General features: G+C 40.4%; 1 protein-coding gene across 4 annotated transcripts; it reads left to right on the top strand.

The window, feature by feature from the left end:
- The first annotated feature begins 42,671 nt into the window (after positions 1 to 42,671).
- gabrg2 (gamma-aminobutyric acid type A receptor subunit gamma2) lies at positions 42,672 to 102,605 on the top strand. Of its 4 annotated transcripts, none has more exons than XM_033641901.2 (10): positions 42,672 to 43,246; positions 54,381 to 54,520; positions 61,217 to 61,284; positions 64,449 to 64,669; positions 67,111 to 67,193; positions 69,074 to 69,211; positions 94,448 to 94,600; positions 96,839 to 97,044; positions 98,622 to 98,645; positions 101,238 to 102,605. In XM_033641901.2, the coding sequence occupies exons 1-10, from the start codon at positions 43,131 to 43,133 to the stop codon at positions 101,514 to 101,516; spliced, it is 1,428 nt and encodes a 475-aa protein (XP_033497792.1). In that variant the 5' UTR covers positions 42,672 to 43,130; the 3' UTR covers positions 101,517 to 102,605. The 4 variants fall into 4 exon arrangements, with proteins under 4 accessions (XP_033497792.1, XP_033497784.1, XP_033497806.1 ...); XM_033641893.2 differs by having other exon boundaries at positions 42,675 to 43,246; positions 101,235 to 102,605; XM_033641915.2 differs by lacking the exon at positions 98,622 to 98,645 and having other exon boundaries at positions 42,675 to 43,246.
- The last annotated feature ends 41,574 nt before the right edge of the window (positions 102,606 to 144,179 follow it).

Here is a 144,179-nt window from a genome sequence, read left to right as displayed (position 1 = left end):
TTTAATCTCCCTTGATTTCTGTTTTGGTCTCCACCAACTCAGCCAATTCTTTAGCTTTGACATGCCCCACTGCCCGCTAATTGATACCTTTATTCAACTATTACATGATAGGCAGGTAGCGCATAGTGGTTTTATCAAACTCCTGTCACTAAAAACACCTTGCTGCTAAAGCTAGGGTAAGGTTTGATGAAAATGGCAAAATTTTCACATTACACAAAGTCACGTGATTCCTATAAAAATATCATAATAGTAAATATTTAAGAAAATAGTATGAACACTTGTTATAATTATTATTATTCATAATTAGTGCTGTTTTTTAAAAAATAAATGGACAGATGTCCTATTAGTAAGTCATTCTGTGTATTTTAAATTGTGCACAAAAAAAACCAACAACATAAAACTATAAACATGGTGCCCATATGAATTTATATCTGCATTGCTGCAGTGAGAAAAAAAAATCTGTCCCTGGCTCTACTCCACAGGAAAGGTTAACTTTTGGCTGGTGTAAAATAACTTCTTTACCAAGAAAAGCGACAACAATGTGAGAAGGAAAGTTATCACATCAACGTTTTCTGTCGATGGTTTTCAACCCCAAACTGAACCCCAGAAGAACTGTGCTTTGTTCATTTCAACCTCATTGGACGATGGTGCAGTTTCCCCGAGGGGCTCTGTCGCACTGCATGAGATTTCCACAAATTACCAAGAAACAAAGCAGCCCCTTATAACGACAGCATCAACCTCAAATGTGCTTCGATGCAAATACCACAAAAAAAAGAAGTCCCTCTTGGGGGATGTTACCATTTGGAGCCATAATGTTGCAGAGAACACAGAAAATGACTTGCTAAACTTGGCCAGGCCAGCTCGTTTAGACAGAGCAATGCAGACGTTAGCCCACGAGCTGTTCTTTTGCAATAAGGATAATGTTAGTCATATAGCACGACATTTGCAGAGCCACCACAGTGACAGGTTTATCTAAACGAGCTAGTCGTTAAGTCTTGTTTGAACGTTGCAGGGCATCAGCTAATGATGGTGGAAGCAGCCGAAGGCAAGACTCGACAGTCCGGAGGAAAGACTGGGTGATGGTAGAGCTGAGAATGGGACATATACTCGAGGCCATCATGATATCATCAGCATATTGTCCTTCGTCCCACAGTTCTCATTAGAACACAAATGTCTTCTTTTGTCTTCTCCCTTTCTATCATTCACATTTAGATTTAGTTCCTGGGACTGGAGCAGTGCATATACCTAGTTTTCACAGTCTTGTATTTCTGTTTGTTTTTTTATCTCCTTGTCTTCCTCGTTGTTTTGAAGTTGACATCTGGGGTCAGCCTGACCACTGAACCATTGATCTCCTATTCAACCATCTCATCAGTTCTGACAGCAGCTGATGTTTTGTTGCTCTGCTCTCCAGAAGAAGGGTGGCTTGTGCCAAGACTGAAATGAGGTACGGCAGACAGAGAGCACAAGTAACTAAAGGTGAACTGAGAGAATAGGACATAAGGAGCTGGATGGAAAGGGAGTAGTAGGGTGGGAGGAGATGAGGGCGCACAAGGGCATGTAAGATGATAGATTAAGGGAGAGGGCGAGATGATCAACAAGAATGAGAGAGGGTCCAGAGGCAAAAAAAGTCAGAGATGGAGGAAAGGATGAGGGGGATAGAATGGAAGGCAAAGGGGGAAAAACATGGGTAATTACAGAACCAGACTCATATGTAGGCATGAATGTGACAATGCTTCAATATGTTGCTGCAAAGAAGAAAAATAACCTAAAACGTGGATGCTTCGTAACATCTTCAACCCAACAGCACAGAAGAGCCATACAATCAGCACAGTTTCAAATTGGACACCCAAGAGTAGTGTCATCAATTCAGTATCTGACCAAATGTCTCTCCTTCTGTTTCTGAGTTATTGGCTGGAAAGTGTTTCTGGAGAACAATATGATCTCACACTGAAAGCTGACCTTTGACCTTTTGGATATAAAGGCCTCTAGTTTCACAGACCGGCCGAGGCGGAGGCACAGCGCACCTGCGCTTCACCAACTGGGTGTGGCCAGGCGGATTTTGCAAGTTTGGCACACCGTGCGCCTGGCGCAGCTACTCCTCTTTCCCACCTCCGTCCCTCCTACCTGTGCAAGTCGGAAAGAGGGAGGAGAGAAGGCGTGGAGTGGGTTTTACACACATCACACCAATCAAATGAGCCCCTCTCCTCGCCCTTAAATGCGCCGCGCGAAGGCGTAATGAGAGTTTACTCAATTCGCCATGGCAGAAGAGAGCAGCAGCGTCAGACGGCCAAACTTCTCCTAGGAGGAAACTGATGTTTTGGTCCGGGAGGTCCAAGCTCGCAGTGTCCGAATATACGGAACTGTGAGCTGACCTCCACGGGCTGATGATGCAAAGGTAGCCTGGGAGGAGGTCACCACAATTGTATATCAATGTTGCGTTTCTCTCGTGCGCGCGTGCTCTCTCTTTCTCTCTCGCAGTCTCACTCTGTTTCTTTTCTTTTGACTTTTCTAAGATGACAGGTGCTGAATATATACTCCCTATCTGATGCTGTGGCTGACATCAGATGTAACTGACGTACCTGACATTCTGGAGACCTGCCTGTGAGGTTTTGGTGACGTGTGCGCACTGTCCGCTGGTAAGCCAAACTTCTACTTACGCCGGCTGCGCTCCGCCTGCGCTGACAGTAGACGTGGTTTCAGCTGGCGAGCTTTTAGCGCACCTTCGGCGAAGCCTTTTGGCACGAAACTGTCACTGCGCCAAGCTGGATCTGTTGACACCTCCCCCTGCTGCACCGCCACACCCATCTCAGCGCACCTCGGTCTGCCAAACTGCCAAACTGAGCGCGCCTCGGGTTGCGCTGCTTGAAACTAGCTCTGCGTGGGGTTCGCCACCCTGCGCCACCCTGCGCTGCACCAGGAAACTAGAGCCCAAAATGTCATCTCTTCATCATTTTATTCTATATACATCTGTGTAAATTTTTGTCTATTCTAAATTCTAACTACAGTAGCTGTGAATTCTTGAGTTATGGCAAAAAAAAAACAAACATAATTTGTGACCTCACAGTGACATTTGACCACCACATTTTAATCAGTTCACCCTTCAGTCCAAGTGGACATTTGTACCAAATTTGAGGAAATTCCCTCAAGTTGCTCATGAGATATCCTGGCGATGAGAATGACATGGATGCAAGGTCACAGTGACCTTGACCTTTGACCACGGAAATCTAATCAGCATTGAGTACAAGTGGACATTTGTGCCAAATTTAAAATAACTCCTTCAAAGTGTTTCTGGAGGTATCCTCTTAATGAGAATGAGACAAACAAGGTCACAGTGACCTTTACCTTGACTTTTAACCACCAAAATCAAATCACTTCTGCGTTGAGTACAAGTACACATTTGTGCCAAATTTGAAGAAATTCCTTCAAGGTGATTTTGGTGATATTGTCTTAATGATAATAGGACAAACAAGGTCACAGTGACCTTGACCTTGACTTTTACCCACCAAAATCAAATCAGTTCAGCAGTACAAGAAATTACCTCGAAGGGTTCTTGTAATCATGTTCACGAGAATGGAACAGACAACCTGAACACATTACGGAGACTTGAAAATATCCAGGAGGGAGCAAAAGATGACAATAAGTTTACAGAAGGTAACTGTAAAGCCCAGAAACAATAAAAGGTTGGAGAACAGAGCTGTAGTAGAGCGTAGAACCACTTGTATAGTATCAAGTACGCTACCACTCTAAGGTACATGAAAGTAAAACACTCATAGAAGCTTTTTTTAAAAAAATATACTGTAATGATTGTTGAGGGTTGATTGTATTCTGAGCTAGTCTCTAATCAGCTTTGCCCTTTTGACTATTGTGTTTCCCTTTCATATCACCTTGCTTCACAGACATCCTCCTTTTTTATAGATGAATTACAAATCTGCCTCTTTCAAATCACAAACTACATCCTCCTCCTCCTCCTCCTCCTCCTCCTCCACCTCTAAATATGTATGCCGGACTTTAACAAGACAAAATCCGCTTTGTCATCTACAAAATTGCTTTTTTTCATGGAACACACATTCACTTTGTCTGTAGGGTTGCCTTATGTAATAGCAGTTATGTAACATAATTAAAAGTTGCTGTTTTACCATCATTGGATTACATTTGTGTGTTCTCCACTCGCCAGCCGAGCATCCTGAATCGAAAGTCGTGTTAAGCTTGTTGCAATCCATGGTTATATTTAATACCAGACAACAGAGGGGTAATTTATTTGGCTTACATCACAAAATGCATCCTGTTCCATTAAATTGCAAGTAAGGGCTTTAATGGGGAATTAACTAGTTTTTGGACTGCTTACAGAGACACCACTTCAACTCCACCAGTTTATAGTCACAGATAGAGTACATTATAAAGGCATATGGAGCCCCTTGTCATTTTTGGACCACCGCTAAAACACAATTAGTTTTGCTTTTATGAACTAATGAACACTTAATAATTAAACAGCTTTACTTAATAACTGTAGTGTGCAGATTTCTTTAGGTTGCACCAACTAAATATGTACACTCATTAAAGTTATGTGTATAACTTTTTATCTGCAGTGCACTTTTTCCTTTTGTACAGCAGTGAGGTGGTGCTTGTGGATTCAGTGACCATATCTGCAGCATACAATCCACTCATTGTAGTAATACAACTGGATTTATGTGGAACAAATTCGACCCGTTTGCGGTTTTGAATTCTTTTATTCTAAACAATGGACCCTGGCTTCAGTTTTGCTGCTGTAAGCTAGTTGGCTACACAGTCAGTAAACACTGCCTAATTCTTGAAGGTCAAAGCATAAATACTCATGGATCCAATGTGGACAATGTGTTTGCATGGTTCAGTGCGAGGCTATTTGGAACATTTTTTTGTGTGTGTGGAAATGACTTTCCTTACAGGGTATTATCAGAATGTGTGTGCTGTCAGCTGTCTTGTATTAATGTAAGCTCTAGTAGGCATGTTGGGTATTGACCCAGTGCAGATATAGTACTGCACCTGACAGCCAGGAGGCCTGTTGAAGACCAGGTACACACACATTTGCCCACAGCTAAGCTGATGAATGTAATAGATTTATAGCTTCACCTTGGCCACAGTGATTTTGTTTCTATGTTGGATGTTTTCCGTGTGTGTACGTACTATGCTCATGTGTGAATGTGCATGGGGCTTGTGTGTGTCCCACCTAGAGTTTCTCTCCTTTTCAGTGCCATAAATCACAGTGTAAACCTACATTTACCACGGTCAGCGCAAGCATCACCTGGTTACGGTTCGTCTTAATCTTGTGCTCCGTTCAACCTTAGCACTGTTTCCCCCCTCAGGGATTCAGAGGGGATCACTTGTGTTCATTCTTCTCTTGTAATATTATTTTACCCTACCCTCTTTCTTTTCCTTTCTCTCCATCCCTCCCAATTTTCCATCTTTCTCCGAGGCCTTTCCGATGTTCTTTGTCAAAACCAATAGTTGCTATGCATATCACTAACAAGCTCTGCAGTTCAAAAGGCAATGAAGCTCACTTCTGCTCAGCCGCACATTGCCATTCAATCATATCTTGTTACCATGACGTGCCCTCTTGAAACCATCTATTCTGGGGAGGAAAAACAGCCTTTCAAAGGGCACAAGTTGTATCGAATTCAATCACAAGAGCATAACATTTTTTTTTCTTCTGACTTCCTATCACATTTCCTTATTCTAGATAATTGCACTATGGACTTTCAGAAAAAGGTTTGCCCTGTTTTCCACTGGGGATCACCCTGTAAAACTGACTTCCTGAGAGTGTGACACAGTGCTGGCTGTAACCTTAATAAATGTATTGGCTTGTACAGGTACAAAATATGATTTCCTCTCGAGGCCAGTGCTTTTCTAGTCTCAAGAGCATAAATCAATAAAGAACTTAGAGGATAACACGGTGTGTGACTGAGGAAGCACTGGGTAAAACATTGATTGGATGTATAGTTAAGTTACATCATGCTTTTACAATGCAATTATGAGGGGAATCATCACAAAAAAAACAGATTTCAGGAGGACATGCTTCCCCGCTTCCATTTCTGTTGTCATCTTTTCACCACACTGCCTCACAATATCGAAACCCTCTTCACCAACATGGGCTAGCCTTTTTATCTTTAGATGTATGGTGTAGCTCTCAATCCGCTGCTCTGTGTATGGTAGGCAGCACAAACTGCAGTATGTTGAACCATAAATCAAGCCTTGATAGACTGTGTACACTGAATCGACACATATCTCACATCAGCTCTCCAGGGATGCATGGGAGGCTGAAGCATCCATCAACAGTTAGCAGGTTAAATGCAAATGGTGGGGAAGGCAAATGGATCCTGATCAGACTAGAGCCAAATCAAAACATATGGTGCTCTCCTCTGGAGCGCTTCTAAACAGGCCGAATGGCAGTTGTTACAAAGTGTAGTCAAAATATATTGTTTGCTGAGTGAAAATTGCAGCTTATAGCAAGGGACATGACAAGACTAGATATGAAAAAACGAAACTGGTAGATTTACTAAAAAGACTTGAGACCTGACTCAGACTTTACTTTCTGTGAGACTTGAGTAACTTGACACTGGATGCTATAGTGTCATGTTTTGGACAAGAATATTATTATCTATTAAAGGAATACTATTTGTTATAACACTGAGTCATTCTATGTGACCTTGAATTTATGACGAAAATTTTGTTTTTCTCGCATGCCTCCATGGAAACAGTGACCACATTGACTGATTGGAGACCACGTTTAACACCAGCAAAACATCAAACTCACACAACTCCTACAGTATTATCAAGGTCTCATTTACCCAGTTGTATGCTCACTACTTCTCAAAGACGTGCATTTTTTCTTAAACCTTACTATTTAAAACTGAACTGAAAGTGAAACATATCTAGAGTTTGTAAATGGATATTTAAATGGAGTTTTGCTGTTATTAAACATAATCCCCTATCAATCAATAAATCAATATGTTTGTTTTCCTTGGAGGCATGCAAGAAAAAAAAGGCTTCTTCCCAAATTCAAGGTAACTGCATGAATAACTGATTTACGAATGGTCATAATGAGGGTGAAGTATTCGTTCAACATGACTCTAACAAGGCTAATTAATATTACCTATATATATACAGTACAGGCCAAAAGTTTGGACACACCTTCTCATTCAATGCGTTTTCTTTATTTTCATGACTATTTACATTGTAGATTCTCACTGAAGGCATCAAAACTATGAATGAACACATGTGGAGTTATGTACTTAACAAAAAAAGGTGAAATAACTGAAAACATGTTTTATATTCTAGTTTCTTCAAAATAGCCACCCTTTGCTCTGATTACTGCTTTGCACACTCTTGGCATTCTCTCCATGAGCTTCAAGAGGTAGTCACCTGAAATGGTTTCCACTTCACAGGTGTGCCTTATCAGGGTTAATTAGTGGAATTTCTTGCTTTATCAATGGGGTTGGGACCATCAGTTGTGTTGTGCAGAAGTCAGGTTAATACACAGCCGACAGCCCTATTGGACAACTGTTAAAATTCATATTATGGCAAGAACCAATCAGCTAACTAAAGAAAAACGAGTGGCCATCATTACTTTAAGAAATGAAGGTCAGTCAGTCCGGAAAATTGCAAAAACTTTAAATGTGTCCCCAAGTGGAGTCGCAAAAACCATCAAGCGCTACAATGAAACTGGCACACATGAGGACCGACCCAGGAAAGGAAGACCAAGAGTCACCTCTGCTTCTGAGGATAAGTTCATCCGAGTCACCAGCCTCAGAAATCGCGAGTTAACAGCAGCTCAGATCAGAGACCAGATGAATGCCACACAGAGTTCTAGCAGCAGACCCATCTCTAGAACAACTGTTAAGAGGAGACTGCGCCAATCAGGCCTTCATGGTCAAATAGCTGCTAGGAAACCACTGCTAAGGAGAGGCAACAAGCAGAAGAGATTTGTTTGGGCCAAGAAACACAAGGAATGGACATTAGACCAGTGGAAATCTGTGCTTTGGTCTGATGAGTCCAAATTTGAGATCTTTGGTTCCAACCGCCGTGTCTTTGTGAGACGCAGAAAAGGTGAACGGATGGATTCCACATGCCTGGTTCCCACTGTGAAGCATGGAGGAGGAGGTGTGATGGTGTGGGGGTGTTTTGCTGGTGACACTGTTGGGGATTTATTCAAAATTGAAGGCACACTGAACCAGCATGGCTACCACAGCATCCTGCAGCGACATGCCATCCCATCCGGTTTGCGTTTAGTTGGACAATCATTTATTTTTCAACAGGACAATGACCCCAAACACACCTCCAGGCTGTGTAAGGGCTATTTGACCAAGAAGGAGAGTGATGGAGTGCTGCGGCAGATGACCTGGCCTCCACAGTCACCGGACCTGAACCCAATCGAGATGGTTTGGGGTGAGCTGGACCGCAGAGTGAAGGCAAAGGGGCCAACAAGTGCTAAACACCTCTGGGAACTCCTTCAAGACTGTTGGAAAACCATTTCAGGTGACTACCTCTTGAAGCTCATGGAGAGAATGCCAAGAGTGTGCAAAGCAGTAATCAGAGCAAAGGGTGGCTATTTTGAAGAAACTAGAATATAAAACATGTTTTCAGTTATTTCACCTTTTTTTGTTAAGTACATAACTCCACATGTGTTCATTCATAGTTTTGATGCCTTCAGTGAGAATCTACAATGTAAATAGTCATGAAAATAAAGAAAACGCATTGAATGAGAAGGTGTGTCCAAACTTTTGGCCTGTACTGTATATATATATATATATATATATATATATATATATATATATATATATATATATATATATAAAAATAAATATATAAATGTTGTAACTGTATAAATGAATTTGATTGAAAAACAACCCCAGATGGTAAATTAATTGCATTTATATATCACTTTTCTAGTCTTAGCGAACACTCAACAGGCTTTGCAAACACAAGCCAGCATTCACCCACTCACACACACACACACATTCCTCCGCTGGTGGCAGAGGCTATCATGCCAGTTGCCACCTGCTCATCAGGAGCAATAACCATTCACAGGCACACTCACACACGGATGGCACAGCCATCGGGAGCAATTCAGGGTTCAGTGTCTTGCCCCAGGGCAGTTTGACATGTAGACGGCAGGAACGAGGGATAGAACCAACGACCTTTTGATTAGTGGACAAACGCTCTGCCTCCTTAGAATCCATATTCTGATGGGTTACAGAGTGCTTATAATTCTTTTTAGAAATTCATTTTTTCCTGTATTAGCAAAGTCTTAGCCAGCATAATTAGGTTTGTGAAAAGGATGCGTGCTGTATTTCATAATGCATTGGTAAATACTCAGTGTAGGCTTGACCGTCTTATATTGCATTTAAATATACTTGCTAGTATTATATCATAATATTTTTGTATTTATTTTGTTTTTTGGCATTTTTTTAAATTTATTTTTTTTAATTTGACATACTTTATTAATCCCAGCTACCAGTCCATGCTCCATATTTTGGTCCGGACGGGGACTTGAACAGGCGACCCTCTGGTTCCCAACCCCAGTCCCTATGGACTGAGCTATAATAAAGCTCCTCTTTAGCTCCCCCAGCCACAACTGTCTGTTGCTGATACTGGTCAGTCAGCTTTGTGAAAAAAAAAAAAACTTGCCACAGCTTTGAGAGAAAAATGTGCCATGTCATTTTAATGGTAAAACAATTTGAAATCACATATTGCAATTTTTTTAAATACTTTTGCTTGACTTGCCCTTAAGGAGTTAAGACATGCACCCCAATACTCAGCTGTGCTATCAACAGTAACATTGTAAACTGATTACATAAAACCTATTTTTAATGCACATGACAAATGACAGATTGGTTTATAAATGTGTACATGGAATAATGTACAAAATTCCGGTCTGTAACTGTAACCAGGCTTATGAAAGAGCACCAGGACATTGTTTGTTTTTTTCAGTATGGAGCCCTGTCATTGCATCATTTATTTGAGCTTTTATCAGCTCTCCTGAGCAATCGCTTCATTTGAAGTTCTTCAGAGATTTCACGATACAGTACAATGGGCCACAGAGGGACAGATTGGGGAAAAAAAAAACATGTCATTCTGTTATAAAATACAGCTGGTGGTGGCAGAGGCTATCATGCCAGTTGCCACCTGCTCATCAGGAGCAATAACCATTCACAGGCACACTCACACACGGATGGCACAGCCATCGGGAGCAATTCAGGGTTCAGTGTCTTGCCCCAGGGCAGTTTGACATGTAGACGGCAGGAACGAGGGATAGAACCAACGACCTTTTGATTAGTGGACAAACGCTCTGCCTCCTTAGAATCCATATTCTGATGGGTTACAGAGTGCTTATAATTCTTTTTAGAAATTCATTTTTTCCTGTATTAGCAAAGTCTTAGCCAGCATAATTAGGTTTGTGAAAAGGATGCGTGCTGTATAAAATACAGCTGTAAAAACTTGCCACAGCTTTGAGAGAAAAATGTGCCATGTCATTTTAATGGTAAAACAATTTGAAATCACATATTGCAATTTTTTTAAATACTTTTGCTTGACTTGCCCTTAAGGAGTTAAGACACGCACCCCAATACTCAGCTGTGCTATCAACAGTAACATTGTAAACTGATTACATAAAACCTATTTTTAATGCACATGACAAATGACAGATTGGTTTATAAATGTGTACATGGAATAATGTACAAAATTCCGGTCTGTAACTGTAACCAGGCTTATGAAAGAGCACCAGGACATTGTTTGTTTTTTTCAGTATGGAGCCCTGTCATTGCATCATTTATTTGAGCTTTTATCAGCTCTCCTGAGCAATCGCTTCATTTGAAGTTCTTCAGAGATTTCACGATACAGTACAATGGGCCACAGAGGGACAGATTGGGGAAAAAAAAAACATGTCATTCTGTTATAAAATACAGATGTACTACTGTTGTTTTTGGGCAACAATTTCATATTACATGAGGGTGCGCCTGAGGCTCTCTGTCTCATAGAAACCCTGCAGATTTCCTTCTCAAATGAAACATTTGTATGATTCAGAATTAATATGTTCTTTTTCTGTCATGATGTTATACGTGCAGGCTGTACATACTGTACATGGACCCAAATGCCATGCCTCACACACACACACACACACACACACACACACACACACACACACACACTTGGAATCACCTCAAGGACAAATTTGTCCAATATAAATTATAATTTGATCCAGGACGTAATTGTGTTTTTGATTACCTTAAACACTGCCACATATTCCAAAATCCTTAACAAACATTTGTTCCACTCTCTTATGCACAAACATACAAGTACACACACACACACACACACACACACAAACACGCTGCTAATGCTGATGTAATTTGTTAATGTTGACATTTGTTCCACCCCCAGGCAATGCATTTTCCCTCTTCATCCACCCCTTATTGTGTCATCTGGCATTCTAACCCCACCCACCATGTAAACAACAACTGGGAGAGAGGTGATGACAGATAGATAGATAGATAGATAGATAGATAGATAGATAGAGAGAGAGATAGATAGATAGATAGATAACTTGCTCTTTAAAACACTCAAAGCCTTGGAGAAAAAAAAAACAGAGAGAGATATTACACTACGAAGAAAGAGGGAAAGCTCAAGAGAGTAAGAGAGTAAGAGACTGAAAGAATAAGATAGGGAGAGATAGAGAGAGCGCCTCCATTATTCATCTGCTCATCTCACTGCAGCAGATCCAGCAGGGGGAGGTGTTGCAATATTTGGTTGGTTGCTGGCCGTCTGTTGCAAAAACCCAACTAAACACACTTACATATAAATACATGTAACTTTTGTCCCCACACGAGAGGAGCTCCCTAAAAACAGATACACAAAACTGCAAAGGGTCTTTAACAGAGTCCTTTGATATCTAATAGACATTTGATCTGTCTCTCTCTTTATAGATCTATACACGTCTCTTTCGCTCACTCCATCTTCCCTCCTTTTTGTGCTCAAGTCCAACTCACTTGGCCGGGGGAAAGGTACGTGTGGAGCAGGGCGGTGAAAGAGCTGTTCAAAACCATGAAATGTCTCCCCTCACTTGGGAGGTTCTGACATTTTGTCTGTCTTGAAGGCGGGGAAAGTGGAGCAGAGAGAAGGGCTGAGGGAGATAGAGACACAGGCAGAGAGAGAGAGTGAAGAGAGAGCAGGATATTGGGATGAACCCAGACACAAAGATAGAGCTGTTTCTCTCTGTCACACACAATGTGATTGCTGCATTCAGTAGGTGGTCGTTAGCACAGAACAAAAGAATAATAAAAGGTTTGGGATTATGGTTCCCTGTCACACCAAATCTCCTCATTCGATTTCATGGGCCTTCAAACAATCTATGTGTCTACAAGTGAGTTTTTATATAACAGTGCTTGGAAGTTTTTTTTTTATATTTTTGATTTGCAGCTCCACACCCTGGTCCATCAGTCCGTGTAGCTCTCAGCCACTTCAAGGTGTTTTAAACAAACTTTTGATTCGGCAGACAAACATATCACAGCAATTGTTGTTATAAAACTGCCGTGCCAAGCTAATGAGACCCTGATGTTTTTCTCTGGAGCTGTCAGATCACACCGGGCCAGTGAGTAATGGACTTACATTTGACAGCCTGTGAAGAAGAGGACTCTAATGGGATCAGGGCTGGATTAACCCATTAGGGGGCCCTAGGGCAAAAATTTGTTTTGGGCCCCTATTGAGTAATTTATCTATGAATATGCACCATGTCAGCACAAAATAAACTGAAATAAGCAAGTCCTTAAAACTGAAATTCAAAAGTAGGGGCCTCCAGAAATTGTAAGGCCCTGTTTACACCTGGTATTAAAATGCATCTTCGGTGATAAGTTCTAAGTACAGATGCAAATGCACCCAATGCCTCCTCAATGCGTCGAGATGGCCATATTGCCACATTTTTCAGCAGTGTGTGCACTAATGGGTCCTGTGCCTCACCGATGGACCACCTACTAAGCTGACATCTTTGCTCATATTAATAATAATAATTTCTTTGTATAGCACTTATTTAAACTAACCTGGAAATCCAGACCCAAATCTAGAAAGATTTAGGGTCTGGCCATGAGTAATGAAAATGGCCCAACTCGAGGGGCGGAACCAAGCATGCATTTGTAAATATCACTGCACGCAACTGGATAACACTACGACCAATCAGCATAATTACTGATTGCCAGAGTGACTTGCTGAGCAAATTCAAATTGTGCTCTTGCGAGAACTCTGGATTTTCAGGGCATATTTAAACAAGGTTACATAGTGCTTTACAAAGTGCATAAAAATAAGACAACATGACAATACAAAGGAAATAAACACAAAAGTTACAAATCACCAATGTACAAATCAGACATTAAAAGGGACCGCTTTCTTATAAAAATATGTTTTAAGGAATGGTTTAAGAATGGATAAAGAGCCCAATCTTCTCAGGCAGAGAATTCCAGAGCCTCAGGGCCTTGATGGCCAAAGCCCAGTCACCTTTAATCACCTGCCTTGAACTAGGGAACTACTAGCGAGGGTAGGCTTCAGGATCTCAGGTCATGACTTGGAACATAGGTAGTCAGAAGCTCATCTATACAACTCCCCACTGGATAAACAAACTTTCTGTTGCTGCCATTGCACACGTTCGCTGCAGTGATGAAGGGCCTTCCCTGGGGCCGTTTTCTTCCTGGTGAATGGTCAATTTAATGTCTGTCCAGTTAGCACATGCTATCAGTTAGGGTTGGGAATCTCTCTGTGATAGACGATTCGATACGTATCTAGATACACGGGTTACGATACGATTCAAAAACGGTATATTTTTAATACAGAACGATTCGATACGATTCGATACAGTGTAGGAACGATACGATACGATTCGATATGATTCTATGGTTAACATTTGTTGATGCAGACATTAATCATACATTATAAATAAAGAAGCCAATTCTATAAAAGTGACATTCTTACAGTATTTTCAAATTTGTAGAAGACCACATCCCCAAGCACTGTTGCTGTATGGCACTGGCAAAAATAAAATAAAAAGTCAAACAACAACAAAATCACATGTCAAATGTTTTTACTTTTAGACATGGACCAAAAAAAGTCTCGCTGAATGAAAATCATTTTGTTGGATGGGATCAATATAAAAATGAGAAGAAGTTTTAAACTTTAAGTGAAGTGACCTTTAAATAAAATTTAAGTGTTTTAAACCTACTTGTTGTGTTGTTTTTATGGTATTGTCTGTGTTTTTGTATGTATCTTATATGGACTTGAGTCTGGAATAAAGTTTATTATAATGCTGTACAATATAAACATAAAGTAGAATAAAATAATAACATGCAATGTAGGGGCAGAATCTGACATCTCCTGTTATTAGTGGATATCATGGACTGTGATGACTAGCAGCTTATCACTGACAGCATGTCAGACTATTTCTCTGTGTTTGGTACACTCTGTTTATCATTTATAAACAGATAAATCACTTTTCTATAATACATCAATGATATTTCAATGGAATAAATTACTTACTGACTTATTCATACTTCAAAAACAGCATGAATAAGTGATTAACATAAGGGGGGGATCAAAATAAAATAAGTAAATAAAATAAAAATCAACCAGCCACCCTCCTCCCCTGATAAGTAAAGAACAGTCCCTAAAGTGCGGCGAGGTTTGTGGAAATGTGAACTGCTCGTTTCTCCTCTGACACGTCACATACCTGTGTGCTGCCAAGGCTCGACTGGTATTTCTCGGCAGTCATGACACCGACGAAGACTTCTTGGACCTGGAGCCGGGCTTGTCGGTCGCCAGTAAGCCGTTATCATGCGCCGCCGTATTTGACAGGAATACATATTTCTGTCTGTGTCTGTGACCCCGCGTTCAACCCACAACCGACAGGATTTGCCTTTAGTTTCTGCTGTGGCTTGGCTGCTCCCTGGTTTATCCAACCAGCATTAGCTTCTGTTCCTCATCTCCACCGATCAAGCTGGCGCTGATGTTTACATCCATTAACGTTGTCAGTAATGCCTGCTACGGAGCATCCCGCCAGCTCTCGCGTTGTTTTTGAGATGCAAACTGTTAAAGTCAGTCAACCGATTGCTAGTCTTGCGATACCCGAATCCATGACTCTACAATCGATTCATCTAAGGATTCATGGCTGATTCGTATCGATTGAGGAGGCTGCTACCGACGTAGCTGTATCTCTCGCTTGTCAAACCGGATATCTGGTCGTATCGGTTAATCGTTCCCAACCCTACTATCGGTGTGGTGGCTGCAGGGACCGCGGGGTGCACTGACTTTTCTCATGATAAAGAAAAAAACAACAACGCAATTAGCTCTGCAAATTAAAATGATGGAGCCTAGGTGCTCATTTGGATATAGAGTGGGGAAGTGGGATCCAATCGCAAGTCGACACTCGTGACATAAGCACATTGTAATGCCAGGTGTGAACAAACATACTTAAATCTGTCTATTTGTGATTGGATCACCCAAGACGCCAGGTGAGAATAGGCTCTAATGGTACAGGTGTCATATTCATGCCCCTATCATTTCAGGTTTAGACCATTTTGATTGTGCTTTAGTTGGGCATACAATTCTACAAAGCAAATTCACAATTAAGCAAATTACCAAAAACTAGTTGCAGAAGAGTGACCCTGAAGCCCTCGGGCCCCAGAGTTGCTGGGGCCTCAAGGCAGTTGTCTGTTTTTTGTCTGGTTAGTAATTCAGCTATAAATAGGATGTGTGATCCAATGACCTTGATTCAACAAAGTAGTGTCCCTTTTTAAATAGGATATTAAGGTTCCAAAGTGACAGCTCTCAGAGAATTGTCCACCTAGAGTAATCAGTGTAATGGTTGTCATTTAGAAGTCAGACAAATCTTTTGTGTTGCCAAGAAGTTATTTTAACCTTGTTTTGCGAGCCACCAGTAGCATTTATATTAACATTTATTAATCTGGCAGACACTTTTGTCTAAAGTGAAATACAAATGAGGTACAATTCAAGCCACAGTAGATTGAGGAGATGCTGCTTGAGCTGTAAACTAGCTTGAATGATTACATCAGCCTGCAGCAAAGAAACCAAGCTAATGAATAATGGGTTCTAATTTCTCCAGATCTTCATCATTTGAGACAAACATGTTTTGTAGATATGTAACATTAGCGGTAAAAGCAAATGATTGGCCTGAGGTGCTGCACTCTGTCTTTAAAGACTTCTCTTCTGCTTCTATTTTAACATAGGATGTGAATTTGACAAACAACCACACACACATACACACACACACACACACACACACACACACACACACACACACACAAAACATCTTGTTAGTAAACACACATTCCATCAGCAATAGGTAATTATTTAATGAATAACAGACGTTAATCATGCCTTTTATTTCTGTGTCACAGAGTCAAAATCACAACAAACAAGCGGCAGATTATTTCTTTTTCTTTCAATTTTGAGATGATGTGAAGTCTCATTTTGTGCTACATTATTAACACATTGCCCAGGCACACGCACAGCCGGGTCGTGATGTGCCTTCGGTGCCAGCTATTATTCATTCTGAGACTGGCCATGTGTACGACCGTGATTTCTTAGCACTAAATAAATCATTGTTGTGTTTCAAAAACCTGACCACTGACAAAGCTCTCTCTCTCACCTTATTTATTATTCTGCTCCAAATTATGTCTCTGAGCCAAACTCATAACGTTCTTGCATTTGATTTTTTCCTAAGTTGGTGTTTTGTTCTGAGAAAAAAATGCTCTGACTGAAATTCAATTAGGTAAACAGAGCAAACTGTGTTTCATAAACATGCTGGGCAACCAAATGTCTAAACAGATGGGTGTGTGTCAACATAATCAGATTTTTATTAATTCAAACTGCCAATTAACTGACATTGAAGGTGACAGATTCAATTTAAGGCCACTGAACCATCTTTTTTCTGTTTTCTTGCTTTCATACTTTTTAAAAAAAAAATACTCTAAAGTTAATTTCATCAGCCAAGTCAATTAAGATCGTACTTATTATTTGCTGCAAACGGTGGCAAGATGCAGAAAAAGACAATTGTGAAAATTGTGAGAACAGGGAATACCTTACTTTTAAGAGCAACTGAAGCAATTTTCATCCCAAACTGTAAAGACCAAAAGGCCACTTTTAAGGCCGATACAAACACCAGTTTCAATTCCAGTTTGCAAAACAACAAATTCAAAGGGTCAGGTCCCAAAGGGTGTTGTGTTCTGAAAAAAAAAGATTTGACTGATGTACACAAAGAGAATATTCATCTCAGAATAAACAATCTTCTTTTTCAACACAGACCATCAAATCATAAAATGACACCTGCAGTCATTTGTCAAACTGAAATTACACTAAAATTAATTAAATCTTTTAGTCAGACTATTGCTACACCATACACTGTAGTCCCTGTCATTTACACAAACAAATAGATTGTCAGACACATTACACCTACTGTAATGTAACGTGGTTAGACATGTTAAATACTATAAAATATTTCCACGATCACTTTTTTTTCACGCCTAGCGTATGTGATTCCACTGCCTTGATTCCCATCTTGCCAAATTTTAAAAACTTAAGCCTCATATGCACTGCCTCATACTGGTTTCAGCTAACCTAACCCTAACCCATCCCCAACCCCCCCAAGTACAGTGACAGCTAGCTAACAAACAGTGGATCTTCTACTCTAAGTATAATGGCCAGAAACAAAATGTTGTGAATGTTGCTGGTTCCACCACCCTGATCTGTGTGACGCTAATTCAAGAGGCATTCATTTTACGTAGCCGCTTATCCTGTTAGGGGTCGCGGGGAGCAGGAGTCTACCCTAGCTGACAATGGCTGAGGGGTGGGGTACACCCTGGACAGGTCACCAGACTATCACAGGGCTGACACACAGAGGCAGACAACCATTCACGCTCACCTTCACACCTACGGACAATTTAGAGTCACCAATCAGCCTAGCCTTGTGGGAGGAAACCGGAGTACACAGAGAAAACCCATGCTGAGGTTATCAATTATTTTTATAATAAGATAAATGAATTCAATGCCTTTGAAGACTTTTGCGGATCTGCGGGAACCCTAATTAGCGGTGAAGTCAATGACTCAGTGACATGATATATGTGTTTGTAAAAAAATCTTTCAAAATGTCTCAATTTAATTGGGGAAAAAAACACTGTAGCAAGGCTGTACAACAGATTCCTCCACCTTTTATTCATAGAACCCTACAGCACGGCTCTTCTCTGACTCCAGGTTGGTTTTTCACACCTTTACAGTACATGCCGTTTCACTCTTTGAACCCCTGCATATTTTCTCACAGTTAATTAGTGGAAGCCACTGAAGCATTTTTATCTTCCCTGAGAACAAGAATGACAATATTGTGAGCAGAGAACTCTCTGTGCATCTTGCCTGCACTTGTGTAAATGTTCTGCAAAGCCTTCTACATGAAGGTAAAGGGAATTATGTAGAGAGAATCAAAAATCACTAAAACATTACTGAAAGCATTTGAAGTTATGATCGCTGCAATTGCAGTCTTGACAGAAGTGTATAAAATCAATGGAGAAAAACTGTTATATCTCCTTAACCCTGCCCTCAAGGCATCACTATGCCAAAAATGTCTGCTATGCCATCCTAGCTTGTGGTCCAGCCCTCTCGCCCTCATTTGGACTTGGCTGGCTGATGTGACTGCATACCTGTTACTGAACCAAAGGCATTTGAGTCGTCAACCTGCTTTGCTCAGCTGTCACAAAGATAAAGGAAAAAAATCCTTGAATGTAAACATAAAAAACCCAAACTGAACCTGGAAAAGATCTATTGTATTGTATTCTGAGGGTACAGTACTTGATGCACTGAATCTCAAGTAAGGTCCACGGTAGGTTACCATGTGAGTGACAATACATCAGATATACAACTGGCAGGGCATAGCGAGACCACTGTTATCTCACATACGCTCTCTTTCCCTGCAATCTCTGGTGACACTTCGGCACTGTCTTCAACCGTCGAAGCAAGTTTCATATTTAACCCAAGTGGCACCATGAGAGCAGGGGAAGCAGGGGTGCAGCAGCAGAGGAACAGAGAGCTAAAGAGCTAAAGGAAGACGATACAGGGTGAGGAATGATGGAGGTGATGCTAGAGACGGAGGGAGGATGGAAAAATCCAATAGAGGTTTTGAATGCTCTCCAGTAAGGGCATTAAGAAGTTACTTAGCCTAAATCCATTATGCTTCACAGGATGTGGCTGCCTCTCTGCTCTAAATCAAATCATGCGTCCAGGTAATTGTTCTCACATTAGAAAAACTGCATCCTACTCCCATCCTCTGATCATTCACCCTGCCCCATCCATCCGGGGGATGGATGAAGTGTGAATCCGATGATGATGGTTATAATGCTAATGATGCAATAAACAGTATGAGGATGGTGTCACCAAGATATAATGAAGAAGAAGCAACAACAATGACAAGAATGACCACAATGATGGTGATGGTTATGATGCGATTATCTCCTTTCATAAAGAGAGGATGTATTGATTGCGCCTGTGATTTTCAGTTTCTCAGTTACACACTGCTAAACATGAAGGCTCCCCAACACAATGCTATTCTTCTGCCGAGCAGCAGCAATGGCGACTGTAAAGGATAAGTACCTCTCTCAAAGTCAGCGTGATATTCGCCTTTGGAGGACCGGTGAAAATGGAACAAGAGACAGATTTAGAAATCCCTTATGATTTAAAATGTCAACAACTTACAGGATATACCTTTTAGGTCAAGTTCTCAGATCAACTGTAGAAAACATTTTGAATGACCTTCTGTGATGGCAGCTACAGAAATAAAGTGAGTTAAGCTCCTTCAGTCAGAAATGGCTCAGGCAAACTCAAGGTTCCACATACAGTAATCAGATGCAACAAATATCAGGACATTTAAAGCAACAGTACACTACTCCTCTCAAAGCAGTAAAATATTACTGTGCAGGCACTTCCTTACATATTATGTGGAGAATACAAACACTGAATCTTAACAGCAACATACTGTGCAAAAGAGATGACTCAGGATAAAGGAATCTGTCTATAGTGTAGATAATTTTTCAATATTCATTCAGTCCACCCTGGACAAGTCACCAGACTATTGCAGGGTTTAAACCACCAATTTAGAGTCACCAATCAACCTAACCTGCATGTCTTCAGATTGTGGGAGGAAGCCAGAGTACCTGGAGAAAACTCCCAGGGAGAACATGCACACTCCACACAGAGGAGCTCCCCCACCCCAAGGTTCGAACCCTCCACCCCAGGTTCGACCAGGAACGCTCTTGCTGTGATGTGACAATGCAAACCACTGCCCCACCATGCTGCCATTTTACAGTAGCATATCTTCAATTTCAGTTTTTTCAGTAGTGTATTTTTTGTAGTAGTTCATTTTTTATTGTTTCAAGGTCCACTTACTAGCTTTTTCTGAAACTTAAAATTGATCAGTCCTAAGTTCGGCCTCCCTTCATTAGCCTACTGTTGCAAAGTCGGGCTAGCTTAATGTGGTTTAGTGGTGCCGGTTTTGCTTTACTAAGTGCCACTGTGTTTATTAGATTATAGGCATCTGGCAGGATAGCTTTAAGACGCAGATAGCAAGGACTACAGTATGTGATGGAAGGAAATAATCATAATGTTATCTTTTATGAACAAGTCAAAATGATGCCACTTGAGGGAGGAGTAGAGACAGAGGATGAGAAAACAACAACAACGTTTCCTCTTTATCCCAACTGAGGATCAATAAAGTACTTTATGTACTGATTACTAAATACAGACCATGGTGCTGACCTAACAGTAGTCTCTTTACACTGCAGAGAGTTATGCTAGTCACTATAGGGCGGCATGTAGCCTTATAGAGATCATTTAAACACAGGAACATTAGCGTTGATGGTTTCTCGCAAATAATTCATATCATTTTAAAAATATATCAGCAACCAACCGATCTTTCCTTTTCCGATACTCTTTAAAACTACCACAGAAACAAGTAGGAAGCAAACCTAACTGATGTTGGTGATTTGACATTAGGCTGTCTCCTCTTGATGTGGCTATACGTTAGGTAGTTAGCATTAGCTAACTTAAGATGTGACTATATTCAATGTAATGTGTCTGTGAAGACTGTGACAGTCCACCAGCCACATCTTCTGACCGTCCTTAAAATGTGGTTTTCTTTACAACACAAACAAGTCTAGAACAAAGCATATCTAAGTATAACAGGAAAGGGGAAAGTTGCTTGACATTTGCCGTGTTCTAAGCTTGCTCAACTGTTAAGGCTGAAACACATCAGCTGTGCGTGTCAAGCCACACGTCAAAAAATACGCCCCTATTATTTTCAATGATCAACCCCACACCGGCGGCAGCTAGATGCACATCGCTACACATCTGGATGCACCACCCTGCAGCACTTCACGCTACTGCCCTATTTCCAATCTCACTGCCCCCGGAATTAATAGCATTTTTCCCCCACTCGCTTTCTACTTGTACATACCAGCTCCCGTAGCAGCTCTTTTTCCCTGCTCCTGTGGCAGCTTGACTCCTCTCCTCACAATAGATGCATAAAGAGAACTCTGTTGCTGTAGCTGTCTCATGTATGACAAAGAATGGATGATGAGAGACTCATTGCTGAGGATGAGAAATATCCCGAGCTAAACGACCCGCAATCCCGTCATTATAAAGACAATGGCGAAAAAGATATTGCCTGGCGAGTCTTAGCTCTGGAGATTGGCTCTTGAGGTGAGACATCAAGTTTAATTAGGGGCTGTCCACAAATGATTTAAGCTAACACAAAGGTGAAAGAGGTACAGATTTTTCTCAGTAAAAATAGTAATAACTTTGTGTGGTCGTCTGATAACAAGCTGCAGTGTGACATATGCTGTGTGTGCTAGGGGCAGCACTTTAAGCACGTCACAAAATGCGCCATGTCGTGGCAGCGCCGGTGTTTTTTCAGGGGCAGGACTAAGGAAGGGCTAAATGTTTCTTAGCAGATGTCATATGGTCATTGTCACCATATGACTTGAGAATGGAACATTGGTCACATGATAACAGTTAGTGTGAAAGTGCATTTTCTATTGGACAGGCAGAACACATTAGTCCTCATTCGTTCTGCTGCAAGTAAGAAAAATGACTGTGCCACAGTAAATGAATTACTCAAACCTTCAATGTGTGAAGCCCAAATTGACCTTTACATGGCGCCTATCAAAGGGGTGCATTGCATAATTGAAAATCTTTTAAAATATAAATGGACACTGAATCTCATCAACTTTCAATGTAGAACATCAACAAGAGTGGATTCATGTAGCGTCACTGCGCTTTGAGCTCAGTCCAGTTCTTTGGCTTGATAGGTTTTTGTACTTCACCCAGAAATAATGTTTTGAAAAGGCTATCAACTGCCCGCCCACCTCACTCACTCACTCACTCACTCACTCACTCACTCACTCACTCACTCACTCACACACACACACACACACACACACACACACACACCCACACACACACACACACACACACACACTACAATCACTCAGTCCCTTTTTGGCTTGGAGATTTTAACTTTTTTTTTTGGCTGAAATATTCCTTCAAGACTCTTCACGCACAAAAAACTTTACAACTGCAACATAATTTAAAGGAATCTCTCTCCCCTCTTTCACAATATCTTGCTCATTCATTATCTCCTATTACTAATCACTATTATGGGATTTCTACCAGCACTTTTATTTATGTATTTATTTATCTATTTTGTCTTTAGAGGAGTTTTCCATGCTGCATGGTTGGAGAGCAGAGATAGAGGGAGGAGTGGCTCATGACACACTTTGTTTTGCTCTACAGGCAGTGCACAACAGCGAACCTAGCGGTGAAATGATTTCGCTTATTGCCCCTTTAAGTCAAATAGTAAACTCTGTTCCTCTGACCTTGGCTTATTTGGTCTACCTATGCAAACACGGAAAACTCTCTAGAAGTCACACACAAAAGAGTGAAGACTAATCTTTGATGTCATCGAGCGACACCTCCTGGAGCTGTTCCATTTGCCGTGGATGGGCCAACTTTGTGAATAGTGTGACAGCGCCCAAGGCTATTTTCTGGGGATATAGGCACATCTTTTGGTTCAGAGCTCTGAGCACTTTTATAAAATGAAACCCATTTGGGTGTAAAAGACCTAACAGTTATTCTACAGAGTCAGACTGCAGAGTCGGCCCCCCCATTCTCTGACAGGAGAGCAGCTGAAGAAATGGGATTCGGATCACATAGTCGTGGTTGTCTGGATTTTAGCTTTGGGGTTCACTTGTTCATGTTCATAAATATTAATTGAACTGTCCTGGATGATTAGAGTGCTGGAATTCATTTCACAGTAAAATACTATGCTTGATCTCACTTGAAATTAACATTATATGATTTTATAGTAGAATTAATATGAGTTGCACATACAAGAGGAAAAACTGGGACAGCTGTACATCTGCAGCTCTGTATTATACAACTTTGTGGATGCTTTTATTCACAATATTTTACATGCTGTATGCATATATGTATTTAATATATGCAGTTTAAGAAAAGGAATAAATATATAGTTAAGGGAATTCTTTTAGAAAAGTTTTACAGAAGAATGTTGCAGTTTGTTGTGCTGGGCAGTCATAGTGCTGGGATGGTCAATAGTAGTTCTGCTTGGATGTTTTAAAAATTAATCTGTATTTGGAACCACAAATGCAACGTCAAATGCAGTATGCAGAATATTATACATACAGCATACTGCTTTTTATAGTAGTATGAAGTTTGAAACTGTTAAATCAATTTATTTTGCAGTAAGCCAGGCACCATCTCAGCTTGTCTTGGTGGTTATCTTGACTGTAATGTATATTTACAACAAAACTAATATGATACAAAACACAATCCTGACTCCTTTTGTTCAATTTAAAATACTAGTCCATACCCATTGGTAGCTTTGTCACCTCCTATGCCAATCCTCAATGCCTATGTGCAGTTTCATAAAGATTGACCACGTCAGTGAGTAGAAAAACGTGGGACAGACAGAATGACTGACTGACAGAATGACACACTGACAGTTTCTGTGATTATGTACAGCATACCATACCATGACTTAGTCATACCAAAAATTTGAAAAAAAAACCCAAACATTGGTCCACAGGGGGAGCCACAGCGATCGGTCGCATTTTAGCCATTTTTAAGCATTTTTCTGTTGTTATAGCGCCACCCAGTTGCCAATTAGAGTTAAATGTCTCCAGTCACCTTGAGGCGTCCTGTTCTACATATCTACCAAGTTTAGTAAATATCCATATGGCGGTTAGGCCTAGATAAGAAATTAGCTCTCAAGTGCCCCCATTTTGTTTGATGGGGTCAATAATGGAGGGGTCCCCTCAGATTATGTGTGGTCATATGCCTACAAAGTTGCGTGGTGATCAGTGAAACCCTTGAGATGTTATACACCTTTATGTGATGAGCCACGCCCTCCGCAATATTCATTGCCTTATAGAAGCTCAGTTTTAGTAAGTTTTCCAACTTTTGCCAAGAGAGAACTTTAGATATTGGTCCCTAGATTATGTTCACTGAGTTTCATGCAGATTGGTCAAACTTCCTAGAAAGAAATCGATTTCAAGTGTTTTTCAAAAAATTCAAAATGGCAGAAATGGCAGGTTCTCATGAGGAGAGGCATCTATGTGCAAAGTTTCTTGTCTCTACGACATACGGGGCATGAGATATGCCCATTCAAAGTTTGCAATTTCAATTGGTTGCTATAGCGCCCCCCTTTGGCCAATTGATGTAATATTGCTTCATTCACATCCTCCCATGACCCTCTACCACTGTGCCAAATTTCACATGGATTGACCAAGTCAGTGAGGAGAAAAACGTGGATCAGACACACAGACAGAGTTTTCGTCATTATATAGTAAGATTAATATGTATATATTTTAGGTGTTCCAAGGGTTATGTTTATTCATAGGATCATTGCACCACATAGGCTCACACACCCTGACACTTTATACTACTGTCCATACTATATCTTACCTATGGTGTATTCAAATATACACCACTGTCTGTACTGTGTATGTCCATAGTGTATTCACCGTACTTACACCTGCACTATTTATTACACTTATACCTTATCTCCAACTGCTCTTACTGCTCATGTTAATTTTCAGGATGTCTACAGATATAACCAAGTTAAATTTAGGACTTTTTAAGATATTTTTAATACCACCTTATATGAAATTTAAGACAAACCTGCAATGGAAAAACGTGTGTGTAAGTAGTCTTTCCAAGTAAACACACTGATGTCAGTTCAAAATGTGCAGTAAGGAAAAATGACAACAATTAGGTGAGTTTAAATTTAATGTGTTAAATGTAAAAAGAAAACAAAATCTCATCGCTGTCATAAATGCTATTTATTATTGCAATACTTTGGTGCATCCAGTGACTTTTAAACAGTCACTGGGTCTGTCAGGCTGGAGACATTTTCACGTTAGTGTGACCGAAAATATTTAAGACCCATTGAATGTGAATTTAAGACATTTTGAGACTTTTAAGGACCTGAAGACACCCTGATTTTCCTTATATCTACACATATTCATTAGCACTGTTTCACTGTGAGTACTGTTTCACTGTTCATCCTTTTTAATCACACACTGTGATACAACTATACATATGTAAATTACGGCACTTTGCTGCTGGTTTTTCACTTCTGGTTACAAACTGCATTTTGTTTTCAGTACTTGCACTCTGTGCAGTCACAGTGGAGTTAAATCTCATTTATTATACAATGCTATTACAGTATTAGAAATATGTGATAATTTTGAAATACTACTGTGATTTTGCCGCTGAATAATAGATTTAGAATCAAGACCAAAGATTGCCTGATAGATATACCCAAAATTAATTGTATCTCATGTTTAATCTCAACAGTCATCAAAGCCAACGGCAAATTTCAAAAGAACTTGCTGAGATAAGGCTGTTCTCAGCAGGGTACCATGAGTGCTGACCACCCGCTGGCAAGGCATGCTGGCTGTCCAGATAGTAAGATCTTACATCTCCAAAAATGTCTGAGCAAATTTTTAGTAGACTCTATAATGATAAATCAACCACTGATTTGAAGTTTTACCAACTACACTCTCACCTAAAAATCTTCACACTACATTACATGACACAGTAACAGAGTAGTATTTTGAAAATGATGGTCGGTGCAGCTGTTCTCATCGTGGTATACAGTTGGTGAGGTAGACAGGTACGATGCTTACTAGGAATTTTCCAGACACTGTACGACACCCAGGTATTTTTGTCATATTGCAGATATTGCTTTTGTTTGCATACTGCATACTACATGCCACATTTGAGCCAAATCAGTATGTGCTGTTCGTATAGCAGGGGCTTTCAAATACAGCCTGAGTCTCAAACAAACTTTGCAATTATGAGTGCGAGTAAGTGAAATATTGCCAAATTACCTAAAACCGTTTGAAGGCTTTATGAATGTAGCAGCTCATCACCTAAAGCTTATAAAAATAAAACATAACCAGGGGTACTACTGTGAACTCAAGCGCACTCCCAAAGTGGATTCCTAGACACTATATTTTCACCAAATGCATCGCTCTCAGCCCATGGCACTTTACTTCCTCCCTAAATTAGACACAAAGCATGTTTCAGCTCCCCAGGTGAGAGCAAATGGCCCTGGGTTAGGCAACAGGCATGAAGGCACTCCCACTGATCCAGAATACATTTGGCTGCTTTATAAACAAAGCACTCTTTGTAAACTCTGTGATGTATCAGAGGAGTCACAGTATGAAATCTTCAGCATCTGATGTGATCTCTTATTGTCAAGAGGGATCTACCGACGAGAGCAGCCTCTTGTTTATTTGCACTTCCTGCATTTACCTATTAGCTTCTCTCTGCTGTAATTGTGTATCTCTTTTATCCTCCCCCCCTGTTATTTTTCCAGTGTGACTGTGGCTGCTGGCAGATTTCCTGCTCCTCATTTCTCAAAAACCACAGTACTGTCCTTGGTGTGTCTCCAAACATCACCCCAGCAGTGCACTCCACCTCAGTTAACTCTACTGGTGGTATTTATGCGTGAGGAGCCCAGGGATTTGAACTCGTAGAGACATACAACACACGGTTACAGCTTTGCTGTCCAAGTACATACAGCCGACACTGGGGCTCCCGCCAGGGCCTTTAGGGCCTGCTGATCAGAGGAGCAGAAAGGGATAAGTTTCCACAGACTCCCCACTGCTTAGAGGAGACGGATAACAGACACAGAGGCAGGCAGACGACCTGCACTTACCAGGTTTACAACCCAATCTCAAGATACACAAATACAGATGTGTACAGACATGCAAGCAGGTGGTATAAACACTGGAGCTGATTCTGCATGTAGCATGGAGAGAAGGAGCTTGGATGAACTCACTGTATGGTACCTGCACACCACCAAAAGGTAGCCATTTAATTTCTAGCTGGTAAACAAAGTGGAGCAGTTAGTCAAATATTTACCCAAGAAATTGGTGGAGACCAAAACAAAGTTACAAAGAGAATGAATTTCGGATTAATCATGTGTCAAGCAGCATGACAGAGTAAATGCTAATATTTCTCCATGACTGCTGGATGAGAAAAGAGGAAATTGTCACATGTTAAAGTCAACATGTTTTGTCCAGAAAGACACGTTTACTTCATTCTGCTTAATTTAGACCTGTTGTCCTCATTTGTGGACACTTTTATGCGCCATCCAGTGGTAGCAAAAGCACAATACACTAATCCATGTAAAAACAAGATGGTGGCCATCTCTGCCAGGTCAGTCTACAGCTGATCCCGACACAAAAGTGTAAGATACAAAACCTGATTTAATTTTATGATTAAAACTTGTTTATTTTTGCTCATAATATTTTAAATAACAGTTTAATATGGCACACAAATCTGACCAATTTTAGCACAGCATTTCACACAGGCCAGTTAGGTGTGGCAGATTGTTGTTACAGACGAAAAGGGAATTCCTTGACTGGAGTATGGAGCAAGGAAAATTCATACAGCATTACAAAATGCTGTGGGATTTGTTGCATTATTTGCATTTATTTCTTTATTTATTTCTGCACAGCCATGTTTAGGCAGTTTTAGGCTTGAACAGTGACCCCTAACCCAGTGGTTCTCAAATGTGTGTGTGCCAATCCAGGTGTGCCTTGGGATTTTGATAACCACACATTAGTGTATTATTGCAATTTTTGAATTTTTGATTGAAATCTTGCATTTTTGATTGACATCTTAAATTTGATTTAAAAAAAACCTTTACAGGGAACCTATTTGTCGCAGTTTGCGCATGGGAAATATAAATATGTGACACATCAAAAGCCCTGATTGGCAGCCAGTGTGAGGGATGATAATATTTAAAAGGAGAAAGCAGTGAGTGGGACAATGGATCGCTTTATTGTACAGAGCAAATTACAACAAAATATCAGCAAAGACGACCTAAAACAGAGAGAAAAGAGAAATACTGTCAGTACCTGCCTTGTTTTTTGTGTGCCTTGAGATGTTGGCTTGCCCTTTAGTGTACCCTGGCACAAACACATTTGAAAACCACTGCCCTAACCCACAGAGTTAAAAAAAAATGAGTGTTGCAATGTTTTTAATTTCATTTTTGCACAGTGATATTCAGGCACTGAAATAAACAGTTTTATACTTTACTACACACTTGTCAGTATTAAAAATAAACTTATTATCCCCATATGAGGACATCCTCTTTTCAAAAACTACTTACTGTTTAAAGACAATGCTTAGTTGTTTATACTTATTAGGTCAAATTTATCTTAAACAGCTAGAAGAAATTAAAAATGCATACTAAATAAAAGCTTGGGTCCCAGTTATTGGACATGTGTTTTGGCTTTAAATACTACAAACTGCTTGCAACAACTTTTTTGGAGCCCACTCACATAGGGACAGGCAGTGGAGAAGTGCATTGTGTTCCAGGAGTAGTTTGAGAAGTTTGTGTTAGATACAGTATTTTTTCGTTTCTTCTTCTGCCATGCACCTAAGTTGCTACTGAATTCCATTTTAACTGTTGTGAGTCCAAGCTCACTACAGATGCCATCCTCTTTGAAGGAGCAAGCAACTGATTTTTCATCGCCAACTTTGAAACCTACAGGGGAAGAATGTTTCAGAGAGTTCACACAGATTGTGGACAGTTTTGTTGTGTGTTACTTTTCACACAGAACATGTTTAAGTAATACCTTTTTTGTTGTTTGTCGTGGAAACTAAAAGTAAAAAGCACTGAACTTTATAAATGTGTCAACTCTGGCTGTTGTGTGTCCTCTCAGAGACTAAATAGGAGGCCCCCTCCACCATGAGCGCAACAAGGCAGAGTGAATTATTAGCTGTTATTGCGAGTAACCAATATGCCTGCTGTGCACAATGGGACAGAGTGCTATGGCCTTGGGTTGAACAAGATATTATGTAAGCATCTGGATGGAGACGCAGATAAAGAGTGATGAGCTTTGGATAAAGCCTTTTCCTACGCAATGAATTTAAATCAAAGGCATTAAAAACCACTGAGGTGTGTGAAGATGTACTGCACTGATTAAGTGAGGTAGGCCCCATATTCATAAAAATAAAACTGTTGTGCTGAATGACAGTAATTAATTTCTCCTCTAGTCCTTTTGAATGTCATCCCAACGTGGAAGGGATGTGTTGCTCTGTGCCCGGTGCATATAATGTTTCCAGTGAAAGCCACAGTTACACTACACCATCTTTATTCCTTACAGCTAATACTGTATGATGAATAGTATCCCATGTTAGGTTCAAAAACGTATGTCTGCTGGTTAAAATCTTATTTTCACATAGTGCCCACACTATCCATAAGCATTTTCTCACAGCTATAGCCCAATCAACTGTGACATCACTATGTTGCTATAGAATAACTTAAGCTACAGTGGTGCTTTTCTCCCCCATCTGCAGTATTGTGAGTCACAGCCTTTGGCCACCATTAGGAAACCCTTTTAATATTATCAAAATGAGACATAAAAAAATATTGCCTTCAGAATCAATTTTCCTGCTGTTTTCTTAATGACTTAGGTGACACGCTCTCCTTCTGAAGGGAATGTATAGTGGTGCAGCCAGAGTAAAATGGACTAAATGGCTCCTTTTCTAGCGTGGTATGCCATTAAAACACAGAGAGACGAGTGTATATCTGATGGTCGAGGTGATGCTGTAGTGTTCCCTAGGGACTGTCCATTTAGTGACAGCAGGTGCCAGCGGCCTCTCCTCTTTCTGACACACGCATCAGGCTACATTAGAGCCTTTTTTATTAGCTGTGATCAAAGCAAATATGCGTCTTTAAAGATATTTCAATCTCCCGACAAGATAACAGGGATTCTCAAACAAGTTTTGAAGTTTTTTTGGAGACTCCAGCCGATGATGAATGGGGGGATGGCAGAGCATTAGTGTTCTTCAGATGGCAAAGTGGGGCTCTGGCAGATCTTCAACAACAACAAAAAGGTAAATGGAAACAGGGAGGCCACCTTGAAGGTGAAAATACCAGCGACACTAGCAGTGCTGCGGAGAACAACTTTATTTCGGAAACATCAGGGTGCAATGAAGGCCACAGGCAGAAATGCACTTGTGAGGTTGTTCGGTACAGCACTAAAAGCATCGCTGGAATATTCAGAGCATTAGCATTCTGCCAGGGGAGCAGCTAATCTTGATGACAACTGTTGTGTAATGATAGGGAGATTTACTTTTGATAGAAAAACACATCATACTGTAAGTACATCCCAAAGCAGATAAATATTTTGGTATCTTCACTCGGTGTTTATGTGGAAGCACTTCTGTGTTGCAGCTTTCTCACGCTTCAGTTTTTTTTTTTTCCTCACAAAGAGGCTTTAGAAAAAACAGCCGACAAATTCCTGAGGGTTCAATGTGGAGGTATTCGAAAAAACACTCCACGTATGCCAGTATCCCTCCGCTTTAACTTACTTGGCAGTGCTCAGCCTGCAACTTGCAGCAATCTTCTATTTTGGCATTTTCTCCCCCATATGTAATCTGTAGTATCTGCATCAGTGACTTTGGGCTCAGTTGTGGTTTGTGTTTGATAAAGCCGTGACCCTGAAGAGAACATAAAAGCCTCAGAAATAATACCAGAGCTGAAAGCAGAAACTCCCTGTGATCTACCTTTGGGAGTGGAGATTATACCTGCTTAACGTCAAGCAGACCAAATACCATATAAAGAGGCTATGAAATCAGCCAGCTAAATTTCTCCCTAATCACAGTGGAGAGGTTAGATGCTGGCAGGCGCCTCGCAAGCCACAGTTCAGGAACATGTGCGCAAGCCTCATGGAAAGCAGATCACTGAGCTTCACTGTTACAGGCTTAGAGCAAACTGAATTTCTAAATAATCCTTATGGTTTGTTCAATCCATATACAATGGGTGGTTAAGTGGATCAGAACAATTTAGATAGAGCCATACGTGTTGTCTTTTTGAACTTTATTTCAACTCAGTAGAACAAGCTTGAAACCCTAAATTGAACCTCAGATATTATTTATATTTCTTGGTTGGTGCACTCTCTCTTAGATTTTGCTACTCCCACTGTAATTTGAAGGGCATTTGTTGAGTAGCCTGCATTGGAAGAGAGCCCACTGTGCTAGATTTATTTATTTAATTATGTTTACTGTGTTGAAGGCATTGTTTGCTGCAAATGATTTGAATACTGGACTAAAATCTTACCTTATCTTACTATATAATGACGAAACTCTTTCTGTCTGTGTGTGTGTGTCTGTGTGTCTGTTCCACGTTTTTCTCCTCACTGACTTGGTCAATCCATGTGAAATTTGGCACAGTGGTAGAGGGTCATGGGAGGATGCGAATGAAGCAATATTACATCAATTGGCCAAAGGGGGGCGCTGTAGCAACCAACTGAAATGGCAAAATTTGAATGGGCATATCTCATGCCCCGTATGTCGTAGAGAGATGAAACTTTGCACAGAGATGCCTCTCCTCATGAGGAACACATTTACCTCAAGAACCCATAACTTCCGGTTATATAGATTTTCCGCCATTTTGAATTGTTTTAAAAACACATAAAATCTATCTCTTCCTAGGAAGTTTGACCGATCTGCATGAAACTTGGTGAACATAATCTAGGGACCAATATCTAAAGTTCCCTCTTGGCAAAAGTTGGAAAACTTACTAAAACTGAGCTTCTATAAGGCAATGAATATTGCGGAGGGCGTGGCTCATCACATAAAGGTGTATAACATCTCAAGGGTTTCACCCATCACCACGCAACTTTGTAGGCATATGACCACACATAATCTGAGGGGACCCCTCCATTATTGACCCCATCAAACAAAATGGGGGCACTTGAGAGCTAATTTCTTATCTAGGCCTAACCGCCATATGGATTTTTACTAAACTTGGTAGATATGTAGAACAGGACGCCTCAAGGTGACAGGAGAAATTTAACTCTAATTGGCAACTGGGTGGCACTATAACAACAGAAAAATGCTTCAAAATGGCTAAAATGCGGCCGATCGCTGTGGCTCCCCCTGTGGCCCAATGTTTGGGTTTTTTTCTAATTTTTGGTATGACTAAGTCATGGTATGGTATGCTGTACATAATCACAGAAACTGTCAGTGTGTCATTCTGTCAGTCAGTCAGTCATTCTACCAGTGCGCCCCACTTTTAAGTCAATACAACATATAAACACTTTAACTATCTGCCTTTCAACGTGCTACCTCAACTACTAATGCACAGTTTTAGCCCACTAACTATCCCACTATTGGCAATGGTACTACTGTACTTTCAATAAAGCAATCGTACTATCAAATCCACAAAAACTCTGTCTGAATACATTGCTCTTCTTAATGGGTTCAGTTGACTATTTAATCTGCAATTTCCTATGACCTGTATCCCAAACACACACCATGTGAAGCTGTGCGTGGGCAACTGTGCACTCAATGGGTATGGACTAGTACCTATTTAATGTACAATAATTCTACTTTACCTAAGACAACATTTAAAAAGCCATGACTTTAGACCATTCTAAACATGACATATATGTCATAAACTGGCCCTTTGAGCTTATCTTCTACAATTTTACATTTGTTATTTCTGTAATATGTCACCTTCTAAACCCTTAAATAACAAATTGGCCTATTTTGGTTGTACAGTCGATTAGATTGGACTTTATTGCCAGACTCCTGTGGAAAATGTCTGGTCTACAAGCGGCCACAATGTCTATTTCATTGCTTTCCAGTACAGCATTCTGCCCGACTGCACATTACCCTTGGTCTAATATGCCAATCATTCATCACGTCTGCTTACACGCAGACTCTCCTTACTTTAAAGATCAGTATTTAAAGTGCGATCCACCCACGATGCAAACGCAGTCCACGCCGTTTGCCAGGTTAAATGCAAACAGCGTGAGGGTGAAAGCCTGTTTAGACGTGCCATTCTGTTGGAGCTATGATTGATTCAGCGGTTTGTGCCCCCTTCAGGTTGACAGATCTGAATACCCACAAGTATGAAACAGTTCACACCCTCTGCAGCTGCCGGTCCACAGTGAGGGGGTTGTTGGCATCTCATAGGAGGCCTACAGTGATATTATCCTTCATGGTGAAAAACATGGTTGTTATTCAGCTGCAAACCTCCAGGCTGCCAAGCTGTAACATGTGCCATTAAAATGAAATAATAAAAATGAAATAGTAGGCTGGGGTCAATAGTGTGACCACAGAGTTGTGTATAGTGTTGGTGAGAACACCCAGTTAAGACAAGTGATAAATCACATGTTCTTCTTATATGCACTTAAAGCTCCGCAGCACTAAATAAGATAAGATAATCTGTGAAAAAATTACACTCCTCTGCCTACTTTTGCCTTGTAGCACATCTAATTGCCGTACCATACGTGAACAAAAACAACCAGTCAGAGCCGCGGCGTCTCTAAAGCAGCTGTCAATCATGTCATCCACTGCTCTTGAACTGCGGTCAAACTGGGCAGCGCTGATCAAATATAAATCAAGATTCTGTTTCTGGCCTATTGCTTGCCTCGAATGTTTTCACAAATATATTTTAGTGTAGTGTTTAGCTGTAGAATGAGAAAGTTTCTCATTTTACAGCTAAACACTACACTACAATATGTTTCTGAAAACATTTAAGGTGACAATTAGGCAATGCATTTACAGAATCTTGATTTATAATTGATCAACACCGCCTAGTATGACGATTTGATCAGAGTTCTCCAGGTGATTGACATGACTGATGCTCCTTGGCTTTGATTGGTTGTTGCTGCCATGCTGCGATCAATTCTAGCTAATGCCATTAGAGGAGGAAGGAAGAGGAGGGACATGATTTTGGTTTTTTTAGAGACTGTCTGTCACTAGACTCACAAGTCAGTCTTTAGACGCTTTGCTTAACTAAAGACTGATGACTTTCTCCCTGATTTTGTGTTTAGATGGGCGGATACAATTTCAGAGTTTAAAAAACCAATAGTAAATCCACAGGGCGGTCCTTCGGTGGCTCGCTGAACTCTTGTGCTCGTAAACATAGTCCGACTAGAAACACGTGTAGCGGTACAAAATGGCTCAAGTCCCTGTAAGTCCTTCATTTCCACAATCTTGTGGACTGAGCACACATTTGATAAAACTGAGTTTAATCTCTCGGCATCCATTTTCAAGCTCTCTGTGTGTTTGTTTCCTTGCGGACGAGAAAAGGGGGAGCGCACATTTCCAGGAGGGTGTGTCCTTTTAAAAAATGCAAGAGGCGCTGCTTTGTTGCACTTCTTTCAGAACATAGTGACAGTCTCAACAAATATGACACAAAGTTATTTTCCTAACAGTTACCAATGGTAGCTTTAATATAAGGTGGTAAAAACCTACATTTGCTGAGTCACTATTGGAAAAAAAGAAGCTTATTTTTAAAGTTACTCTCTAATGAGCATGTCCACCAGGTTCTCAATGTGTTTCTTTTTTACATGATGTGCGAAGTATGCAGAAATCGTTATCAGCTCGGAGGTAAAAACAAACGGCAGCAAATCAAAAGATGTGGTGACGTTACTCTTAATGGGGGCCCTCATTATATCAGCAGAGAGCACCAAATGACTCAGCATGACATGTGGTTAGATAAAGGAACAATTTCTAAATGGGGTCTAATAAAGACAGATTTTAAAGAAAGTTGAGCTATATAAACGGCACTGGAAATAAAAAGAGTCAGTTGGACGGAGGAGAATTTAGAGACAAGGTGGAAGCCAGTCTGGTGGCGTTTCAGATGTGGTTTAAAAATTTTAGCAATGTCAGACCACAGAGAGTGCTTTCTCATGTTCACGTCCGAAAGCTCTCAGCAAGGAGGGATGTGTTTGCGCATTTGCTATATTTAAAAAAACAAAACACCTGGCCTTACAATGCATGCTTCCTTTCCAGTTTCAGTGCTCTTTATTTTCTGTTTCTTGTCTTCGCTGCAGCAGAATCACACTAAAATCTCCTCATGAAGTCACAAAATTTGTTGTTTATGTCTTTTTGGATTCGAGCTTCTGACATTACATCACTGTGGTCTGATTGCCAGACTGTTTCTCATATCCAATAGTGCTTACAGTAGATCATTCTGCTCCCACAGCTTGATGCTAACCGAGTGGGGCTGTGACAGCATATGTGTGGGTTGTAAAACTGGAATGATAGTGGAACTGGGCATCTGTGTGTTCAGTGATGCCATTATAGAGGACTATACCTCCCCCAGCTCTTATCTAAAGATGACACAACATATCACCACAGCCAGACTCACACATGCCACCCTGTCTGCAAAGAGAATGGGTGCCATGAAAGATGAAGTCATTATTGATTTTTTTTAAAAAGCGGACATGCCACTAAACTAAGCCTTCCCATGCCAGTGCTGTCACTGCCCACAATGGACCCAGTGTGTTTGATTATAGAAACAAAAACCCTGGATGCTTTGTAACAGTCTGCTGGTAATTATGTTATTATGAGGTATTGTAATATAGGCAATATATTTCATGCACTAAATGCTCAGTTTAGCTTACCACAGATATTTGGATCAGGTCTGTGTAATATATCTGTATAACTCTTATTACATGTGCAAGCCAGGGGCCCTATTAGAATTATGAATTGATGTGAGTAAAGGTAACTACCCACATGCATTTTCTAAATGTAATAAACACACACAGATGAATAAGTTGCTGGAGGTAGGTCAGTGCATGAGAGCCCAGGTGCTTCCATGATATGAGGATGCGCCAATTTGGCTCAAATTTCTGCTGTGGCTATTGAACCAAGAGGATCTAACCTGACATCTCTCTTTTTCTCTTCTCTCTCTCTGTCTGCTAATATGTGTGTGAGAGAGAAAGAGAGGATTAAAAAAAAGGGGAAACAGAGGCAGATTCTGCTTGGGACTTTAACTGGCTGCCTTGTATCATTAGAATAAATGTTCGGTATAAGCCACATAGATTGAAAGTAAACATCTAGTCACATGTTGGAAAAGCAAACAAGTAAACGCCTCTATCGCTGCACCCATCCTTTCATCCCTGTATCTAATTACACCGTGACTGTCTCCCACTAACAAAATACATCCACTGTGGTTAATTAACTGTAACAATTTAGTAGCCAATGGATAAATCAGCATTTATCTAAATTACCTCGTCCATCTTGGCCGGATCAATACCTCCTACTGCTAACCAAGATGTCTGGTGCTGGTGTTTGGGTCATGACCTGCATGGCTGGAGTCTCTGACAGCTGCGGTGACATGGCTGCAGGGCAGAGAGACATATATGGCCCAAGGGACCAAATGATATGGGCCATGTACAGTACAGGCCAAAAGTTTGGACACACCTTCTCATTCAATGCGTTTTCTTTATTTTCATGACTATTTACATTGTAGATTCTCACTGAAGGCATCAAAACTATGAATGAACACATGTGGAGTTATGTACTTAACAAAAAAAGGTGAAATAACTGAAAACATGTTTTATATTCTAGTTTCTTCAAAATAGCCACCCTTTGCTCTGATTACTGCTTTGCACACTCTTGGCATTCTCTCCATGAGCTTCAAGAGGTAGTCACCTGAAATGGTTTTCCAACAGTCTTGAAGGAGTTCCCAGAGGTGTTTAGCACTTGTTGGCCCCTTTGCCTTCACTCTGCGGTCCAGCTCACCCCAAACCATCTCGATTGGGTTCAGGTCCGGTGACTGTGGAGGCCAGGTCATCTGCCGCAGCACTCCATCACTCTCCTTCTTGGTCAAATAGCCCTTACACAGCCTGGAGGTGTGTTTGGGGTCATTGTCCTGTTGAAAAATAAATGATCGTCCAACTAAACGCAAACCGGATGGGATGGCATGTCGCTGCAGGATGCTGTGGTAGCCATGCTGGTTCAGTGTGCCTTCAATTTTGAATAAATCCCCAACAGTGTCACCAGCAAAACACCCCCACACCATCACACCTCCTCCTCCATGCTTCACAGTGGGAACTAGGCATGTGGAATCCATCCGTTCACCTTTTCTGCGTCTCACAAAGACACGGCGGTTGGAACCAAAGATCTCAAATTTGGACTCATCAGACCAAAGCACAGATTTCCACTGGTCTAATGTCCATTCCTTGTGTTTCTTGGCCCAAACAAATCTCTTCTGCTTGTTGCCTCTCCTTAGCAGTGGTTTCCTAGCAGCTATTTGACCATGAAGGCCTGATTCGCGCAGTCTCCTTTTAACAGTTGTTCTAGAGATGGGTCTGCTGCTAGAACTCTGTGTGGCATTCATCTGGTCTCTGATCTGAGCTGCTGTTAACTTGCGATTTCTGAGGCTGGTGACTCGGATGAACTTATCCTCAGAAGCAGAGGTGACTCTTGGTCTTCCTTTCCTGGGTTGGTCCTCATGTGTGCCAGTTTCGTTGTAGCGCTTGATGGTTTTTGCGACTCCACTTGGGGACACATTTAAAGTTTTTGCAATTTTCCGGACTGACTGACCTTCATTTCTTAAAGTAATGATGGCCACTCGTTTTTCTTTAGTTAGCTGATTGGTTCTTGCCATAATATGAATTTTAACAGTTGTCCAATAGGGCTGTCGGCTGTGTATTAACCTGACTTCTGCACAACACAACTGATGGTCCCAACCCCATTGATAAAGCAAGAAATTCCACTAATTAACCCTGATAAGGCACACCTGTGAAGTGGAAACCATTTCAGGTGACTACCTCTTGAAGCTCATGGAGAGAATGCCAAGAGTGTGCAAAGCAGTAATCAGAGCAAAGGGTGGCTATTTTGAAGAAACTAGAATATAAAACATGTTTTCAGTTATTTCACCTTTTTTTGTTAAGTACATAACTCCACATGTGTTCATTCATAGTTTTGATGCCTTCAGTGAGAATCTACAATGTAAATAGTCATGAAAATAAAGAAAACGCATTGAATGAGAAGGTGTGTCCAAACTTTTGGCCTGTACTGTATGTGTGTATGGGTGTGTGCATCTGTTTAGACCAGTTTATAATGAGGAAGGCCTAAATTTGCAATTCTATTTCCAAAGCTGTGGATATGCAGAAAATCTATACAGTGATATAAAATTGAAAAATTGCATGTAGGAGGGATTGGAGATTACTCTTCTCTGCTATTCACTCAGCTCATACTAACAGTGTTTTAACTTCAATAATCATAAAACTGCTAAAACAAATACAGATAAATATAATTGTGTAAGTATCACAGCCATATTAATTAAAAGTCAAGTGTGTGGGATTTATTGGCATCAAACAATGATGCTGCAAAACTGAAAATTCTCGCATGTGCAAAGTGTGTACGAGAACTACACTCACTGGCCATTTTATTAGGTACACCTTGCTAGTACTTGGTTGGACCCCCTTTTGCTTTCAGAACTGCCTTAATTCTTTGTGTCATAGATTCAACAAGGTGCTGGAAACATTCCTCAGAGATTTTGGTCCATATTGACATGATGACATCACACAGTTGCTGCAGATGTCTCGGCTGCACATCCATGATGTGAATCTCCTGTTCCACCACATCCCAAAGGTGCTCTATTGGATTGAGATCTGGTGACTGTGGAGGCCACTGGAGTACAGTGAACTCATTGTCATGTTCAAGAAACCAGCTTGAGATGATTTGAGCTTTGTGACATGGTGCGTTAAACTGCTGGAAGTAGCCATCAGAAGATGGGTACACTGTGGTCATAAAGGGATGGACACAGTCAGCAACAATACTCAGGTAGGCTGTGGTGTTCAAACCATGCTCAGTTGGTATTAAGGGGCCCAAAGTGTGCCAAGAAAATCTCCCCCACACCATTACACCACCACCAGAAGCCTGAACCGTTGATACAAGGCAGGATGGATCCATGCTTTCATGTTGTTTACGCCAAAATCTGACCCTACCATCTGAATGTGGCAGCAGAAATCCAGACTCATCAGACCAGGCAATGTTTTTCCAATCTTCTATTGTCCAGTTTTGGTGAGCCTGTGTGAACTGTAGCTTCAGTTTCCTGTTGTTAGCTGACAGGAGTGGCACCTGGTGTGGTCTTCTGCTGCTGTAGCCCATCTGCTTCAAGGTTGGACGTGTTGTTCCTTCAGAGATGGTCTTCTGCAGACCTTGGTTGTAACGAGTGGTTATTTGAGTTACTGTTGCCTTTCTGTCATCTCCTCTGACCTCTGGCACCAACAAGACATTTTCAGACCATCCTCTGTAAACCCTAGAGATGGTTGTGTGTTAAAATCCCAATAAATACTCAGACCAGCCTGTCTGGCATCAACAACCATGCCACGTTCAAAGTCACTTAAATCACCTTTCTTCCCCATTCTGATGCTCAGTTTGAACTTGAGCAGGTCGTCTTGACCATGTCTACATGCCTAAATGCACTGAGCTGCTGCCACATGATTGGCTGATTAGCTATTTGCAATGATAAGCAATTGAACAGGTGTGCCTAATAAAGTGGCTGGTGAGTATATTACTGTCATGAGTTCCCAGTTTGGCTTGTAAAACCTATGTCCACAGTCAATGAGGTACAGTATAGCCAAGGAATGTGCACTGCAAACTGGTTATAAGAGCTAAACACTAGGAGACCTCCTCTCTTTATTTATACCATATTAGGCAGTGCTTGCTGGTTCACTCTGCTTTGAGGAGTGCCGAATGCCTGATGAAGCATCTGTCAATTTTCTTAAGATGATTAACCTACGCTGAGCCTCACTTGCCACAAATAAACACACGATGGTGTTTTCAAATCAGACACAGCTCATCTTCCATGCATGTCACACTTAGGCGGCAACAGCTGCAATCAACTTTGATTGCCACAGTTGCATTTTAATAACTAATATTTAAAAAACAGGAACCAGACAATGGCTGGTTGTCGCTCTGAGTGATTGAGTTTATAAGGCCACAAACATGCGACGAAAAAAAACCCAGTGCTACAGTTAACCATAGCTGTCGCCTCATGGGACTGTAAAGGTGATAATGCAGCATGTTCACTGCCTGTATGCTTGTGGTATAAATGTTCATAGGGGAATTTGGGCTAATGCGCCATGACAAGATGACGACTCTGCAGGCACCTGCTTGTTTCCACTGCACCTGCCACTCTCCTTGCTGCTCATTTTTCCCCCTTCAGCATTCACGCTGGTGGGTTTTCATGTTAAAATGAGATCAATTAATTATATTTCTCTTTGCTTGTTTGACAATAACATTTCCACTGGATAAGGAGAGGACATTAAAAAAACACTGCACGTTGGGTTCTTTTTTATTTTGTAAGCCACTGTGTTGCTGTATTGTATGAAAATTGTTCTCCTCATTTTTTCAGTGACGATAACAACATATGAGATTTAGCTCATATTAAAAATATCTTCAGCATACACTGTACACACCTGAAAATAGAAACCTGGCAGATGTGTCCTTGGGTCAGTCAAAACAGAAGACAGAACAATGCTGCCGAGGACATTGGACCTACTTTGCTCTTGTCATTCATGTCACGCACAAAGTCCTAACAAGCACTAATTGTAATTTATGCATTTCTTTTTTTTTTTATTTCTTATCTTGATTTCCTTGCCTGCTGTCTTTTAAAGTAGCATTTAAAGCAATCCGAAACTCACCATTACAGATCGAGAGAGGGAGAGGAGGAGAGAAATTGCAAAGTGAAAGTGTAACAGCAGTATCAAAGTAATTTATGAGACAGTGTGGGATAGGCTACCATTTTGTATTTTATATTATGAACACATATTTTTTCTCAAACATCCCCTCAAGGAGTCCTTGGAAAAGAAGTTACACCCCACCAAAGCAGCGGCATTAGCATACTTATATAAGGATATTGAAATGGGTACCAGAGCACCTTACAAAGGACAATGCAAACCTCAGGATACTCTTTCTGGAGTGGTTTCAAAAAATGTCAAAAGACTTGGAAAAACACATATATCATAAAAAGAATTGTGCATGCTGCCAAAATATAAATATATCATCTGGCACGGGCTACTTAACCTCATTCAGTCAAACAATTAATTAAAGTACAAAATAAACAGTAAGGTAATCAGCTGCGTTTTAAGGAGGGATGACAGTATTTATGTATTTGTTTTTATTTATTTATTTATTCATTGTCAAACCAACTGGGCTGTGAGAGCCAGGATTCCTCTTATTCAGGCAGCAACACGCTGACAGAAGCTGTCCTTGGTGCTGATGGGTGGTTTGTTATGCAGATGAAACTAATAGAGCTGTCCAAGGTGCTGAAAGCGTGACAGGACTTGACTCAGGCATGCGGCTCATTTTGGACTCTAAATAGATCTGTATGGCATCAGGAGACACACACACACACACACACACACACACACACACACACACACTGCCTCACCTGAAGTGGTTTGTGTAATTCTTAAAAGAATGTTTCCTTGTCTGCACTATCCTCCTGAGAGCCTGTGTCCTCATGTAACGACATCACATTTTGGGGTTACTTGACCTTATACTTCTATTGAACTTAGACCTGTTGTCCTCATTCGTGGACACTTTTATGTGCCATTTAGTGGTAGTAAGAGCACAATACACTGATCCATGTGAAAACAAGATGGCAGCCGTCTCTGCCAAGTCAGTCTGCAGACGATCCTGACACAAAAGTGGACAGGATCCAAAACCTGATCACATTTTATGGTTGAAACTTGTTTATTTATGATTAATAATATTTGGAGTTTGATATAGCAACAAAGTGCTCTTATGAAGACATTACGACTTCATTATCGTCTCGTTTGAAGACACTGGGACTTAATTATTATTGACAATGTTTACTTTTTTATACTTATCCGGTCCTACTGATCCCAAATAGCTAGGAGGAATTAAAAATGCATACCAAACAAAGTTCAGGTCTCAGGAGGCGATACAAAAAAGTGCAATACTTTACAGTACATAAAGTGGTGTATAGCTCCTTGTTAGTCTGTCAGGGACCCCGGGGTGTCACCTCAGATCTCATTTTGTGAGACTTAAAGTAGTGTGCATCATATTATTTGACAGCCAATTGCCAAATCGGGCAGCTGCCAAGACATAAATCATCATCTTCACAGAGTATTATTTTCTCATACTAACAAATATATTAACAGGCATCACGTGGTGTGCACCAACAGAGTGTCAGCAACAAAAAAACATAAAACCACCATTTTTGTTGTAGCACCAAGCTAAGCCCCCCCCCTTACTCAGTTGCAGCCCTGCTTCCGCTTGGTGAAACCACGCATGTGTTGATCCGTGCTGCAGCAACGTGCATCAGTTCCTCTCTGACCCCAGTGTTAATCTGCATTCAGACTGAGGCTCCACTGTGTGTGTGTGTGTGAGTGTGTGTTTTTTTTTCTTTTTTTCAGCTGCTCGATATTAAGAGTAGCATATTACAGGGGGGGGAAGCTTCGCCGTCAGCGGCAGTTTTTGCAGGGCCCCTGTTTAGGGCTGACGATTGGGCAACTGACACGCACAGAACAGAAAAAAAAAGAAAAAAAAACCAAGCGACGCGAAATCATCAAGCTTTCCACTCGCATCGATTTTGTTTTGGCTGATTTCACACCACCGCACGTCCGCCTCGGGTCTAGATTTGCAGACCCGCTCCCGCTAACGTGCGTAATGTATCGTAGAGAGGAAACACAGTAAATAAGACGGACACGTCCATCTGCAATAAAGAGGAAACGAAGATGGTGATGATGGCTCCACCAAATTTAGCCTCCAAATGCTCGACAGCAATGGCGAAGGCTTCCCTCCCCCTGAAGCTGTTTCTCTGGGTGTTTATCGTCGTCAATCTTCCTTCAAGGTAAGATATTACCGCCTCATATTTCCCATCCAAGCCATTATTACATGTCGGCTTTATTGGGGAGCGTGTTTTTTAATTTATATAGCGGTGCCTCCCATGTAAAGCCAACACAAGCCTGCTTTTAGAGGGATCCTGAGCTATTATGTAGCTGAAGGAATTTAGATTTAGTAGAAAACCAATGCATGTAGCGGATAAATCACACCTTAAACTGCGCCTCGACATGGGAGTGTGATAATATTTTTTTTTTACATAGCCACAGCGACACATGCATCGCATCACAGGGAGATTTCGGACTTCACTGTTTATTTTACCACAGAAAACAAAAGCGACAAACAGCCACATACTGCCTTAAATATCCGGCTGTAGAAACCATTTGATTTAACACCGGCTATTTCTATACAGAGAGCAGCATCTCACACAATCTGCCCAGCGTTAGAAATAGCATAGTGGCAGGCTAATTTGCTTGAAGCTAAGGCTACATATAGTCTGTGCTAAAGCTGTCTTTAAGGATCAAGTCTATTCTAAGAGCCAAAGCCTCATTATTGAAGGCAGGTGTTGGATGTGGATGAGCTGGAATAGCTTTATGCTTTATTATAAAGGCAACTTAGGACTAGATGAGGGTATTCCCATGTATTCCAAATAAAAAAAAAAATACATTTCAAAATGGCAGACAATCACACAGAGAGTGTAAAGGCACAATAAGGACAAAGATAACACATATGGACTCATCCTGGTCTTGCACACACAGGCAAAAGGCATTTCAGCTTGAACTGAGGTGCAGATTCGAGTTTGTTGAGAGAAGCTGTTTGGTTGCCCCCCTCCCTGTCAAGACATTATTCTCGTGCACTAAGATGAGAGAAGTCAAGAGGAAGGATGGTTAGGCTCCTCGCGTCGCTTTCGTCTTGTGCTGCTGGAGGGTGAAAAATGGAGGCAGATAAATCAGACGACGTTCAATCACTGTCATGGTGATCGCAACCTCAGGGCTCCCTGCCCAGCCTACGTTGTCAGGCCTGTGTATTTTCTAATTGTATGCACAAGTAGTGCTCGCAATATGCTTGAGTAAACACTGCACCTTGTCCTATTGAATTGCATCCAGAATTGAGATGTACGGGCAGGTTATGGATTTTAAGTTGTGCATGAGTGGTTGAAACATAATGAAATCGAGATGTGAAGTGCTTTTTGGATAATCATAACAAGGGCGAATGTGAGCTCAGTGTGTAAACACTTCTGCAAAGGTAATATCTGGGGCTCAAACCTGTGACAGCAACATATGTTATCTTTTTAAATACATTATACACCAGTCCTGTGCATTGTATTAAAATTAAAAGACAGCTTTTGCCCGGTAAGATGCATTGGGAGTCATTGTGATTCATGTATGAGACCTCTTACATAAGACATCTTTCAAGGCCTCTAGCATGCTTTCAGTAATCTATGCTACTTTGTGACTCATTGACAGTTACTATGTGTAGTGATGTCTGATTGCATCACCATACATTAACCCCAGTGCACAGTCAATTACTGACACAAAGGTATCACAGCATCCACCCTCAAGTGTAAGTACAAGACATTTTGTTACAAATGTCTTGCCATGTAGCTCCATCAGTCAGTAATTAGGCTCAGGATGTAGGCCCAGGATCATGGTGTTGTGGTCAGGACAGGTGGAAGTGTTTTAGTGTCACAGTGAGGGTTGTCTATTATGTCAAATGGTGTTTACTGTTCCTTTTACTCACCTCAAACATTTTAGGTGGGAGATGAAATTCATCATATAATCACAAATTCAGGCCCAACTACAATTAATCTTTTTAAATTGCCTGTTTTTACGTTTCTAACCACAACTGTACAAGAACATATTTTAATACTAATTTATCTTTCTCCTATATGTGTTTGATGGACGTGGACACTGGTACATGGGGCATTACGGTAAATTAAAGGGCTGAGACGATATGCTTTTATCTTGATTCGATACTATCATGACTTGCGTGCCAATTCGATATTTATTGCAGTTTTTAAGTATTGCAATTCTACATGTATTGCGAGTCATTATTACTATTAATCACAATTTGTTAACTTTTATTTTTTCCAAATAGTGGGCCATAAGAAATGTTTTTATGGTTTCATTTGTTAACAATTTTATTCCGTCAAGCACTTTGTAACTTTGCTCTGTGAAAGGTGCTATATGAAATATACCTACTTAGTAAAATGCACATACTGTACACAATATAATGAATAAAAATTACATAATTTTCTGAAGTAATCTTAAACTGCTAGCTTGCTAGCTTGCCTGCACATCAAGCTAGTGCAGTCTTTCCCATACATTGACTTATTTGTGGTGGCTGACGCATCATCAGCATTGACTGCCATATATTTATTTTCTATGTCTTTGTTTTTTACTAATTAAATGGGTTGAATTATATTTAATTGGGGAGCTGCATGCTGAGTATTGATTGACAGCTGCTTGATATCTTGTGTTGATCAGACCACAAATGAAACAAGAAGTAGCAAGCTAGTGCAGTCTTTCCCGTATAATGATTTATTTGTGGTGGCTGCCACGTTATCAACATTGACAGCCATATGTTTATTTTCTATGTCTTTTTCTTTTTACTATTTTAATGGGTTAAATCATATTTAATCGTAGAGCTGCGTGCTGTGTATTGATTTGCCCAGCCCCTCCTTGCCCCTTTCGTTCTTTCTCTGTTCATCAGACCACAAATGAAACAAGAATTAGCAAGCTAGTGCAGTCTTTCCCAGACAATGATTTATTTGTGGTGGCTGCCACATTATCAAATTTTTTTTTTCAGTATTTAAATGGGTAAAATCTTATATACGTAATCAAAGAGCTGCATGTCCCTTTCCTTCAGACTACAAATGAAACAAGAATTAGCAAGCTAGCGCACCCCATAGCCCCTCCACCTCACTACCTCTCACCATGGGAACTATTCAAAGGGAGGAGAGCAAGCAGTCGCTCTGAAGATGGACCCTCAGTTGCCGTTGTAGCAGCTCCTCAGTACCAGAGACTGTAGCAGGCTAGGTCTTACCTGTGTAACAGCAGTAACAGAAAGTTTTCTGACCTAGCGGGGAGTTTATTCTGACTGAATTTGAACTGCTACTGAAGGTCTTCCATTTTCTGTTTTCTTGGCTTTGTTTTTTTATACTGATGTGATTTAATGTGATACTTAAGGGTGCTGTATATAACTCTTATTTCCAGGTCATCAAATACCGACCCACCTACCCAAAGTGTCGATATTTGCTGACTTGGCAAATGAGACTTAACGATCAACTATCTTTCTCCAGAGTTACATACAGCACTCAAAGTGAATCAGTGTTTCCAACTCCTAGTAAATCACATTTCAGGATTATCATTGAGTTTAAGTTACCATTACTGAAAATATTCACATTAGATTATATTACATTATCAAGACATTTTCCTCTGCCAAAGAAAAATGCATTTCTTATCATCTTACATAAGTCTATGGAAAATAAAAACTAGTGTCTAGTAGATCCAGCAGGATAATACTGGCTGTCTACTCTCCATAGAAAGTAGTGAAAACATCTTGGCATTGCATATTTTCTCGAAATCTTTCAAGGTTTTAACAGCATCACACCTTAGATGTAAAAATTATGCGCTGTGAAATTTAACTCTATCCCTCATCAACTAAATATTTAATGTTGAACATGCATAGCTCGTGCCACGTATCAATGCCAACAACGCAGGTTTCCAGTAAGTTTCCAAAGCAATATGGTGCTCCATGTAGTTTAGACGTAAGGGGAACATCCCACAGCAACCTAACAAAGACGCCGTTTTGCTAAACAAGTAACAAACAAGTAGCAGATACCTTGCCAACAACATATACACCCACACAGCTATCAGCAGTTGGCATAATTGCATATAAAAGGAATTATGATAAAGTGAGTTAAATTAAATCTATCATCAGTTGCTTCAAATGACACCTCTGGACCTGCAGTGTTAATTCTGCTTATTCTGTAAATTAGCTTACTAGCAAGAATATGCTGTGGATCTAATACATGAAATGAAGATGGTATAAACAATAATCACAGCTTTAGTAGATTTGTAGTATTTTTTTGAGCTGTCATTAGTGTGGATGATGTAGGACAAACTTCAAAAAAGGACAAAATTAATGCCGATTTTATAAATTCAACCCGCAATCCAGCCTGGCACTTGCTGTATCCCAGTTACACTTGTTATTAGTAAGTGCAGTTCCTTTAAAAGTACATGTGCTGAAATGGGAAACTTAAAATGCACTGGACTCAGTCACATATTCATACAATATCTGCCTTCTGTCACTCGGAAAGGGTCTGGATGTATAACTGTGACAAACTGTCAATCTGTCATGTATCCCATAATGACTATCATATGTATTTATGTTTCTGAATCCCTAAAATATGGTTGATATCAAGCAGCTGTCAATTTTCTTTTCCCTTTGCTGATTAAGACAGCGTGACAGGACAGTAGAAGATGACAGTCAGAGCCCATAGCTGCCTCTTGCTTACAGTTCAGAGAGTCTTTCATAATCATCACCCATGAGGTATTAAGGTCAGAGCGATTTTAGATTTCCGAGATAGGGTTGTGTGAATTAACGGCAGTTAATTTACTCAGCACATTAAGTATCACAATAAACCCGAAGCAGGGTCACGGCTTATTTCTGGGCTGAGAGTGTGTCCCATCTACAGTGTTTCCACTATGGCCGTCCCTGCTGCCTCAGCCCTGATAGTTCTGTCTTTATTCTAAGAGATACTGTGGATAAATTTAGATCTACTACCCTAAGTCCAAAAGGGTTTGTGCAATTCTATTTTAAGGACACAGGTGCATGGCAGGTGAATGAAGATACTAGAGTAGAGAGAGGATACTTAGAACTAGTCCACTGATGTTTTCTTCCCCTCCATGTGCGGCTTGCTTTTACATGCATGGAAGAGTTTATTAACAAACACCCAATGTTGCATGAGACTCCAAAAAGTTAAAAGCACTGCGATCCAAATGCAAATGGAAAGCTCACCCCACACAGAATTGGACCCTGCTATCACTCCCTTCATGTTTGACGAACTCCTTAATCCCCAGACGTTAGACAGCATCTTAATTACTGATGATTATTTTAGCTTGCTGCTGCTAAGGGTTTGTTTATATCATCTTTAAGTCAAACCACACATTGATATAGTCCAAGAGATTTCTGATTGGCCCCTTAACTTGATACACAACATTGGCAACACTGCACATTGGCCATGCCTCGTCAACACGGCATGCCAGTATCAGCTAATCTATGTGAGCTGGTTTAGATTGGACTGAGTGCAGCCTGTAAATACACTTGCTCATGACCAGAGGTCAGTTAAGAAGAGCAGGCTAACATTGGCCAAGTGATTGGTCGTTAACAGTCCGGTATGCAAGTGCCATAACTGCAGATGTTCATTTCAGCAAATCGACAGCCTGACTGATGAAGCAGACGCACAATTTCCATCTGCTTTAAACAAGTACAGTTTGTTAATTAGTGTTATTTTGTTTTATGAACAGTAGAGCTTGTGGGAGGAGGGTTGTAGCAGCAACTTGATGTGCAAGAGTGGTTTGTTGTGTTGTTGCCATAGGTGCAAGACCAATTTCATGTTGGCTGATAATAAACACGAGGGTTCATTGGATTTGGTTCCTTTATTAGCTGCAATTTAAACCACGCACAGATGATAGCTCAAGGGAACTTGATGTGGATGCTAATGGCAGGCACATAGCTGTTTCAATAGCTGGTGTTGCTATCATTACCCTACTTAGACCTTCTTATGAATAAGTAAAACTGCAGAGAATGGGGCAGTTCTCTGCATCTTTACATGAAACCTGAGATGAGATTTTAATTGAGATCTGTTTAATAGTAGGGACGGGCTCTGACTGCTGCATATGGAACAGATGAGAGCGTTCCTTGATGATGGCGCTAAATGTGAAGGGGTAGAATATATGAAACTATCAGGTTGTCCTCAATGAGAGTAGCTGTGAACACAGCACTTAACTCCAGTACGCTCTATCATTACATACACAGGCGTGGACATACATATGCATGAAAAACAAAAGCGAATATGGCCACAAACACATAATAGCACACACATTCGACACTAATACACACACACACACACTGGCGCAGACCTCTCTGTGGATCTTCAGGTACCGAATTAGTAGGCAAAACCTCAGATCTGCCTGCAGTGGAGAACACATGGCTCTTCCTTTGATCTGCTTGTCTTTGGAGCATTTCCATATACACAGAGATACTCTGCAAGATGAATATAGATGATGAAACTGCAGCAACCTAAAAAACAGCAGAAAAGTTTCAAGTTCTTACAGCCTTATCTGCCCTGCTTATCTCTCTCTCTCTCTGTACATCTGTCCATCTATCCTGTCTGTGCCGGACAGATTCTCCCTGGATATATTTTTTATGACATGCAGTAAGGCATATCTAAAATGGTCCACCTGAGTAAAATTAAGATTTAATGTTTTAGGCACTAGTGTTGTAGAGGAGATGGATGGCACTTAATGCAGTCTGAGGCAGAGTGCTGGTCAAAACATTATTCCTCGCACCCAACATGAGAAAGCTATCGGGGCTTCTATCTATGTGCTTTACCATGGAAACAGTCTCACCTTTTCTGATTCTTTATTATTTCATTCGGAAGTCTCTTTTCTTCTCTTAAAGCTTTGCTGAAAGCTCCCAACTGTTTCACTGTTGCCCTTTTGTGCTGTCGGCCAGATCTCCAAACCCTTCTTTCTTGGAATCACTCTCTTTCATCTCATCTGTCACTTTTGTCTCTTTCTTGCTTGTGATGCGTTGCACGCCTGAAAGAATCTGTGTTATTTATGCAAGTTTTCTGTCATCTGAGGCACAATTTCCATGTAATTAGGGGAGAAGGCCTCGCTTTAATACATATGCATTGAGGAAAGATGGCACAGATAGCAGGAGATATGAAACAAGAGGCTGATTGCACATTCTAATGTATATCACCTCGATGCTTGGTTTCCATGGAAAATTACCTCCCTCCAAAGACATGCATGCACATTTACATTGGTATATAAGAGAAAAGATATTTTAATTATCATGTAATCTATCGAAAACTGTTTGGTTGAAAACAAGACAACAGACTAAAACACAGGACTGGGAGATGTGGCTTTGTCGTAAACAAAAAGTTGACATTCCCCGAGCTGCTGCGGTACAAAGATATGGATTGCACTCTTGATAAGTCAAGGCAAGGCAAATTGAACTGCGTTGTTGTTGAACGGTGCTCTATAAATCAAAGCGCTTTACTTAACATATAAAAAAAGTCAGGATGTATAAAAAAGAAATATTACTGTAAAGGACACATATAAAAAGAGTACAATAAAATAACAGATTAAAGAGCATAACACAAATCACACTGCAGTAACAGTGGAGGGCAAGACATGAATGAATAGTCCCACTGTTAATTTAATAAAATATGTAGATATGGCAAACAAACGTTTAAAGTATTGATTCAGAGAACTGAGAATTGGAGCAGACCTGAAATTTTAACATATAATTCACAGAGGCACTGCTCCTCCATGTTTAGTCAAGATAGACTTTTTTTTCTTTTTAACAAGACGTGTTTTGTTTGGCACCACTTTTGTCACCCTGTTGCTTCTTGAAATTTTTTGGCAGTAGTATGACTCCACTGTTGTACTTTTACAAACATTTCTTGGAGTTAATGTCAAGATTAAAACTTTATCAGATGCCTAAATCAGTTTCTCAGCTGAATTTTGGAAGATTGCTACTTCATCACGTAACATTATCTTGTGATTTGTTTTCAATTTTTATTTTTTAGGTTGGTAATCTTACAAAAATCGCCTCACCAAACTGCACTTTTTGGAATCTTTGACACACATAACACATCTGGAAAGCAACCCCAGACACTGATTGCGTAATGGACTGCTGCCTTAGCAAATCACACAGTAATTACCCACAGATAGTGCTCGCACAAATTGAATGAAAAGATGCACCGCAAATTTGCCCTGTGCACATACTTAACTCCGGCCAACAGTCTCTTTTACTTATATTCACATGTCACGTCCATGAACGTCTGTCTGCTCTTCTCTTTTTGTCACACACACACACACACACACACACACACACAGAGTACACATCACCCCTGCCCTCTGGCGGTACACACCTCCCCTCTTACTGCAGACAGCATCAAGTCTCCTGACATTTATTCGCCCTAATGCATTGTCATACCTCCATCTTCTATTTGAGGTCTCAAACCTGAAAAAAAAAAATCTATTGTAACAGAGAATAAACCTTTATTCCAGACATATAATTTACCAAGATCACACTTGTCTGTGGGAGAGCAGGAAAAACATTTACGGCCCCGCCGCGGTGGTATTTGTGGTCGGGGGGCTCTTGAGACATCATTATCCTTTCAGTTTGAGACGTCTGTGGTGAGGAAGTAAACTCAGGAAAATTGGCTTGTCTTCTCCGGCTCTCGCAGAAGCTTGGGGGCCCTAAAAATCCTATTTACGATCCGGCAAACAATTCCGCCGTCAAGTTCCTCAACTTTGCCATCTCACAATTTATTCACGGAGTTGGAAATTGAAGGAGCGCTTTAGCTGTTATTGAAGGTGATTGTGGAGGTTGTCATTTAAATTCCAGGCTTTATATTAAGAGTGTTTGCCATTGTTACTTTTGTCTACATTTGTGCAGTGAAGGCCATTTTGAAAAGCAGGGGAAAGACTGCAGTTTGATCTTGAGTTTTTCTCTCTATAAATGGTACTTTTTGCAGTGGTAAAATCCAGCACTTTAAGTTAATGTCTTAATGTATCTAATGCGTCTCTACACTGGTCCTTTGCCATGCAGCTTTTTTAGGGAAAGCCAACAAATGTCAAACGTCTCACTTTGGAAGAGTGGCCATTATTGACTGTGTTTCAGTTTTAACAGAGGAAGAAATTCATGATGAATCTCTCCAGTTGGGCGTTTAATGTTACATCCAATTTACTTGACATTAATGCTAACATCAGCTGATTAAACTGCGGTGGGTTTGCATGACTGATGCTAACGAAATTGCTGACTATCTTCCCACATTACTTAATTTAACGTTAATACATCTCGATGGGGAGAAAGTCTGTACCGGAAGAGAGTTATGTGTCTCAGAGATGACATTGGCTCTCTGCTCGATTGGTGGTGCACACTAATTTGCATTGATGTCGGTCCCATTGAAAATAAACCAAAAAAGTGTTAAACTCAGATAATGAGTTATCTGCTTCTAAATCATCTGACGGTACGTCTCCTCGGTGACAACATAATTCCCATCAGCCATAAGCTCTCCATATATCTATTTTATATCCTCTTAGATGAGCATATATGCATGAGCCTTGTGCCATTTGCAGGCAATGATTGCTTTGTGCTTTTGTCATATTTGCATCTCTTCCAACTGTTCTATGGCACGAACAAGACTGAGAACTGTAGGATTATTAAATGGAGATGCCATCGACACGCAGGGAATGCAAATATCTAAAGCAAATACATTCAGCATTTTCTTCTCATTTTCACATCAAACATCAGATAGCACAGTTTGTTTTTCATCTGTGTTATCTGATGCAGTCTAAAGTAGAGCTTCAGAGATTAGTCAATTAATCGAAAAAATCAGTCCATCGAAAAAACATTGCCAATTATTGTTGATACTTTTCAAATGTGAGTATTTCCTTTGTCATTTATGATTGCAAATGAAGAGTCTTAAGATTTTGGACTGTTGGTTGGACAAAATACGCAATTTGAAGATGTCGCTTTGGCTCTTTCTTTATAATTTGGTGGTTTGGACATCACTGACCATTCACAGACAACAGCACTGGTATATTTTTATCTATAAAGGAATATTGGGCAAACGTCCGGCCTATCTCTGTACCCTTGTGTGTGTCAGCTCCTGTAGTTACCAGCTACACTCCTCCAGGCGGTTGCTTTTTAATGTACCGTGGGTTTTAACAGATCTGGGGAAAACTGCATTGTCCGACTCTACAGCATGGACATGGAACAATCTTTAGAAAGATCTAAAATTAGAAACACTTATTTCCATCGATGAATTAAAGGGCATCATAAAGAATGTGGTGACAGAGACATGTGCTTGTTTTTATTGAGAGGCCACTATGCTTGAAAAGTTGTTGTTTCATTGTGGATTTTTGTATTATAGGTTGTATTTGTTGCATTTTAAATGTGCTTTGATTGGCTGCTACCTTGGCCAGGTCTCTCTTGTAAAAGATAAGTTCAATCTCAATGGGACTTCCTGGTTAAATAAAAAAAACAACTGTATATATATATATATATATATATATATATATATATATATATATTAACATTTTTAGACTAAATGTTTACTCTATTATAGTGAAAATAATTGCCATATTAATCAATAATGAAGTAATTGTTAGTTTAAGCCCTACTGTAACTGCATAATGACATTAGTCCTGAAATACTGGTTTGGTCTTCACCAAAACACTAAATGATCTTATAATTTAACATATCTGATCGGAGTATTAATCTGAATCACACTAAAAAGGCATGTTTAAAGAGACTTTTGTTATTACAACATATACACAAGATGGCATTCCTCTAAGAATTCAGACATCTCACCAAGGATAAACCCACATATTATAGACCGGTATATAATGAAGATAACATGATTTTAACAGGCAGTAGACCAAAACAACATGAATATTTGAGTAATGGCAACCTTACAGTATGAAAAACTTGAGAAAATGTATGTTCTAGAACATGAATGTGTACCATATTTGATTCAAACCATACATAATCACATTATATCACTATTTTCTGCATCTCCTATTAGTGTCTTCCAGTGATGCAGCTCATTTATTTTACCTGAAATCAAAGAAAGAAAAAAGAAAGGGAAGATTAATCACATATATTTCGGTGTGTCTGTAGTAGCAATGACGTGGTGATGAAAAGCCCTGAAAATGGTCCCAAGTTCATCTCCTGACCTTGATCGAGAAATTCAAAAGACGTTTCTTTCTGGCTGTGTCTCTCATCTCCAAACATGTCTTTATAAAGCAAGCAGAGCACACAAGGAAAAACACTGCTTGCTGTCCTTAAAAAAAAATATTGATTGCATGCATTTATTTTCTCTCTCCTCCCCGCAGCTCCTTCCAGACTGATGACGATGATGAGGTGTCTAACAAGACGTGGGTGCTGACTCCCAAAGTGTACGAGAGTGACGTCACGCACATCCTAAACAGCCTACTAGACGGATATGACAACAAACTCAGACCTGACATCGGAGGTGGGTGCTGATTTTTCACAGATGATCCGTTTAGTCGCAGAATCACAAAGACGTACACCCACATTTGTGCAATCAACTGCATATATGCACTCATTGACTGACATACATGCTTATATCCAAGCAGTTTGCGCATCAACTGTAGAAAATAGGGGATGTAGCATGTGTGATGTCACCCACTGATTTCTAGAAGGAGCCTGGAGCGTGCCATATTTTCACTTGCTGAAGGCAGATAATCTGTGCTTGTGCAACGGTGTAAAGCCTGAAACACTTGTTAATGAAAGCGAATCAGCCCCAAAATACACCCCTCTTTAATCTTTAATATGATTCTCAAAATTGTCACTAAGAAATACATTAAAGGGAATATTTCTCCTTTTTTTGGGAGAATCAAGCAGCAATTAGAGGAATTGCATCTTAAGGCACTTATGCAAACTGCGGGGATACTACTAAAAACACATCTAGTGACACTTCATGTGCACATACTTATCAGATTTTTTTTTCTTAAATAAAAAACACAAGGTCTTACGGAGCTGAGGAAACAGCCTTGTGGTCAGACATGTTCCTCAACAGGCAGAAGACGATGTGAGAGCGAACGAAAATCACCATTGCTGGTGTAATTGGCTTCTCACACAACAACAGTGTGTGGGTCAGGAATCTGTTGACTTTTTGTCTTTATAAAAACAAAGACTTGCAATTTGACTTCAACACCAGAGACACATTACTTCACTTGGACTCTGGCCTGATGGCTTGGAATCAATTGATATCCTCCAACGCCCAAAGCCTAAAATCATGTTATACAAAGTAGTTTTTTCTTCCTGACAACAGTCATATATTTTTAATTAATATGGCAGCTGCAGCCAGTCACATGGCACAAACACGAGGGGAAGGTCCATTTTGCAGTCTTTGCTTATTTACCAGGAGCTTACCATTGAGTTTTGCAGGCATCAAATTCAGAGGACCCGTGACCTGCTGAAGACTCAAAACACAAGGTTTAAGACTTGGACTTAACTCTGCCTCCATAGCTAAGACTTGTGACCTACTTGAGACTTTCCTCACCTCTGGTCAGAGCTAGTAATAATGTTAGTCTTGCCACCTGATACATATTTGAATATCTCTCCTGCAAATTGTGAAATGATAAGAAATAATGACTTTTTAATGGCATGAAATGAAAATGCTAGGCCAGCTGCAGCTGGATGGCCTATGCATATTCACTGGCTGTAGAAATTGAACACAGAGGATTTAATATGCGCTGCATACAGTTCATTATTACTCCATGCTGGGTAGTACAAGGTGTCCTTGTGTGTTTGCCTTTGTCTATTCTATGTGTGTGTTTGTGCAGTGTGTTGACAGGCTGCTGGGCTGATTATAAAGTGTGCATACTTGTGTTTATGTACATGCATATGTTATGGTCAAGATAGCAGTCCATCATGGTCCTGCAAGCCCCGTCTTGTTGATGTGAGAAGTAGACGAGTAGCTTACACCCTTCATTTTGACAGACAGCTGGGCAGGGCTCCCTTGTCTGCACAAGTGCACATATATCCTAAAGCCTGTCACGTCCATCTGCAAGAGCAGAATAGGGAGATATTCAGTACCCTTGAATACTTGATTCATGGGTCAGTATTCCTGGGAAAACTGGTTTAAGTCAGAATCTGTCACAGACCCTTACAGAATAATAAAGATATACCACTCTATATGCTAGCAATGAAATGCCTCTCCAACCTCTGTAAGGGTGCAGGGTAGTGCTGTGTTAAAGCAGCAAATGGCAAGAATAGTTTGGCAGAATGCCCTGGTCTTATCAGTCTATGTCACAGAGTTACAATGGAGGCACTTTACATTTGTCTTGTTTGCCTAAATAAGGTGTTGTGTATTGTGCTGGTGTACACACACATAGGGAGAGGAAAACTGCAACTGAAATACGCAACCTGCACCCGTAACAGCAGCAACAAAGGGCTCCATCCAGAGAAGAAATATTGACCCTTTTTGTATCTCTGCCAGATGAAGTAATCACAAACCGATGAGCCAGTTTCCAATTCATTTATTTATTCAGTTAGTAGAATCATGTTCTGGGCAGGTAACAGATTCATTTATCTGACTTCATATTATTTCTGGGTTTTAATTAGGTGTCCATGCTACTTGGAGCCACCAACATTTAAACTTGCCTATTTTATTATATATTTTTATTATCATTATTCCCTATTTTTTGGTATTTTTGCCCTGATTGGACAGATGAACACTGTAGGCAGACTGGACATAGGCAGGAGAGACAGAAAGGTATATCATGCGACAGAGTTCCTATGGTTGGAATTTGGATGTTGAGGTTACATGGCAGCTACTACGATGCTCCAAACCTGCCCAGCTTTTAATTATTACTCCTGGTTTAGAATGTGCTGCGGACTTTGTCACTGCTCCCATCTCTGTTGACCTAAGGAGGAAGTATAGTTCAACCTAATTAGCCGCTTCTTCACACCTGACACTAAGAGGTTCTTGCTATCCCTGGATGTATAAGGATGTATAAAGAGAACTGGATACAGCGTTGGAGGCAAAGCCCAGCTCATTCCAAAAATGTTTGTCAGTGGCATATGGGGCCAAAAAAAGTTCAACTTCCAGGGTATGAAATTAACTAGACCTTCCGCATCGTTGGGCCATTGAACAAGTGCACGAGAGACTTCTGTCCGTCAAACAGCTAGCTTCCAGTTTAGCCCTCTGCTAACTTGAATGGCGATCATATGTGGCTCTTTTAGACTTGAGAATCGTTATTGGACTCAATGGATGAAATCCCATCAGTGAAACGAGTTATTTTTAGGGAGTTGTGACTCTTGAAAAATATATCCACTGATCTACAGTGGATATACTGATCTACCTTGCGATATAAGTCTATTTTGGGCTCCGGTGGCATCCTGTGATGGACCCTGTAACTCCATGGTTTGGCCACAATGCTAAATTGGCTTCAAAACACGGCGCTGCTCCTGGGGGCGTAGCTGCCCCCTCCATGGCCAGTTATTTCAGGTGGACCAAACTGGAGATAACATTGCCAAGGATTGACCTGATGCAACTTTAAAGCACAGCTAATGAATTGACTGAAATGTTGGCACAAGATGAAAGCAGCTGAGTAACACGGATACATAGAGTAAATCTGTTTTATGTCCTTTCCACATTCTGTATATGTACAATGCTGCATGTAATGTGAAGCATTTCATGGAGGCCAGCATCTTTATTCTTAAGACTCTAGAAGAGGGCTTGTGCTATAAATTGAAGAGCAGCTCAGATGTGCTTTGAGGTGCAGCTTCAGCGCAGAGAGCCGCTGCATAGCTGGGCGGCAGGCTGCCACCGTCTTAACCATCATCTTCAAACACGCTATGATCTCACTCACTCAGCGGTGGTATTCCAGCTGCTGCCAAGTTCCACAGCTACAGAGGGGTTATAATTAGCTGGCTATACTGTCATCTGATCCACCAACCAATCAACCAACCAACCATACCAAGGCAAAGGAAAGATTCTCCTCCACTCCTCAGAGTGCTGAAAAGCTGTGGATTTAGATTCATCGCCGATTGTGCCACACTCTCCCTTTGAAGTCCATTGTGATGCTCATTTAATTTTAATGCCCCTGGAGTCTACTGTACGTATGAAAACTGAAGCAAATAGGACAGAGACACTAAGAGAGAGAGAAAAATCTGTAATTCTTAAATCACAGTGCATCCCTGGCTTTGATCAAGGTCATTGCCTACTAGAAAATAAAAAAAGATTGTTTCATAGAATTCACAAGTAAGGAGAGAAACGACAAGGACAGAACGTTATTAAACAGTGAGTTTAATTAACAGGTCCAAATGATTGCTAATGCATGATGCTGCATTTGGTCAGGGTCTATGAGCTAATTCTATCAGCCTTTTACCAGGACGCCTGTGGTGGGTGTGTTGGCATGTATTATGTCGTCTCAGACAGCGAGTTAGAAATCTTAGCACAACCACTTCATGTTCACTGGCATCTTGGAATAATGTTTCCTTGGCATCTGTTGCCGTATTTATGAAAGACATCCACTTCTCCAGTTGGCGGTATGAAATAAGACACATTTGTTTTTATTTATTAATATTGTATTTATACCATGCCTGTATCTTTATGTAAGATTTGACTAATAAAGCAGCCGAGGGTTACATATTCTCTGCATCACATTTTCAGTAACAGTAATTTCAATTATGTCGGCTCAGTAATGTGCACTAGTCTTCATCACTTACTGACAAAAGGAATACTTGATTGTTTAGAAAATGCTGTGAGATCTAGTGTTCATTGAGAGCATTGTGCACCTGTGTCTATGTGTGTGTGTGTGTGTGTGCATGATTTTGCTCATGTATGTTAAAGTGTATGTTGAAGGGTGGGGGTGCAATGCACATTGATGTATGCCTGTGAGTGACATGAAAAATGGATGCAAACCTGCACTCACTCCCTCCGTCTATCTCTCGTACTCACTGCAGCTCCCACATCAAGTCTTAACCCGACTCTCCTCTCCAACATAACGTCCACTCATCCATAAACACACGCATTACATAGTAAAGCGTACAGTAGTGATCCAAGCTGACATAGAGGATGTGACTGAGCATAAGCGTCCTGTTTGACACCAAGCTGTCCAATTTCCTCAGCCATACTTTGTCTGACATCTGTCTGTCCACCTCAGTAAGACACTAAGATGTGTAATGCATGGCAGTGGACAGATAAATGCATGCAGGGGCTCAAGAGAAGACAGTTTCCATGTAACTGCTGCTCTAATGTTGCAGTGTTTATTGATAGGAAGTGTAATCTTCTGTCAAATCTTACCAAGTCAAAATATTTACGAGGCACTTCTACCCCTAAAAGTGCGTCTCTGTGGGAGCGTCAGGCATCAGCAGGTCTGTGAGAAAAGACAGTAACTGATTGGCTATCAAGAGGAGCTCAGTGGCCTGAAGCATAGAAGGGTAGAGAAAAGGATGGATGGGATGTTGCAGAGGGGACAAAGGTATTGTGTTAAATGGGTCAGGATTTTGGCCGTAAATACAGACAAAGCATGTGGTTCTCTGACATTGGCTGGAAGCCTGTTTGGAAATGAAGTTGGCCCTGCAGGTTGTGGTGTAGTCTCCTTGCAGACAAAGGGACAGGGATTTCTCTGTCATCAGCAATTTCTGATGCATCTCAGAGCAGATAACATTCTGATAATGTTAAAGAGTAGAATAAAAATACAGTCAGAATATTTTAGTAAAATACTGGTATATGCTTGAGTGAAGTGAATGTCAGTGGCCTAGAATTTAGCTAAAATGAATCAGTCTCCGGGGCTGAAAATTACAGCCAATGTGGAAGTGCCGAGAAGTGCACTTCCTCTAATGGCCACTAGAGGCTGGCTCCAAAAGCGAGGCAATTATCATCGACCTACATTATGAAAATGTCCAAATTTACAGCAGAAATAAACATGTTTACAGCCTAACACAAATACAATTTTGGTCTCTATAGCTAATTTCCCCATTCATGACAACTTTAAACCCGTTTACATTTTATTAAGGCTAAAAGTTATGCGTAACAAAGGGCTTGTCTAAGGTTGTCTGCGAGGCCTCACCATGTATACTCAGTCTACCCTCTTGTTCAAGTATGGTCACCTCTGGCTACAAAAATCTAAGACTGCAAAGGGCAGAATGTCCGAGATTCAAAACAGGACTTCACAAGCCAATGGTTAGCATCACAGTGTTAATTATTATTATATAGTCAGAGCCAGAAATTCACAATATGAGATCTACAACATATTCTTACTTAGCAACAGGCTGCAACAACCTATTGAACAATCAAACACCAAATTACAAACACCCGAGACAATTACGACGTCAGTAATTGATTAAAAAACATTATTGAAATGAGACAATCATTTTTTTTCTTTTTACATTTGTCTTCATTAGTAGTGCATTGAAATATCAACCTAGTATGTCATAAAACATTTTACTATTGGTTTTAATGTTTTTACTGAAAATATTATCTTGATATTTAGTGTATTATATTTTTGTTTTAGTTTATTCTGTTTGATTTAATTTAATTTAATCTAATTAAATTTAATTGGTTTTATTTCATTTCCTTTTATTTTATTCTGTTTAATTTAATCTAATTTAATTTGTTTTATTTCTTTTTTTCTCTATTTTATTTCTTTTTTATGAAGATACCCTCTTGAAAGTTTTGAAGTAATTTCCAGTTTGGATAGGACACTTTGATCGGTTGTTGTCAGATCTTCCTTGCCCTTTTCTCCATCACCTACTTTGCATTGTCTAATTTTAGCAATGTATTGTTTTAATCAATTATTGATGGTCTTTTATTGCTTTTTGCTTCAGCCTGTGGCTTGAATATAAATATGTTGTTTCATATTGTGAATTTGCATCCTCATTAAGGTCGGTGACAACAGTTCCACTGAACTTGGTGCAGACAGTGTGCAAGAATCCAAAACTTTCTTTGAGATGATTTCATCATACACACCTGTCTGTCAAATGTGTATTAGATAAAACTTTAAAAATATATTACACTGAAAGCTAGCTGAGCAGTAAACAGCAGCTTTGTATTCACACATTGCAACAGGGAGATTATTTCCTGCTTTTTCTTCACTGATGATAATGATGATAACAGACAAAACCACTCTACAACTTCCTAAATCTTGTTGTGTAAGTGCATGATAAATCATTGTTCGTCTCTTGTGCTTTGCAGTGAAACCAACAGTGATCCACACAGACATGTTTGTCAACAGCATCGGTCCAGTAAATGCCATCAATATGGTGAGTGCAATATCCTGTTAATGTGTATCATTGTTATCAATAATCACCCTCAAACTGCATGTAGAAGTGAAGAAGATTTTTTTTTTCTAACTATTTGTGTTCAGCCTGCCTCCATGATCCTGTGGGAGCTGAGCATATAATGATTCAGAGAGTATAGCTCTCTGCTCTGGAGCTGGCAGGGTTTCACTGTCTTGCTCAAGCACACTTCAGCAGGGCAGATGCTTGCTGTCATGGTGGATTGGTTGGTCCACCTAATCACTATGCTGCCCCACTGCCCTTGCAGTGCAGCAACACAATGCAGGTGTCAATCAGCTACTTAACTACTGCACTGGCCTCTGCACCACAGGGGAAGAATGTGGTCCATTTAATGCATCTGCGTTGCATTAAACACCTCTTATTTGGATATTTTGCCAGAAATGAGAGGCTTTTAATGCAATTAACAGTTGATCAATTGTGTTGCTCAACACGCGGGGCAGATCTCAAAGCAGCATATTTGCAAATGGCTGCATGAGTTTGCAGATCCTGAGATGTTTGCACTTTGTAGTTGCCAAGAAATTGCATCAGCGACAATCTGAGGTGTCACTTGTTCAAGCTCTTTGTGGTTTGTTCAAATAAACAACTGGTTTTTGATTTTCCTTGGATCTGGTTTGAAGACAAGGTTGTTGTTTTTTAAGCTTTTGATCATGTCTGTCTGTTGTTGTGGTTAGAGTGACACATGTAAATTGCGTACTGGTTGCACTGAATTATGTTTGTGTTCAACAGCTGCAGGACTGTTTATTTTCTTTAAACATTACATCTATAAAAATGTGCAAATAAAACCTTTGTGTCTTTAATAAATCTTCCAGTAATCTAGAGAACCATGAAATGAAACTATGAAATAACTTGCAGTCAGGTTAATTAACAAGTGCATGCATCAATCTCCAATGTGGAAATACCAGTTTTGGTCATATTGCCTTTTCTGTCAGTATCTGGATGACTATGGATTTGGTATTTTTGTCATCATGTCTTCTATTGTACACTTCTAGTGTTATTTTATCATTTAACAACACTATTCCTTTGAGAAATAAGAAGCTTGTGATGTTTGTGAAGCCAAGTCTGTGTAGCATTTGTTATACTACTCTTAAAATGATGCACATCAGTTTCAGTCAATATGAGTGGGAGACCTGCTTCCAAAAATCACATCAGTGTATTCCTTTTTATAAAAATCACCACAATTGAAAGTCAGATTCAGATAAGAAGACCCTACTCCATGTTGTTTTGGTAACGTTTTCCACAATAACACATGGATATACTGTATTTGTACGCATATATATATATATATATATATATATATATATATATATATATATATATATATATATGTATGTATGTATTTGAAAACTGGGGAATAGTAATAGGATATATCCAGAAGCTGTCATGCTCCAGTGACGACCAAAATAGGGCAGAATAGTTCATCTGATAGCGGAGAGGGAAAATGTTTGTCAGAGAGGAAGGAGGATTAGAAAATGAGAGTCTCTGGCAAATCTCGCATCAGCGTTGTTTTCTGTGTCATTGTTTGCTGTGGCAGGTTCCCGCTGAGAACCCACTTCTATGGTAATTCTGCCGAGCAGTCTGCTCTACATGGTGGTGGCGTTCCATTTCACTTAGTCTTAGCTAAAAAACACCCACTCTCAATAACGGCAGCCGCAGCGAAGTTGGAGGAGAAGCATTGATGAGATCAGATAGAAAATGTGACTTTGCGCTCACATTAGGGAGCCTGCCTGCGTCCGTGTGTGTGTGTGTGATGAGGGCATCACGCTGACATGAAACGATGACTGATTGCTGCACATTCATATGTAATCAGCGTGGTTGGGCCAGTGTGTTCGCACTGTGATATGACAAATGTGGTGTGGTAGGTAGATTTTCTGAAGAGCATCTCAACATGAGCACGATTCTAAATTTTTAATTGAGCAGAAATCTTTGAAATATGGTAAATTGCAGCCCATGTTAGAGGGGGGGTGGGACAGAGGGAGGAAGAGAGGAAGAGAGGGAGGGATTTGAAGTAGAATCATTTATTGATGCTTTGTAGCCACTAGAGCTGAGCTGTTCTTTGCTGTTCTTGGATGTGTGCTTCTGTTTGAATTTAAAGTGAGATTCTGTAAAAGATCCCAGAGTATGTATAGGTTAAAGGAAAAAAAAATGTTGATCCTACTCAGCAGGGCCCATATGAAGATCCTAAGGCATTCAGTCTTTCTCTCATCATTGTATTTGAACTGTCTGCCTGTCCTTTGTGGAGGGAAAAAGATGTTGAAAGGATGGGAATGTTGCCTGGTGAAAATGTTGTTTTTCAAATCTCGTTTAGGACTCTTTGGCATGGATTTAGGCTTTATTGTTGGGCTAAGCTTTGTCAGGAAGTTAATGCCTCTATGCCCTCTTACACACAAATCCCCAGATTTTTTTTTCTCTCTCTCCTGCTGTACTTCACTTTGAACCTCAGGGCTCAACCATTCCAAATAACAAAATAAATAAGACTGATAGCTCGCTCTCACTTGCTGACTCTCCTGCCCCCCTCACATTAGACCACATCACACCTTTGCTCTCAGCTCTTCAACTCTGCACATGCCCCTTTTCATCCCTAATATGTAGCTTCCAACAGCTCTCACAGGGGCTGAATAGGAGACAGAAGGTTTTGTCAAGCTCAGGACAAAGTGCTGCCAAGGCACCAGGTTATGAGGTTAGATAATACTCGAGCCAAACAAGGGGAATTATTAATTGCCCCGTTGAACATTTAATTTTCAGGTTGAGGGCGTCAAGATGGTCTTTTTCAACAGAAATCTTTAGTCGGGACAAAAGGACTTCTTGGCCTGAATAGAAACCATCTTGTCTGAGGAAAAAAAAAAAAAAGTGCCTGCAAAATGTGTTCCAGCGTTAAGTTTCCACTGACATAGAAAAGTTCCCCTCACAGAAGAAACAGATGAGTGCTTTTGCAGCCAACATTTGATCTCATTGCATCTCACAGTTAAAAGCCACACACTGGTGACAGCAGTGGTTGCAAACAATACTGTTTGCGAGGTTCCCCTGACAAACAGAGACTTTCATCTCGTGTGTTACATAAAGCATGTTCAGCTTTTAAACTCAAGTTCAACATAACAATTCGGGTAAGACTGTGTTTTATCTGTCGCCAGGAATACACCATCGACATCTTCTTCGCCCAGACCTGGTACGACAGGAGGTTAAAATTCAACAGCACGATGAAGGTCCTGCGTCTCAACAGCAACATGGTCGGGAAGATCTGGATTCCAGACACTTTTTTCCGCAACTCCAAGAAGGCCGACGCCCACTGGATCACCACGCCCAATCGCATGCTCCGAATCTGGAATGATGGACGGATACTCTACACCCTCAGGTAGAATGTCAGGGATGCTTACGATGAGATATGAGTTATTGAACTGATTTGGGTATTTGTCATTCATCTTAGACTCACAGTTTGATTGAGTGTGTGACTGGACGGCCGCATCATTCTACTTACCACTATCACCACCATTTTATTACACTGAAAGCTTAAATTGTCAGCTGTCATTATCTCTGCCATCATGCATCCTGTTATAATGCTCCTATGTTTAAACTGAGAGATAAAAAGGCATCTAATTTTAAATTTAGTGGAATGATAGCTAAGATGATGGGGAGTTCAAAATATATTTACATAAGCTATTAATTCTAGTGCTCTCTGCTGAATAAAGCAGAAAGCAAAAGATAACAGTGAAAATACATTTAACTAGTCTCAGCTCAACAATTTGAGCATTTAAAGCTGGACTAACAATAACTATGCAGCATTTTCTGTTTTTATTTGGATGATTATCAATTTGTTGCCAGCCCAGTTTCCACCAAACACTTTCGGTATTGTATCTTTGGAACCAAAAGTAACCCTTCAGACATGGTATCGAGACCCAAGGTCTGTTGAGCATTTCCACTGAAAACAGTACTCTTAAATGTGGGCGAGGTTGTTGTCACTCACTGTTCCATCCAGCACTCGCTGTATTTCTTCATAGATCGGATGTCTATACCTTGTTTGTTGTCCACACAATGAGGTTGCACATCAGCATTTTCAGAGCAAAACAGAACAGTGAGAGTCTCTCGATGGGATACTAAAAAATAGGGGGTTTGTGAATGTAGTCCTAAGTTACTAAAAGTCTGTGGCATCAAAGACAGACAAAAAACAACTGAATGGTCAAAGTCGTCATATTGACATTTAAGTTGCGCTGATGGATTCAAGTCGTCAACTCATGCATTGAGTAACATTACAAGTAAACGTTGTACCTTAAAAGTCACTGGCAGTCGGCCCAGTGAATTGAATATTTTTTCTCAGACTCCAGCTGCTGCAAGAGACAGCAAGATATCCTTTATTTTTATAGTTGCAGTTTACCAATGTAAAACTTGCCACAGTATGAACAGTGGTTTCAAAACCAACCACTACTCAGCCCTGAGCACAGTGACCGTCAGCTAATGACCAATCAACAGACTGCAGTGTTCACAGCTCCACCTTTTAGTACCAGATCTGTGTGCTAGGTACCCCAACAGAGGGGGGACCAAAAATGGGGACAGTGCGGAACGGTTGGTACCATCCACAACTTTCCACAGTGAGAATGGAAAAAAATACGTACTGAACTGAACTGTACCGTAATGCTCAGTGGAAACAGGGTTTTAGGGGCTCCCTGCTCTTCCTGGCGTCCACCACAAGCAACACATGTGCTTCACTAAAGTATTCCGAAGTACCCAACAACTTACGGCTTCTCTACATAAATGATTCATGGTACTGATTATCCTGAACAGGCTCAGGGCAATTTTAAATTCCAGCATTTTAAATTTGACATTAATTTGCATGCCGGAAACCTGTCCTACTGAATCAGGCAGGATGTTGTTAGTGACAAGGAAACGCTGGAACTGCATCGCCATAAACTGATGTTTGTAGGCACTTTTGTGTGTAGCATTTGGCTTCTTCAATTTTTTATTGTTGTTTTTTTATTAGTTTGAGTTTCTGAAATCTTTGGGAATATTTTTTTGAATATTATAAATGTTATGCAACTTAGAAATATTGCTTGATGATCCAATGGCCCATTCTTGCCTGAAGAGCGACTGATTGGAAGTAGTATAGTATAGTATAGTAGTCAAGAAGTTACTGCTGTCTGATGGGTTGGTGTAAAATCCCTGGAACTAACAAGGAACATGTTAAAGGTGTAAAAGAGGAGGATAGATTGAAGGGGAATATTAATTGTGCTTATTATAATATTTTACACGCCATCATAAATACAGCAGACGTTCACACTGACACCACAATATATCATCAGTGATAATAAGAGAGAAAGTGAACTATTCTGGACTCAATCAAGCTGTGATGGATGTTCTGCTATGCAGAACACTACCCCTCCACTTCATTAATTTGTTAAGGAACTCAGAATTTAACCAGTGGTTAATTAGGATGACCGCTGTGATTGGGAGGACAATGATACATGACAATAGCGAGTGCATGGATGGGTAAAGTCATTTAAGGTCATTCTCTCATTAAGTGGAAGTTTAATGACTTTGCCTTCAAACTCCCTCAAGTGTGAAAAAGGAAGAGACGGGTGTGTTGCTGTGAAAAACATCAATTTAGTTTAGTGAAATTCTAATTAATAATTCCTTGTGTTAATGCTGATAAGGTTAGGGGGTTTAATTCAGACCTTTCAGGACCCTCTTAAATGTAAACTGTTGTTTTGTGGTGGACTGGTGTGTCATTTAAAATGTATATTCACGCACATACACTCTTCTATAGTGACTGAGTCAGTGGATCCAAATATTGTGTCTCTGCAGGTTGACCATCGACGCCGAGTGCCAGCTTAAACTGAACAACTTCCCAATGGATGAGCACTCGTGTCCCCTGGAGTTTTCAAGCTGTAAGTTTGGCCATATGCTGATCCCCTACTGTTTTACCTCTTCCTCGCTTTCATCTCAAACACACACACACGCTGTGGCCATGAACGAACAACATATGAGCCTAACAAAGACATCATTCGAGGTGTAATTATGCAACAGCCTAAATCAAGGAATTTAAGCTGCACTAGTTTTTTTTTTTTAGATCACTCTAATCTCCAACAAGATGAGTCATATATTGAGGTTTCACAGATGTATGCATATATTAAGGTTTGTATGCATTTACAGTATGTACAGAATATCTTGCTCTCTCTGCCAGCAAAAATGCTACCACATGCTTCAGAGAGCTCTGTGACAGATAAGAGAAAATACAACAATATGCATTTATGTGAACAAAAACATGTTTATTCAAAGTATGTACTGGCGTTTAATAATAGATGTCTCGTCTGCCAACTTGACCAGAGGTAAAGTCCTGATTGATTTTCCTGCACGTTGTCGATACTGCTCTAAAAGACATCTCAAAAAGTGACACGAGTCCAAATGAGTCAGTCCCTCCGTGTGAGGAGCGGATGGGGGGTAAGTTATGCTAATGAGGCCGCTATGGATCTACAGAGAAATGCACCATGGGATATTCTCCAGAGAGAATGCTTCCCAAATAGCTCCAGAGTAACAAGAAAGAGGAAGTAGGGGGGGTAGCAGGCCTAAAAATGGAACAGAGGCATTCATTTAAATTTGATGAAAGCCATGGATGTTTTCAGAACTTTGAGGATCGCTTGATGTACAGTACATGAGCTCAATCTCAGAGGCAGCAGGCGGAGCACTGCGCTGCAGTTTATCACGCGGCATATTTTCTCGACATGTGCCACAAAGCAACAAAGCATTGCAGATTTTCCAGTGCAACCTCTTTTGCGGTGATTTTGGACACATGTACTTTTAAGCAGACTTAAATGACATATACTGTATCATTTTAATTTCTTAACTGCAGCCACAACTTGTTCCAAAGTGAATTCACGACACTGAGTTCCATGAGCATTGTTGTTCGAGCTTCTCAGTAAGGACACTGAATCAATAATTTGTCCTGGACGCTTTGCCAGTGAAGGAGCAGACGGCCTGCCTGTCTGCGTGCCCGGCTGTAATGTGGCAAATGGGCAGATCCTTCCATCCCCTGCTGCTCTGAGGTCCAGCATTACTGGATGTCTGAGAGCACTTTAGTAATAAAGCCATTTAAAGTTCAAGCTGAGGAAGTTTCATTTGCATTATTCAAGCCACTCAGCAGCACACAGCTCATCACTTGACGAAAGACAACACTAGACTATTCACAAGATAAGGAGCCCCCATTCCAAATTCAACTTAGTTTAAAGGAGGCTAAACTGTGCCTTTTTATTCACATTTGGATACCAGACGTAAATTCAAAATATCATTTGATTGTGATAATGCATCTGCATCGTCTTAAGTGAATCCGTATCAGACATCTAAGATTGTTATTTGATTTTCAGAAGCAGGGAGCATCCTCTCAAGGAAACAAAATTACTGGATTCAAACTCATAGACAGACGTGGATCAATTTTGTAATTTTTGCTTTTAAGTCAACCGAGTGTTCCAGAAAAAAAAGAAAAAAAAAAAGTTTTCACTCCACAGATGGACTGCATATTTTGTCAGGAGTCTGTTATGTAATGGTTCTTTCATGAAAAGGTTTATTTGCAAGCTAGCTGACTGTGTGTATGGATTACTCTGAAATAAAACAGACTGTGCTCTGTGCTTTTGTTTTATATTGAATGGCGCTTCAACATGTTGTTTTAAATAGCAGAGAGCTTATCCAAGGAGTCAAGCCTTAAGATATCTCCTGAAAGGAATGAATTTTTGCACCAAGCTAAAGCTCCATGTTTCTGTTCTGTCCTGTTCAGATGGCTACCCCAGGGAGGAGATCGTGTACAAGTGGAAGAGGAGCTCAGTGGAGGTTGGGGACATCCGCTCCTGGAGGCTCTACCAGTTCTCCTTCGTTGGCCTGAGGAACACCTCTGAGATCGTCAGGACTGTCTCAGGTAAGAAAACACTTTGATCTAACATGCCGTTTTTTCCCCTCTACATGTCTCCAGTGAGGGTTGACTGCATGTTCTTTGCCGGTGACACACTGTTTGTGTCATAGGACGGTCGCATGAGTGACAGAAGTGATTTCTTGAACATGCAGCAACAGAATCGGGGACTCCACGGGTGCTGCACGACACAGCATTCATGTTGAGCATGATATATTTAATCTGATGGAGGCAGGAGCGTGCAGGCAGCATCACCTTAATGTGATGATACGGTGGAGTGAGAGGCATTATTATTATTATTATTGAGCTTAGCTGTGCATGCCACTGACTCTAAACACATTATAAACTAAAGTGAATTTCTCTCTCTGACTCTTTCAAAATTGCCATTTCTCTTTCAAGGCTGACCTATAAGCAATCACTGCTGATGTGTAGACTGGTCTGACTCGTGTCTGTTGCTAGGGGTTACCACATGAGCTTGACTCAGGACAGGGACACGACCTGTTGTGATTTTTATCCACCTTTTGTTCTCACTGACTCATGTACAATCCATAAGGGCTGCCTACTGCATTCATATATCACTGCTCCTGTGGGATGGGCAGGCATATGCTGCTGGCAGAGTGGGATGTATTGCAGGAACAATATATCCAAGATGGTGTCCCATTCATCCACTCAGTGCACTCACTTGAAGCTTTTCAGCTTTCTCTATATTTTTGGCCCATACATCATCGCATAAAAGTTCTTATATGGCTTCTCCTGACTATGTGTCTCCCTTTTTTTTCACAAGACTTTTAGTGGCTTTTAAAGATACACTGGACTTTATGGTACAAATTGTGATACTTTAGAAGGCAGTTATGAATATTTGTGACGACTGTAAAATCAGATGTGTATTTAACCCTTTTTGAGGCAGAGGTATCATGACCTTCAGTTTGTGGCTGCAACTCCTGGAACAAATTAATATTAAATTAAATAAAAATCATACATTTGAGTGTAAGTATGTAAAGAAGAAGAAAGCAACAAAGAAACAAAGACTAAGTGTCTTACAGTCATTGTAAAGAAAGCAGTGCACAATAAGGATTCATTATATTGTTATGTACCTGCATACAGTACAATTTAAAAGCCTTGACTGTTTGCTGGTAAAGCTCTGACACAGAGTCCTGCAGGGATCCATTTTTGAAGACCTGCACCCGCCTATACCTGTAAAGCTCAGTACCAGTACCCACCTTTTACCCTTCATTATGTCTAAGTCAAAGCCGCACCCGCTTGCAACTATTAATAAAAGTCCCGTGACCCGACCCACACCTGTGATAAAACACACACAGGCCACAGTCACTCACAACAAGCTGGGTTCTCCGTTCTTTAATTACAAATCCAGCGGAGGAATAGTCTCTTTCACCAGCTGCACTCGATACCGGTATGGCAAAAACATTCCGGGGCGTCGGTAGCATAGTGGATAGTGCTGGCGCCCCATGTACAGATGCACCTGCCTCGCTGCAGCGGCCGTGGCTTGATTCCAGCTTGTGGCCCTTTGCTGCGTGTGTCCCCCCCCACTCTCTCTCTCCCCGTTTCACACACTTTCCTATCCATTAAAGGCAAAAGCCCATTAAAAAAAAAAAAAAAAAAAAACATTCACTGCCAGGTTAGGAAACATTTGAGCATGCTCCTTCCACCACCATAAAACCTCAAAAGGACCCTCCTTGGGTGTCTTGAACTCAATGTAGGTTGCCACCCCATCCTCAGGCTGCAAACTTTCATTCCTTCATTCCTGGAGTCCTCTACGCCGGTGACAAATGTGACAATGGGGTCGAGGTTCGACTTGTGTCATTGATTTTTTTTTTAAAAAGGAATTGAGGCTTAATAATAGTGATTTAGATATCAAAATGTTACACATATACTGCACATCTTTTTTATGTTTATTCTGAAAAATAAAAAAGATATTTTTATTCTCAGACGCTGCCTGCACACATGTAGTTCATTTTCACCTTTGCCCGTACCCATGAATTAATATATATACACATTTTTACCCGTTACACAGCTTTGGCTTGGCAGCTTACCCAACCTGGTGCAGGACTCTGCTCTGACATATTGACTGTCTCACCTTCATTTATTTCCTATTCCTCTACTGTTACATTTGTGTCAACTGTCCACCATGGCATGCCCTAACAAGGGTGGATGGATAAATAATGTGGTGCCGATTAAATTACACAGACGACATTGTGCATCATTCATGCAGTATATTTATGGTGTACTGGCTGCGTTCCATTCACAAAGATGGAGGAATAGGAATATTTGCTCGAGGAAAAACAGGAGAGCCACTGTGTTTGCATGCATATGCTTGTTTGTTTACATTTATATTCATGAGCTGTCGGTAAGTAATGTATGTAATGTTCTGCAAGGAATTATATGTATTCTTTACGCCTGTCTGTGGTGTGAATCAGAGAAAGCCTTCCCACAGAGATTAGCTTTGGCCAGAGGAGAGTTCATTCTCATTAGAGCAGCTGCATTATCCAGAGGAACTGACAATAAAAGATTAAAATAAGGGTCTATTATATATGTACAAGTAAAATATACGCTCATGAATCCCACAGTTAAATTGCTTGGAAAGAAATACAGCCATCTCAGCAATTATTTGCTTAAATTTGCAACTTTAAAGGTGATGAGAAAAGAAAAGCTGCCATATGTTTCTCTATAAACACGGTCGTAGACGGATTTATGTGCTTCAACGCAATCTTCTTTTTATGAGATATTCAATTCATCCAAATCTATCTGTGATGTGAATATTGATCAGGGGGAATGGATGTTTTTGGTTGTTCTTCATTTGTCTATATTATACTATAGGCTGAAAAGCTACAGGAAGTTAAGTCATTGTTTCAGATGTGTGGCAGTAGGGTCATTATTCTGGCTTTCAATTGTAGCTCAGTATGTCTAGTCATTAGTGCTTCCCTTTCAAAATAAAAGCCCAGGCTGTCTTGTGAGAAGTATTATCCGCACTGTAGTGAAACAGGCAAATAGTAAAGTGAAAAATTACCATATAGAGTTTTGATCTTTTTCAACATGTGAATGAGTGTTTTTGGTGATGCAAGTGTAGGGGTGTCAAACATACAAAGGGCCCATTCCAGCCCACTGGATGACTTTGCACACCTAATAGTGATGCACTTTTGAAGGCTAAGAGGTGCCAGGTTTCAGGAACAAGTGAAACAGTGAGTAGCTTTCTTTATGTAAAATGCTGCTTCAGAGGCTTCTCCACCCCGACCAGAGTACAGTCTCACTTTAGTTTTGGTGTTAGTTTGGTGTGGTGATGTCAGGATTACTACACAGGAGTGGAAATGTTTCAAAAAATGCATGTCATGACAGTGAGTAGTCGACTTACTGAACGTGATGCCGAGGTATATTGTTGAAGCTGCATTTATTCTTCTGAAGACATCTCAGGCTGCCTGTCATCTGATTTGTAAATGGATTAGTGTTTTTAATATGTACTTCTTTAAACAAGAAAATGGGGAAAATTTTGTGTTTGTAACTTATAGGATATTACACAGTGGTTTTGCTGGTATGGCCCACCTCCGATCAAATCAGACTGAATGTGGCCCGTGAACAAAAATGACTTTGACACAACTGCTATAAAGATATAGTAGAGTATTGGCATCCTGAGCAAAAAGCCACATTCCCTCTGTATGTGTTGTAATCCAAGCCTTCCTGTTCTTCGTTGTGGTATACAGTCCTGTCACGCATGCATATTAGTGCACAAGTCCCTGTGTGTGTATATCCCACTGGCTAGCTAGCTCAGAAGGCGGTTGCCACTGATAAGGGCAACATATTGTTGCAAAAGGTAGCGCCTACCCTCCAGTTCCCCCCAGGTTAACACAGTTAGCTTAGCACGGTTGCTGTTGTTAGTGATGTTCAAAATGTTGGCGCTGTTAGCTGCTAGCTGCTAGCTGCCGGCTCAGCCACCTCCATGTTGAGAGCTGTGTGCAGACAATCTGAATCCGAGACTAAATCATAGATATGTTGCATACAGCTTCTTTAATGTTCAGCTTAAATGGGATAGCTGTGGAACTCAGAGGCAATGCTCCCCTATAATGAACAGTTAAGTTTAAGGTAATATTGTGTTTGGAGTGTTTGCTTTGCTCTGTAATGGTTACAAACATATCTGTGACAGAACACCATGAACCATCAGCTTCTGTAGACAACACGTTTTAGAAATGTTTGATTGCATAGGAATACATACATATATGTACTGCACTGGCCTTTGCAGTGTAGTTTATGATTTTAAATATTTGAATATATATAGTCAGCAGACGCACAGAATCATGTTAAGGTGAAATGCTCACTTGGCTGACAAACCGAGCTCCATGTGACACAAACAGAAATACGCTTTTGTGGAAACGCACACAAAGTAACCAAGGGAATAACCAAAGTCACCCAGTCGTTCAGTAATTCGCCGCAGTTCAACAGAGTGTCACTGCAACGTTATGCTCACACACACACACACACACACTCCCACACACACACAGGGAGGGTTGTGGTGTGTACGGTGCATTTGCGTTGAGAGACCAAATGCTTGAACAGCAGTGGTGCAAGTTGATTAAAAGATAAATAATAAAATCGTGCTTGTAAATTTTCTCTCTGTTTAAATCAAAACATTTTTCAAGTGACAACATAAAAAGGCGATCTGTGTAGGAGGGTGAGCTGTAGTGGAGAATCTGCAGCGTCCTCTGACTCTCTCTCTCTGATCTGGTTTGTTATTTCCACAAACAGCCATCTGCTCTCTTGTCAGAGCAGAGAACCTTGACTGTGGCTGAGAGACCTCTTGTCTCATTTTGCAGTCAGTTTGGGTATCTGACCTGCTTCAAGATTCATGAACACAACATCTGTCTCAAAAAGCACTCAGTTAGGGCCTTATAATTACCCAGTCATCTCAAGCACTCGCGATGCAGTGCGTAGCGCTCCTGAAAGGTGTGCTGGAAATGTCAGAAATATTCCTTAATGTGCTGCATCATTATCAGCTTCTTCTCTGCATTTTAAATATAGACAATCATTATTATAATAAACAGTTGTGGTGATGATTTAGATGTTTCTGCTTTATTGCTTTGATCGCTGAGATGATAAATCCACTTCTCTGACATTATATCATTCTAATTTTTTCTGCAGTAAATTCAATGAAAATCTTGCTTGACGATTCATTTGGCTGTTAAAGTTGCTTCATGGTTTCATCTTCTGGTATTTCTAATTAATTATGAAAGTCAAATATGCATTCAGATTCATATAAATAGTAGTGTTGGGCAGTAGCATCACTACAAGTAGCAACATTACAAATTTAACTACGTTTCTCAGTAGCGTGGTGGTAGCGTCAATATTTTCTGAGTCAAATAACTTTTCAGTAGCGAAGTTAATTAATTGAGTAGCTCTTTTTACCAGGAAAAGCTCTGAAGTGCAGCTGCCTTTTTCTGCAGAGGCCTGGATAAAACTAAGGATAACTAGAGCACTCGGAGAATGCAGACCTCCGCCAAGCAGCTTGGATTTCCCACCATTTTATTATTTTATCCACTTCGCTTTTCAACCGATCGCCACCAAAATTTTATCATCTGTTCCTTGTCCCATTATCAACCTTTCCTAAAAAAATTTCATCAAAATCCGTTCAATACTTTTTGAATTATTTTGCAGACAAACAGACCAATGCCGGCGAAAACGTAACCTCCTTGGTGGAGGTAATAAAACTGAGGGTAAGTAATGTGACTGACGTCAGCGTCACACCAAGGTTTGCAGACGAGGGGAAGCACTTCTGTATGACATCGCATTCTAATCCTTCAGATTATTCTGCTTGCTGCTTTGCTATTGGCTTTTCTTGGCAAGACCCGCCCCACTCTGCCTCTGATTGGCGACATTGCACTTGTTGACAATCTCTCATGTGTCTTGCCCATAGACTATAGATATTTAGTGGATCTGCAGTGGACACAAGAGAAATAGACACAACAAGGGCCAAGAAAAGAGCCGGAGAGACAGAGAACAGGATTAAGTAGGAAGAGAGGACAGAGACATACTAATGTCACGTGTTATCTGCATTTCATGGTCTAATGTCTCCCAAATAAGAAAGGTTTTAATTTAGGCTTGTTGTTTTTTATTGTTTATATACTGTCTTTTTTCATAATGGTTTTATTGAATGAAAAATAGATTTTGGATGTTTTTGAATTGCTGATAAAGCCAAAGAGCAACTGAAAGAGGCCAGGACAGAGAAATGCATGAAGTAGGAAGAGGAGAGAGGAGGAGAGAGAGCGAGCGATGGACCCACTGATGATGTCGTGTCATTGGTGGACATGTCCAAATGTCACAAAGTCTTTAAAAAAAGAAGAACGCCTTTTTTTGCCTGCCTATGTGTTTGACTGAGATAACGCCGATTTGACAAAGTAACACAAAAATAAAAGTAGCTTTGCAGGAGCAAGTTACTTTTGCTATTTTCTCATAGCTTAGCTTGCTGCATTTCTCTGATGATAGCTTCAATGTAGTGAAATTTCATTTTGATTTAGAGTAACTACTAACTTAGGTCACTACATTTTCCAAGTAGCTTGCCCAACAATCCAATCCAATCCACTTTATTTATATAGCACAATTTTAACAAACACAAGGTTTCCAAATTGCTGATAGAAATGTTAGACTATTACCAAGAATTTTATTACTTATCATAATTTATCATATCTGATATGTATCTGATAAGTTTCCTTATTTTAATCATGTTATGTGAAGCAATGACGACTGAATCTTGCGTGAAAGGTAGAATATAAACAGTCAAATACAAGTAGTGTGTGTTTTTTTTCTTAGAAAAATAAAAAATTAATTTTTCGTTGTGTGGCTACATCCTAAATGCTATTAACATGCCATTTAGCAAATGAAAAAAGTATGAGAAATGTTTTTTTAGTATGTACGGAACCTGAGTGTGAAACCAATAGCACATAAATTGCAAACTTTTTCCAGTGAATTATCAAAGTATGCAAACACTGGATACTACACCTGCATAAATATCCCACAGTGCAATGAGGTAGAGGACAGCGTCCATAACAGACAATAGCGGACAGCAACCGAGACAGCTTTGTAACGTCCATAACGCTTCAATATAAGTGCAAGAGGAAGATTTTATTTTGCTAGGCGTAAAACATTTTTAAAATATTTTTTTTTAATTGCTGGTGGAGCTGATGTTGGCACGGGTTACCATAGTTACGCATCTCCATTTGGCAAGGAAGCTCTCAGGAAGTGACATGCAACTGTTTATTTACACATAAGTGTGTCAAATGATAGTACACATATGGAGTATGTTGTACATAGTATAGTATTTCAGACGTAGCGCTAGAGCAAAGCTTGAGCTCTGCTGCTGTATGACTGCTAAACAGTAGTGAGTAGGAAGACTGTCCTTCAACCATATGACCCTGGGCTCGAGCTCCCATCTCAGCATCAGCTGGTGTGTATCACACTGTGTCGTCCCTGAGCGAGACACTGAACCCCTGCCAGCTAACAGTTTGTGTGTCTTACTTATAGGTAGTTACAGTTATTCTATAGAAACAAAGCTTTTCACAGTATTTCAGTTCAAGCGCTGTATGCTGAATCACCATCAGTTTAACAGAATTGAAATGGGTCAGGTGAGGCCACAGAAGGACACATAATGATAAGCTAAGCAGACAGGCAGGCAGGTGAATTGGCCGGATCCAGACAATGAAGACTGCAGCAAATAGTCAGAGGAAGAGATTCCCTCTCATTCTATGAGACAAGCCAGTCTCTCCCAGGCTCAACTTGTCACAGCGCTACTCTCACGAATTAATGTATCTGTGCTTGTATTCTCCGAGTATCTTTTTTTAATAAAAAGTGATGCATGATTAAAGAGCGATTGAGTGATATTGTAATTGAAGGGGGCCGGGGCGGTGACGTGCCATCTGCTGCTCTCATCCAGTTGTGCTGCAGCTTTTTTATAAAGGCTATGTCTGTTTTTATTTTGTTCCTCTTCTCTCCCTCGGCCACTGTCCAAAGGCTTGGTCTCTCAACATGTCACTTCACATCAGAGCCGCCTGTACTGCCTGGAAGGCTATACCTGCATTTATAAAGACAGACACACACACACACACATTTGCATGCACGCACGCCATCTCAGGCCAATAAAAAAACACATTCACTGTTGCTTATGACAAGCAAGGACCCTTGAAAGGACGCCAGTGGACTAGAAAGAAGCTAAAAAGAGATGCAGAGGATTTTGAAGGTAGGACAGCCAAGGCACACTAGGCACGTTGGGTACAAAGCTACCGTTGCTGTTAAGTTAACCTCAAAGTTAACCCCTCAGTGACTGGGTTAAGTTTGATGCTGGGAGCTGTGTTCTCACCCATCTGCCAGGTTTGAGTTCAGGGATGAACATCATAGTGCAGACAAGGACAGAGAGGAAAGAAAGAGAGAGCAGAGGGAGGAGGAGGTGAGGACAAATCATAGAGAGGGGGGATGGGAATAAAATGTAAAGCGATGATAGTTGTGGGGTTTTATTGGTCCTGCAAAGGAAAATTACAGAACAGAAGCCATGTTTCCACTTTACAGAGGTCGGGATGTGAGGCTTTGAGCAAAATGTGTGGATTTACTGCAGCTAAGGTTATATTTTGGGGACTTGTGTCTCAATAACTACATAAGAAACATTATATAAACCTGCTCTCCAATTGGGTTTTTGGTAGTTTTGCAAGCAAATGACCAGGAGATTAGAAACAGGTTTACTTTTCTAGCTTTGACTCTGCATTGTAGTGTGACTTGGGAGCTAGAATATGTAATGCGTGTGCATGTGGTTGAAGTACACTCTCAGAGCGCAACAAAACTAATGTTAGTTTTTATTAGCTTTATTACCTATTTGCATCCAACAACAGCGCTGTGGGTGCATTAATACATTATGGATGCATGTGTTTGATAAAAGAAGATGTATCGTGAGGGGAGTACCAAGATGAATGAGTGATTTGTTTTATCAAGAAATGGGTGATTAGTCATTTTGTCCAAAGCCGCTGATTAATGTAGCCAGCGCGGTGCATTTACATTAACTATCAAATACTATCTTAGGGATCTCTCTGAGGCCGTTAACCATCTTCCCAGCACATTAGCGGAACAAATGAGCTCAGAAAAGCATCGCTTAGATTGCCAAGGAGCTTTTCCTTTCGAGCATAAAGGGAATCAATGCTATTTGCTGTCTTTCTTCCTTGTTTTGTTACTCACTTTTCTGGGATGTTTGGATGTTTTAAGCAGGGCAGGAAGTGCTTAATTTGCCATCCTTTAAGCCAAGCACAAATGCGTGCTACATGGTACATATCTGTGTGTGGCTGACAGTCTTCAGAGTGCTTTGGTCTGCGCCTGTGTCCGCGAATTAATGCATGCTCCTATGTGTCCATTTGTTTGCATGCACATTTCCTTTTTTTTCTCTACGTATTGAAAGCTATTCTTAGAGTGACCTTCCAAAAGCCATGCCGTGCAGCCCTGTTGTCTGTGTGCGCCCGCCTGTGTGATTCAGTTAGAGTGGAGAAAGCCCAGGGACACATCAGTGGCCCTCTCCCGATTACGGAGCTCCACAGTTTGCAGATGATTCTTTGATGGGGTGAATCTGGAGGCATTATGGTTGAAAGGAAGTGGCCCGACGAGAGGGAAACAGTCAGCCGAACAAACACATGAACGCCCATGCACACGGTATATATATATATATATATATATATATATATATATATATGTATATAAATAAACATACTCATGTAAGCGCAGTCACTCTCTGACATGCCAAAAGATTCCCCTTATAGCTTGGCAGAGTGCATGGTTGCCCTATCTTTAGGCCCTTGGTGCTGCGAATGGGGACTTAGATCATAATTTAATCCTCTGATACACAAACATACTCATACATGACTAAAATAGACAGATCTGCCGCATCTCTCATTCTGATTTGGGTCCATATATCATATATATGTATATATATATATGTATGTACAGGAGTCTTTGTAGAAGATGAGATTTTACTTTTGGATCAGGTGTTTCTAGAGGTGTGGACTCGAGTCACATGACTTGGACCTGAGACAAACTGGAGTCACGAATTTGATTACTTTAGACTTGACTTGACAAAATTAAACAAAGACTTGCAACTTGACTTTTACACCAATGACTCGACAAGAGTCTTTTGACTTGGAAATACTGGATACCTTCCCCCAAGCCCAAAGATTAAAAAGTATGATTTTTTGCATGTGTGTTTTTTTAAGTGTCCCATGAATCAATTTATTTCCGAAACCAGCCTATTTACTCCCAGCAAGTTGCCTAATTCCCAGATCCACTTTGTTTGAATCAATCTCACAGCATCCAGTCAAATTTTAGGAGAGAACCAAGAAGAGCTAACATAACGTTACTGAGCGCTAGTTGAAAAATTACACCAAATTTTTTTTTGTTCATGTACAAAAACTACTCAGCTGGTCAACACAAATTTAAATTGCAGTATGAGACACATGTGGGTTGAAAATGACAGTCAAAGACACAACAACTTCCTACTTCATTCAACATTTGTTGAGTTGCACAAACAGTAAGTCAATGCCAAAATTAGCATAGCTAGCTACCTTAGCTAACAGTAGCTGAACAGCTAAGAAACATATTAACAAACTTGTTTTACAACTAAATGCAAAGTATTCATGACTTTTGTAAGTTTAATAATTGGCATTACATTTGTTGAGGAGTGCATTATGTTTGCTTAGGAATTCAAACTCAGACTTTAGGACTTGGAAATTGACTCAAAACTTGCCTGTCTTGACTTCTGACTTGAATGCAAAGACTTGAGATGTACTTGAGACTTGCAAAACAATGACTTGGTCCCACCTCTGGGTGTAGCTATGATACATTTTATCAAGACTGTGTTGCTTTACGATTGCACTGCCAAACAGGAAAGCTGTACCTTTAAGGATATCCACTTAAAACAGAGGTGCTCAGACATGACAACATGGTCTTGGCGTCAGGAGGTTTGTGAAATCCCCCAGTGGTGGTGTGGTAACATGCACGCCACATACGAGTTCCATAGCAAAAATCCAAAGCAAATTAAAGGGAAAATGTTATCAAATTCCTCGAAACAGAATGATGCCACAGAGGCATGGATGCTTGTCACCACCTGCCTGGTTTAATCAAGAAAAGATGGAGGGGAGACAAAAAGCAATAAAACCAAAATGCCAATAGTTTTTTTTATTGTTACGGAGACATTGCATCCCTGATCAAATAAAACACCTGTGAAAGCACGAGCATATTGTGTGAAATTATTCCAGTTTCCAATGCATAAATTGTCTCGATGAGTAACACTTCATTCTCAGAATAAGTCACCAAAAATGTTAAAAGAAAAAAAAAGTGAGATTGAGGAATATGTAGATGCAGAGCAAAATGTTCAAATATTACTTTTTGCTTGTGTTAAAGGTTTTTCAATCATGTTTGTGTCAAGCATTTCAGAGGCACTGTTGTGTGCATTAAATCCAGTTCAGAGACGAAACTGCAAGTCCTAATGTTCCTGAAAAATCCCTTTAAAAAGTATTAAATCAGACATATGGTGAAAAAAACTACAACATAGGCACAATAGGTTAGCCATGACATTATGCTGTATATGAAAACAGTAATTTAATCACAGTAATAATACGCTGCAGTTTTTTTTTTTTTTATCAGACGACGATCACTCCATCTTCACTCAAGGAAAAAGGTTAAGAAGCACTGAAACAATCCATTATCCGCGGTGCGACTCTGTTGCTATAATAGCTGCTCTCTCTCTAATCTCTACCCCCCCCCCACACACACACACACCCACACACACATCCCACCCCACCCTTCTCTCTGACTTTCTCCGTGTATGTGTTCTCCCTCTTGCTTCTGGGTGATAGTTGTGATGGGCAGGAGTGGGAGGAAAAATGCTCTGACTCAGCCAGAATCCTCCTTTTGTGAAGTTAAATACCAATTTACACTCCTCCCCATCCCCCCTCCCATCCTCCACACACACACACACACACCCTAACCCGCCCCATACACTGAACAGTATTCACATTAACAAGTGTCTGCTCTATACACCCCCCCCACCACCACCCCTCACCCTTCTCCCTTCTCCCCTGCTCACTCTCGCAAAAGAGATGATTTTTATTTTGTGCCCCGTGTATTCCTGTGTCCTACTTTTTTACACCCCCCCTTCCCCCTCACCTTCTCTCCCTCTGCCTTTCACAGTTGACAGTCTAATAAGCTAGTAATTAAAACCTGAAAACAGAGAATGGTGATAGGCCATAGGAGAAGAGATTGCTTTGGGAAAATAAGGCTCTTGTTTTCCTCCCCATCGACCACCACCTGCATATAAAAGAGCGCCTGTGGTGCACAGCAGAGCAGCACAGATTTAGAGAAATAGATTTTATTTTTGTCTTTGTGAGACTGTCGGCGCTCTGTGTGTTCGGTATAGATGTTTGTTCTTTTTTGGACGAAGCATACAGGGATATAGATTGAAGACAGTGAGTGAAGGTCGAGAAATAGAATAATATCCAGTGTCAGAGGCAGCCCACTGCTCCACTCCTGCAACTTACTTCACCTTGATACGTGAATGTAACCGTCCTCCTGATGTAATTTTTTCATTCACTTCAATGACAAACCTTTCCACCGCGCAGCTAACTGTAGCTGCAACATGAGTTTCAGAGCGATAAACTAGGACACTGGAATACATTGACTGCAAAATTAAAGTCATCTAATTTGCAAGAGAGAGGAGAAGGGGGGAGCGAGTGGACGTAAATAAGTGAGGTTGTTGTTGGTTCCTGTTTTTCGGTTGAGATGCCAGTAGGCAGAGATGGAGGTCATGGGGCGGAGAGATGGAAGTACAAAAAAAAAGAGGAGCGAGAGAGAGAAAAAAAGAAGAGGATGTGCAGCCAATACCAAAACAGGTCAAAGCTGTTAGAGATGCTGTTTCTGGAGGTTTGTGTCCTTCTTGACTTCTGCTGGTGCAGCTGTCACTCTGAAACATCATTCACGCTATAACAGTATGAAGCAGTGGAAGGGGTTGAGGAGGTCTTCGCTTTCGACAAGGGGAGAGCGGGTGACTTTGTAAGTCTGAAGGTGCGGGATGGGAGATAGTCATGAATACTTGGACTAATAATACTGCTCCTGCTGGTACCACAACTACTGTAGTACTACTGTTATTGCTAGTACTACTAATTTTACTGCTGCTACTAATACTACATCTGCTGCTGATAGTAATGTTTCCACTACTAGTACTTATAGTATCACTGTATCTGTAGTGCGAGCCCGATCACACTCAGAAGTCGGCGAAATCAGATGCTTGGGCAGTGACTCGCAGCTTCACACACCAACAAATAAAGGTGTCCTTAAACTTCGACATGATACACAGCTGGCTGCCTTTATGGTTTAACAGTGCCTGGCAGTGTCGAGGGGAAACATGGTGGGACAAGTCAAGGTGGTGAAAGTCTGACTGGGGCGGGCGGGCGGTAGGGGTGGTGAATGGGTCCAATAAACACAGACTTTCACCCGAGAGAGTGGTGTTTGTGTCCCGTAAGATTCTTAAACCAAACCCTGTCCTTTTTTCCTAAACCCAACCATGTGTGTTTGTTGTTGCGGTGTTGTACCAACATAGCGCGTTTATTTTGAAAGAACACAATGCATGTAACAGGCAGAACTTGACACGGTGTCCAAGAACATCAACAACCAAGCATCCAGGGTACCTTGCATGTTGTATGTGGACGTGGAAGGCCCATGACCAAAAGTCAATATGTCAATATGTATGATGAGGTCAGAGTGAGAATGTGTTGGTAGTGCAATTGGCATGTGGCTGCAACAACTTTGTCTTTTTTTATACAGCACAATAAATAGTGATACTTTATAACAGATCTATGGGTAGGCTGTTTGATTTTTGGTTAATATTTAAACATTTTTGGTTTTGGTCAAAGCGGCCAAGTCATGTGAAGTTGCCACATTGGGCTCTGGGATAATGTGACAGTCAATTTTCTATATTTCCTGAAATTTTACTAACAAAACAAACCCCACAGCTCCCATTGGGTCAGACCTAGAGGTTTCAAATTTTACACAGGTGTGCTTGACAAGATGTAGAAAGCAGAGACAGTTGTATACATCGTCTGGCGTAAAGCATGTCCGACTTACTGTTATTCAAATATGAGTTATCATAGTTTGTTTGAACCGATGTAGTTTAAGTTGTGTTTTAGCCACATGCAAACTAAGCAAATTTTCAGAAACTAGAAGATGTTACCTTTCAAATGATGCCTCATACAAGTATTTGGGCTTTACATTGCTTCTGTCATATGCTTTTACATTTGGTTATGCCAAATAGGAGAAAATTCCAAAAGAAAACAAAAGTGGAAAATAATAGACAGGATAACTGATGATGTAAATAAGTGGTAATTGCCCCTACTGTGCACTAAAAACAGACCAGTGTTCGACATACTCGAAACATATTACTCAGGAACTGTATGTAAAAGTATGTAAGTATAATCAGACAAGTGCACTTAAAGTGAAAATACTCAGTATGCAGAATTGCTCCTTGGGTCGGCTGTGGTTACTGTGTTACTGAGTAGCAGGTGGCACCATGTATGGTAGCCTCAGCCACCAGTGTGTAAATATGTGTGTGAACTAGGGGTAAATGTGACATGTAGTGTTAAAGCACTTTGAGAGGTCGGAAGACTAGAGAGGTAGAGCTGGAGCTGTTTAACATACTGTTGGAAGATTCATTTTTAACAATGCATCCTATTTTATTTACTGATCATATATTTTGTATGTAAAATATCTGCAAAGTAACAAATAAACTACAGCTGTCAAATGAATTGAGATAAGTTAAAAAACAAAAAAATAAGTACAATATCATCTTGTGGAAATAATAATAAAGTATAAAGAAGCATAAAAAAAGAAGTAGTCAAGTAAAGCACAAGTGCCTCGAAATTGTACCACAGCTCAGAATTTGAAACAGACACAGCACAGGCCTAGAAGCATTACTCATACTGTAAGATAGCTGCAATACACAAATACCTGAATAGGGAGTGTATATCGTAGCTAGTGTGTAGTTCTGAGAAGGTATGCTGTATTTCTGTTCAAACTGTTGTTTTAAAGTGAAACAAGAGGGCCCCTTTTCTCAGAGAGTGCAGAATGACGGATTGGAACAGTTATTACTGTTGCCTAAATGGAGTTGTACTGTGCATGCTCACATCTGCACACACACACACACACACACACACACACACACACGGACGGACGGACGGACGGTCTCTCCTCTGTACCCTGTTGAGACGGCCGGAGCTGGTTTAGAGGCTAAAAGCATTCAAAGTTGATGGCACTCTGCGGAGAAATTGTTCCAAGGCCAAGCCCTCATTGCTCAATAAATTGTTATAAAGTTTGGTCCTGGATACTCTTCCCACTCAGCTTATTGGCCATGTGCAATATCTTGCAGCCCAAGGTTTTAAAATAATTAGCTCTATGAAATGAGGAGAGAGTTGTGGAACATCTTGCGTCTGATAGGATGAATCTCAGATTGCAATAAAAACAGAAGGAGCAGTTTCCCATGAATCATAATGACACTGTGCAGAACATCACCTGAATTCTCCGGCTTTTTCCGCCTTGTTATTGTGGTATTAGAACTCTGCAGATTTAATATGTATATGTCATATATGGCACATGATATTACTTTGCTAAGCCTTAAAAAGAACATGCTATATCTGCATATTATGCTAATACTGTCACAGATACGATAACGTACAGAGGCCTGTTACCAGGAAGTCAGGCAAAGGCTGCGGTGAAATTAATTTTTAAGTCATGTAAGCTTGGACTTGGAAATGTATTACCTTCTATGAAACTGTCCATGAATCCATATGAGGGGATGCATTGTTAATATTCATGCTGGATAGCTGGGATCATGTATGGAGTTAAGCCTAAGGAGCACATTTGCACACAAGGCTTACTGCATGTGTGTTTTTCTGGGAGTGCTGTTTTGGCAAAGCTTTGTGATTACTCGTGAGGTACTTTAAAAAAAAAAAAAAAAAAAAAGCTACTTAGTGTGAGTGTGTACAGGCATAAATCTGTCTGTAGTTTTGGGCGATTCATTCAGTGTGTTGAATATGATTAATTAGATTTCAAAGCTTAAAACCAGGGATCCAAAACTCTAATCTGTAATAGCACTAAGCCATTGGCAATGAAGTGGAGGACTGATTGTCTTGGCTTCTACAGTGTTTGTCTGAGCTCATCCATCGAATTTAGATTTAAATGACATTGTTGCTATTGTAAGGAACAGTACATTATGCCACTAGGGCTGAAAATCATCCTGAAGATCTCTTGTAATATTGAGTTTTTCTCTTGTTTATCTGACAGCGTTTATGATTCATTAAAGTCACAGAAAGATGAGATGTAAATGTGAACTCTTCGTATATGTTGTGCAAACCATGTTCTTATCTGGCTCAGTCTGATGAGTGTAATCAGCAATGCAAAGTGACTTTAATCTTTACAGCTCAATCAGTCTGTCATTTAACACTTCAAATGTTCTGAAACATCACGTCATAAAATTACAAAGTTTATATTCCATTATGGGGCATGTGCGAAGTACTTGCAGATTTTTTTTAAGGCAGCTGTAATGATAAACTGTTACTGCTGTGGTGTTTTTGCACAAGATCATTACTCAGCTGTAAAAAAAAATATGGCCACCACTGTGACATCCTTGCCCTTCGATTTTCTGTTGGAGGCTCTGTGGGCTTTTCAGCCACAGTGGTTATTACAACTGAAGCTAACTACTCTGTGCTTCTACTATTTATTGCAAGCAAATTACTGCTCCTGCTGCAACACTCCTTTTTATGCTGAGGGCTTTTTTTTCTGGAAAGACACAGTCTTGCACCAGGTGTGCACAGCAGAATGATGAAAGCTGAAATGTAAAATGGGTGTAGCGGAATCACTCTTGTGTTTTACCACTGAAAAAGATATCCATATGGTGCCAGATATTGCTGAGAACATTTGCAGATATTGTCCATCTATCTCCCTCTGATTGCCTGTCTTAACATATCAAGTCACTTGTCCATCCATCTGTGTTTTAAGGTTCCCAATATATTTTCTTTTTGAGGCATGAGCACACAAATCAAAGCTGAATAGATCCCCCTACCAAGAGGCCTCTGCAAAGCTTTTTGTCGTGTGTGCTCGCTTATCCGTGACTGCATCACACATGGCATCACATTCTCCTTGCTCGTTTTACATTCCCAAATTAGCTGTATTTATTTTGAACTGCAAGTGAGACAAACAAGTCTAGCCAGTGAGGATAAGTGCTGTTGCCTGGCCAAAGTGGTTACAACATTAAAAAAGACCAACATATAAAAGGAGGTGATATATTAAACATGGGGGAGAAAGAAGAGCGAGAGTTAAATTTTAGAACTGGGAGCTTATGTAATGAGTGTGAATCGCATCTCTCTCTGTGTGAATAAGAAATAATGAAGCCATTTTTAGACGAGGTAAGCTGGAACACAGATACAGTGGAGACAGGCTGAGAGAGAAGTGAGAGAAGCAGCTTGTGAATGTGTTGGCCTTGTTTTTAATTATATGACGTGATGGAAACGAACTCACTAATGGTTTTTTAAAACTATTAAAATTGTCTTTTCAATTTCTGTAGATAAATAAAATCTTTAGATGAGGACAGGAAATAACCAAGATGTTTGGTTGGGGCCTAAAATAAGATGTAAAGCATGATATTTTTTTAAGATGGTAGCCGAGACTGGAACAAGGGAGGACTGTCCAATGATTTAAAGCTCAATTAAAGTGGCACTGAGGTGGCAGCTGCATTTTTACCCAACTTGCGAGGCCAGGGCTGTTTTCAAAATCACATACTAGCATACCATTCATTATAAGTATGACATAAAAGTGTGTTCACAGTACATAGTATATGGATTTTGTGTACTGAAGAAATGCCTGGCAAAAGACTATGAGACATGAGTTTACTGGACATGCTCATTTGCCCCACAATGCATTGGACGATGCAACAGCTGGCAACGGCAGACATTTTGAGCCAGGCAAAAAGTTGTTAATATGTCACTTCAACACCACAATATTTTTCAGGTGATAATTAATTATTAGATTACCAATATGTGGCCAATTTATCCACATAATGCCTGGAAATTTGTTGCAACATTTTCAGAGATGTGAGAGCCACTAGCCAAGTCAGAGCGACCATCACCCATGTGATTAAAGGCTTTTGCACACTACATTTTTTCAGATGCATTTTTTAAATCTGTCGTCCAAAAAACAAACGTTACGCTCAGACACCGATGCATTTTTTGTTCTATTTGTTGTGAAAATTCGCAATACATGACAAAATGAAAAGACACATTTCCACCTTTGCCTTTCTCCACTGGAGTTACCTATCTGGCTGTTACTAGTGTTGTGTCGTGCGCGAACGAATCGTTCAAAAGAACGAATCTGTTGAGTGAACATACTGAACTAAATCACTTCCGGAACTGATTCGTTCATTTCTCAGTTCAGTTCGTGAGTCGCGAGGCAGCCAGGGTGCAGGGAGGGACTGCCTACCGTGTGACGAATCACTCGGTGAACGACGTACCCCTGATCCCTGAGTGATTCAAATAATTTCTTCTCAGCGGTACACTTTCATAGGGACTGTTTTCTCCAAGCTAACGGCTAATGGAGCTAGGAGTCAGGCCACATGAACACAATCACACACCTCCCCATTGTTTTAACAGACTTAGTTTCCAGATAAACAAACTTAAAACGTTAGGCTGGCCAGTAATGAGACTCAGCACTCTCAGAAGCCGTGAACTGAACTGAATCCTGAAGGATTCGGTGAACAAATCTTTTTGAATGAACTGATTCTAGTGATTCAGTAACATCTAAAGAACTGCTTTGCCCATCACTGGCCATCACCTCTCACCTCTCCCTCCCTGTCTTTCATTTGGCACCGCAGCGTCATGAAGGGGTGGAGCTATCCTCCCTCTCTGTCTTCCACATTCTATGTGCAGTCCACATCCTCCTCCTCTTCATCATCATCCACCTGAATATTACTATCTGACCTGCTGAAAGTGAGCTGTCTGAGTCTTTAAATGATTCTGTGCATCCCATTCCTCTGTCTTGACGCGGCTGTGTCCTGCTGCCACATTTGCTTCACTGATTCTTAGTCAAATGTCTGTAAAGGCTTCTGACAGATGCGAAAAACCCATAAAATCGAACCTGGTCCAAAAATTTTAATGACTCAGTGTGCAAATGTGATTGACACAACGTGAAGTCTTTTTATTTTATTATTATTATTTTTAGACGTGCGACAATTTCCAACGAAAAAATAGACCCAGTGTGCAAAGGCCTTAAAGGAAATGGCCACTTTAGAATGAAAACACAGGCAGTACTTACTGACCTTCATGCCGACAAGAAGTCCAGTGTAGTTTTTTAATCCACAAAACTCATTCGGGGTTTCGGAGGATAACAGCTAGCCAGAATAACAGCTACACTTGAAGTGCACGGAACCCACATTTTGAAAATGTAATAAAACTCCACTAATGCATTTCAAAAACGTCATTGCCATGTAAACACAGCACTCCTGCGGGGCAGGCTAACTGACCACGGTGAGAAATGATGCTATAAAAGTGGAGTAAATTACGTCATTTCAAGTCAATTTTGCATGCCGCGGCTTCAGGGCACTTGGATTGCGACGGACGAGCCGTTCTGACGTTTTTGAAATGCATTAGCGGAGTTTTATTACATTTTCAAAATGATTTTGGACGTGGGTTCCATGCACTTCAAGTGTATGGAAAAATCCGGCTAGCTGTTACCCTCCGATACCCCGAATGAGTTTTGTGGATTAAAAAACTACACTGGACTTCTTGTCGGCATGAGGGTCAGTAAGTACTGTCTGTATTTTCATTCTGAAGTGGTCATTTCCTTTAAGTCATGTTGCTTAAGTATACTGCAGTGTGAACAGCCTGTTGTTTATGGCATGCTTAGTCATTCATTTAGTGGGCAGTATGCAGTACACACAGATTGTGTGTAGTAGGCAGTAAATTAGTATGAGATTCCACACACAGCCCGTGCCCTAGAAACGTGTCAAAATCTAGTTTTAGTACCTTAGTTAATTTTCCTGGGTGGAGTAGTATTCCAGCATTAAAATACTGGTTGGTTGCTGTGACTGTGTGTGTGTCCATCATCTAAAAAAAATCCTTTACATAGATATAGGAGTTATTAAAAATCCTTTCCATAGATATACAAGTTATTAACTTCCTTCTCTAACTTTTCCTCTTTCTGCTAAAGTCTTCGAATGATGGTAATGGAAACAGTTTTGGCAGCTTCTTACAACCTTTCATAAATTCTATAAACAGCCTTGCTCTCAATAATTTGAGAGCTATTAGTGTGTCTGAGAGAAAGATAATCATCTGTCTCTGTCACATTCAACACAATGTTAACAACAAGGCAATCAAACTCTGCAGACTCCTGTCTGCTGTTTAATCATGCCGCCGTGTTCCCGCAGTTACTCACCATGACAATGCTCTGCCTCTTTTGCCATGACATCATCTTGCCACCCGCTGCCGGGGCAGGAATAGCTGCCGTCGCCTGTGGATGCAAAATGCACAGCCATAGTAACCAGTTAATCACTGGCATATAGCCCCGAGTCATGTCACAGAAAGTGATGAGTTAACATTCTCTGTAAGTATTGTTGACCCTGGCAACCAGCCATGGCATAACCCTGGTCATTAGCAAAGCTCCTGTCTATCTCGGCAACACACACGCATGCTGCACGATAGCATCCGCTGTCACCTCTGATATAGATGACCCTTGACAGGAAAGGAGCTCAGTAAGACGGCCTGTCAGCGGCTCTGCAATGTGTCTGGCTCGTCTCCCTTCACTGGATGGCCAGCATGTGCCTCAGGTCTCTCCTGCCCATCCATATCCACACCAATTTACAGCCTGGCTGCCAGCGGAACGATATTCTCATGTGACAGCTTTTTTTCTCCCCTTTTTTATACCATGTTTTATTCCCATGAACTCCCCTGTGGCTATTCTGCAATAATGTAAAGCCACATTGGGACCAACATTCCCATCAAATACAGAATGCTGTGACAATGTCTGTATTCTAATAATAATAAAACATCCAATCGTTGTGGATTCTTCTCATACTGGAGGAAGAAGTCTCTTTCCCCCTCCTCTTCTGTGTGTGTGTATCTGATTCTGTTGAGTGTTTCATCCCTGCAGCTTTTAACAACAAAGCAACACTGTTTTCTGATGAATGATCATCCCCGCCAAGTTTTTATTGCTTTTCGTAGATTACATCAGCTCGTAGTAAATCGCTTTCACCAAGGAAATGTGTGATCCTAATAAAAATACTTCAAACCATATTTTAATGCACACAATAGTTGTGAGCTGTTGTCTGCAAAATTTTTCACACAGCTGTCATGAGCATCTTTCATTCCCGAATTATAAACAGAAAGGAACGGATTAAATTGATAGCGATGTAATTATAGCGATAAGATGACAGGATTGGAGAAATCTGAACTTTTAGGAATTCTGATAACAAAGGAGCAAAGGAAACAGGGCACATGAGAGGCCTCGACTGGGATCTGAACTCTGAGTGTGTTCTTGTTATTGGAGAAATTAGCACACGAAATTGAGGCGACGCTTATGAAAGAGTTCAGACTGTAGCTGCCTGTTTGATCACGGGAGAGGTGGGTGTTGTTGGATAACATGCAAAAGGCTGTGAGATCACAGCATCTCATGTATAGCGGCTCCATTTATATTCATTGTTGATCCACAGAAGGTAAATTTAACCTCAGTGGTAACAGCCTCGAAAAAGAGAGCTTCCTATAGACCCTGTGAAGATGTGAGCATGAGCAGTCTCGTGAACACACCCTTGTCTCCTGGCGTTGACAGATGGGAAGTGCTGGCTAAGGTTAGTTTGAGGGCTCCCATTAGGAGGAACGCAGGCACCAAGGCTTGGAAGCTTTGATATCCCACCTGCAGTCTTACGCTGAGGAATAAACAGGGACCTTTCATCCCACACACACACACACACACACACACACACACACACACACACACACACACACACACAAAGGAATCAGTGCGTACACGTGTGAAGCACCTTGCCTGAGCAGCACATTTCTTCACAACTTGAAAAAATGTTCAAATCTAAACAAAAGTCAACTGGAATTTTTAGCAACAACAATCAGCTTTTTATTGTGTTTTTCTCTAATTAAACAACAACAACGAGCAAAATTAGTTCTACGTTTAAAGGATTTAAGCTTGCTGCATGATAAACAAGGTGTAGTGTGGGGCAAAGGGACACACCATGGCAATAATTTTAGATGAAGTTGATGTGACCTGTGTCCAGAGTGGAGACACAGAGCGACAGCTCTATAAACTGCTTTTATTGGTGTAATATTAATATTTAAAGCCCCTAGGTGAGGGTAAGGTCCTGAAATATCTGACATTGATGGCTCCTAGTGGTGGCGACCTACTATAACACATACACTCCACCCACCCAAGACATAGACACCACCAGTTTCACCATGTTTTTGTTTTTTTTTGGTTTTTTTTACAAACATGAGCATATGCCCTCAGAATTATTATTATTACGATGGAAGAATCACATAACAACGTGACACTTTCACTCAAGCAGGCAATCAGTTAGAAGCTAGAAGGGCACTCAAAGAGCACAGACCTCCACCAAGCCCAAATGCCCTATCTTGCATTAACGAAAGTGAAAAATAATTTGTGTATCTGCGCCGTGATTCAGATCTGCTCCAAATTTTAATGGGTTCTTCCTCAGCGTATGCTTCACCCCACCCCCCCCCCCACCCCCACCCCCCCCCAACCACCACCACCACCACCAAGTTTCATGAAAATTGAGCCAGGAGTTTTTCTGTAATTCTGCTGACAAACAAACCAACAAACAAACTGAACCGAAAACACAACCTCCTTGGCAGAGGTATTAAACAACACGCAAAGCACGAAACGTGTTCACACAGTCCACTAATTACGTCGGGACTGTTTATCTGGAACACTAAACTATTTGCTCCCTGTACAGTAATGTTGTGAAATCCCGGCCAGACACTTAAACCAGTGAGGGATCTGGAAACCATTTTGTTTTGAGTGGAATCAGGAAGTCATTAACAAAGCGATGCATTACTACCGAGCCATAATGGCAGGCGGGCTGATACAGATACATCAGCCTGCCAGGATGGAGGGCATCGGTCGATAACACCTCCTCAAAGCGTCTTCCTGGCAAGTGCTGTGGCCTATAATGAAGCTTGCGAACAGACGGAGAGAGGCGTACGGCAGGAGGGTCTTACACCAGCCGACCTCACCCCTGTGGTGGAAATCCCATTATCATTAAGAGTCCGAGGAAATGTGAAGGAGGCTTTGAGCTGCTGACCAAGCTGGAATAAGTGTATTAACCGGCAGTTTCTCAGCTGTCAGGGGTCTCGGTTTTGGGCCCCTGCTAATGTAATGTTAATAAAAACAAAATAGTGGGCTGCGGGACCCCTGAGAGCAGCCTTCATGCGTCTCCCGTACTCCTACAAACCGAGGCGGGGCGTTGTAATATGCCGTGCACCTGCCTGCATCAGCAGAAAACACACGTGGTGATATGAACAGTTATGGTTGTGCTGCTGGGGTTATTGCACTTGGTTTATTTAATGATGCTATCAATGGCTGAGTGAACAGAGGTGCATGGTGGGATGAATCACAAAGACTTGGTCCCTGTCCAGACACTACGAGGACTCACTCACACACAGAGTGCACATGTTCGCAGGCGTAATAAACACTGACAGTCTCATCTCTTTCTCTCTCTGTCTCTCATTAACACACAAATACACAGATGTTGGCTGTTTTTCAATAAGCCGCAGTGTGTTGTTGTGCGCCCTTTCTCATGAGGAAAATTATTAGCCAGCTGTTCAATCCCCAGCTGCAGTGACTACTCCATGTGCTGTGGGTGCTTAAACACACACACACAAACACAAACACACTGTAGATACATGGCTGAGAGTGAGTAGGTTTGTGCCCTACAGGTTACAAGCCACAGCGAGAGGCCAGGGGAGGTTTCCGACACTGTTAACAGTCTGATGTTAATCAATTAGCAGACAACTGACAGAGCTGGAGGCCAGCAGTGAACTGCCATTAAACCCAGGGAAGCAGACAGACAGGTACATGGGTAGACGGTTAGAGAGGAAAGTAACTATTGGCAAGCTGGCAGGAACACCACTGAATGTGTGTGTAGGATGAGTTTGCTCTCGTGCATGCCTGTCTTTCTGTTTCATCCTGGTTCAACTCACCCTCCTTACACGGATGTTAGAAGCACATTTGCAAGAGTGTGTGTACGGCACAAGAGGGTGCACGCGCCAGTGCGTTCATGTCCGTGCTTCGCTTGCATTTTAAACAGGCAGGCCAGATGATCCATATTGTCAGGGTCAGGGCTATCTGGGCTCAGCTAACCTCAACCTCTTAACACCTAACATCTGCTGGGGTCAGACAGCCAGCCCAGGGATGGCTCATCATCAGCTGGATGCAAGTGTTCATGGTCCAGCTAACGACTGGCAGGAGACGAGGGTTTGTGTATCCAAGCAAGTCTGGCTCTAGCTCTCTGAAACACTCCGTTTCACTTTGGATGTGGAGTCGCCTTGGGGCAAACATGCTGTGGAGATTTCGGTTACACAACATTACATATTGATCAGTCCATGGCGTAACGGTTTGTTTAATCCATGCTTGGTGTTTCTGTGTTTGATCATAGCACAACAATATGGTTTTTTAAACTTTCTTGGAGCGCTGCATTTTAGATTATCCTGTCCTTGTACTGACTGTGAACATTAATACTCAAGACTAATTACTATTTATACAATTTTTACACTTGTGTAATGAAGTGGATTGAATCCAGGGCTGGGCAATATTCTGATATTGTATCAGTGTTGTGATAAATGTTGTCTTTCACTGGTTTAAAAGGCTGCATTATAGTAAAGATGTCATTTTCTGAGCTTACCAGACTGTCGTAGCTGTTGCCTTTACCCACTAAGTCATTATATCCACATCATTGATAATTATTTATCATACCGTAAAACTTAAATTAGTAGCCCGGCTATTATTTGCTTAAATCACTAAACTCAACAGTCTTATATTTGGGACAGACCCTACCGTAATTCCATCTAACATATAAACTTTTTATCCCTTATGTTTTGTCATATATTCTACAATGCCCTCAATCTTAATGTCTTTTCTCCAATTGTTTTCCTCTCTCTCCAGGAGACTATGTGGTGCTGACCGTCTTCTTTGACCTGAGCAGGAGGATGGGCTACTTCACCATCCAGACCTACATCCCCTGCACACTGATTGTTGTCCTCTCCTGGGTTTCATTCTGGATCAACAAGGATGCAGTACCTGCCAGGACGTCATTAGGTAAGAAGCACAATAAAGCAAGAGGTTCAGCATTTATTGTACGTGCAGAAAGAATGTGATTTTATGTGCTTTTTATTAAGAGATACATTTACTTTGTCTCTTTTAGACCCCGTAGCCTTCTCCTCTGTAACTGCTCATCATCTCTTGACACAGCCTTTGCTCTAGTTCATCTTAATATCAGTCCACCCAGCCCGAATACACATGCTGCAGTTGTACCATTGAGATTCATTAGGCATCCTGGCCTTAATTACTCTCTGCTGTGAAACACATCAAGCACCCTGTGGTAGTCACACGCCACCTGAAACTGAAAAGGAGTCCGCTTAAGCTTCCTTTTTTCCTGCTGTTCTCTCCTTTCCTTCTGTCTTCTCACTCACCATCCTTCCTCCTCCTCCTGTTTCCCTCTGAGACCGGGCAGCTGCTTAGGAATCTAGTCCATCTTGATTAGGAGAGCCTCTCCTGCCACATATGTTTTCATGCATGCCTTAATGAGGCATTAATTATGCAATACAGCAGGGAAGATGCAGAGATGCAGCCTCAGCACAATAATAATGCAGGTGGCCTGCTCGCTGAATGCAATAAGAGGACACGCAATGGAGAAAGAGGGCAAGAGTGAAGATTTCAAGGAAATTTGTCAGCTTTTGAACTTGCCCTTGCCGTCCAGTGGACATCCTCAGAAGTTCACTCGTGATGCAGTTACGTTGCATATTCCTTAGTCAGCTTTCCTTTTAGCCCCTCAAGGCTCCAAAGCCTGACCTCAGGTCCGTGTGATGTGATCATTAGCGAGCATAACTGAATGTAAAGCAATCCCTGCAGGCAGAAACCCTCATTCTACCTCACCGTCATCGTTACTTTGTCCATCATTAATCTCTCTAAAAGTAGGTTGTTGTTTCTTTTCCCCCTGCTTATGCAGCTCCAGACATGATTTGCAGTGGAAATAATAACACTATTAATTCCCTGCTACAAATGTACCAAGAGTCAAATATCTTCATTTCCTTTGAAAGATGATGCGGAAGGTACAGGAAGCGGATTTATGCAGATGACATAATTCTTAATCCTTCAGTGCCATCCAGAAATATATCAATTCACCCACAGCACTGCGGTGTTAAGCTTGAGGCAGACTGATGTCTTTCAGTCCTTGTTAAATTTAGACATAAATCATCTCCTATATACAAGCAAAGTCCCCTTATAAACATTATCTATTTAAAGGAAGGAGGCACTCTTGTTAGTTGTCTGTTTGTTGGTGTTTAGGGGATTGTAATACTGCTGTTGGTAATCTCTTGTATCAGTGTACTACTTATAAACACATTTCCTTGTCTTGTGCCATCAGCCCATCTCCATCTACATCATCATTAGAGACAGACAGCGGAGTGAAAGAGGAGAGGATTACCAGATGGTGGATAAAGGAATGTTGTATGTCAGTGTGATGGTAGTCAGTGGCAGCTAAACCGTTAACCAGTAAAGTATGTGGATCAAGGGGACAATAAAACAGCTGCTCACTCCGTCCCCATGACTGCAAGAGCTCGCAATTCAACAGCCAGCATTAATCCTCTTTTACCTATTTATATATGTGCCTATATATCAGCCACACAACTTCATATTTCTCCCTCACATTGTTAGTTACAAACATCAGATGATTTATAACCTTAAGCATGACATTAATAAAATAATTTATTTCCTGAGGCACATCTGTGACTAAATTGAAAATTTGCATCTCACACTGAAACATTTAGGCACACATGTGTTTTTAGGTGGGAAAAAAATGTATGAGCACATGGCTGTATGAATTTAAAATTGTATTAACACACTGGTGCGCAATCTGTAGAAATTAACTCGCCAAGTTTGAATCTCTACTCGAAGTGCAGCTCGTTTCAGCTTCCCTCCAACTGTGAAACTATTATGGGGGAGAATATCCTGTTAGTAACATGTTATTAATTTGTCTTTGAACACTTGAATAAAGCTGTGAGCACCGTGTGTGCACAACTTCATGACAGATTTAAAAACACAAAAAGTACTGCAAGGTGCTTGGATTAATATTATAACTATCACTGTGTTGCTATATTTTAGCATTATTATGCACAATATAAGACAAGCATAACATTTTTAGATAAAATAGGAATACAGAATGTGACAATAGCATCCAGCGCTATGTGAAAGTGCAAAACTTTAACTTACACATTTCTAATTTTACCTGTTTTAGCGCAGATCTCATTTTCTCCAATCTCTCCGATCTCACACCAGGCATCACCACGGTGCTGACTATGACCACGCTGAGTACTATTGCCAGGAAATCCCTCCCAAAAGTTTCCTATGTGACTGCAATGGACCTGTTTGTATCCGTCTGCTTCATCTTCGTCTTTGCTGCGCTTATAGAATATGGCACGCTGCACTACTTTGTCAGCAACAGGAAGCCAAGTGCCAAAAAGGACAAGAAGAAGAAAAACCCGGTGAGTATATTTCTAAAACTAACTCAAGCAATATTTTTCAATAGTTTTCTTGAGGTTTCAGTAAGATTGCTCAATGACATTTTGATTAATGTGTTATATATTTGTGTAATATCCTCATAACTGTGTTTATAGTATCCTTTCTTTAGGTGAGAGTTCAAGTTCTCCCTACACACTCCCTGACCCTCCCCCACTGTATTACAGTACAGGGATTAAGCCTCAGGAAAAAAAAAGCTATACGCTGCCTCTCGAAGGGAGCATCTTCCCAGGGACCACCACACAAATTACTCAATGAGAGAAGGCATGCTGCTTGAACCTTTCCTTAATCCGCCACATATCTGTTACAGTTGTAATTTAAACCCACGTCACATGACAGGAGAGTTGCGGTCATGTGGGCCTTAAATCCCTCCAGAGATCATGGTAGCTCAATTGGAGGGTCGTGATCTCTCAGCATATATATGAGCACTTACGGAGCCGAGAATGTTTACCCTTGACAGCAGATCAGCCGGGGTCGCCTTATGGTTCAAGAAATCAAGATTTTGCATTAAGTCTGCTTAGTGGGAAAAGTTTATTGTTGTTATACTTTTAAAAAAAATTAGTTGCAATACTTTTTCAAGGGTTGTAGGTAACTGAAATCTATCTTTGAAGTTTTTTATGTTGGGATTGGACTTGAGAGATATTAAATCTTAAACCTCTAAGTACACTGGGCTTGGGTGAACATGAGTATTGAACTGGAACGTGGGGGAAAGTGGGGCGCTCTAGTTTCAGCCGCTGTAACTAAGGTTCTGCACATGGTCTAACTGTCTCTTGGACGAATGAATGACTAATGAAGCAGAAGGTGTAATGCCAGTTCACTATCTCAGAGGGGCTTTTCTAGGTTCTTAGCATGATTTGCCAAGATATGGGCAGGAGGGAGTGCCCGAGTAAAGAAGGTCTTCGACTGAGATTCTTTCAGTGTTCATGAATTGTTAAAAGCACAGAAACAATAGGAAATCAAGGAAATATGAATAAAGAACTTTTTTCTCACTACTTTTAAGCTGTTTTGGTTCCTTGTGATCTTAAAATGCAGACGCATTTCTGATTTTCAGATGCCCTCCTATCAGTTTATTTTGTTTCTTTTAGATTAGCCACATACATTACCACAATGTTTGTTAAATGTCAAACACTAGGACTGACAATGACGCTTGATAAAGGGCTGTGTGAGACAAATGCTGTAGTGATGTCGCACTCGTAGGGAGTATTTGAACTCTGCATAGTAGATAGTGTTGACTTAATCTCTCCAGTTTTGCATCTGTAATATTTTTCCTGAGGTGATGCTGGCGTAAGAAGCATGTGAGATACATATATATCCCACCATGCATCTCCCCCTGTGTCTGTTTGTAACATGTTTGTCTCTCTACAGTATATTTCTTCTCTCTCCATTTTGAGTTAGACAGTAGAGTGATTGTATATTTCACACATTATCTTGTGTTTGTCTTTCTGTTTATGGACTTTTTTTCGTTCTATGTTTACATGTATTCTTTGTTTTTTGTTACTCTCTTCCAATTCCACATATTCTTTGTTTCCTGTCTGGACAAAAGCTCCTCCGGCTCTTTTCCTCAAAGGTATATTGCCTGTGTCTGACTGCATGTGTCTGCTGCATTTTGGCTCTCTGAGCCCCCAGCACCTCACTGCTTTTCTGTCTGTTCTACAGCAGATACGCCTCTCTCTAGTCCTTCTTTATCAACCTGCATTCTTACCGTACTCCTCATCAGTTGTTAAATAGGTATCAGAGATAACAAAAAAAAAAAAGGGGCGCTCTGCAGTGCACAGTGCGGAGGCAGCCAGCCAGACGTACTTATGCAGTTTTTAAAATTCAAATAAGCATCCCACACATCCCGTGTCCAGAGGAATGTAATAGTCCAGGCCCAGCGTGGACTCATTCTGGCTCCCTCTGTCCTGTTTCACTCTTTGTTGTTGTTGTAACCACAGTGAACTAGCAGCCGCTGCAATAGCTTCCTCTTCTTTCCCTTCTCCTGCCAGTAAATCTATACCTGTGTGTTTGTTGGGCTTCTCAACCTGACGCTTCCTACAGAGTCAGCAGAGCCTTAACAGACTGAAACAGACAACCCCTGCACTGTCTTAAGTCTAATTAGAGGTGGAGGTCCACTCAGAAGATTAACACGTGCTAATCTTTAAACACCCAAAAAGCATCCAGGGTGGGCGGGAGCTAGCAAAGACCTAAATTGAACCCAGCACAAGATAATCTGCTTTTCCACATAGTGGTCTACATTAATGTTTTACAGGGAACAACATGAGGGAGCAATATTATAAAGGTCAGATTAGTCAGATTTTCAGTCTAGAGTTTCAGTGTATTGCTGATAACAAGGCAATAATCCCAAATGTTTCCGCCTTTTGTCCCCTGAGAGGTTGTCTACTTTCAGCCAGTTAAAGTTGCCGATGCCACTGTGTTGTTTCTTTGTTGTTATTTATTTTTTTTCTTTATTTTTTTTGCTAACACTGACACAGCACAGCCCAGCTTGACCAGGCCATGCGGCAGGATGCTGTTAATGCTCCTCCTGCTTGAGCTTCTACTGCGCTTCCTCCAGTGCAACCAATCCCCCTTTGAGAACTGAGTCATAACCTGTTTCGATAACCGCCCCCCTCCCCCATTACCTCAACATACTGTCCGTTAATAAGGACTAAAAATGCTGAAACTAACCTGTATGTTGTTTTGTTTGTGGTTATGTATGGTTTTCAAAGGGACCGCAGGTTTGTGCACTAGTGCTGGGCAACATGAGAAGTTGTAGGGAATGAACAGTTCAATCAAGTTTAAGTATTTTAAGCTTGTTTGAGGATGCATGCTTACAGCAGATAATGTTATGTTCAAACTAAAACTGCAATGACCTATTTTTATTTTATTTATTTATTACTTTATTTTGCAGCAAGCATGCCTACTGTAGATACACAAAATTGGGGCAAAAAACATCCATGGGAAAAAAAAAAAAAACAATTGACTGTTTCGTGATGTCTCTTGCAATTAAAAAGGAATGAATTATTGCAGGGCATAAATAAATGCTGTAAAACATGCTTGGAGTGCAAGTAGTCATTTACAGATTATTGTTCCTATGTTACACAGACAAAACATAAAGAACAACCTAAATGACAGCTACTGGCACTTTTCTGAGGGAAAGTGGTGATGTTAAATTCTTAGAAGCTGAACTTTGGAGTACGCTCGACTCACTGTGTCTTTTTTAAATGATGAGCTTGACACCCTAGTTTATCAGCAAGGTCAAGGAACCTCTGTAAAAGGGGGGGTGGCATTTAATCTGCCAAACAGCCAGAATTCCAATTTGTGCAAAGGTGGCATGGTATTTCAAGATAAAAGCTGATGAAAACGGCCTGTTTGAATACTAATTGTCTCCCTTTAGAATGACAGGGCCACAGACTCACTGATGTCACTGTCCTATTTCAGGCTTCTTTACAAATAAAAGACATGTGCCCTCCAGTGGCGAGCGCAGTTTGAAAAGGAGATTTATTTTAACCCATTTAGTGACAGAAAGAGTGGGCTGGAGAAATATTGAGCTGTGTGCTGCACATCTGCCAACACATGCTCCTCCCCAAGCTTAGCTTTATGATGCATCATAAGCCAGTTACAACATATCGTATAAATGTATTTTGGAGAAACTGCTTACAACAACCATACTGGTCCAAATTTGTACATTCTGTTGAGTCACTGGGCATGAAAAACATTTTTAAAACACTGCTAAGAACAAATGACACACACTCATCGGTGTGCTGCAGTGTTTTCAAAAAGCAGGGGTATTGCCCAGCACTAGCTTGATATAGCTGCTAAATAAAGCTATATGGACTACTGTACTAAAAATATTATGACTGCGTCAGCCGGCAGCTATTCCCCAGCCCAAAGGTGTAATTTGCATCATGGGTTCCACTGGGACTGACCCTTTGTCGCTATAAGCCTCACTAATTACAACCACAGGTGGTAGTTATGGGTCAATTTGTATTTTCTTGACATTGAAAGGGTCCATTGGCAAGTTGAAGGTGCAAATTACATTTTGCTGACTACTGACAGAAACTGAAGCACAAGACAGAAAATGGCAGCTCAAATTAGGTCCCCTGTTCTGTCAGTGAGGTCTTGATTATGGCACTCTGGACCTCTGACGGCTAACTGTGTCATTCTGTCCTGTTAAAAGCAGACACCCACGGTAGACATCCGTCCACGCTCAGCCACAGCCATTCAGATGAACAACGCCACGCACATGCAGGAGCGAGACGAAGAGTACGGCTACGAGTGTCTGGACGGGAAGGACTGCACCAGCTTCTTCTGCTGTTTCGAAGACTGCCGCTCCGGAGCCTGGCGGCACGGCAGGTTGCACATCCGCATCGCCAAGATAGACTCATATGCACGCATCTTCTTCCCCACTGCATTTGGTCTCTTCAACCTGGTCTACTGGGTCTCCTATCTCTATCTCTAGGCCTGGGTGTGTACCCAGCCTTATCATACAGCTCATTACATTCTGCATATGCTCTGTGCCAGCAAGGGACATTTTGAAGGAGGGGACCCACTGAAATAACCACTGATTTGATTCAAAGCATTTCCTTGAATTCCTTAGTTTTAATCTCTTTTAGTCATTTATTTAACTCTGACAGACACTGCAAATCTTGTAGCACTACATTTAACTGGTATGAGGAGGTTTGTAGACGTGTTGTGAAAACATTGATTGTGTGAGCATTTAAGAAGAAGTTTTGTGTTTATGATTTGATGACAGACTTTTTATTTGAAACGTTCTCTTTATTTCCTCTCAATGGGATTTTTACTTATTGCTTTATTTCTAGAAAGACTCATTCCTTCTATAGAAAGCAATTTAAATAACTAGCAATTCAGATCACAGCAAACGCCTATCAGAAAACTCAAAACGACATTAATTACGTCTTATGGTTTCTTTTCTCTTGCATTTTTCACTTACTAAAACACAAAATCTGAAGCACTTTAATAGAGCTATGTTAGACCGTGATGCTAATTTATTTTTTAATTTATTACGCTTAAGTGTTAGCACAATGAAACATTCTTCATGTGTGGTCAGACAGAGAGAGATGATGCTGTTTATGGACAATGCTCAACTGTACAGACACTGTATATATTTTACTATTACATAGTGGTTTACATTTATTGCATGCACCTTTCAGGCCAAAATCAACATCTTTTATGGTCTTCTATTGTTGGCTATGGAAAAAAAGAGCACTGTTGATTATCATTCAAGATTTAATTATACTATTTTCTAGGAAAATTGGAAAATGAAATGATAAAAAAAAAACTGTGCCCAGTTTATCCGTTTATAAGTTGAGAAATCATCTTTACATAATGGTGGGAGGATCAGCCCAGATAACTGGTTTAATCATTTTCCTCGCAGCTATTAGCTTACAGTATAGACAACACTGACCTCTCATCCTCTCCTCCATTCGCTGTTAAAAGCGTGCATTTACATAATGACACACTGTATTTTGGTTATGCAAGCTTTTACAAGAGAAACTGTATTAAAACAAAAAAAAAGAATAAGAAAAAAGAATTGTTTTTTGCCCCTTTACATTAGCAGAGTGAGAAATGAAACTGCGCAACCAGCGGGTGAGTTTCAAATAGAGAAATTCAAACTAATCTACACTTTAATGCGAATATCAATACAGACAGCTGTTGGGTATTTTGAAATCCCTGCAATGGGACCGGGTTAATTCTATGTGTCATTCTTTCCGAAAGAAAAAAAGCCTGAAAAAATGTGAATTGATATCAAATAAACTTAAGAGCTTCATTCAAGTAAAAAAAAAACATCTGCTTGTGTCGAGAAAAGCTGTGTAAGCCTTATTATCAAGCATCACACTTCCCGTCTCTTTGAGGAGAAACACATTGAGAATGTAAATTATTACATGGAGAGGAAATCGATTCACTGGCTGGGCAGAAGTTCATTATTTTTATATTTTTCTTTACTTTTGGCTCCATTAAAATTAGCTTCGAATGCTGCAATGTTGCGGGACGAGAGCGGAGAACACAGCGAAAGCATCTGAATTGTAAATGTTGTGTATGATAACACGTGACGCACATGAATCACGACCCCTTGCAGATCACAGTTTTGATAGACACCAGTATGCAACAAATGGAGACAGTGCTTCGGTACGATTTGTAAACTCACAAGGAATGGGTGTAAATCACATTGTTTATGTACATAAATTATGAACGGAAGAAAAACACTCGTCAAGCCCTTGGGATTTTGTAAAAGGGTATATATTTTGTAATTTCAGCATTGTTACAGTATATCATCCTACAGTATATTAGACTTATTGTATTATGCTGGACTGACCATGTAGAATATTTGGGGGTAATGGGGTATTTATTTATTTATTCATTGATGGTATTTATTTATTCATTTTAATGAGAACAAAAAAAGTATTTTATGTCCATATAGCCCCTGAAAAGAAACACAGAATGCTGTCATTTATATCAAAGATACATTTTTGTTTGATGTGTCAATGGAGCTTGAGCTTATTTATCTTGTGTTTTCTATGTTGTGATCGATGTACACTACTCTCACAAAGGCCTGTCAAACTGTTATATCTGTTGAATTAGTGAGTTGCAACATTACCTGTTGTGCAGCTTCTGAGTAGTAGACTTGAATATATTTCAGGGGGAAAAAAAATCACAAAAAACAGTTCCCGAGCCACCAGAAGAAGAACATTTGCTCGTCTAAGTGACTATTGATTATTTCCACTTTTTTTCCACCTCCACAAGGGTTTTTCATTGGTCTTGATATCCTTCATCTTTAATAAAGCATCAGTGATGACACTAACACATGCATTTACTAGATTATCTCATATTTCCTAAAGGTTCTTTCCTTTTGTATTCAATGGTGGACCTGTTGTGTTTCCGAAGCTGCCGCTCACAGTAGTAGTCTAAACCTGTCTTCAGTGTGCACATACTCTTATCGCTCACATCTTTAGGGACGTACGTGTGTCAATAGCGACGTAGACTGGTCATCATCAGTGTTCTGTAGTTTAAAGAAGTGTAGAAGAGTGATTACATCCTATAAAGTGCCAAACTGACACACACATGCAATAGAGAATATCAAACTAAAATATCATTTGTGAATCCACTTTTACTGCCTTGAAGAAGAGACATATGCGAATAGCGAAGGTTCTCTTGAAGGAAATGTTATACAGTGGAAGTTGGACACACCGATGTTCCCTGTTTTTTATGTTTATGCTTTTTTCTGTTTGTTTTTTCATATGGTACAGAACCAATTATTCAACTGTAGACCAGTCCAATAAAATCAAATTGTTGTATCAGGGTGAAGAGGGAGACATCTCCGATTCAGACTGTTTCTGACTTTATCAGTACGCTGGGTTTGTAAATAACCGAGCATGTCTTGTGTTTGAACAGTGGTGCAGAAAAACATACTTTATGGTATTTTATTTTTTTCCATGATGATAAAAGCTTGTTTATTATTTAATTCTGATTTATTTTTTGTGCACTCTACTGTAAATGCAGATCTATAAAGGTGTACGGGAGATACTGTTTATATTCAGTAGTGTGCATGTTGGGTATGTTTTTCAGAATTGGGACGAACTCAAGCAGTGTTTCATCCGGTCTCAGTCCTTCGCCTGCACTGACATGGACTTTTACGACAATGTAATTATTTTTGACAGAGTGATTTTATTTATTTTGAGACCCACAAATGACACATATATGTGAACAGCACATGTAGATATTTTCTATTGTTATGTATTTTGTCAAACTGCAGAAAAAAAACAAAATATTGCGCACTGGAATTACAGGGCTCTGTTAAAGGTATCCGAGAACAAACTGAATTTCATATGATCCTCATACATACATTATGTTAGTTGTTTGCCATCTATGTATATTTGAGTATTGTATAATAGGGGCACTGATCAATTCTGTTAGGGTCTGCATAATATACTATAAATGTACTGGAAAAACATCCTTTTCATAAGGAAATTGCACATAGCTGTGGAATTTTACAATAAAATGGTTGCATTTATCAGTGTGCATAGGTTCATCATTATTAATTTATTACTTGTACTAATGTTAATAGTTGTTTTGGTCAAAATCATTCTTAAAATCACAGAAGCACTGTCAGCAAAACCTCATTAAAGTATCAGTGATATATTTCTATCAATGTTTGAGCAGCATTTTACGTTGTTTTACTGGTCAAGGTGGAATTAGATCGACTTTTTACGCACAGTTAGTTGAGTCCAGTGGCTCTCAGCGTGGCCTAAAACAGTTACTTCAGTGAAGTCATGTAATAAGTTTAGAGGGGATATGTCTCTTTGGTGAAACTGATAACATTTCATAGACATCTGAAATGTGACAAGAGGCCCCAAGATACTGCTTTTTGTGTATGAGGATCACAAGCCAAAAAGGCTAGAAACCACTGGTTTGTTTTTTAACAGTGCAGTGTATTTCTTAAGCTCATCTATGTATGATTATATACAATCAGAGTGTGTACAGCAAGTAGTAACTATAGCTTTCCAAATCAATATATCGAAGTAACAAGTATTATTCCGTAGAATGGGAACGCTCAAGTGAAGTAAAAGTACCTCAACACTGTATCTCAGTACAATACTAGAGTAAATGTTCCTCTCCACCACTTTTTTGACAACTTGTCAGGAGCTCGGGTAACTTGGCAGCAGACAGCTCCTGCACAATTAGACTACCAATATCAAAGTTTGCGAGAGAAACCACCTTTTTATGAAAACTTTACCACTGCTGTTTTGGCTAATGGAAAAAAAAAAAAAGTGGCAGACAGCATTAAAATTACCTGTCAAGAGTCCAGCACTGCAGTGTTCCAGTATGATGGAAATGAGAGGCTGGTGTTAATAGAAGATAGACTGAAAAAGGATAGAAATCCAGATACTGATAGAAGGCTATATATGCTGTAATGGCAGAGTTACCACCACACTATAGTAATAAATCACTTAATTTGGATGTGATCAGTGCATTAAATGTGTGTTATCTGAGGTTTTCAGCCTAAAAGATATGGTACAAAGGGGCATGTCACACCTTCTCTTGGGTTCAGAAGTCGTTATCAGCCCATTATATGTCCATTTGCATATCCAGTGTTATGAAACGGCTGTCGTTATCAGGCCATTGAATGTTGCGGTTGCAAATCCAATGTCGTGAAACGATTGCTGTTTTGTTAGGTTTTGATTTGTTAAGGTTAGGTGCAAAAACTACGTATTTACATTTCGTAAAATATATCATGATAAGTCAGTTAAAAACAACTGTCTCTGGTTAACTCAAGTCAAAGCTGACTTTTGGCTTTACACTGGACACTGCTCCAACTCTAGTGGGTGAAAGTCCTGTGTTTGTTTGACCCATTCACCTCACCTCCCTCCATACCACCCACCTGGGACTTTCTTGGTCTTCATACTATGTCACCTGAATTCCTCCTTTGCTCATAATTATTAAAGCCAAGAAAGTGTGCCACTTAACAATAACTGTAACAGCCATTTAATAGATAATGGCCATCTGAATCTGAAACACTGGGTGTAGCAGCACCCTTCAAATCCATATCTATGATACTGACTCCCTAAAGACAAACAATTGCTGATATACTAAAAAGAAATCAATGCATAGCCTATATTACTATTCAGATTTATGTATGAGAAAACACTATTGGTGGTGTAAGAAAAGTGGTAAATTATATGGTTTTTCAAGGCCCCACTACTGCCAGAACAGCATGATGTTTCCAATAAACTAATTAATTTGATCCGGTCAGGTAAAACATAATATATGGAATAGATGCTAGGATTTGTGAAAATAGCCGCTTAGAGTTCACACTGAAACCAGCTACATGGCCGCTCACAGACTTCATATTTAAACTTACTGTCAAGGAAAGAGTTGTTGAACAAGCTGTATTTAAAGTAGATACATTATCCAGCTTCACTGTCATTTGATAAACTGACAAGAGGTCACTTTAATTATATGTTAGAAATTACAACTGACATGTTGAGACTTTTTAATAGCTACGTCTGCAACCTGCCCGGAAAGGATTGATCCCGCCTTCCTCTGCGTCAGTTAGCCAAATTTACACTTCAGCACCTGTCAATCATTTTGACGAGCTGTTGACTGTGAAACTGTATCTTTTTCTGAGGCTGAGGTAACTAACATACCTTCAGCAAGTTGCAAGGAAGCGGATGGTGGATGTTACATGTGTTGGAATATCGTTTATTACGCCTACAGTGCAATAATGAGGCTCGTGTGTGCTTTTGCAGCATAATTGCATGCATGTGACACTGAGTGATCTGATATGCAAGTAAACAAAGGTCGTTTGAGTACTAACCTGCTTTTAGGGTAACAGCCCAGGACATTAGATTAGGCCTGACTTGACTCTACCAGGAGCGTGTTTTCATTTAATAGGACAGTTTTTATGTAAGAATAGCACGGCCTGTTCTAGTCCCGTCCAGTGACTCTCTTCCTTCCAGGAAAGTGCACTTGAAACAGAGCAGCAGTTGGCTGATGGACCCCTGTGCTGGCACCTCTCCCTCCACTGGGCAGTGTGGCAGCTGCAAAGGACAGCCATGTGAATCGCTCTGATTATTACACAACCGTCTGCAATGTACCACAGCACCCTGCCGTCACAGCTAGCCCTTTCATCAGCTGAGGTACAGGCTCTTCAGCGAGTACCGAGCTGGGAGTGCAGGGAGTCCTGCATGAATAATGCAGCCTGCACATGGCTCACTTTTTAGAACTTCACCCTTATGCTTTCATCACTGTGTGCATGATGAGATATCCAGAATATGAATATACCAACTGCTTTGAGAAATAATAATCATAATAACAGTCAAAAGCACTATTTTCTAAGAATTGCTGACAAATATCAATCAAGATGTTTGCTTATAAAATGGTTAAACAGGAAAATCAGTTGTTTTCTGAAAATACTTCACAGTCCAAACGCGTAATTCATTCGTTTGAGAAAAAACTGAGATAATAGACAATATCATCTTGATAATTCAAAAAGAAGAGCACATTTTGTTCATGAAAACCTTTCTCAGAATTCTGAGATTATAACTGAACGAAAAACACCACAAATGGACAAATATGTAGAAATGTTTTTTTTCTCAAGTGAGTGCATTACACTTGTGATGACTGATTTTTAAAAATTACAATATTCTATACCTTCAAAAAAATGACATGAAAAGATTAAAACCAACAATGAACTGATCCTTTTACCAAGTACTGACTGTGTATCCTGACTAGCTTATTCTTCTTCTTCTTTGATATACTGTAGATTTTTGTTCAAGAAAACCTATCAAACCACATCGATCACTGGGAAACGTCCTTTAATCACTGAGTCAGTCCCACCATCCTGCTGCCATGTCTTGCCCACAAAATGTGTATAAATTAAATTAAATTAAATTCCCCTTCAAACTTGCATAAGGAACAGTATATGATAACCAACAGCAACATTTGTCACATAGATTAATGATAACTCGCAAAAAGTACTTACAACTTGACTTTCCAACTTGCAGAAGCACACAGAATAAACCCAGCAACACTGTGATCTTGCTAATTACTGCAGCCATTTAATTGCTGTTTCTGACAGTATGTATTTAAAGCATCATTCCCTCACACTGTATTTCAAACTGATTACAGCAAAGCAAGTAAAATACTATATGAGAACATGTGACAAGTAAGGATGACATGTTATTAACCTACGGCGCAGGGTCGATACGGAGATCAAAGTGACATTTCAGCCATGTGACAAAACACGGATGAAGGGACTCGAGAGGCATATGGGAAATTAAAAGACGAGTTCAAGTAAAGGGATAAATATAGTTCAGCAGGCTAACTGTCACATAGCATATGTCTGGCTGTACAAGTGCATTTGAAAATTTACCTTTAAGCCCCTTTAAAGGTTTAATGTGTAGGATTTAGCGGCATCTAGCTGTGAGGCTGCAGACTGCAACCAAGTGAAGCTTCCCCTCTGCACCAAGCATGTAGGAGAACTATGGTGGCTGACACAAAAATGTGAATGGCCCAGTGTAGAGCCAGTGTTTGGTTTGTCCATTCTGGGCTACTGTAGAAAGAAAATGGTGGTGGACTTTGGGGACGAGGACCTGCTACTTATGTAGATAGGGACAGCTGATTCTAAGGTAACGATTCTCCTGTCCCATTTCTACCCCTTAAATCTTCCACTTGGTATTGAGTGCCCTCATTTGCGAGATAACCCTTGATGAGGGAAGTGAGAAATATTAGGGTAGAGATCTTTCCCTAAGAAATGGGACACCACTTCATGCAAGTCGGCGTGGCAGACGTGCAGGCATACATCACGCGTAGTAGCGACGCAATGACAATGCCGGCTGCAGCGCTTGTGTTGTGGCGTGTACTATGTTTATGTCCTGCTGAAAACAGGAGGCGCCTACGACGTCTTCTAGTTCTGATCGATTTTGTTCAAGTAAGTTGATTTGTTTAAATATTTTGACGCTGTGTTCAACCGAGTTGCTGATGAGTTCACGCTAGCCCAACCATCTGTTGTTGTTTGTATAGCCTACATTCCGATCGTACAGTAATAAATTGTTTTCCAAAAGTTCCGGAAGTTACTGACTTTGCAAGGTGTTCTGGGAAATTTCATCTTCCACTTTGTTGAAAGTGTGGGTCGGGGCTCCCTTGGAATCTAGGGCAGTTTTTAGGTGTTGGAAACCACTTCCACTACCTCAGTTCTGTTTTGGGACACCACTAGCCTAAACGTGAACGTGCACAAAGAAAAGAAAATTTAGTTATGACGTTTTATATTCCATTTCTGCCAATATATCCTTCTGAATCCTACACACAGGGCCTTTAATAAACCTACTTTAAAGTGCAATCAACAACATCTCATTAGTCATCACCATTGATTCCTTGACACATATCATAAAAACATTAACCACAAAGACATTTGATTTGCATACTGCCTATGATGGTGACCTCTTTTTAAAATGTCTGAAAAGTCGTGATACTGAAGACACCACCCTTACATCAATATACCACAGACTTCATTAGAGATGGCATTTAGTGACTTTTGAACTGTTCAATCAATGATGAACGTTGTAAAATGTCAGCCATAAAATAATTTGACCTTTCACATTCATTTCGACTGTGCCCCCCCGCCCTCTGTGTTAGCACTGAGGGCTGGTGGGTGTGACCGCCAGTGCCCATGTATGTAATTCTAGGGCTTCTGATGTTCCCGCTCTTGTTTGTGACATGTATTTAACGGTGCGTGCATGTTTCTGCCTGATTTTCTGAACCCCTCATTAACAGCTCAAGTGTAATCTGCTTGGGCTCCGTAACAGTGCGAGTGGGGTAACAGAGGGATGGTTGCATAACTTCCTCCTTTAGCCAAGACATTGTATAAACAGGGATTAATTACCAGGGTTTACTGTCAAGATACTCCAATCCACATCATCAACACTTGATTGTGGATGAATAGGATCCTAAACGCACCAGTAGTACTACGGCAGACACACACACATACACACTTTCATTATGTTTTGTAATTTCTGACACTAATGAATGAAATAAAACATTCATTTTATTTATTTACCTCTGAAGTCCCACACTGATGGATTTCTCATTGAAAAAGGTGGACCTTAACAAACCACTGCGAAACAGCTGTCCCACAGTGAAGTCCCACGTCTCATATCTCCAACTTAAAAGGCCAAAGAGGACAAACTGGTAGACTCAAGTTAAGTAAAAGACAAATGAAAAAAGATTGGATTTTTTTTTTCTTCACTTTGGTAATTAGCAGACTTTAATGCCTGTAGAGACCTCTGACATTCATGCTTTCTAAATTCACACCCAGCTTCACTCCTTACAACTGCAGCTGTCTGCACCCTCCTCCACTGCAGCACTTATTCTGCTGGGGTTTCTTACAGTGATTACAGCTCCAAATAATGTATATATTTATATATAATCAAAGAGGAATTTAACATTTTTGGCACGTCCTAATAACGTTGCAATAAATGTAGTTATTTCAGTTTATAAATGTATGGGTCAGGTGAGCTTGAGGCCTCAATCCAGAACTTTCTGCCCGATCAAAAAATAGCAATGGTGGGTGAGAGTTTTATTGGTAAAAAGTTCTCCTCATTGTTGGTGATATGTGGTGGAGATGAAATTAATCAACGAGGTGACATTGTCAACCAGACATAATAGGGCTGGGCGATATGTCACGTGGATATATCACGATTAACTGAACATTCTACCTCGATTACGATTAATGAACAATTTTGTTTTTGCTTTTTGCTTTCATAGATCACTGACAAGGTTTGTACTTTAAATTACTCAACTATTAAATACTTTTTCTAATGAAAGAATGCATACCTTATCTTTGTGGTTTTAAAATAACTGAAGGAAAAAACACATAGATGAACCATTTATGATTTTTTTTTTAATATTTCGTGGTTGAAATCAAAGCACACATTGCTTGAAATGAAAACGTCTTGTGAAAAGGTCACATTTTAGTTTTAATGTAAAAAGTAAGCTCCCTAAAAAATAACTTTTCTGGCAAACAAATAAATCATTTTAAATATTGCCATGTCAAAATTAGAAAATAACTCACATCTCTTCAAAAATGTCACATTTTAGTTTTTAAGTAAAAATCAAGTTCTCTAAAACAGTATTTAAAAAAAATAACTTGCATCTCTTGCAAACAAAATACATTTTAGATATTGCCATGTCAAAAGTAGAAAATAACTTGCATCACTTGCTTTTTACAACATGAGTTGTCCATGTTTGGCACCGCAGTTTGGTAAAAAATATTTTCACAATAACACTGTGTCTACTGTTGAGGGTTTTAACGAGGTGTTTAAACCCACTGTGCCCCACTGTAGCTATGGGAGCCATATCCTTTGCAATGCAGTAGGAAATGGTGACAGTTATTTCTTTCCATTTTCTTGAATCTTTTCCATATCGTGTAGTCTTTGTAAATGTTTGTGCTATCAGGAGCTACTACTGTTCATATTCGGTAATGTGATTGTGATCCAAGTGCTGAAACAGATTGGTGGTATGACCTTTGGTCGCTTAAATGGTTTTTCCACAGTGTTTACATATTATTTTCTATCTGTTCTGGGCATCTGTGGTACTGCACTGGAGTGGTTCATATCTTATCAGGCCGACAGAAGCATGAGTGTAAGCCTTGGAAACTCAGAATCCAGCTCTACTCCACTGCCGTATGGGGTTCCACAGGGGTCAATTTTAGGCCCCCTGCTTTTTTCTTTGTATTTACTGCCCCTGGGATCCATCCTGAGAAAGCATGGCATCTCTTTCCACTTTTATGCTGACGATAGTCAGATATATGTGCCACTAAAAAAAGAAAAATGTCTTCTCACTCACACCACTTCTGGCATGTCTTGAAGACATCAAAGACTGGATGGCCTTGAACTTTTTAAATTTTAATGAGAAAAAAACAGAAGTGATGGTGTTTGGTGCCAGTGGCCTTTTTTTAAATCTTTAAATGTTCTGGCCCCACCTTACCTCTCTGAGCTTCTTCATCCCTACACTCCTGCTCGGTGCCTCAGGTCAGCCGATCTGCTGCTCCTGGAGGTACAGAGGGCCAAACGGAAGCTCAGAGGGGACAGAGCTTTTTCTGATGCTGCTCCTAAATTGTGGAACGAGCTACCCCTCCACATTAGACAAACCTCCTCACTGTCCATTTTTAAAACTCGTCTAAAAACCCATTTTTTTCCCTTGGCTTTCAACTCCGCATGAGACTCTGCTTCTGTTAAAGTGTTTTATGGTTTGTTTTATTTATTGTTTTATTGTTTTTAAATTGTTTTAAAAACAATAAACAATTATTTTAGTATTTATTTCCTGTTAATTGTTTTATGTCCCTGTGTTGCTTTGTCTGTTTATGTACAGCACTTTGTTTCAGCCGTGGCTGTTTTAAAGGGCTATATAAATAAAGTTGAGTTGTTCAGCGTCATCTTCATCAAAGCCAAAATGTGCAATAGACACATAATTTTTGGCAAAAGCTACTCAAGTTGCTCAGTTGGCTCAGTGTTCATGTTCCCCTCCATGTTGCTTCCAGGTTACAGACTGGACTGAGTGGAGTCACGTGACTACACATGCATTAGTACGTTTTTAAGGGGACAGTACATGAACACACACAGTGGGGAAAGCATTAAAAGAATTTAAAAAAAAATTAAAATTTATTGACCGGTTTTGATTAGTTTTCTATCAATTGCCCAGCCCTAAGACATAATGTATGCTGGTATAATTAATAGGTAATAAATATTTGATCTTCTACTGTTATTAAACTGTTTGGTTAAGGTCAGAGAAATACTGAGATTGAATAGAAAAAAAAATAATTATGCTGCAAAGCTGTGCCCATGTACCATTTCAAAGTAATACTGTTATACTGTAACACTGATGCATCTTTCTGTACATTGATCATTTATATCATGGTAACCACTACCCTGCACTTTCTGTTCTACATGCACCTTTGTCAAATGTCTTTTTTTCTTTGAGATGAAAATTTCTGTCCTGCCCTGCAACTCTAACCTCACTTTTTGCTGAACCACATGCACAGAACATAAATCACTAATGCAGAATTGTTACATATGTGCAGACAGTAATTGACAGGAGGTTACAGGCAGACAAACCCAGAGCTATCTGAAGTGACATTTTGAAGCTTTGAGTAATTTGCCTGCAGTGATTTTATCTATTACTAAGCCGCTTAAATCCAGATTTGGTAAAGTGGGTGCAGGGAGGAGCTTGTGCGGAGCAGCAAGCCAATGGTAGGTACTGGTGCTGAATGTATAGTCATACTCTTAAATGCCATCTAGGTGTTCTGTTTCCAAAGAGAATCCCTGTTGTTTTAAAGCTACCAAAGCCCTTTATTCTTAGCTGCTGATTGGGCCTCTGGTGATACAGAGTAAAGACAAAACAAGCCATATCTGAAGAACTTGCCCCTTCAAGATGCCACTGAAATTATCTTAAGTGTACAGCGGCTACTGTTTTGTCAGAAGTGCATTACAGATATAATGTGTTTGAGAGAAAGAATTACCTTAGGTATCTGACTCTTTTTTCCCCATTTGCTGAACACAAATCTGACCAACATAAAAAAGTCTTGTACACTCTTCTTTTCAATGTAGGAGCTAAGATCTAGCACAGTATGACCTCTCTGAGCAATGTCTTTTTGTAGACAAGCTACATTTAACATGAAGTGAAAGCACCATAAACCACAGGCTTTATCAGCAACTTAAGTTCAATGACCCTTGATGCCTGGAGCTGCACACTCTAGGCTTCCTGTAGTTCTTCAGCAAAGTTACCCCTTTATATTAATTTGACTTTCTTGAAGTTCTTAAATGTGCTAGAAGTTGTATTATTTACAGATATATGTAAATTTAGATGAGAGAAAAAAATACAATATGAAGTGCCATTGTGAAGCACAAGCATTGTGAATATATTTTACTAAACTGCATTACATAAATTCCTGTACCAAATATGACTTGTATAAATAATCAATATTACATGTGTGTTCTACCATCAAAATAGTATATATAATATACAGTATATAGTTAGTATTATATATTTTAGGGCTTACCCCTAAAAGTTAGTCAGCCAGAAAGGTCATTAGTCGGCAAGATTCCATTGGTCACTTAGTCTCAGGAAAAAAAAAGCCAGTTACCTTGTCAAAATAAATCAAAACTGGACCATGTGGAAATATAATTTGAAAGGACAGACACAGGAAGAGGCACCGCTCAGCAGTCAGACAGGAGTCACGTTACAAACCAATCACAGCCGACAGATATCTTTCCCTTCTTCTGTAAATATTCAGTCTGATCAACAAAAGTTGATCATGTTAGTGCAGGGCTACCCAGAGCTTTACATCTGTCCCACGGTCGATAGGCCTACACACTTAAAAACAGCAGCTGGAAGAAGATCAGCTCTGCGCTCAGGATTTCAGGTAAACAAGTTATATGGTGCTTGTCAACCTCAGATGCAACCTGCCACTGTTCTCTTGAAAGCTGGCACAAAAAAGGCACAAGAGTAGCGCCCTGCATCCGACCTCACATTTTCCAGGCGGTTACGACCCCTAATTTCCAGGGATGGTACCTGTGGTTATTCCACAGGCTAGCTAATAACATGTCGGGCAGGAAATCCAAAGTGTGGGATCATTTTGAGAAGGTGAAGGACGAACCCAAGGTGATATGTAAACTCATCTTCATTGATCGACTACAAACATGACGTATCATCTGAAACATGGAAGTAGCTACATGCCCATTAGCCCACAGCGTCATTAACAGGTGGCTCGCTCAGTGTGTGACGTGCACTTGTAGATAAAATATAGGCCTATATTAATGAAGGTTCATTAGTACGGTTTTGTATTTCTCTGTAATGTAGCACAGTGTTAACAATGTTACTGATGCTATTCTTTCTCACACCTTCAACTCAAACCACCCTAAATATGTAATTTAATAATAAATTAATATTGTAAACATGCAGGTGACTAGTCGACTAATGGCCCTAAATGATGAATATTGGTCGACTAGGAAAATTCTTAATTAGAGACAGCCCTACTATATATGTATAAAATACTGTTGTATAAAAAAAACCCTTCATATTCTCTCTCTCATGTTCTCTCAGCCCCAAAAATGGCATCAGCAAGTGTTATTTTGTAGCAGAACATTTACACTTAAGGCACCAATAAAAAAAACACCCAATAGCTGAAAAACAAGGTCACGTACAGCCGGTCACCCACAGCTAAGGGGGTAAATCTCGGCTGATGCACCACCAGCACTTAGCCAAATGCAAGCAGCTCTTGCTTTGCAAATTTGACATTCTCAGCAGAATTTACATCCGCTTACAGCAAATATTTTTAATAAACTTCTTAAATAGATGCACAGAGAGATAAACACAACAGGACAGATCAGGAAAATGCATGTGATGATGTTACATCATTAATACATGGGCAGTTAGTGTGCAAAATCTTGCTGTGCTGCACCAAGAGGCACACTGGTACTTTGGAAGCCTAGAGCGTGAATCACATCTATTGTCTGGCCAAATTTTACTAATACCTTACTAGTTTCACTTTTTTAAGTAATTAATAACAATATGTTGTGGTGAATTTGACTAATTCTATCTGCACCACCAACAGGAGGCAGAAGGTCATGTCTTCTACCAATTTGCAATGGCTACTGTCATTTTTTGTCGGTATACTGGGGATATGTAGAAGTGGAAAAGTCTGGATGTGTTGTTGGGCTGAGCTTGGCACCCTGCAGGCAGCAACAGAGGTGAGAACAAGGACTGTACTGCATCCTGAGCAAAAATCTACCCAACTCCCACACCCTCTAAAGTTATCACCTTCATCGCTCTTCTCATCCCTCCAAGGCGCAACTTTCAGAATCACACTTTTGCCAGCAGTCATGAGACTATACATCTCCTCCCAAACAGCCTTAACAAAGTTAGAATGCGAGCAATAAACAGTATGTAGAAACCATTTCACATTTGTCTATATACAGTCCTAACGCTGTTTTCCAAAATGTAAACTTTCCAGCAAGTGACATCCAAAAGCCTTCCCTACAGCAGACATCTATCTTTCTATGTATCACCACTCGATCCATTTTTACTCTACATTTCTTTGCTGTACCCTGTTGCTATTTGCTGATGCAGTTGAGCTAGTTTCCCCTCAGGGATCATTAAACATTCATCGTATCTGAAGTATGAGGTGGAGGTCGAGTTGTTAAGTTGTTAGTTTGGCTGAAGTCTTTGCAGTCTCACATATAGCATGAAATAAGGTCGCTTTGGGTCTCAGCTCTGTCAAGGAAGCCTCAGGTGTTGCTCTTGACACTGGAAAACACTGGGGAGCAAGAAGCAGGGAAACATGCACATTTATTTTAGATGATACCATATAGATGAATGGTTGGCTGGCCTTGACCAACTTCAAATAGGATATTGTGGCATTCATACATGTTTATCTTCATCGCTGAGATAGCAGCAACTCAGTGGCAGGTGCAGGTTGGTTTAGTTGATTTAAGCTCTCATGACAAAACTGGAGGCAGATCTCATTTTGATATCAAGTCACTAAGGCTGCACAATTTCAGGAAAATATGTGATTGCAAATTTTCTGACTAAATGCAATTTGAATTGTGATTACTGCTGTGAAATAAGACCTGTATTAGGTCAAGCATATCGTACCATATAATCATGATATTCAAAAGTGGTGTTATGTTTATTGTTTAGCTGGATTTATACTTGTATGTCAGCTCTATGCAGGGCCTACACCGTAGCCTACGCACATGGTCTACGCTGTTGTGAGCATTTATACTTGTGTGGTGGTGTGCCTGTGTCACTCTGCAGTCACACCTACAAACACTAGTCGGCGGAAGAGGTTTCTATGAAGTGCTGTAAAGTTTAGTTGATTCAAAACACGCCCAAAACACACATTAAACATGGCTTAATAGAGACAATTTCAAACACAAGTACACAAATCTGCTTCACTATAACTCACAGCATTCACAGACAAAGCACTTGCCTTTTGCTGGACAAATTTTCCCCACAAATACAACATGCTAATGTTTTTAGCACAAGCCTATTGCATTTTACATTGTATAAATTAGCCTAGCGGCTACCAGGCTTTTCCTCCACTCATATGAAGCCAGGCACAACAGCAACATTTAACAAAGGTAATGCTACAAAATTCTGCTACATAACAGCTGACAAGTAAGGATAGACCAATACATCGGCCGGCCGATATATCGGGCCGATATTTGAGTTTTTTACTTGTATCGGCATCGGCCAATACGCGCGTGGGTTCGCGGATTTATTTTTCCCTGGCACTTTTTTCATTTGAAAGTATGTGGTTAAGTTGAACAAAGCTGTTGAATCCTACTGTGTACAGTAGTTGTTGTTTAATTTATGCTTCAGCTTAAATATTTGTTTATTTTATAAAGACATTACTGGAAGATTTAAGAGCACTGAACTCTTTTTTTTTAATTGAATGTATAATAATAATAATAATAATAATAATAATATTCTACTTGTTCTACCTCAACTTTCCATCTTGTTTTAGTATTTTTTACTGTTCAATAAATGTTTCTTATTTTAAACTTGAGACCTATAATATTTGTTATCATTGTGTCATTTTTTTGATGTAAATTGAGGGAGCAAAAGCAGTATCGGCCCCAAATATCGACTCAAGAAAATCGGCAGTCCATAATCGGTCATCGGCTAAGGGTGATGGAAAAAATCGGTATCGGCATCGGCCCTAAAAAATCCATATCGGTCTATCCCTACTGACAAGGTTCACTGACAAAACAACTGTCTTATACTAAACACGTCCGAACAAGTATAACATGCTAATTATTAGCACAAACCTATGGCATTTTACATTGCATAAATTTGCCTAGCAACTAGTGGACTTTCAGGCAGTCGGGAACAGCACTGATGCAGAAGTATAAATCCTGCATTAGCAGCAACTGTACATACTGTGGCTGCTGGAACCTTAGCAGACTGACAGGATAAGTGTCTTCATAATTCAGAGCTTTTCAGGTGTTTCAGCTTTAAAAGAATATGGAGTGCTTAAAAGTTTAACAGCCGAAGATTCAGACTGCCACTGTGACATCACATACGTAACAACTTTGACTTTAGGTTTGACATGGAACACGATCCTCAGCCCAGTGTTTGTTTGACCTGTTAACCACCCCAACCGCCTCCATATGTGGACTTTGTAGCTCTTAATGCTACATTACCTCGCCTCCTCCTTTGCTCCTGTCATATGAGGGAAAACAGCCTGCAGTGCACAGGTCAAATGATCACAGCCTAGTGGCTTATAATTATGTGGGTTATGTTCAAATTGTGGTGCATCACTTTTCATAGGTAAAAATACTAACTGTGAATGAGAACAGCCTGTGTACTAGAGAGAAGGACCCAATACTGTGTTGGTGTGAGTGATGTTTCATTGAAACCATCTTTGGCCAAGTCTAAATTGTAAAGACACCAACAAGAGCTTCATTTTGTAGTTGGGAACATTTATAAGCTACTGCGACAAATGTTTGCATAGCCAGCAGAAACTGATGGTTGATGAAAAATTCTTTCATGTTTTGCAGCTGCTTCAGATATCCTTAATTGGCCAAATAAAATTGTGGCTCTATAATTTGAAAAATGCAATTTCTATCTTCAAAGTACTAGTTTATTTAGTATTATTAGCATTTGAGCTAGCATTACTAACATGGCCTCCCATTCGCCAGTCAAAATATGCTGGATTTTTGTACACGGCACATGTGGTGAGTCCGTGGCACTGCTGACAAGACAGGAAGCCACCGTAGACTGTAAAAATAATGGATGTAGCTACCCTGACATCACCCATTGGTTTGTGGATGCCTGTTTTGAAGCCTCAAGTTCAGCATTTCAGCCATTGCCTTCTTGGTTTTTGGAGCCAGAAGTGACCACTATTTGGGTGAGAGGATGACGCTGTGAAGGAGTGAGGAGTGACTGAGCCTGAGAAGCCAAGAAGAGTACTACTTCGAGGTCACACTTCGTTCATCTGCACGCATCGCAGTAACACAGACCTTGTTGAAAATCAGCAAAGTATCCCTTAAAATTCCATTAAATTAGGGTGCCCCAGGAATGAATCATAAAACCTGGAAATGAATTAGCATTTTTGCTCTCTCAGTTCCCTAGTCTTGAAGCCAATAGGTTTTTTTGAATAGGTTTTTGATTAGATGACTAAAATAAGATCTGAGATTAACACATGATTATGAGACTTCCACGTTTTGTTCTACATCACAAAATACATCATTAAATACCCGACTCGTGAATTCTGCTAACAAGTGGCTAAATGAGACTACAGCACATCAGGCCAAACATGGCTTTAAAGCCTTGGTATTGTGGCAACATTAAGTCATGCAACAATGGTGTAGTTTGTTTATAGGCATAAAAGTGGTGTTTGTTCATGAGGTTTATCTTGCTGAACAAAATTGTAAGCATCATAAACGTTTGTTTGCCACAGTTTATTTTCTCCAATAATCCAAAATCCAATGGAAAGATCCCATTAGCTTTTTGACGAGAAAACCAGGGCGATGCCAAGTTCCACATCAGCCTACAGAAAAACGTCATCGCTGGAACACTCTATAATGTGACATCAACAAAGTGACTTGTATTGTCTTATGAATAAAAAAAAGCTTTGTGGTAAAACAGGCACATCAGAACTAATGAGAACAACTGGCAAGAATCATTCAAGACGTTCATTTAAAAAATACCACACATATTAAAGAAGTTTTAAAGCAGCAATATGACCTACAACAGTCCTGCCAGAAGTCATTAATGCCTTTCCTCACTTTCAAAAGATTAGCAGCAATGTACTGGGAAACTAAAATTCATTCAACTTCTTTTGTAGTGAATAATCCCACTTTCCTACTACCCCTCACAGCCACATGGACCCAGCACAGCTACTCTGTTCCTTTTTAGCATGCTGGCCCTGCAGGGAGAGAAAGCTGCAGGTGTAGAGATGTTTAAATCTCTAATCTCTCACAGTGACTGACTTTTTCAGTGTGACTAAATCTGTGAAATTAGAACACTCTGTTGCTTTGGGTTACTCTGCAGATAAGAGTACAGTCTGGCTTATGTTGATTAAAACAGCCTAGAAAAGTTTAGTGACATTCCTTATTTAGAAACTACTTTGCATCCCCTATTAAAAAATGTTTTATAGCCATGATAAAAGATTTAAGAGTTTTCGCTGTGATTCCAAATTATCCACACTTTCCTTGGAGCGCAGACACATTAGCTCCCAGTCTCCCTGTGGGGCAGCCACCTGTTCTGGGGTTTCATTTCACAAACTGTAGACTCTCTGGACTTGCAGGTATCCTCACATTTTGTTTTCCTGTGCTGCAGCATCATGTTATTGTGCCCTTATTATTTATGTCTCATTGATATTTATGAGTAATAAAATAAGACTGAGCAAAACATGAGGTCCAGGCACCTCGCAACACTGTCTGCTCAGCGTGGAGTGACTACCTGACAAAGCCTGATAAGTCAAGCCAATACCATTACCAGGCCTGTTTCACACTTAAGTTTGGAGATGAACTGCGGCAATGAGCTTTGACAGGATTGATGATGCATGAAGACAGGAGTGACATGATGTCATCCCGCCCTACTGGGACATATATTGTTGGAGGGTCAAATGTGTGACAGTGAAACATTTGAGAGGTGTTTATATATCCTACCATTGACACACACACAATACAAATGTAAAATGTGCTGTTCACAGATACAATAAGGAGCATGGTGCACTGACCCTAACCATTTTCACCTTCTAGGATTTGCAGTTGCTTGAATGGTCTTTTCTGTGAATGTAGCAGTTTCTTTAGGTCAACTCAACTTACATCCAATTTAACAATCTGAATCACCAAACAAGGTTGAAATAGCTAACTGTAAACTCATTTACGGCAAGCAAGCATGGATGGATTCCGCCCTTTCTCACTCCCAACTCATCAAATACCACCACTTTGTCAGTGATGACGGCTTTAGACGTGGATGCACAGTTGCATCCTTTGTGTTGGTATGATACACACCAGGCACGTCAGTTTAAGAGGCAACATGCAACAACTCAACTTGGCAAATGCACTTCAGCAGTGGGTGTTGACTTGAGACATGAGCAGTATGATGCACATCCTTGGTAGCAGCAGTTTGTAAAGTCCCAGCCAACTACTGTAATATAAAGAGCGAGAAATTCTGAATAAGGTGGGTGGCAGGGAAGGTGGATAGGTGCTGCAGTTAACTTCCTGTATCAATGCTGAGCCAAACCATGAGGTTTTTATTCTAAAATGAACCATGTGCTTTTGTTGCCTGAGCTTAACCACGGAATTTTCTTGCCTAAACCTAAGAAAATAAACTTAAAAACAAGTAGTTTTATCTCTGTTGTAAGTTCATTTCGAAGATCTGAAGAATTTTGAAGAGACACAATGCATGTATCAAGCGTACATTTCCACGCCAACCCTGAGCATCCAAAACTGATGCAGGAGGGTACTTGCGTATCATATTTTGGCCTGTAGCTCCACTGACAAAGCCGCGAGTTGGGATAAGAACACGTTGGTAGATTATGAGAATATGGGGTCATGGGTACAGTCATGCAAAAGGCCCCATTACCTCTTCTCAATTAGTAAGACACAACGATTTTTTAGTTGTTTGGTCTTTTTTTTGTTTTTGGGTTGCGTGTCCGGGGTCTGCCTATTGGTCCGACAGCGCATTGGTCCGACAGCCCATTGTTCCGACCATATTAAACCCATTGTTCCGAAGTCCCGTTGTTGCGACCATATTAAACTCATTGTTCCGAAGTCCCGTTGTTCCAAAATCATCATGATGCCCTGTGGTTAAGGTCTGGTTAGGTTTAGGCACAAAAACCACTTGGTTAGGGTCAGGAAAAGATCATGGTGTGGGTTAAAATGAAAAAGAAAGTGGCAAACACATAAGCCGTGAGCCTGCTCCGCCTCAAGTCTTTCCCAGCTGACCCAGAGCCGGCGCACCATCAAGGCAGAAATACGCGAGAGCTCCCCACACAACTCGGACCCCAGAGTTAATAACAGGAGGTTATGGTGTTTCATTCTCTCCTCTCTATGACACTTGTATCTTGACCAGTAGCCTACTTTTGTTGCGTTGCTGATCCTCTATGGTACACAAATACAGTATAGCCTAGTATAATCACATATCGGAACAACGGGACGTCGGACTAATGAGAGGTCGGAACAGTGAGAGGTCGGAACAATGCTACGGCACCGTGTGTCCTCGTAGTCGTCACACATCTCTGTGTGGTTTTGTGTCATTTCTGTGTCTCTGTGTCATTTTATGTCTCCTTGTAATTGCCTTCCTTCTCTTTGAGGTCATTTTGAACCTGTTTTTTGTTGCTTTACGTCTTTTTATAGTCATTCTATATCTCTACGTACTTATGTTGAATATCTCTGTAGTTGATTTGCCTCTCTTTTTAGTCATTTTGTGTCTCTTTGTGATTGTTTTGACCTTTAGAAATTCCTTGTGAGTCTCTTTGTGTCTCTTTGCAGCTGTTTTGTGTCTCTTTGTAATTGCTTTTCTTCATTTTATAGTCATTTTGAATCTGTTTTCTATTGCTTTTCGTCTCTTCGTATTCACTTTATATCTGTGTATTTACGCTGAATATGTTTGTATTTGTTTTGTCTCTCTTTGTAGTCATTTTGTGCCTCTTTGTGATTGTTTTCACCTTTGCAAAGTCATTGTGAGTCTCTTTGTGTCTCTTTGCAGCTGTTTTGTGTCTCTTAGTAGTTGGTTCATGTTTCTCTGAGGTCATTTTGAGGCTCTTCCTGGTCGGCACATATTAACTTGAGTGACATTTTGCGAATGAAGGCCAGGATGGCCTCTGACACCTTGGGCCCATGGGCCTGTGCCTGGTAGGGCCCGTTCGGTAATCCATCTTTGCACGCAAGTGCTCTGTACAAGGAGTGGGGCTGACTGATGATGCACTCTCGTGCCTTCAGCCCACTACCCCTAGAAACTGCATCCATAATGGAAAATTCTGGCCCTCATACTTTGCACTGAATGCCAATGATGAAACCTTGATGAAGTGTTTCAGTTTCTGACCCTTCTAAAGACTTAATTACCCCTCCAAAGCTTCGCAGGAGCAGGGGAGTATCAGAGCAGTGGATACATGTATTGACATGACACACAGTCTTGCCCGTAAGCTTCACTTTTCATCAAATGAGTTTTCAGCCATCTTGACAACAGGTTCATTTGTCTTTTTTTTCTTTTCTTTTCCATTCGCTGCCATCCAGTGGCAAACATATGGGCCCTAATTCAGACTGAGTCAGATAAATACTACACATACTCATACCATCTGCAAATGCAGTGACACAATCATATGGACACCTTCAAAAACACACAAATGCAAAATAAGCCCCAGAGCGTATGCAAATATAAACACTGGCATGTTGTGAGAATGAAACATGATGTGACAGGAGGGGCATTAAAGATATGTTTATACCCTGCCACATACACATCAGCAAAACACACACACACACACACAGTCTACTGCTTGTTTTACAGTACCTTCGGCAGCTGTCTTTTCTTATCTATCAACTGAGTGGAGAAGCTGATCTGTCAGGTCTACACTTGGCTCAGGCGATGGTCACACAAAGGACTGTCAGGTTTTTTTGGAGCACTATCCAAATGCTCTAAGTTTTGGTTTGTTTAGAGTTTCACTTCATCAGGCATTCATCAAATGGTGGGGAAAACTGTTTTGGTGCTAAAGTTATTTTAGAAACAGCTTGTTTACATCATTTAAGATCCCAAAATATGAACCAATGAGCACTGTTTTAGCTGTAGGCGAGTCAGGGTTTCAAGTAATGGGAAATCAGTGCAGTTAGACTTCACAGAAGAGCAAGAGATAAATCAGTTGCCTACATGAGGAGCCATTCAGTTTGACATGTTGTGCTTTCTTCCTGTATAAGACAACTGCAATGCATATTCAATTTTTAGAATTTTCAAAGACAATGGATTATGTCCTGACAATCAAGTTTCTAAAAGTCTAAATTATTGGTGTGTATGCACATTCACACCTGTACCTAAATGTGTGTGCGTGTGCATTAGACGGCTGGTGGAGCACACTTCTCGACCACACTGCCCTTGACACTACCTCTCTGCACGTGACCGCCCCTGCCCGGGCTCCCTCAGGCGATGTCGCTCCAGCGTCAGACCTGTCTAGTCGAGAAAACTGGATCTCTCTCTCCCCACAGGGCTGAAGGCCCATGGTTGTGTGCCTTAGACATCTCCTCCACTGGCTGTCCACTCCCCCCAGGTCACAGTGACTCACCGAAGCACACAGCTGAGTCACTCCCATAGGGGGAACACAGACAAGACACAGGCACAAACATACTTCAAAACTACATTACATATGTGTTTTGTAAATGTATTTTGAGAAATATTTTGAGAGAGAGGTAGAGGTACGAGGTACGGACAGAAATGTATGTATATCACATTCCCTCAGCCAGGGAACCAGACGAACAAACTCCTGTTTAATTTGATGTGGCAGATACGTCTGGCCCTTCCTTTTCAGAGAGATTTCCAGTCGACCCTGCCCTGTTTGGGCCAATCACAACCGTTTATCTAATATGGGGTGGGTATGAGATGATGACTACCAACTTGCAAAGCCTTTGCACTTACACAAATAAGTGATGACATAATTTTTAGACCACACACCCTTGCACCAGGGACACTAAAGAGGAGTAAAGAGGATGCTGTTTGTTGTCGAAAACAACCAAGATGGCTGCAGCTGATGTGGAACTTTCTGTTGAAGTATAATTCTCAAATTCTGATGGGAAAAATGGCAACACCCATTCACTGACATACTGAAGCCACACCATCCCACCTCATCTCTGCATGCTGTAGTCTGTTTACATGTGTTCATTGCTCAGTGCTGTGTCACGTTCCATTGCTCTGATTGGTTATTGGTCCATCCAATTGCATCCATATTTTACTGTTATGTATTTTATTTGCACTAATCATTTTATTGTTAAGCACCTTGTAACCTTGTTTTGAAAGGTGCTCTACAAATAAATTATTATTATTATTATTATTATAGGCATTTTAATCTAACAACCCTTGGAAATCGAAAATGAGGAGAGAGGTTTCAAACTAAAGTGGGATTTATACTTCTGCGTCGAATCGACAGAGTACCTCGGGCATAGGTTCTGTGTCGACGCAGAGCCTATGTCATACCCTACACCATAGCCTGATGCATGCATTTCCAGAAATGTAACTACATGTTGCGGCGATGCAGACCTCCCGTCCATTTTTGTAAGCTGAAACCATTTCCCTCAGTGGAAACAAAGCTTTTATTTACTCTTATTTCACAGATAAGTTAGCTTATTGTATTTGTTTGGAAAACGTTAGTATAAGACAGTTCGTGAGTTGCAATGGAGCCAAATTTTGTAACGTAGCCTTTGTCAAATGTTGATATTGTCCCCGCTTTCATATGAGTAGAGATAATGTCTGCTAGCCACTAAGCTAACTTATACAATGTAAAATGCCATAGCCTTGTGCTTATAACATTAGCAAGTTGTACTAGAAGAAGTTGAAATACTATATGTGGTGTCAACAGGACACGAGGAAAATGTATCACCAGGGACTACGGGTCAGTGGGTGAGCCAGGATGCCTCACCACCGTCTGGTAAGCATTCATCAGTGGTTAAGTGATAATGCCCTCCCCAGACAATTTCTCTAGGGCTTCCTGGAAATTCCTGAGTCATGCCCATCTGAGATAAATAATCCCTTCAGCATGTTGCAGGTCTGCTCTCAGGGTTTGCTCCCAGTTGGATGTTCTGAGAGTACCTCCATGGGGACGCATCCAGGAGGCATCTTGATCAGATGCCTCAACTTTATCAGCTGACCTCTTTCAATACAATGGAGCCACAGTTCTACTCCAAACTCCTTAGAGATTGTCCGAGCCTCTCACCCTACGAAGGAAGTGAATCCCAACCTCTTGTATCAGCGATCTCAGTCTTTTCCTGGCACAAGGATACTCGGATGTTCTTGGAAGAATAAGGACCTGTTCCATAACCAATCCAACAGTGCTCAGCCAAGAGCCTAACCAGCACAAGAAAAGAAGAAAGCAGCCTCTATCCCTTTCCAGAGTAGAGGGAACATGATTGGGCAACGACACACACTGCTGGCAATCCTGCACACATGGATATATTGTCAATTCATCCAGTACATTAGCTTAGACAAACTTGCACACACTAACACTAACAAATGACAATTTGTGCATTTCCTAATGAGCATCACATAGTGAATGATCACCCTTTCAGCTTTTCTGTTCCATTAGGGACATCATCTATGTCTGCACACTCCATATCCCATGGACGAAACACACACACATACACACACAGTACTGCAACCACCCTCAAACACACACATACACAAACTGTGGACAAAGCACTGATGCATGCCTAGAAGTATCATCCATGTGATGTTTAAATGTAGACTGGCATCTTCCAGGAATTTCCTGTCCTGCAATTTGGCCTGGCAGGGAGGGAGATGAGGGGGAAGGCATCTGGAACATTGGCTGCTTATATAACAGCTGGATAGTCAATTCCCTACCAAGCCTGCTTTGTTGTGTAAGTGTGAATAGTTGTTATATGTGTATGTGCCTTTGTTTAATTCTGCACCATGCCACATGTGGGGGCATTTTTTTTTGGATGCAAGCCAGTATCTGTACTTTTAACTTCATACACATTAAAGTCTTTGTGTCTTCTTTAGGGCTGATAGCCTTGTAGCCTCACAGCAAAAAGGTATGCATCTTCTCCCAGTGTATATATGGCTTTCTTTGGCTATTCTGTTTCCTTCCCCCAGTCCTAAGACATGCACGCTAGGTGAATTAGCAGCTCTGAACTGACTGTAGGTGTGAACATGAGTGTGAATGTGTCTATATCTTTCATCCCTGTGATACACTGTCTAAGATGTGCTGCAGCACTTGCCCAGTGCAAGCTGGAATAGGCTCCAGCAGCCTCACAACCCTGAACAGGATAAGCAGTTCAGAAAATGGATGGATTGATGGATGTTTTCATTGGCATTAGGTTAAGGTATGTGTCAGCTTCGGTTTACATTAGCATGAGCTTCAAGGGAATAAACATAAATCAATGTCCTCTTAAGTGACCTCAAACTTTGCGTGTATATGCGCATGTGTTCGTGCCACTTTTTGTCTGCTACATCCGTAAGAACTTTGCAAAAAGTAAAATCTAAATGATGTCACGACAACACCAAGGTCAACCAGCCACTTGCGATGTCCCCCTTATTCAAATAGCATTATCTTGAAGCCACTGTCACAGTCATGAGTGAAAAATGTTGTCAGCTGTCTGATGTAATCATTTATAAATATAAATGTGACAGCGGATGTTGGGACGAGCACAGCCATTGAATTCAAATGACGGTCTGAGTCAAGTCAGGGGATAAATCACAGGCATTGACAAAAGGTCAGGGGTTTAAGGAGCATTTTTTTTATTTAATTATTTACCATCAACCTACAAATAAATTCACAGTCCTTGGGCGTTGGATGGCCTTAAGGAGTATGCTCAGGAAGGCGGCACTGATTGATGAGATTCCTCGAGATGCAAATGTGAGTTTAATCAGATTTGCTCTGATTCGTTTCTTGGCTTTTTTCTGGTTATACTGTACACTAGGCATTCACAGTGTCAAAAAGCATGACCTTCTCTTGAATGTTTAGAAGACCCGTGTGGAAAAAAAATATAGAAATGAACAGAAATTACTAATTAAAATGAATTTAAGGCACAAGACCCGAGCTGCTTTGCACCTGCTGAACCTTTTAAAATAAGTCTGTGGAGTGCCTGACAGATGGAAATGCCAACTGTTATACTGAGGCTATTCAAAGAGTGTAAAACAATGAGCATTACACAACTCTAAAAACAATCAGCTATGACTCAAGCATGACTTAGTTTAATTGAATAACATCAGTACTCTACAGTGTGCCCATATGCTATTTGTTTCTGATGTGAAATAGAGTGCAGACTGGAAAAAAAGAAAAACACAGAAGCGTGCAAAAAGCGTTCGGGTTGTGAACTTTTAACTTTTTCAAACAGCTGCTCCTACTCACCCTGGGCTGCTATTAACTTTGTATGAGGTCAGATAGAACAATAAAAAGAAAACAACAAACATTTAAACCATCTCTGTCAAGCTTATTCTCCGCCTGCAATCAACCAGGATAGCAAAAAAAAATCTGAGTGATGACAATATACGGTCTGAAAGCAAGCATGCAAATGAAAGAGCAAAGGAGAAGACAACTAAACCAAAAAAATGTTTGATGAAAATTGAATGAGCCAGCTGTTAAAGCATGTTTTGTCATGCACAACCAACAAGCATTAAACTTCAGCTCATATTTGCATTGCTTGAAACAACTGAAATGAATATAACAGCCGTATGAGTGTGGATAACACAATTCTGCTCAAAGTCACAGAAAGTTGACTGAGTGCATTTGCTCCTCTGCCAACTCTGTTTACATTCATCTAAGTCCACATCCACACCTGGAAGCTGCCAGTACAGCCAGTTTTCTGCTGTTGATGAACAGCTCAGCTGGTGAAGTTAGAGCGTTTTGTGCCTGACTCAAGGGCAAACAGTCATTGGGGGAGTGTTTCATTTTAGTAACCAGTACTTTTCCAGGCGATCCATAATTTTGCAACGGCAAATTTAACATTTACAACCAAAATCCTCTGACGTCCCATAAAACAGTGACTTAAAAGTCCAGTGTGTAGGATTTAAGGGGATATTTTGGCAGAAATGGAGTGTATAATCACATGAAAATAAGGACAATTGGGTTTTAGTTACCTTAGAGTGAGCCATTAAATCTACATAGGGAGCAGGGACCAGTTGCACAAAACACGTTAAGTTTTCTCCTTACGTATGTCACCTAAGGCTTAATTTCTCCTTAGCTGATTGTCTTATACAGTTGCACAGAATCCCTTAATTTTAAAGCGGTAAAACCTTTAACGGAGATTGTTTATTTGTTTGGACTCAGGCTTGTGATGCCTGTTATCATCTCACGTAGTTGGCTTATAGCTAGACAGCACACACCTGGAACATTGTACCCATAGAACTCAGGAGCATCACATCTCTTAAGTCATTCTACAAATCAATAAAACGGTGGTTACTGGACAATCAAACATGTTGTCATGATCTGAATTAGTGGTTATGTCCTCGTTTTCGTACTGTGTATTGGAGCATATGTGCTTCTGTATAATTTTCCTTAATGTGCTTTGGTTTTATGGTTATGTCACTGTCTTGCTAATTGTGCTTGTGTGCTGTGGTCCTTGCTTGTGTGCTTTGCTTTGTGCTTCTGTGTGTTTGTTTGTGGCTATGTGCTTTGGTCCATGTTGTATTTTATGTTGTACTTTTATATAGTACATTCTTAATGTTTTTAGTTACATGGTTATGTCATTTTTGTTTTTATTAATAGTGCTTATGTCTTGTTGTTTTTGCTTATGTGCCTTGCTATGTGCTTTTGTCTTTGGTTACACTGTCATCTGTGCTTATATGCTTCTATGCTTTTGTATGTTATTTTAGTGTCTTTCTCTTATATACACATATAGCATCAACCTGCCAGGGACTGCAGATGAAAATTAGCCTGTACGGCTAAATCTGGAACATTTACGTATCTTAAGTGATCATGTTAATTAATGTGCACTGTCCCTTTCTAAATAAAGTAAAACACAGTGAAAAAATGGCAGAAGAATAAAAGACAAGAAAACTGCGTTGGTCAGAGGAGAGAAAGACTGTACTTCTGGAGGAATACAATCATAGAAAGCACACACTACAAAGTAAATTTGAACCCCAAATACTAGAAAACGGGCAACGATTGAAGAAATTGTGTGAAGTATAAAATCAAAAGCGTATCTATTGGGTTCTCCTGGTTGCAGAACGCTGCAGAACTTTTTGAGGTGTTTTTAGGCTTTTTAGTATTTTTTTCATTTATCACCACAGACACGGTCATGTTGCAGTTAGAGTCAGGGCATTCTCGGAACCCATCAGCTGTATTCGGCGTCTGACTTCCGGCAGACGGCGATACAGCCTCTGGGGGCAGACCCCAGATTTTTTGGCATTCCGGTTTGAGGAGGCGAATTTCCATTTCTGACTTCTGTTTATATATAAGTAAATATGCTGAACCACTGCGATGGATTCAGAGTTTGCAGTGACGCCAACTATGTTCCGCCTCGTTAGTTCACCGCACGGACCGTTTAACCTGGCAACAACTGCAGCCGGCTCAAACGTGATTGATCAATATCATGCGGACTACAAACAGCCTAGCACTGGAAACCAGGGCTCTTCCGCTTTTCTTCCGGAGGCAAGGTCTCTGGGGTTTGCCTACAGACTCTACATTCACTGAATGTAGAGTATGTATATAGAGACTAGAGTCAGGGGTACCTTAAGTTTTTTTTCTTTATATACCTTGCTTTGGTTGCTAAGGTCTTTTGTGCATCGGTCTCGGGATTCCTTAAGTATAAAACCAAGACAAGGAGAAAATCAAATATACTCAAGTGAACATTTTAAGGAAACCTTAAGGAAAAGACTTAAGGGTGTTTTGTGCAACCAATTACATTTGAAGAAACCTTAACTAGGACTTAAGGAAAATCCAAACCCAAGGTGTTTTGTGCAACTGGCTCCAGGTCCTTGTTCAGGGAGCCTACAATGTTGTACTGCCATGTTTCTACAGTGGCCCAGAACAAACAATGACTATCGTTAGCAGTCCCTCCATGATGAGCAGCATCTGAAAAACACTGACTTTTTTAACAGAAAACTGCTTTATTCAATGTCTTTACTACCTTAAATCACTGCGTATGTTTGTATTAAAGTGGAAGAGACCTCTTTGGATAGTGCTGCTCTGAAGAACACTTAAGGAATTCTGACTAGGAAGTTTCAGCTGCTTGCAATATGCAATCCTCACCACTAGATGTCACTAAATCCCCCTAAATTTTGCTCACTGCTCCTTTAAGAAAAAACAAGCTGTAATGAGCTACATACTCCTAGCTGATTCTTTTCTATGTGAGCCAAAGCTTCAGTCTGAAGGTTTGCTTAGTGTAATTAAGTCTCATATTTATATAGTTATTTCTCATTCCCTCCTGGCAGCTGACAAATACAACCACCAAGTGTTTGCTATTGCACCTGACAGTTTCTGCTTGCTCAAAGGCATAACCATTTAAAGACAAAATTCATGTAAATATATCTTGCCGGACACTGAGGGTGGTGCAGTCTCAGAGTAAATGTCTTTTACAGACCGACTGGCTGACACATACATTTGAGATATGCATGTGTGGCAGTTTCCGGGTATGTTTTGCCAACTTACAGTACCAACTTTATCTCTAGAGTTGCTGAATATACGACCTCTTTAACAACTTAATTAAACTAAAAAAAAGAAACCTACAGAAGCAACTAATCAAGACTCTTTTTGGCTGGACATTAGCCCCCAATTAAACTCAATGAATCTGCAGTCCACTTTGTTGCTGTGGCTCGAGTTCAGCTGCATTCAGTGAGTGGGAGGGAGTGGACACATTAAATTAACTGCACAGCAGCCAGACTGAATCAGGGACTTATACAGAGTATTCAGTGCATGTGAAAACACTTTACTACTCCTAAGTAATGACTTGATCATTTGACCGTAAGCTTCAACAAGTAAACATGGTAGTTACATAGCACAGTGTGTAGGTTACACCTGATCACTGTGGAGTCAAGAACTTCTGCTTGTGCGTTGGCTCTTTAGAAAAACTACTGTGAGCTTCCCGCCTTCCCCAGAGCTAAGGGAATTATGCAAGACTCATTGAAATGTTACACTATTCTCCTTTTTATCTCTTTGCCTTTCCTTCTCCCCACATATGACTTTGTGGTAATGGCGGACTCTGGCCCCTAAGGTGCAAGCTATGTGACACCACATTTTAATCTTCACCGCATTGTATTCTCCTTTTGTCACATCCACTTAACCTCCCTTAGGGAGTCTTAAGATAGATAGATTTTCCTTTTGATTTTTTTTTAACACGTTTCACTCAAGTCGGCATGATCCCCGCTGCAAAGCGACCCTTTGGCCTAGTACTGAAAGAGCTTATGTCCACTGCAAAATGTCTCTGTTAATCTTTGACTCTTGGAACATTTTTACTTTTTAAATAATTTTTAACTTTGGCTTTTATGTGCAAACAAATATTTCTTAACACTAAATATGGAATACATCCGCGTCAACCATTTTATCTACTGTTGCAGGCCTGTCTGACCTTACTCATACTCTAAATGAAATGGTTCTTTCAAAGGTGCAGTTCAAAAAAAGAAAGGGAAATCTTTTCGTCCCTTGAAATGAAGCAAAGCCTCTTCACTGCATCTGCGTCTGGCGATAAATTGTTGGTCAAGGTGGTGCTGTCATTAAATGTACAACCATATTAGTTGAGATAGCTCTTATGGTAATTAAACTAACAACCTAGGACTGAAAAAGATTAGATTCAGTGTATTTTAGTGATCGCCGGTGTGAAAACTACAGTACAGAAGCAACGCTGCAGCTGATTCATCGCGCAAAAGCAGCACCATGCTTGTCATCTGCAAAGACAACCATTTGGGTTCAAGAGGCTGCCATTTAATTACCTTAAACGCCTTTCTGTCCTATTGCATATTACATGGCTGTTTGTTTTCCAGATCGCTGTCAAAGCTCCACTTCACTTCCCTCTATTTGCCTGATTCATCTCTGATGATGAGGAGGAGGACAGTGAAGTGGGGAGATGAAGGCGTTGGACTTTTAATTCTCACACAGAAATTCTGCTGACTCTCCCAATGGAGGGAGCCTGATTGATGCTTTTTAAAAAAGCCAGTGATTAAACGCTATTGCATCCGTTTATCCTCACAGCACCCCTCTCTGTGTGTTTTCTCTTTCTGTGACTCGACAAAATGCTTTCCACATATGCATATACTAACACTGTAATTAAAAAGGAGATTGCTAAAAAATGTTTTCCACCTCTGTGGAAAAAAAAAAATCATTACTGGTGGCTCCATTTGTTTGTTTATACCTGGACTTTGTCTCTCCTCACACTGAATATTAATGTGGCTGGCTATAATTGATTAGACATTGCTTTGTTGCTGCTGTGAACCATAGAAGTGCTTTATGTATTTATCCTCCTGCCAGCCAAGTCTCTGAGTCTGGACTATAATCTCTCAAGTATAAACAAGTGCTTGCTATAACCAATATTTTAAAAGAAAATCCACTCATATTAAGTTGTCGCACAGCTCTCTCATCTTAAAATGAACATCATTACCCACAAGTCATTTTATCCAAGGTGTCCTCCATAATTCAGATGTCATGTGAAGGCTTAAACACTGAATCACACATGAGTACTACCCTCTTAAACCTCATTCATTTCCTTGTCACATGCTGTTTTTGTCATTGGCTTCAATTTCATCCAACTCCCTTTTGGTTCCTACAAAATGCAAGTAATCATAAACAGCAATATTGTTGTCGCCATACCCCTCAATATATAGCTTTCCACTGAATCCCCCGGAAAGCCACCAACCCTATTTTATCATGGTTTCATGTATTTGCTGGCAGCTACGGCTGGAGATATGAAGGTGCATTTGCCTCCAGCATTCACAGCCTCCCCTTCTGGGAACAACATTCAGCACATCCAGAAGGCAGGCGATGGCTCGTATCTGAATACCAATACACCTCTTAGATCCCTGTTGCTACCCTGGCTCTGAAGCCACCTTTGCTGCGGCTGCCGGCAGGTAGGTAAGTGAATCATATCACTGCCTGTGTTATTGCTAGAGGCAAAGGCATTTGGAACAGGCATGATAATTAGCCCGAGTCAACAGTTGTCTTGAAGTTGTCCTTACATTGTCCCATGACGTGCGGAAAAACTGAATAATCCATGGGCTCCGAAGCTCGTTAACCTCACCTCACCTATGTGTGGGCCATTAAAAGGTGGAGCGTAGTTCATATCGGCAAAAACTTTAAATTCTTTTTGTGTCACAAGAGTTTTAAACTTAACAATTTCATGCTGAGCAATAGAGAAATGTGTGTTTGGACATTTTACTGCTTCAGGATCCTTGGAACAAGCAGATAAGTGAATTTACTGTACCTCTAAGGCTCATGGGAACTGTAGTAGTTGATTGCTAATCAATAATAGCTGTTGTATGTGTTAAAAGCAACAAGAGAAAAACACATTACTGAACAGAGATAATGCCACAGCAGCTAGAAGTACTGTGCTTCTGATCCCTTTAGCACCTCTTCTGTTCTAACTAAAACAACCTGCTGCTACACTGAAAATAACTCTTGTGCACCACACTGACCCTAAATACCGCAGTGTGCTTAAATAGCTCTTGCATACACAGAATAAAAACACATGCCAGTGAATATTTCTGTTTTTTCACTTCAAGCACAATGAAAGAGCAGTGAATGATTCTTTGCCATTGTTTCATGATGTCTAGATGTTTTGTAGCATTCCAAATCACAGCTGACAAATAATACAGACTGACAAAACCAGTTTTGCTTCATAGGTAGTAATGTCCAAAAATGACTACTTCTTGTCAGTGGTCTGGCTTGTTCCATTTAGCAAGCTAAATTTTGACCGGAACTTTGAGCGTTATGCCATAAGACCTTAGGTTATACAGAATGAGAGATATTAAAGTGGAAAGACCAGACATCAGAGAAGAGAGAGTCCCTGAACCTTGTTAACATACAGACACACACGCCCATTCAAACACCACCTGTCTTGGCCTAAAGCGAGAGCCAACTAGCACAGGGATGCTGCTTGTTCACTGAAGCTGTCAGAAGCTTTGCTCCGCCCTACAGATGTGAAGGTGTGTGTGTGTGTGAGTGTGTTTGGGTGAGAGAGCTGCAGGGGGCTGCTGCGCAGGAACAGGGGTGCTGTAAGTTCAATCCTTTCACGGAGATCAAAGTCGAGCTCCTGGCACTAACGATCTGATGTGAGCAGCTGGCTGGTTGCCACCGCTGCCACTGACCTGGCTAAAAGTTTTCACTTGGACTAAGATAGATGGCCTTATTTGGCCGTTCTCTGTTAGGAGGCAGGCATGTTAGCAAACAGGACATCAGTGGAGTCGCTGGCAGTGTAGTGAGCTGTAGGTGAAGCCCCAGTGCAAGTGTGAGGAATATACAATAGACATCACAGACATTACATACAAAAAATATACATAATTTACAAAGATAAGTAAGCGCCATGGCTAGTTGAGTAGCAGTAAAATTGAGACCTCCTGATCAACACACGTCCCCAAGTGACATTACATTTTTAACTCTCTAATTACATGGATGCATATCAGTATGTTTAAGGTAAAAAAAGCCTGCTTCTTCTTCTTTATTAGCCCTTTGAAACCTGAGCAAATTGGCTTGATTTCTTTTAAATACATGGGAAGAAGGCAATGAGCAACAGAAGAAGAAATTACCCCTGAAAATAGAAAGAAATTAGTAAAAAAGAGAAAATAAAATAATAAAAACAACAACAAACAAACAAGGAAATGACCTGGAAAAAGTGCTTAAAAATCATAATAATTCGGTAAAATAATTTTAAAATCTAATAATAATTATAAATATAGTTTTTCCCTAGCATTTTTCTTTTTTCCCTAGTTTTAAAATAATTTTCTCAATCTATTTTTTTTTTTTTTTTGGCAATTTGTGGGACATTTCTTACCAAGTTGCCTTTTTCCCCATGTTTTTGAAAGAAATCACACCAATTTGCTCAGTGTTCAAAGGTTTAAATATTTGCAAAACGCACCTGAAAGCAGCACCATTAAAGTGATGTCACTCCAGGTTTCAAAGGGTTAAACACTATTTTACATCAGGAACTTTTATCACTGGCAATTAATAGCACATCATTGAGAGCATGCAGCCTATTCTTGCAGAAAGGTATATATTTTGTCAGGAATAAATAATTAATTAAAATTACCAGGCTGTATACTGTCAAACATAATCTCCATTTTCAGTATATTACACATATCCTCTTTACTGTATTTCTCAAAATGTCCCCTTATGAATAGGAAGACTTTCTTTAAGCTATATTCATTCACAATTCTCTCTCTACCCCCCTCCCACTGCTGCCACCAATCATCTGACTATGGGTGTTCCCTCTCCTGGTTAGCCAATCAAACTTTGTTACGATCTCCTTCAGCCATTCATGTTACTGCTGCTAAAGTTTAAGGGTGCGTTCCCAAATGCATACTTTTTCTTTTTACTTTTTGTAGGTACTGCAGCTGCCCATAAAAATTCATCCTGCATGCAGTATGCACACAATCGGGACATACTACTTACTCATAAAACTTCACCCTGAACTTTGACCCTCTTGCTTTTATATCCATTACTTACTTAACTTACTTAATCCTCTTCTTCCCGGGTGGGAAATAAGGCTTCGACGACTCGACGCAATTCATCTCGGTGTTGTGCTACTTTCTGTGCCTCTCCCCATGTAAGCTTCATTTCTTTCAGCTCCCCTTCAACTGTTCTCCGCCAGGTGTTCTTTGGCCACGCAGGCTTAAGTTTTCCAGGTGGTGTCCATTGTAATGCTACCTACGGTATCCTCTCCTTGTCCATTCTAAGGACGTGGCCTAGCCATCTGAGTCGCCTGGGTTTTATTTCAAGGACCACATCTCTGCATCCTGTTTTACCGTACAGCTCCTAGGTTGTTATTTTGTTTGGCCAGAAGATTCGGCAGATTTTTCTCAGGTACCCGTTGTGGAAGGCACTGATTTTATTCATGTCTCCTTTCACCACTCGCCAGCATTTTGAGCCGTACATAAGGACAGATTTCACATTGCTGTTGTAGAGCTGAATCTTAGTCTTAAGGTTGTACTGTCTGGACTGTAAATCCATTACCTTGGAGATAAAACAAAATGCCACTCAACGATATCGCCAGAGATGAAGATGAACCCTGAGAGATCTGCTGTTGTTAATTTAAAATGTGTGTAGTTTAACTTTAAAGTTATAACTGCAGTTCTCTGTCACAGGTATTTTTATAGTTATGTCAGATTGCTGTCTTCTTACTATATAATGATGAAAACTCTGTCTGTGTGTCTGTTCCACATTTTTCTCCTCACTGACTTGGTCAATCCATGTGAAATTTGGCACAGTGGTAGAGGGTCATGGGAGGATGTGAATGAAGCAATATTACATCAATTGGCCAAAGGGGGGTGCTATAGCAACTGATTCAAATTGCAAACTTTGAATGGGCATATCTCATGCCCCGTATGTCGTAGAGACATGAAACTTTGCACAGAGATGCCTCTCCTCATGAGGAACAAATTTGCCCCAAGAACCCATAACTTCCGGTTATACAGATTTTTCACCATTTTGAATTTTTTGAAAAACACTTAAAATTGATCTCTTCCTAGGAATTTTGACCGATCTGCATGAAACTAGGTGAACATAATCTAGGGACCAATATCTAAAGTTCCCTTTTGGCAAAAGTTGGAAAACTTACTAAAACTGAGCTTCTATAAGGCAATGAATATTGCGGAGGGCGTGGCTCATCACATAAAGGTGTATAACATCTCAAGGGTTTCACCCATCACCACGCAACTTTGTAGGCGTATGACCACACATAATCTGAGGGGACCCCTCCATTATTGACCCAATCAAACAAAATGGGGGTGCTAGAGAGCTAATTTCTTATCTAGGCCTAACCGCCATATCGATTTTTACTAAACTTGGTAGATATGTAGAACAGGATGCCTCAAGGTGACTGGAGAAATTTAACTCTAATTGGCAACTGGGTGGCGCTATAACAACAGAAAAATGCTTAAAAATGGCTAAAATGCGACCAATTTTTTTCTAATTTTTGGTATGACTAAGTCATGGTATGGTATGCTGTACATAATCACGGAAGCTGTCAGTGTGTCATTCTGTCAGTCAGTCAGTCATTCTGTCTGTCCCATGTTTTTCTACTCACTGACGTGGTCAATATACGTGAAACTGCACATAGGCATTGAGGATTGGCATAGGTAGAAGGTGACAAAGCTACCAATGGGTATGGACTAATTCGTAATATTTATGATTATTTTGTTCACTTAAACAACCAATGTTGCTGTTATTACTATTCGACTGGTCATCAGTTATTAGTTACCTGAATGTGCTGTCATCCATGATTGTGGCAGAGTTGTATCTGTTTGCGGCTCAGTAGATGTGACAAATCTTTTGCTGTGCAGAGGATTGTGGGTCAGAATAGCCAGAAGAGCATGCTGGCTTTCATACTACAAAATCAGACCAGATGTAGTATAACATCCTGGTATTCTTGGCATACTACATTTGACATAGTACATATTGGGACATACTAAATCGTTCTCTGGCATACTATATAGTCTGGGTATTGGAACGCACAGTAAATCTGTTCTCCTCTCTGCTCCCTCGCCCCATTCACCTCTAGTCACCTTGTCCAGAGCCCAGGACAAGGTCATCAAAAGCCCATTTGTCTTCACATCCAGATCCTTAGCTCCCTCTTCATCTCATCCCATCACCGCCATTACCACTACCAGCATCTAGACTCCATAGGGACAGTTTCTTAATCTACTATGTCTTTACCACCCTCCTGGAATAGATGACATCATGATGGGGTCCAATCGCCAAATACGTCACATTTCTCATACTTGTGTGCACATGTAAATTAATCTTCTTTCCTCTCAGACAGAGTCTCCTCTGATTGAAATAGAGGAGCATGCATTTCCAACATTGTCTTGATGCTAATACTTGGTTTGTTTCCCAGAAATAACCACTGTGTGAGGACAAAGTCACACCTGCAAACACCCGCAAGACAACTGGATATCTTCCTCCTCACTACCTATACTTACTGTTGCTGCCAGACTTCACTCAAAAGACCAGGTCCTCCTCCCTCCCTTCCTTCCTGTCCTTTGTCCTGACACACAAACACACACAGCTATCATGTCCCCGTCATAAGAAAAGTGCTTGATATCACCCAATTTTGTATTTTCTGACTGTGGCAGTGGGATATCCAGTGGATATCCGCTCTCTTATTGTGAGACAAGCTTTTGTGAGCATGACAAAGAGACCTGTACCTACCAGAGAGCCTGATCTGTTCTAATGGGGCTTGTCTGGATTTACAGGGGCTTTCGATTTCTGAGAAGGCACTGCAGTAGATTTCGCAGACATACCAGCTGGCCTTGCAGAGGGACTGCCACTCCCACGGAGGGTCACATGTAGACACGGGTCAAATTGTAGTTGTAATTAATTCTTTCTCAGATACAACTATCACTGGACTGGACTGGACTGGATTGGTCAGTTCCCATAAATTTGAAATCTAAACATTTGGAGAGTCTCAACATGATACAAAACACATTTCAGATTCAAAGGTTGGTACCATGGGTAACAAACCTTTCTGTACTTACCGTGTGGGAAGTGTCAACCTCATGTACCAGTAGTTGTGACATGCTTGTGTTCTAGTCTTTTCCCCAAAGCCATGTCATTGAATGCTCTTTCGTGTAACATACATGTTCATTGATTTTCTTTCTCCCCAAACCTGATCCTCGACACTGAATTATTAATGAGAAATACATGGCAACTGGTACTGGAGTACTACAGGTGATGGATGTGGTTGCAACAATGGCACATATAAATGAAAATTGCATTGGCATTCTGACACATCCCTCTCAACTGTGGAAGAAATCTTATTTATTTTTCCATAGAGAACATGCTAACGTATATGGTGCTGTGGTGTGATAAGAGACTGTACAGTAATGGATTGTTCTGTTTTTGAAGCACACTTATTAACTCCCAAAGGTTATTTTTGAACCATTTCAGAAACATTACATGGTTTCCTTGATTTGTTTTTTCAAAATAAAACACCATACGGTTATCATCAGCAAACATTTTAAGTTTGTTGTATTACCATTTAGTATATATTCTTCCCCAAATCTTTTAATTTTATATTTTGCAACATCTAATACCCCATTGTTTTTAATTGATAGACTAATACCAGCTTGGCTGATATTGCTACCCACAGCAGCTGCTTGAGGTTTAACTGCCTGACACTGGCAACTTGTTTAAAATCCCTGGCTTGTGTCAGGCTCCAAAAGGACTCTGCACTAATTTGTGGTTCATGTTGTTGCAGAAATCTTGTGAAATACATATTTATTTCACATTGGGTGTTCTTATTGCAAGTGCACAGTCTTCAGCCTGTCATTGCCCTGGGGTTCCAAGAATGACATATTTTAGAGGAGAGAACTGAGAGTGGCCTAAAATGAATTAGGCCAATATGGCAGTGCGCTGTTTGCCAGTGAGGTCAACAAGTTTTAGTTCTAAATTAAGAAGAGTTTACATGATCCACAATAACAAGTCTTAGGACCTGGCAGTGCCAATCAGATGTGTAAATATAGCACAGTGGCCTGTTGCAGGAAAAACGATTTATTTAAATTCTGGGTTAAAAAACATCAACTAAATCTATCAGTCATAATACCACCTATGAAACACAAGCAGCGTGCTAAACCTAACTTTAACTTTACAGTGGAGTTCACAGGTCATTGAAAAGAAGGGCAGTCTCACATGTTTGAGAAAGTTTAACCCAATTAAATAACACGACCACCTTTAAATGTGAAACCAAAGACAACAATAAGCTAAAGCAAAGGCATACCTTCTGCCTCTACTTACGGGTTCCTTCATGAAATTCAGTATTAACTATAGAAATATTTATACATTCAAGGTCCATGTCAGTTGTATTAAGATGTAATGCTTTGAACATACTATGCCAGATTTATTATGACAAAAGGATTGAGCTTTAAAGGATAACTTTGGCAATTTTCAACCTAGACCTTATTTCCCTGTGTCAATTGATCAAAGAGACTGATGTGAACAAACATTTTTGAAATTGTTGTAGTATTGAGGTAAGTGGCAGCGACTGGCAGCCACGCAACGGGCTGTAATGAAGGCACATGGGGAAATTAAACATTGGTTTAAACATGTTTATTACACTCTCCCCAGAACTCACTCATGTTTCCGCTGTTGTTTTCCTGTAACAAGTGACATTTTGTGATATTTCAGAAAGAGACTTCTGCTAAACAAGGCAATAACAAACAAGCCAGATCAAGTAAAATTAAGCAAAAAGTAAAATTCAGTTTTTCTACCCAAACTATTAATTGGTTTGACTCATACCTGTCACACAGAGAACAATGCACTGTGGTGGACGGTGCCAGCTCCTCTTACATGGGTTGTCCAGTAGGGGTCCCCCAAGGGTCCACACTGGGACCCATTTTATTTTCATTGTATATTAATGATTTAACTGATTTTTGTTTACATGTGGATGTCCAGCTTTACGCTGATGACACTGTAATTTTTACTAAAGCTAAAAGCAGCACGTGTGCTCTCAACAGCTCTTACACACATACAAACATGGCTTACTAGATCGTGTCTTATCTTAAATGCAGAAAAACCTGTTTATTTTTGTCGAAGCAACCTTCTACTACCATGCTTTCTCAGTCTGGTGTTTTTTTGGGCACAGAAGAATTGAATGTTGTTAATGAGTTTAAATACTTAGGTGTGATTATAGACTCTAAACTAACTCTCTTTCAAAAACCATGTTAAATTCCATCTTTATAACTTTAAGCAAATCAGAGGTTCCCTGTCAGCTGCAGCTGCTCTGATGTTTTTGCATTCTATACTTTCACATATGAGCTACTGCATCACCAGCTGGTCCATCTCAGGTTCTACTATCCTGAAACAAGTTGAGCTTCTGTACAAAAAACGAAACTCGAAACTCTTGACAAAAAAACTTTTTCTTATCATCACTGCAACATCTTAGTGAAATATAACTTGCTGAGTTTTCTTAATTTTTGTAAATTCTCCTCTGTATGCTTAATATGTAAAGTGCTCCATGGCCTGGCGCCACCCCTACCGAAAGAGTTTATTAGACACAGACAGACTCGGACCACCAGAGCTGTTGCTAACAAGGACTGTGAGGTTCCCTTCAGAAAAACCTCCTTCAGCCAAAACGTCCTGTCTATAAAAGGGAGTGCAGCTTGGAACACACTACCCTCTACCGTAAGGGAATGTCCCACCCTGGCTACCTTCAAGAGCTGCATGCTGTACTGTATTAACTCTCTGTTTTAACGCATACTTATGCATTGTCCTGTTTTCTTTTCTTTCTGCTTTTTCTTTCTTTCTTTGTTTTAAATAACAAACATTTAATACTGTATATCTCTTGTTCTTTTGTAATGTAACATCAACCTGCCTAAAGGACTCCAGATGGAAATTAGCCCCTGGGCTACAATCTGGCATATTTACGTGCACTGCCGTACATGTTCATTAATATGCATTGACCTGATTTTCTAAATAAATATAAGGTAAAAAGACACTTCAGACCACTTTTAATGGACAGACAGTAACAATGTTCAATTGCCCAATGTGCTTCCATTACAGCCTGTTGCAAAGCTGCTGCCAGCTTGCGCAGTACTGTGAGGAAATAGCATCCAAGTTGAATAATGCCTAAGTTATCCTTTAAGCTTTGTATTGTAGATATACTATCTGTGTATGTTTAGTATAAGTCTGTATCTCTGAGGGGCTGGCTAACACTGGTGCTATAGTAGAGACAGGTGTTTGAGATTGCAAACATAAAATGTAAAATACAGACTACTGACTTTTGGTATAATTCCATCAGACAGTCGATCATGAATTATTTACAATGACAACATATCCTTGAGCTATCATGAGACACTGTAGATGTGATTGTGATGAAGTGGTGCAAGATTGTTATTCCGAACTACATTTATATATGAAGACCTTTTATTTCCTCTCAAACAATGAAACAAGAAAAATGTCTGTAAGTCACATTAACACCGCTGTGAGACTGTGGAGCTCATTACACACCAGAAGACAAGTTTTTGTCGGAGTTGTAAATGTTAATTGATGAATTGATTTTGATGTGGATGCCCTGCAGCACTCTTCTGCAAGGTAAGTGATCAAAGTGTCCATTTAAAGGGTCTTTCTGGATGACTTAAAGAGCTAAAGACAAATACAAAGCTAGTTGTGCTGGAGGAGGATATACAGTCAGTCAGCACAAGAGATGTTTGATTTTGAAGATGTTCTCACACATGGCTAATTACAGATCAGTAATGTGGTATATATTTTAAGTAACCATTAATTAAGTGAAAAAATATATATATAAATGCACCAATATTGATCCAAGCTGATTAGATGGAAACAGATAGACAATTAATAGGCATGGTGCGGCAGCCATGATAGGTAAAAAAAAGTGATAGCGAGATAGATAGAGAGATGAGGGATAGATAGACAGAGATGGTCACAGCACGGCAGCCATGATGAACAGTCAAAGAGACAGGTAGGCACAGCAGTCAATCAAAAACACAACACAGACTTGAAGAAAATAAATATAAAACTTATCTCTTGCTCGAGACAGATAGAGAGATAGATGGAGAGAGAGCTGAGGGACAAAGACAGATAGAGAGATGGGCATGGCACGGCGGCCATGATAGATAAAAACAGTGATAAATAGATAGATAGAGAGATGAGGGACACATAGGCAGAGATAGTCATGGCACGGTGGCAATGATAGTCAAAGAGACAGGTAGACATGGCAGCCAATCAAAAACACAACACAGATTTAAAGAAAATAAATATAAAACTTATCTCTCAAAC

Source organism: Epinephelus lanceolatus, chromosome 11 (assembly GCF_041903045.1).
Source record: "Epinephelus lanceolatus isolate andai-2023 chromosome 11, ASM4190304v1, whole genome shotgun sequence".
In the NCBI taxonomy this organism is placed as follows: Eukaryota; Metazoa; Chordata; class Actinopteri; order Perciformes; family Serranidae; genus Epinephelus; species Epinephelus lanceolatus.
This window is presented reverse-complemented; position numbering and strand designations above follow the sequence as displayed.

What these genes read in the sequence shown, in the direction of transcription:
- gabrg2 (XM_033641893.2), top strand. Translation starts at nt 43,131, where the DNA reads ATGGTGATGATGGCTCCACCAAATTTAGCCTCCAAATGCTCGACAGCA. An exon ending in ACAAGAAGAAGAAAAACCCG is followed by an intron (nt 97,045 to 98,621) that starts GTGAGTATATTT and finishes TCTGGACAAAAG; the next exon opens with CTCCTCCGGCTCTTTTCCTC. An exon ending in TCCGGCTCTTTTCCTCAAAG is followed by an intron (nt 98,646 to 101,234) that starts GTATATTGCCTG and finishes TCCTGTTAAAAG; the next exon opens with CAGACACCCACGGTAGACAT.